The sequence below is a fragment of the Antennarius striatus genome, chromosome 3 (assembly GCF_040054535.1).
Source record: "Antennarius striatus isolate MH-2024 chromosome 3, ASM4005453v1, whole genome shotgun sequence".
Taxonomy (NCBI): Eukaryota; Metazoa; Chordata; class Actinopteri; order Lophiiformes; family Antennariidae; genus Antennarius; species Antennarius striatus.
This window is the reverse complement of record NC_090778.1, coordinates 28414682-28524052: the sequence shown is the minus strand read 5'-3', so window position 1 is coordinate 28524052 and position 109371 is coordinate 28414682. Positions and strand designations below refer to the sequence as shown.

Sequence of the window (109371 nt, the reverse complement as noted above, 5' to 3'; positions counted from 1 at the left end):
AACGCGAGGAGCGATGGATGCAAACAAAAGGTGTTGAATGTTTGCTTTCCTGGAAATGTTTTATGCAGATAATTGCACAAATAATAATCGTATGCAAAATGTCCCCAAACAAACGCAGTCGGCTGAAAAATTGCATTTTGTTCCGTGAATGTTATTACCGTCGCCGCGGCGACGGCTGATTGCGTTTCCTGTCTTAGTGTTTTCCATCCAGCTGAGAAATGTTCACAGCGTTTTATCAGCGCTCATCAAACAGAAGCACCACCTTCAGAGTAATTAGGGATCAGATTAACTCAGTTCCATCGGCCGCCGCCGCCGCCGCCAGCGGCTCCCGGAGCGCAGCGGCCGGCTGGTGGCGTTCCTCCGTTAGCGCTCGACGCTAAACGGCTCAGTGATGGATTGCTGCAGCCAAGATGGGAAAAGACTAAAGGAGACGAAGGACCATAAGGAGCTAGCGCTAGTAGCTTAGCTGAGCTAAAACAGAATGGAAACAAGGGGGAAGTTGGTTAGTTAGCTAGTTAGCCTAGCTATATCTTAAGGAAAAAAAAATCAGTGGCTCTGAAGATTAAAAAAGTGATTAGAGGACGAACTGTTCCTTTAAGGGGTCTCATGCTACAAGCTGTAGGAGGCTAGTTTAGCTAGCATCACACTTTAATGACTTCAAGCTGTGGCCCTTCTGATTGGCCGATGCTGACATTCTTATCCTAACCCTAAAGCAAGGCTCCAAATTCCAGCCAATCCAGCCAGGCTACGCTAACCTCCTGCTAGCATACTTAGCAACACAAATGCTAACGGCGGTCGTTCTAATTGGTCGGTGGAACCAGAACCGGCTCTCGTCCCGGTGTTTCCTCCCCCTGTCTCGTCGGCTCTCTGGCGACTACGGGGTTGGGCGGGGGCCCTGAGGGGTCCGTGTGCCGGGCGTCGGCTGCTCTGGGCTGTGAAGGGCGTGGCTGAGCGGGACTGGGAGGGATTTAACTGTCAGCCACAAGGGGCGTGATTGATGGGGGGTCCTGTGTAATTAAAACAGCGCCGCAGCTCCTCTGCGACCGGCGGCGGTGGTAGTAGTGGGGGTAGTGGAGGCGGTGCTGGGGGTGGCGGGGGCCTCTCCAGGTAGCAGAAGCGTAGCCCATTAAAGCCCCCCCCAGGGGCCGGTCTCAGACATCAGTTTGAACCTAATGGGATGCAGGAGATGTGACGCTGCGTTCACTTCCTGTCTAGAGGCGGTGGGACGACTCCTTCAAGTCCCGACTTCCAGAAGAAGACCCCCCCCATATTAAATGTCTTCTTAGTTAAATTGATGAAGTGAGACCCACAAACCCCCACTAGCGGTTGGCAGCGCTCCCTCCGGTCCTCGCCGGCTCTATCGCTGCCGTTTCCAAACGGTTCTGATTGATGGTCTCCGTCTGAATTCTTCTTTAAATCCGTTCGCAGGAGTTTTACAGCAAACACACAAACACGCCGGCGCGGGGGGGCGGAGCCGTCAAGGTCGCCGCAGCGTCCCGGTCTGACCGTTCCTTCCCGCCGGACTCCAGCGTTCCAAAACAAAACCCTGGTGCCAAACCGGAGTCGTGTAAACACAACGTGAACACGCTGCAAACACGCCAAGACGTCCCGCCTCTTCCTGGCTGCCGCCCCCCCCGATGGAATCCAGAAACGAGGGTCATAAATTTACATCTGGGTCATAATGAAAATGTGTTTACCCCCCCGATCCATCGTCCAACAGATGGTGATGTCATCGTTGTTTATCGTGCAGCCGTTGACTCGTCAAACGTTTCATTCCTGGACTGCTTTAAGGGTCAGGTCAGAGTTAGGGTCAGGGTTAGGGTCAGGGTTAGGGTCAGGGTTAGGGTCAGGTCAGGGTTAGGGTCAGGGTTAGGGTCAGGTCAGGGTTATGTTCAGGTCAGGGTTAGGTTAGGGTCAGGTCAGGGTTAGGTTCAGGGTTAGGGTCAGGGTTAGGGTCAGGTCAGGGTTAGGGTCAGGGTTAGGGTCAGGTCAGGGTTAGGGTCAGGGTTAGGTTCGGGTTAGGGTCAGGTCAGGGTTAGGTTCAGGTCAGGGTTAGGGTCAGGTCAGGATTATGTTCGGGTTAGGTTAAGGTCAGGGTTAGGGTCAGGGTTAGGGTCAGGGTCAGGTCAGGGCTATGTTCAGGTTAGGGTTAGGTTCGGGTTAGGGTCAGGTCAGGGTTAGGTTCAGGTCAGGGTTAGGGTCAGGTCAAGGTTAGGTTTAGGTCAGGGTTAGGGTCAGGTCAGGGTTAGGGTCAGGGTTAGGTTCAGGTCAGGGTTAGGGTCAGGGTTAGGGTCAGGTCAGGGTTAGGTTCAGGTCAGGGTTAGGGTCAGGGTTAGGTTCGGGTCAGGGTTAGGTTTGGGTTAGGTTCAGTTTAGATTTATCTTCATTCGTTTGTGGGTTAAGGGTTAGATTAGGGATAGGTTCGGGTTAGGTTCAGGTCAGGGTTAGGTCCAGGTCAGGGTTAGGTTAGGGTCAGGGTTAGGTTCGGTTAGGTTCAGGTCAGGGTTAGGTTTGGGTTAGGTTCAGCTTAGATTTATCTTCATTCGTATGTGGGTTAGGGGTCAGATTAGGGTTAGGTTCAGGTTAGATTAGGTCAGGGTTAGGTTAGGGGTTTGGGTTAGGGGCTCGGATTAGGTTTGGGTTAGATTTATCTTCATTCCTTTGTGGGTTAGGTTAGGGGTAGGTTCAGGTTAGGGGTAGGTTCGGGTTAGGTTTGAGTTAGATTTATCTTCATCCCTTAGTGGGCGGGGTCTCCTCGGGTTGCAGCTGTGAATCCTGACGGATCCTGACTGTAAAGCGTTTCATTGGCCCATCGTCTGTATGACGTCGTTAAGCCGCCGCCTCCTCAGGACTAACATCCAATCCGTTCAGGAGACGAGTTGGACTTGTTTTCTTTTCCCTCGGCGTAGCCTTACAGGGATGGACGGTGCGTTCGAGTCCCGTGAACCCCGAGTCAAACGACTCGTTTCTCGTCTCCTGATTGAGAACCTCACACAGAAGAGAAGCTGCAGGAAGTCGACTGAGGAGGAGCTGAGATCAGAAAATGAGGGAATGAAGACGAGGACTCCGAGGCCGTTGGTCTGCTTTAGTCCCAACATCAGCTAATCTGAACCAACACCAGATGATACCTCCTAATCCTCCAATTACTGGAGGAACTTCCTCTGGGGCTACGGCGGGTCGCTCATTAGACGGACGAGACGCCGAAAAATGATTAGAAGCAGCTTAACGTCGTGTAGATGATGACATCACACCAGCACGCCGAAGACGAGACGGAGGTAAGCAGCGATCTGATGTCGGATTTAAATGTTCGTTCAATGTCTGTTTTAAACATAATTAGCATTTTTTTCCCCCCACAGTTTAAGGGTTGTAGAATAATTATTGTAGATTATTTAAAAGGTGATACAGGAAGTCCTCAAGATATGGACAACTGACTTTCGAACTTAATTTATTCATTATTGACGGGGTCGTTCTCCTGTAGGTCACTCTGAGGGAAGAGAACGTAAGTAATTAGAGTAGTAATGACACTACATTAGTATATAGAGTACTAAACGGCATACCTTTAGTATGTAGAGTAGTACTGACATTAGTATTTAGAGTAGTAATGACATTACTTTGGTATATAGAGTAGTAATATTACTTTAGTATTTAGAGCAGTAATATTACTTTAGTATTTAGAGCAGTAATGACATTTAAATGACTTCAGATGGAGATTAGAGATTGGAATAAATAATTTATAAACAATTCTGAACCTGTTGTGTTCTTAAGTTGAGGACTTCCTGTATTCCAGCCTCTTTGTTCAGCAGGTGTGGAGTGAATTTCTCTCCATGTCCAACCCTCACCTGTTTACCATCACAGTAAGAGCAGGAGCTCACTGAGCATGCTCAGAATCCCCCCATACCCCCCCAAGGAAAAAAAGAAACAGCGATGTTTTTACATTCCTGCTGCTCCCTGATGTCCCGGCAAATAAATTACGCTAAAATGTTGGCAGGCCGTTCTCGGGACGATATATCTTGGCGTTAGCCCCCCCCGCCCCCCCACCAGCCCCTCCATGTGTCAGCTACTCGTCTCCGCCTGAGAAACAAGCCGCCACACTGGAATTACGACCCGCAGGCGTGTTGGTTTCCGACATGGAGCTGTCGGCTCAGTCACGGCTGTTTGGGTCAAATTAAACGCGAGACGTCCGGCGGCCGAGGCGCTAAAAATGATCCGCGACGCCGGCTCGATTTCAATCTGTGTGCGGCGACTGGGGAGAAATACAGCGGCCTCTTCAAGGAGGTGATGACCTTTGACCTCGGCGTCTGCAGCCGTTCTAACAGCTCGCCGTAGGGTCGTGTTTTGGAGAGCGGAGAACATTAAATCTGATGAATGTAGAAGAAGATCAGAACCAGCGCCGCGGTCGCTAACAGCAGCTTCAAGCTTTAAAAGCTGTCATTCAGACAGGAGATGATGTAAACTACACACACACACACACACACACACACACACACACACACACACACTTGGAAATAAATGTTAAACTCAAAACATGAGCTGTTGCCATGGAAACATCACAAATAAATCCAGTAAAAAGGGTGAGAACGGAGTTAAGATGTTCTTATATTAAACACGTTAAACACGACGGGTCGGATGGTTCCGTTTCAGCATCCGACCGAAGCAGATTAGAAAAATACGAGCAGCGAAATATAAAGGAATAAAGTCAAACAGCATTTTAATTTATTTTAATGACCACAAATATAACAAAAAACATTTCAGTATAAAGAACACAGAAAATAATTCCAGAACAAACGGAATAAATCGTTTGAAGAGATTAAAGCCAATATAAAGTACAGGAAGTAGAAAATAAAACACACACTGGTTAAACGTCTTTAATGTGCTTTAGAAACCAAACTTTATTTTGAAAGGCAGTTTTTCTTGCTGTTGTCACTCGACATCACGGCTCCGCCCTGAGGTTCTTATTTTAATGAAATGCAGTACCGTATTCTGGCAGTTAAAACACACACACACACACACACACACACACACACTTAAGCTAAAACAAAGGCATCAGTGCAATAAATTAAAAAAAAACACATTCTAGGAAAAGCTGCAAAGACATGATAACACTGTAAAAAATAGAAGGTTCATTTATTTACCTGCTTTGACGTCGTCATGGGTGGATTTGTGTGTGTGTGTGTGTGTGTGTGTGTGTGTGTGTGTGTGTGTGTGTGTGTGTGTGTGTGACCGAAACTTTAACGTAAAGTGGATGTTAAAAGTCTGGAAACGACACACACACACAAACACACACACACACACAACCGTTCTGTTCCAACACACCTGTTGCTCTGCAGCGTTAAAGGGGCGTGGTCAGAAGCGCTGGAGCGTTAAAGGGGCGTGGTCAGAAGCATGAGCCACGCTGCTGACCACGAAGCTACAGTTTAGACGGGAAGTAAGGGATCATTTAATCAATCGCTTTAATCTGGTCTCCATCTTCTTCATTCAGGGGCCTCACCTGACCTCCTACCCTCCTCATCCTCATCCTCATCATCATCACGGTGGTGAGTTGATCATGACCACATTTTTACATTTTTGGGTGAAGTGCTTTAAAAACAAGTTTCCAGTCTGAGAAGACGGTTTAAAACCCCAAAAACTGTAATAAAGAAATAAATCAAACAAACAAACAAACAAACAAACAAACAAACAAAGCGACTGAAGGCTGTCGTCAATAACAATAACTAGATTTATCGTACCGGCTCTTGAAAACAATTTTAACTCGTTTTAAAACCTGTTTTTATGGCTCCGCCCCTCAAGTCCAGTCCTAACTGGTAGAAAGGAGGAGGGGCTCAAACGTGGCTCCTCCCCCAACATAAAAGAAACACGCCCACCTCACAGGTAAAAGCAACATAAATAAATCTCTAGGGGCCACTCCAGAGTCCTGACAGGCTCTGGAGGGCGGGGCCTCTCAGGCGGGTGTCTGGGGGCTGGTGGGCGTGGCCACACCGGGTGGACATCACAAGGAGGCGTGGCTCGGCCGTTTGCTTCCTGCGCGGCTCCTCTGCTTGTCGTACTTGACGGAGACGATGATGAAGACGAGCAGCGTGACGCCCTGGATCGCCGCCAGCAGGAAGAAGTAGTAATGCAGCGAGCAGTCGTTGATGTTTCCTGTGAGGACACCAGAGGGAGGGGCTTAGACCAGAGGGAGGGGCTTAGAAGTTAAAAGACGTTCTCCTCCCGAGCCGAGCGGCGTGGTCATCCTCGCTCGAGAGGAAGGCTTGGAAACAAACGGCGGCTTCCTGTGGCTGACTTTGGTGTGAAGGACAAAGACGAAGAGCGGCGTCCTCCTCCTCCTCCTCCTCCTCCTCGCCGTGCCAGACGAGCCCCTTGACTCTGCGGTCGGCGGCGTGAAGGAGGCTGTTCAACGCTCTTGTGGTTGTTGACGGAGGTCACGTGACGAACGGCGGCTTCAGGCTCGGCGCCGCCAACGATCATCAGACGAGCTCACGTGACGCCCGGCAGCAGCTACCTGTTAGCGTGTGTGTGTGGCGCTGCCACGCCCAATCGTGAGGAGCGTGTGTGTGTGTGTGTGTGTGTGTGTGTGTGTCCATACTAATTACCGGTTCACACTCCATCAGGTCAAGCTGGTGTTAATGACTGAAACGGGCCTAATTTTTGGCTTGTTAGAGCCCCGCCCCCTTTAATTCAATCTGATGAGGGGGCAAAGGGGGGGCTAACGGCCTGTTCAGGCGGGGCCACCAGGAAGGGCCCAAAGAACAGACGCCTGGTGAGTCCATCTTCATCCGTCCTCATCCTCATCCCTGATTCTATTAACGGTTCTGCTGGTGTTTTTATTGGACGGGGCTGGGAGGAGGGGGCGTGTCCAGGTGGGTCGCCGGGTGGCGAGAGGTTTTAGAAGCGAGGCCCAAATTTGTAAAGATTGCTCATTTCATCCACGTCATCTTGGAACAAAAGCGTCGGTTTTGTTCCGTTTGTTCGGCGAAGCGTTTGACGTCAACGCCTCGCCGGCGCCCAAAACGCCTCGCCGTGTTTTCATCAGAACCTTGTGCTGTCACAAACATCCAGAGAGCCGGCTGTTGTTTCAATTAACCTTCCCTTTGTGTGAACTCTGAATGCTCCGCTGCGGCGCAGGAGGAGACGCCGCGTCGAGCAAACAAAAACAAGCGTCCCTTTTTTTAATTAAACACGCACAATGACGGGCGCAAAGAGGCACGTCTGGGCGCACGACTGTGTGGGCGTCGCCTGGGTGGCGTGCGAGAAAAAGGAGTGGGGGGGGTTACCAAGGTGTGTGCATGAAGCTTCACATCATCTACGAATAAATAGAAAGAGGTTTGGTCCAAATGTTCATTTGGAGCTGAATGAAAATCCATTGATCGATTGATCGGTTATGAACTGGATTCTACTCTCTGGACACTCGGGGTATCACTACGCCATGATTCCTCACAGGAGAACTATTTAATCATCATGACGAGTTGCTGCTAGCCGTTAGCTCAGTGGACGAAGACCAGGAAGTAGGAAACAACTCCTGGAATCTAAATGATTAAAGTTAAACCTCGACTTACATCGTTCTCGATTAGACATCGATTTCAAAAAAATAAATACACGGAAAAATATAAATCATGTTGACGTCACTTTCCTCCACTTTACGTCTGTCTGCCACAGATACTGGAATAAAATGACTATTAAAGCGTTAAAAGTATTCACTCCTCTCCACCTCTACGCTGATGACGCTCTGCTGTATGCTAAACGCTTAGCATCTTCTTTCACAGGTAACTAGTAAACCGTTAAAACATTTAATATCATGTTACTGTACAATAAATCAGAATAAAACATATGATATATTATGAGCCCGTAGCAACCCCCGTGACCCACAATGAGGCAGAAGCAGCTGAGGACGAGACGGAGAGGATTTTTCTGGACTAAATGTAATTGTCAGCTTCAAATAGATTCATATGAACTAAATATAATTAAAATACATTCATGAATAAAGTTCAGAACACAACTGAGAATATTTATCCAGTTTAGCCTGGAGACGAGTTCCTTCCTGGAACTAGTTAACGACGTTAGCCTGTGTTCGCTACGTGCTAAACACAGTTGGACGGTCGGTGTTGGACCGGTCCGACATTAACCCACGCCGTTCTGTGGTTCCGCCCACGTGCGGTTTTAATTCCACGGCGCTGCAACCTGTCAGTGACTGGAACACGCTTTTGCTTCGGCGGCGGCCTGTTTAGCATCCAGCGCCGCGTTGGCGGCGGTGTCACGAACACGAGCCTTCATGTTCCGCTACACGATTTAACGGCGACTCGTCCGCCGCTGATCAAAGAGCAGGATTAGCCCGTTTGAAGGCAGCGATGTCGCCGCTACTCATCATCGCCTCCGACGAGCACTGAGCGGATCTCCGGCGCCGTCCTGCGTGGAAACGACTCCCGTCTGCGATCCGTCTCCAGTGGATAATCAGACATCAGGGGGAATAAAGGAGCGGCGTGATGACAGGACCAATCACACACCATTGATTCTTCATCAACACTCGCCTCTCTCAGGCGTCTGATCCGGGTACAGAGGGACCGATGACCCCCCCCCCCATCTCTCATCTTAAACTGGTCAAGTGTAAATTGTGAGAAACACCTAAAAAAAACAAAAGCGTTGGTGAATAATTCATGAGGCGAGCGTCTTGACTGGAGAGCGCCGCAGGAAGGAGGAAGTGCATCTGCAGTGGGGGTGCGATCAATAATCCACCTGAAGAGTCTGCCTCTGCAGACTTAATTAACACGCGAGGAACGCAGAATGCTAATTCTGACGGGATTCAAACCTGCGCTGAGCGACAACGGTAACATCAGCATTCGACGACCCGTGATTGGCTGTGCAGCAGCTGGGCGTCAGCGGGACGCCTGAAACAAATCCTCGTCTCAGGACGTTTTTACTGCTGCGCTGCAGGAAATAAGTTGCTGCCGCAGCCGATATCCCGCTTCCTGTCTGCTTCACTCCTGATGGGAAGTTTCTGAAGCCACTCAGCTTCACATCACGCAGACCAGAGCTCCAGAACGGATTCCAGTTTAGAAACAGTTCTCCAGTATTTGTGGCAGACGTAAAGTGAAGGAAAACGACGTAAACCTGATTTTTATTTATTCTTTTAGTAATCATTTCGATTCCACGACTCTCTTCCTGCTTCCTGGTCTTCGACCATCAAGCTAACGGCTAGCAGTACTTTGTCACGATGATTAAATAGTTCTACTGAACCGAACTTTGATGTCTTTCTTTTTTTTTTCTGCGGGTCGCTAACACCAGCTAGCCGTTTCCTTCCACCAATCCGGTGGCAGCGATCCACGACGGGACACAGAAATATCTCCTGAAACGTTTGTGTGAAGCGTTTTGAAAGCTCGTCCTGACAGATGACGGTTCACTCCATCTTTGTTCCAGATTTCACAACTTCTCTCTAAATTAGACCCCAAGGAATACAAAAAAACACAAAAAAACCGACACCAAACAAACAAACAAACAAACAAACAAACACCTCGGATTGATGGACGATCCTGCAAACGGTTTAAGGTTTCCATCGTTTAATGAGTTTCATTAAACGGGAGTCCGGCCTCTGATTGGCTGCTTTTTCAAGAATAAGGGAGAATAATTACAGCCGAGGAGACGCGCAGTGGGCGTCTGATCGCAGCCCGTAAATATCTGAGTTATTGCACAGACACACACACACACACACACACACACACACACACACTGATGGGTTCAGCCCTATAATGTTTGAGTGATATAAACTCGTGGGCAATTTACCTGCGAGTGGGTTTGAGCAAACCATGTGAGTCCAGATGAAACGGGTCAATATCAATTTAACGTTCGCAAATGGATCAATTCATCCCGACCCACCGGCGCAATGACCCAACATTTTAATGCTCCAGTGCATCCAACGCCATCCGACCCCCCACCACCCGCAGGGGGCAATCGATGCGCGTCTGTTTCGGCTATAAATATAGATATTCTCTGCAGCTCCTTCAAACTTTACGACTGACGCCAGAGTTTGGCAAACGGCCGCCGCCGCTCATTATTTTTCGTTGCTCTGTGCTGCAAAAAAAAAAAGTGGTTTTCAAATGAGACACTTTTGAGAAGAATTTTCCAGATGTGACATTAAAGGTGTGACATTTAAGCCAAGTGTGATCCCACACTCCAACGGCAGGATGTGAGAACGCCGCCCGGGCGTTTGATGTCAGATCAGTCAGAGGAGTGCAGTCATTTCCTGTCACGTGACCGAGCGAATGATCCTCTGACCGTGGAACAGACGACACGTTCTGGCGTGTTCAAATCAAAGCGGTGAGCAGCTGAAGGTCAGGAGGGTGTTTTATGCCATATTTCTCTAGCAGGGCTGTAAAAACAGCCAATCAGCACGCGCGTGATGGATGAGCGCTCGTCCAGATGCGACCGCAGGAGGAGAGTGTGTGCGCCTGGGATTTCAAGGATCAATAACTCCACCGCATCGGCTCGCTGGGCGTTAAGTTTTGGAGCAGATGTGTCTGGAGCGCGCAGCGGACGGATCCTTCAGCGCCCGGCGGCACATGTGGTCAAACACGTCTGTCATGAGGTCAGAGATCCGTTCATGCAGCCGCACAACTGGAACCAATCAGGACGCCGCTGGAAACCATCGACAGAGTGAGCGCTCCTGTTTCGCTCCTGTCTTGGACTCGTCGTTCAGGTGTCGCAGGTTCAAATCCTGCTCGTCCTGCAGACGTTGGAGGATCATCTCCCATCACCCCCCCCCCCCGACGCAGGAGGGACGTCTTTAGCAAACATGACGGGTCCCCATCTGTGTTTGGCTGCAGGGACGTCTTTACTGAACAGAATCCGACCCCCCCGGCCTGTGATTAATGTTGCTCATCCATCTGCAGCTCGCAACGACTTTGCACGGATCACCCGAGACGCCGTTTACCCCGCCGGGGGCGGCCGTGGAGACGAGTTGAATCCGTTCCACCTCCGGAGCCGCCAGACGCTGGAAAACAGCCACAAAACAAACGGCGTGACTCCCAACTGTACCCAACGGCTCAGCATTGTGCCGCGGCGCCCCCATCGGCGGCCACAAGGCATTCTGGGTCCAACTGCCCCTGGAGGGTGGATTTATGAAGCGCGCCGCGCGCCTGGCACTGCTAACATCATCAGGAGCAGCGCTCTACCTGTCGGCGCTATTAATGAGCTATCAGGTGTTTGTGTGCAAAGCGTTTACAGTGTTGGCTTATTTACTGCACGCTCAGGGAAAAGTACATCTGGCTGGGGGGGCCTCCTCTTGCTGGGGGGTGGGGGGGGTCCATCCATCTGCTGCCACCAGGATGCGATTCATTCTAGCAGCTGGACAGATTTACACAACCTTTTGTCGTTAGTTTGACGTGACTATTTATTATGGAAAACACTTTAAAAATAAGAGACTAGCTAAGAGTGCCCCCCCCACACACCTCCCCCCCACACCTCCTCCTCCTGCATCTCATCTCCAAACTCTTTAAGTGGATTTTAAATCAGCGCCGGCGATGAAAAGCTCCAGGCGTGTCTCCGGATCCCTGATGGATGCGGTTCTGTTTCCAAACGTCCATACACGCAGTCGATGGGGGGGTCGATGGGGCGCTAACCGCCTCGGCTGGGGGAGTGGGGCTGAGCGGGGGGGGGGATTATGGACCGCCCGCAGAAAACTGCAGCAGTTCGATCACCTCCGATCCGAGGAGAGTTTAAATACAGCAGCAGCATCCTTTAGGTTCAACTACAAAACGGCTGAATCGGTCTGCTGGTCAGACAGCGTCGATACACACACACACACACACACACACACACACACACACACACACACACTGGAACAGCTCAGGTCGATCGCTTGTTTCTGTTGTTCAAATACTGAAACCTGACTGACTTTATCAGGATGAAATCAAGTTTTTTTTTAATAAGGAATCTTCTTGTAAATGTTTTTTACATATTAAGATTCCATCCATTTTAATTCAATTTAATTTAATTTAATTTAATTTAATTTAAAAAAAATTGCATCAGTTGAGAAGCTTCTTTGCGACAGACGTTCCTGATGATGAATTTCCCTGACATTCAGGATGAAACTGTAAATAATTGAACTCCACAGAGACGCTGGCGTCCCGGAGGGTTTCATGCTTTTACTTTGGAAGGACAGCTGGAACAAAACAGCTGATTTCCATCTGAAGGAGGCCACGATGCTCCTGGAACATCTAATGACCCTCCGAGGCTCATTCAGCCGTCGTTAAGCTCAGATTGCATCGCGTTCCGCCGTCTACCTGCTGGCGGTTTCCAACTCTTACCGAAGTCTTTGTGCGACGACATCCATCCGATCTGCTTCAGCGAGACGATGGCCAGCAGGCCGGAGCCCACGAACGAGCCGATCCCAGAGAAGAAGAAGAACAGACCCATGATGGCGCTCTGCATGGACCTGGGCGCGGCCGAGTAGGCGAACTCCAGCCCTGCACGGAGCAGAAAAGCACAAAGGAAAAGTGTGGATTAACAGGAAGTGCGTCTGCGTTCCGTATCGCCGCGGCGACTGTTTCCCTTTCATTTTATTGTACTTGACACCCAAAGGTTTCCTCTGCAGCTGCCTGACAGCTAATTTACCACAGCGGCGCCGGTCTGCGGCGCCATTGTCGGCCATCTGCTTCGTATTTTGGTCTCCAAGAAACAGTTATTTCTGGAAAAGCCATCACTCAGTATTTACTGTGTCTTCAAAGAAATAAAGGAGCTGAGGAAATGGGCAAGGGACCTGAGAGAGGAGGAAGAAACATCAAATGCGTGTCTCTTTTCTCCGTCAGATCCGCCTGCGTGTGAGCTGACATTGATAATTTCATGGCGCCTCAAACATGTGATTTTTCGAATGAGGCCCTATAGCTACATCTGTCGGGAGAGATTAGAGAGCTGCAGTTAAACACCAGCAAGACCTTCAGTAAAGAACGACTTTACACAAATTAATATGACGGCGACACCTGAGCGGTTTCTTCACAAATAAAAGAACGAGATAAGAGCGCAGGAAAACACGCACGACCTTTGCAGAAGTTCACAATAGGTTTGTTTTATATCCCCGGCTAACCTTTTGATAGCAGCCGACATCAGTCACCAGCTTTGCATATCACGGAGTCGTGTAAAGGTTGTCGGGTTTGGCTGCAGGCTAACAGGAACAAAACACCAACATCCTGTCGACGTGACGACACGAGAACAACACGCCATCACAGCCGTGTGCGTTTTAAACAGCTTGACCTTTCGGGAAAAGGCAGAATTATTTAAGGGAATTCAAAACGTGAAGACGTGAAGGGAAAAGTTATTTGTCGTTCTTAGCGAGGCAAAATAAAAGACAATTAAAAAACCCAGCAGGGATCCAGTGTTCATTTTACCTCCAGAAAGCAGTGCATCTTGGGATGCGCTTCAACAAAAATGTGTGCATCCCAACATGACATTTATGCATCCCAAAAGTAATAACAGAATATACGGTAGTAGCGACGCAAGGATTGAGTTTTGCAATAGTATAATATAAAAACTAAACAAACTTAATTATAATTTTTTTATTAATAACATCATAACTGAGTAAAAAGAAAAAAGTTAAATTATATCTCAGTTTTATCAAAATATTAAAGCCTGGTCGTCATTTAAAAAACAGTTTTAGAAATATATAAGGATGTAATAGTTTTTGTTTGTTTTTTTACTTTTGCTTTCACTCAATAGTTTTCTTTGCCTTTAATTCATGTATTCTCCTGTGGACACTGAACCAAGCTGACAGAACCTTCACACACACATTTCAGTAATATCTGTAGTAATATCTGTAGTAATACATGTCTCTTTTTCTTCATTAACCTTTTATTGTATTTTTATGCAAGAAAGCACTCATTGTCACTTGCTTTTTCTCCAACTTTTGCATCATTTTTCGAGGCATGGTGATAATCAATCAACCTTTATTTATATAATGCTTAATCTCATCATCAGACATTTCAAAGCGCTTTAACAGACAGACAAACCCAACAGGACTCTTCTTGTTGCTCTGGGGGGGTTGAACTGACTCCACTCTCGCTGCAGCGTTAAAACCAGCAGACGTGTTGATGTTTGGTCGATTTTAATCAGACAGAATCACACAGGTGAGTCTCCTGACGAGAAAACTTGTGCGAGAAATTTGTGTGAGATCAGAACATAATGGCGATTTCCAGGTTTGAACTTTAAGTGGAAGAAATGTAAATATTGTGAATATTTTTGTTGCATGTCAGTGCATGTCAGTGAATGTCAAGCTTGCGTCTCATGGACGCACGCTGTCTGACAATCGTGCATCCCTTTCAAAAAATGTGGGTCAAAGACTCAAGGACGCAGGCAAAAGAGGAACACTGGGACCCGGGGTGTCGTGTCGGGGAACGAGGCGCCGTCCTGCAGCAGGAAGCAGCTTTAAAACATTCATCCCAACTGAAGAGAAGAAAGTTCCCCTGAACCAGACATGTGTCACGTCCCCGTCAGCCTGTCCTCCCCGGAGGTAAGCCCAGTGGGACGCTGTACCAGCCGAGAGCAGAACATGGTTATTTTAAGGATCCCTATAGCTTCATCATGTCTGGATTTGACTTTCATGGGGGGGACCCTGAGATTTTTTGTGCAAATCCAAGCATTTTCCAGGCGCCTGGTGGAGTTCTGTTCCACAGCTTATTAAAACAAATTCCACTAACCGTGGATTTAAACTTGAAGATGTCAGACCTTCAATCCGACTCAAACCCTGCAGTGACCGATAATCCTTCCGCCGGGTGAGCAAAAGAAAAGTCTTAAATATTGATGATTCAATCTCCCGCCGTGTGGGAGAGACTGCAATAACATGACCTGTGGTAATAGAGGGATGACTCAATCACAGCCAGAGTCCTAACAAACTGGATCCGCAGAGATAATTGAGGCCTGAGGCCACCGGAGCGATAAAGACGTGAAGGAGGAGGAAAAAAAAACCACATGGACACAATAAAAGGACGATTTCTGTCGCTGTGCAGAGAGGAATGTGGAGGGGAAGCGTCGGCCATCCCATCCGGAGCAGAGGACGGTCATACCGTTACCGTTACAGCGTGACATCAGAGTCATTTCACACTTTGTCACGTCATTATACGACCACGGCAATCAGCGCGTCTTCGTGAAACGTCATTTCCTGTTTGGATCGCGTCTCGCACAGGAAGAGAGAAGACGAACGCCAATCAGAAAGCAGATTTCAGCCGTTGGTTCCTTCAGAGCAAACAGCTACTGGAGGATTATGAGTAACCTACCACCAATAAAGATGACGCGGCAAAGTCGATCAACTGAACCACCCGTTCGGAAATCAATGCAATACATTTGATATTTATTCAAGTGCAAATTTCCTCCGCAGAGCCCTGAGGTCACTTTTTATCGATTGGTTCCAAGTCGGCTGAAGAAGTGCGCTGATTGGACGACGAGGTCATGTGTGTAACGCATCTGTTAATCCGTTACCCGGCTCTCGTAGAGGTGAGACATTTATGTAATGATGTTAATTGTGTTACCACGGTGACAACACCTCCAGGGATACACACGTGTGTATTCATCCCGCTGGCTGCTGTATCCGAACGACGAGAGGAGGACGAGGGGTTAATTAGAGTCGGGGATGAAGGCGCGGTCGTCATCGTAATGTCAATTTTAAAAGGTTACCTTTTACACGCCTCCCTTTTTTACCGGACGACGTCCTGCAGAGGCGGACGATCGGTTATTGATCGGCTTTCCTGCAGCCTGCAGACGCGTCGGGCTGCTGCAGAATCAAACGCGTTAAACCTCGGCCGGCGTTCCGCCGCGGCGTTCCAGCTCAAAGCGCGTCAAACGAGTGTACCGTACCTGCGATGCTGGCGAAGACTTCGCTGATTCCGATCAGCACGTACTGAGGCACCTGCCACCAGATGGGCAGATCTGCAGCGTAGTAGATAACGCTGCCCAGCGTCTGCTCGATGGTGCCGTTCGTTTTGACGATCTCCAGGCGTTTGGTCTCCAGAATACCTGAGAAACAGAGAGGACTGGCATCAGGCTGCGGAGACACACACACACACACACACACACACACACACACACACACACACACACACACACACTCACACTCACACAGTGTATACAAGCCTCTAAAAACTCAAGAGAAAATGGGGCGCGTTATGTATTTCCGTCAGGATGAGCACACTCGTTTAACTTTATGACAGCAGCAAACAGCCAAACTGCCAGATTGAGAGGACGCAGAGAATGATGGGAGTTTTTTTAGGGCCACTTCATTAAGATCACATCTGCACGCGCCCGTATTACCACGTCTAAGAACGGATCGGCCAAGACGGTTCAATAATAAGAGTCAAGCAGTTGTCATGAAGCGCTGCCGCCTCCTAACGGCTTTATTTCCGTCGTTATTATCGTGTAACCGGCGGCTGTTTGCAGATAACTCCCAGAGACGGCCTGCTATCATAACTACACTTAATGCTGCGTTTGAGAGGAGTCGTATCCTTGTAATCCGGCTATCCCATAATACCAGACGTCCATCTGGGGCAGTGTGGCCGATGGGCAGCCCCGAGCAAGTCTGCAAACACCAACGGCTGCTTTCTGATCCCCGCTGCAGTTTTCAGAGAGAGGAGAGAGGGCGTCTAAAAGCGGCGGCTTTAGCCGCAGCAGATTAGCGCTCCGTTAAGAGAACATGATAAAAACGCGCTCCCTTCGAGAGCGACGGCGGCGCGGCTTTTTGTCAAGTGTGGACTGACTGAGAGGTGGATCAGTGGCGCGACGCGGGGGGTCCAGCCATCTTCGTGTCACGTGACACGGCGATACGACAGGGTTCCCCCCCCCACGTTTCTCGCAGCGGTGATGAAATCGATTGCAAACGGCAGTGACAGCGTGTCCGAAGCCGCGGCGTTCTGTCGGACCGGGCAAACGGTGCCACGCCTCCCCTCCACGTGTCTCCCAAAGAGCGTGTCGATCCAGGTCACCACGACGACACGTGCTAGTTGTGCATTCACCTGGTGCTCCGTGACCAATGGCCGCCGCCGCATCGGAAACCCTTTCTCTCCACTTCCTGGACTCAGAATAGCTTTTTGCAATATTCACAATTTTATGAGCCTGAATTGGAGTGCAGGGATTACACTTTCTTTCAGGAGAACCGAATGGAAAACTGAATTCCTCGACAGCACATTTTGCACAGCAGAATAGACCCCGTTCCACCAGGACGCGCTCACGTGGGCTGAAACGGACACGTGAGGCGTTGGTGTTACGTTTGGTTATTCGTGCTTTCGCCACATCTGGACGATTAGAGGAGGATGGAGGAGGATGGAGATCCGGCGGTCGGAGGACATCCCTCATTACGGAACGTTTATGGAGATAAATGTTCACGCGGTGTTCAGCTGTCGATCTGGGAACGCTTCCTGGTGGTTAAAACGATAATCACGCTGCAGGTGTTTGCTCCGCCAGAGGGCTCCACTTTAAATTTAAATGTTTGAATGTTTAGTAAATTAAATTACAGCTCCCAGCAGCTGCTGAGTCGTGTTTGACAGAGGATCTGGGTTAAAGACGGGGCTTCACGTTGTTGAGTGAGAGCGCAGGAGGCAGGCGTTGTAGGAAACATGAGGGGCATCGATTCTCAGGAGGGTTACTGATTTGCTTTCTTGCTGCCTCCAGGCTGACGGCCCGGCTGACACTTCATTTCTAAAATAATCCACAGGCTAGGAGCCGACAGTCCACTTAGAGCCCCGGACGGCGGCGCCACAGCTCCCCCTTTCCTCCACAGGAAGAACCCTCGCAGGTGGAAAACTCACCCGCCGCCACTGCCGAACACATCACAAAGAACATCCCCACGGCGATCCTCTTGAGGGAGGAGGGCAGCAGGCCGCGGCGCTTCAGGATGGGGTCCACCACTTTGTCCTTGAGGGGGATCAGCATCAGGATGAGCACCGCGTCGAACATGGTGAGCCAGGCGGCCGGGAAGCGGAACGCCGTCTGTGGCAAGAGAGATGAGGTGAAACTCAGGAGAATGACGCCGCGTTCAAAACGGGCCGCCGCATGTCGGTGAGCAGGGGGTGTCTGCGAGCAGGGGGTGTCTGCACGGGGCTGGGAACAGCTTTGGCACCCCCAGGTGGTCAAAAATGCACACAATGACATATTTATTGAGACAGAATGCGGTCCGTCCTGTAGATGATTATCACCTCTGACTGGTTTTAGCTCCTGACGTTCTGATTCGTCAGCAGCGCGGTGACCTCACCGCTCTGCTTCTATTACCATAAAGGAAAAAACCGCAATCAGAGGAAACACATGAATCCCGCGTGACGATCCAGGAGCCATAAACGGCCAGAGAAGCGTTCTGCAATTCGGATTGGGAGCGCCATCTGAGCTCTTAACACTTCTGATGGCGTCGTTTGTTCTAAAATTGAATTTCCATTTCCTGGAGACGCGGCTGGCAATCTGTGAGCCGCTCCTCCGAGAGCGTACCCCCCCCCGTTTGCACATTATCATATTCAATATGGTAGGAATGTTTAAGGGAGAGGGGGTGCGGCGCGTCCCAGCAGGTCGGCGGGTCTGGAGGCGTGGAGCTGGTGCGTTATTAGACAGTAATAATCTAATTAGTCGTGATTACGGCTCCGCCTCCCGCTCCTGCTGATGAGGATTATTAGTGCGGAGCCGCTGTCATCGCTGACAGGTGAGCTGAGGTGAGCCCAGGCGTCTAATCTCACTTCCTGTTTGATGTTGAGCTGGCAGAGGAGGAGGCTTAGTCCTGTTTTTAAAGGATCGCTGCGATTTAAACCAGCAGTTGTGAAACGCATTTAAACACAAAAGGGGGGGAAACACACGTCGGCCAATCAAAGCGGGAATTTCCCCAGTCTCGGTTTCACTGGTAAAACTGGAGGTTTGAAGGGTTTCACTTCACGTTTCCACAGAGAACAGACCTACTGTACCGTCCTTCCTCCTCTGCTCGGTTTCAGTCTGAACCCACCTGAACTCCACCTCAGGAGGGGCCTGCAGGGGGCGCCACGGGGCCCGTCGGCTCCCCGTCGGGCCCCAGCCTGCACTAGCGTCCTGTTTACTCCACCTGTAATTCTATTTGTTAGTCCAGATTGAGTTACTGGACCGCTGGCGGGGGTTTGTTGTCCGTCCGTCTCCAGGGAGCAGAAAGGAGCTGACGCGCTATGAATTATGGGCCGTTTGGCTCCTCACCAGAGCTTCTCGCGCTAATTGAGTCTCAGAATGGACTGAACCTGTTCGCCACTCATGTTTTCTCAGCTCATTAATATTCTACAGGAGGATGGGAAGCTTTGGGGAGCTGGATAAGATCCCCCGGGTGCCCCAGGTATTCCAATCAGCGTCAGATTACTAATCTGTGAGGTTAGGTTGTGGAGTAAAGTTGTTAATCCTCGCCTGACACCTCCAGACGCTTCAGGACGTTTTCATTCCAGAAAGAGGAGTCCGGATCGGGCTTCAGCTCACCTGGAAGGAGCCGGCTGTGCTGTTGGGGGCGCTATCAGGGATCCTCAGGTGGAGGCTCTGCAGGACGTAGGTGGTCTGCATCTGCAATAAAAAAACGAGGTAATTCCCTCCTTTGTGACGTCTGGAACAAAAACTATTCTTCAATATTGAACCAGAAAATAATCTTTCCTCATATTAACGAATGCGTGCGCGGAGAAGCTCATATTGAAGCGCTAAACGGAGTCGGATTTTTTCATCCAATGCGACACCTGGCTTATAAATGCAGATTTGATCTGAAGCCGATCTCACCTGGAAGTAGACGGTCCAGTACGGAACGAGAGCGAAGAACACCGGCAGGATTTTCACCAGGGATTTCACCTCCTCTACTTTCTCCTCTGGAAATTTTCCTCCGTAGGTCACTTTGGCGCTGTCGAGCAGCGTCGGTTTGTTGCTTCATGGGAAAGAACGATAAATCCAGGCGTTAAAAGAGAAATACAAATATCTAAACTGTCAGTTTTTTTAGCCTTAAATAACAGCACTTCCAAAGGAAAACCTTTATTCCAAAGCCTATAATCCCACCTCTAGAGGAAACGCCTTAGAAAGAACTCTTGAAAGGCTGCAGGATTGGCCAGTTTCAAATATTCAATGTCATTTATGAGCCAAATGCGTAACTTTGCTCCAAAGTCAAGTAACAACACTTCAGAATAACTTTTCTCAACCGAGATTGGAGATGAACGCCACGACCGGAGGCGGGAGGAAAATAACGGTGGCCAATCAAAGAGCGCGTTAACGTAAAGGTCCATCAACACTGAGCAAATGAAAACACTCGCTGCTCCGCTGAACGGCGCCGTTCTGGTATGTAATGGAGAACTGGTCTTCCTCACCGGAGCAGGTTGGGCTCCTTGGGCTTCTGGGAGCAGAAGGCGAAGCCCAGGATCTGGAACATTGAGGTGAAAGCGCTGCCGTCGGCCGGCTTGGTGATGAAGACGGTCCGGCCCAGGAGGAAGACCACGAAGGACACGCCCAGGCACACGGTGGGGATGATGTAGCCCAGCTCAAAACTGACGTTCTGCTGGATGTAGGCTACGCCCCCCAGCGACAGGATGGCGCCCAGGTTGATGCACCAGTAGAACCAGTTGAAGAAGCGGCGGGTGGCCTCCGGGCCTCTGTCTTTGACCTGGGATCAAACACACACACACAAACACACACACACATACACACACACACACACACACACACACACACACACAACATGATCACATCACCCAATCCAGGTCTAGTCCAGTGAAACTCCGCCTTCATCGAGTAAAACTGCTGCAAACAGGAAGTAGTTTAGAGATGTAGTTATCGAGGAATTCATTTCCTGATGTTTAAAGAACATCTAACTCTTCCTGAACAGCTCCTGAATCTACGAGGAAACAAACGTCTCCCTGGACATGAAACGCCCTCAACGGTTCACCCGCTTCCCTTCCCGTCACCTGCATCGTTTTACTCAGACACGCACCATGTGACCTCTGTCATTTCTGCAGGCAGGTGCAGGAACCCTGATTACCAACAGGAAGTTGAAGAACATCCAGAGGAGCGCCGTTTAGTTGGTGATTTCAGAGGTGGAGGAAGTTCTCCTTATCAGTGGCGTTTGCAGCGCCGTCATCGATGGGGCGTCTAAAGCGATGTCAGACTAAACTCCAAATCAAATTATTAATGATACCTGATTAAAATTAAGCTGATAAAAAGGAGCAGGAACAAAATGACACTGATGGCTCAATCCCACCGTCGGGCGCTGAGGATGATAAAAAGCATCTGGAGAAAACAGATTTTTCTTTTCTCCTCGTCGGGGAGAGATAACCGAAACAAATGGCTCGGTGCGGTGATAGCACACACCATTAGCCTAGCAAAAAGTTCCAAATTCAATTAAATGTCTATGCAAGCATATGATATTATTCTCATAAAGCCACTGGTGCGTTCCACACACAGCGGTCCCTGAGGAGGAGGAGATTTTATCCCGCATGATGAAGAGGATGCTTCTTTTCTGTATGAGCATGCAGCGGCTGCAGCACAGCTGCAATTAACTATGGGGGAGATAGCATCTGGGCCGGGCGGGGCCAGCCGGGCGGGGCCAGGCAGAGTCCCTCTGCAGCCACATTCACGCATTATTGATCACGATCAAACTGACCCGCGCATTATCAGACCGTGAGGAATTAATTGGTGCCGTAATGGACGACCCCCGGATTAATCACGACAGAAACGACTGGTAGAGAAGAGGTGATTGAACTTGGCGGGGACGCGTTCCATTTTGGTTTTTATCAACGATTAATCTACCTATTATTTTCACCACGAATGGATTCTACGGTGACATTTAATAAAATGGTGACAAATGCTCATCGGATTCTCCGGAGCCATAACTGATGATTTCAAATTGCATCTTTTGTGCAAACAGTTTATTTACTTCGTCAATAATAATCAATAAAGAAGATGAGCAGCAAATCATTCTAGAGGTCTGTCTGTCAGAATACGTGGCGGTTACTTTTTTATTAACTCGCCTACTTATTGAAAGTAAAGTTGTACCTTTTGTAATGACTGTGTTCAAGTTGCATTTAATGAAATAAAACCTCCAAACATTGACTATGGCAATTTTCCAACTACATGGGGGTGTAATTATTATTTTTTTGACAGCAGAGAAGTCGGGCGCGACAGGAAATCGAGCATATTTCAAGAATTAACAGCTCGCATTGCCACTTAATTAGTACTTTTACCTGGAGGAGAATTATGGGAGAAAATGTGCTGTGTTTCATTTTAAAAATTTTTTATTTTTTTATTTTTTTAAATCACTTGACAGATTCTTCTGTTCGGCGTTGGTGTCAAAGTCTCTTCTGTTTCAGTCTCACGTGTGGATTTTTCAGCGTGATGTTGTGTGATATGTTTGTTTGCACATTCTCAAAGGGGGACCCTGAGAGAAATGGAAAATAATTTAATGAGCGCAGTGGGCTAAAGTACTAATCATGTTCTCTCTGCCAGTCCTCTTTAAGAGGTTTTACCCCAGCCTGAGTCGACTCATTTGAAAAACAATGACCCCACTGATGATCGTGGTTGCTTATAGAGGCTCCGCTGAACAACCTGACATTAGACGGGTTTCACTTCCTCCCAACTCCAAGCATCCTTCAAAGTATTGTGCTTGTGTGGGGGGAGGGAAATAAAGGGTTTATAAGCGATTAGACATCCTGCTCTGGAATGCAGAATCAATTCAAGCAGCCATGTTGGTGGAGGGCGTGCATATCTGCGTGAACTAATGCACAAGAAATTCTGTCACATGTCCGATCGCATGATGTTCCCCCTCCCCCCCCCCTCCCACTCCCTGCATTCACTACTTTAAGACGTGAAAGTTGTATTATTCATACTCTACCTGATCTGCCCCAAAAGGAGTAATGTTGGACTTCACAGTCCCCACACCTAATGCGATCAAAAACAGTCCGCTGTAGATGGCCGGGCCACAATACGGGGAACGAATGGGGCAGGTGACGTTGCTCGGAGGGGTGCTGTTTGTGCTCAAACACTCAGCAGGCTGCACAGGAAAGGCCATCTCTTCCCCACACAGTTGCGTCCTGGTGTCTTCATTCGAGATGAATGGGAAGAACATCATGCCGATGAAATATAACACCAAACTCGACGCTATTGTCAAGAATTTCCCAAAGTACGCATCAGCCAGCCAGCCTCCGAACGGTGAAATCAGGTAGGTGACCCCCATGAACATCAGAGGGGCCTGGCTGGCCTGGGTGCCCTCCCAGTTGAACGGACGGCCGTTGAGAAATAGGACCAAATTGGATGTGATGCCGTAGAACGCAATCCGTTCCAATGACTCGGCGAGCAGGACGGCAGCGCACGCCAATCGTCTTCCCTTGAACACGGATGGTGTCGGAGGTCGCCTCCCGGAGTCCAGAAGTGGGGTGCTCTCGTTGGCGTCCCCGTTTTCGGCCATTCTCGTCCAACTTCCTGGATCGTGGATGAGTGAGAAAATAAAAAACCTGCAAATACAGAGGAGGTGACACAGTCAAATACTGCACTGATGACGTCAGAGATGGTAAATAAGGGGAATACACACATAACAAACTTTAAGTCTTGTGTACTTAATCAGTTCTAACTATACAAGAGGGACTATTTATGACTTCATGCAGGTTTTTGTTATTTTTTAAAGTAGATTTACATAAATAGGAAGATGCAGGATTCGTCACCCCCACTTTCTTTAGTTTCCACTTATTACACATGAAATACGGATTAATAACGTGAATAGCTCCTTGTATGGACAAATGTGATTCAATGGGGGTTAAGACACATTAATAATATAATGTATGTTGTTTATAATGATTGTAATAAACATAAAACAAACAAAAATACTATGTCAACTTACACCATTTGGTTTCTTACCGGTAAATGTTGTTGACACGCATAAACACTGATTGAGCAACAACAACACGAACACCACAGGAGAAATAAGTTAGCTAGCATTAGCTTAACGATAGTTTGGTAAGAGTTTGGGTTGAGCTGACCTTCAGTTATTGAAACGCGTCCGACTCGTCTTCAGTTGTCTCCATTAATCTACGTTAAACAGACTTGTCGTGGGTTTCTTTCTTTCACTTTGTCTCGTCTGGAACCCAAACTTCGTCAAAGGAGAACGGGGAGGATAAGTGTCACAGTACTGTCGCGTGACACCCCGCTGAATCAACACACGGTGACGCTGCCCCGCGCTCGAGACGATCTACACATCACACGCACGCGACGTACCTTACAAATGGACTCGCGCTTGGCTATCCCAGTGATTTGGAAGTTTGTTCCGGGTACGGGGAGGCGGTTCTTCCATAACCAGGAAGTAGCCGGCTTTTACTTTTCTTTTTAAACTTTTACTTTTATGCTTGTAAAACTTTTTAACTGTTTTTACTTTTCTTAAAAGTTTCTTAATTTCACGAAATTCTCACTAGAATTGATATTTACTATTTTATTGACTCAATTTATGAACGTTAGCATCGCAGTGGATATCTTAAAATAGATGAGCGGAACCTTTTTCTGCTCAGGTTTCCGGGGAATCATACAGGGGACGGACTCGTAAACATATCAAGCGTGGGTGTGTTGCTAGCTGTTTAGCCACAGGTGTCAACTTGCAGGCATGGGTCCAGGAAATGTGACAGAAGTTACGCCAGCGAGGATTCGTCAGCCACACGTAGAGCTGCCGCCTGCTGCTGCGGATCTTCATTCACGTTTTAAAGTTAGCGCGTCGGAAAAATAATTATTAGTGGATATGAAACTACTGCTCATCGCCTGCCTGAGCCCCAAAACCGGGAACTACGCGACAGCCGTGAGAATAAGGTGATCACATTAATTAATCACATCGGGGGGAAGGGAAAAAGCGTCGATCCCTCCAGGAAGGAGGTTCGATCTCATCGCGGTCGTTGGTTTGATTTCTATTTGGTGAGTTTAGAGCAAAAATACGTGATTGATTTCCTTGAAACCTGATGGTAGGATATTGGATTAAATTGAACCCTTTAACTCTGATCCGGATTGTGAGGCGGAACCAGGAACATTGCGACGCTGGGTGTTGGCTTAGTATCTTTGACTGACAGAAAAATAATTTGTGTTTACATTTTAAAATGAAGTTAAAGATTCTTGTTTGATATCTGAGAAAAAAAATTTAATTGCTTAACTTAAAGTAAATAGATAATAGTCATGTTTTCAAAATTATGACACCTCTCTAGATGTCTGCGAAATACTACTATGCTGGGGGCGGTTTATTATTATGTCCTAGAAACACTCCACTGATAAAAATCCCTCTTAAAGTTTATTCAACTAGGAAAGATGGAAAAAATATATAACAATAGACACAACTTCAGTTTTTGTTTTTGTGAGTGGAAAGTTTGGGATAGAGACATTGAACAGTTTTTGATTTGTGTTCAAGAAAGGAAACGTGATGGAGGAACCCTCTCCAGAGCCCCCCGTTCTGGCGGCAGATAATAAAAATGAACCTCTCTCTACTGCACAAGAAAGCAATACTGCAGAATATTTGGTGTTCGAGTAAAAATAACTGTTTCAGAGCTTTGTTCTGGTGTTTGTTTGACTGTCCGGTGTCCCACTAGCTCTCAGTCGTGTTTATTTTCTTTTAGGTCCCATATTGAGAAAGCGGGACACACCTGCGAGCTCAGAGACGCAGCAGACTTCGCGTCTTCCACCGACGTGGCAAACCTGGTGTCCCAAAGTCCTCAGTTTGAAGGCATTCTGGTCATCCACCTGTTCAAAGCAGGCAGACTTCTGTTAGGTAGAAAGAATCCCCCACAAATCATCTGCTTAGGTCTAGGTGCACCGCTACCTTTCCCGTGATCCCTCTGTCCTGTGACTCCAGACACCCAGGTACCCTTTGGTGTGATCTTTGGTGGGACGGACATAAATGAAGACGTGAAGGTGGAGCAAAAGCGTGTGGTGATGGAGCAGGTGCTGCTGAGGGCCAGGTGACGTTAAACTGCACGCAAGTTTCTGATTTTTTAAGATACATGAAAGGAAATAACATCAACATGGATGGATTCACCACTTCTATTTTTTTTCCACCTGTCCACACATGCATTTTACCTTCATTCTGCAAAATATCTTGACGAGCTAACATGCTAACGTTATTAGAAGTGGTTCAAGCGGGATTGCCTTTAAAGTTACCATAAATTCCAGACTACACTGTGCCCTCGTTCCTCATGGTTAATGCGTTCCAGGAACCACACGCGAATAACAAATTCCACAATAGAGCGTCAAACTATTATTTACGATAATTTAAATGTTTATGAACCCTCCCCATACTGATATTAAAACATCTTCTGTCTGAATTACCTTTTCCCACACTCTTATCGAGTGTTTAAAGCACTCTTGTGTCTCAAGGACGTGCACTGCGTTCCGAGACTTACGGACTTCCAGATGCCATCAGCCAATAGAATGCGCGTACAGTGTCACGTGACCACCTATTTAAAAATCCGCGATGAGGTAAAGTAACGAATGTTAATGTGCGAATGCGCAAGGACGCACTGTATAAGCTGCTACTTTTTTCACATGCTTTCAACCCTAAGGCTTAATCAATGATGCGGCTAATCTCTAGATTTATACGAGCTAACGGCCTTCAGGGGGCGCTCTAGCAGGAAGCGCACAAGCGAGTCAGACAGGTGGAAGAGAGAATGAGGCGAAGAAGACACCCCCAATGATGGAAACAAGTGAAGAAAGTCACATGATGCAGATTTTAAGTTTAAAGCAATCGATCTGGGTGTCAAATCAGGAAACAGTTGCTGTGCGTCAGCATAGATGAATTGATGGCGACACGTTGGAGACGTTTTACTGTCGTGTTACAGGCACTGTTCAAAAAAAGAGCTAATTATAATATTCAGAAATTTTCTGTGTAAATATCTCATGTTTAACATACCAACGCCTGCGGCTTATATTCAGGAGCGCTCAATAGTGCGGAAATTATGAGTACACAAAGTTAAAGTTCAGTCATTTGGAGCGTTACAGTAAAACATTCTGTTTGTCTTGCAGTGTGTTGTCGTCCTGAAAAAAAAATCAAACTTTGACCATTTTTACAATTTTAAAAAATGCATTGGTTTCTTTTCCTAGCACTGAGTCAGCACTTTGTTCTTTAAAAGCCGTTATAGATTCCCCCGCTGAAGGAAACAACACGCCGCTTGCGTTCTCTTGTCCTCGATGCACAGATACGACGCCGCAGAGCTAAGTAGGTCACGCGCCGTCATCGCAAAACGCCTCGGACAAAGAAAGAGACGGGAGGAAGTGACACGGGACACTGGGAGGGAAGAGAGGGGTGGGGGAGGAAACAAAAGGGATGGAGGAGAATAGTGGAGGAAGAACCAGAGGAGTATCAAACGCTGAGTCGCTGGCGATCGGTGGGTCTTTGTGTTTCACCGTTGGGGTGTCATTCAAAGGCCTGCAGCTTAAACCGATACGCGATCCATTATGTTGATTGATTTGCTCACACACTCCTCAGGCCAGTTCCACTCAATAAGTCCGGGGTCGCTCACGGCGCCGCCGCCGAGGCGACAGTTTGACGCCGTGTAGCTTTAAGACACATCTGAACGCCTCAGGAGGAAGTGAACGTGACACGCCCGGCGCTTCAGCGGGGAGGTCAGCTGATCAGTCGTGAAGGAAGGCCTGATAGTAACACAGACATACATCCGTGGTGCGATTTTCAGTTTTGGATTAATTAACGAATCAAATACAGGTAGTCCTCAAGATAAAAACATCTATTGATATGAACAAACGCACCTCACCATATATGACTATCATCCTGCTGTTCACCTTTCTGCCACAACCCCCGTGGGGGCAGCACCGCTGCGTTCTCGCAGCTCCAACACTCGTTACTTTAGTATTTAGAGTAGTAATGACATTACTTTAGTATTAGAGTAGTAATGACATTACTTTAGTATTAAAGTAGTAATGACATTACTTTAGTATTTAGAGTAGTAATGACATTACTTTAGTATTTAGAGTAGTAATGACATTACTTTAGTATTAGAGTAGTAATGACATTACTTTAGTATTTAGAGTAGTAATGACATTACTTTAGTATTAGAGTAGTAATGACATTACTTTAGTATTAGAGTAGTAATGACATTACTTTAGTATTAAAGTAGTAATGACATTACTTTAGTATTTAGAGTAGTAATGACATTACCTTAGTATTTAGAGTAGTAATGACATTGCTTTAGTATTTAGAGTAGTAATGACATTTAAATGACCTCAGATGGAGATTATAGATTGAAATTGAATAAATAATGATTTATGAACAATTCAACTTACAAACAACCCTGTGTGTTCATATGTTGAGGACTACCTGTGACGATGAATCCTATTTATTGAATGGATGACAATCATTTGAAGTGTGCGCGTCGTATCGGAGCGCACCGTCTATCCCCAGCTGTGCAGCGTCTGCTCCCCCTCCCCATCACGGTGGTGTTGGCGTGCACTTATCAACACGCTTATACAGTATTGACGATCAGGGACGCCATCCATCAGATAAATCCGGGGGATAATTGCCTGGTGGGAGAAGCGATCCAGGTCTCCGACTTCACACGTCTGGATCGGCACGGCTCCTGCTGCTCGCCGCCGCCGCTCACCAACCTTGATCATGAAATTCAGGCATCGCTCTGAGCCCGCTGGCCCATTTAATAATGCACAAATTAATATCTCCCCACTGCTTTTTGCTCTACATTCCCTTGTTCCCCCTCTTTGTATTCTTGGTGGATTCATCCTGAGATCCTTAAAACCAAAAGCACCTTTTCTGCTCTCATGTTCTCACCAGTTTTTTCCTATTATTGTCAAAACTGTCAGAGTTACTAAAAGGCTAACACCCGCTGTCAACAGTGGAACGTCTTCTAACGCAAATGGCTTTTTTTTAATCAGGTTTGCAGTTGCATTTTCAGACAGACTCAAAGAAGCGGCAGAGTTATTTCTGGTATGACTCCTTTCTTTTCTCCACCCGCAGCATTTAATGTGTGTTGAGTGCTGATGATGTAAATCTGTGTGTGGTGTGTTCTGTTCTTTCATATTTGACGGGAATCTTTGTGTTTGAGCCTGTTTTATGGCCGGTTTATCAGGTGCACAGTGCTGCATGAGCATCGGTGTGGGAGCGTTGAGGTGAGGTCAGCAGCATCGCTGGAGGGTTTGTCCTTTAAGGCAGCGATTCTCCAGTGTGTTCTGTTAACCCCCCCCCCCCCCCAGAAAGAACCCATTGTGTGTGCATGCATAGTAGAAAAAAAAACCTGCAAATACTCCTGGTGTGCTCACACACACCCCCAAGGAGGGACCATCCCACTATTTGAGAATCACTGCTTTAAGGTAACGAACACAGATGAAACCTGTTTACCAGTAGTGTGTAGTCTGTTTCACTGCGTGAACCTGGACTGTTTCACTGCGTGAACCTGGACTGTTTCACTACGTGAACCTGGACTGTTTGACTGTGTGAACCTGGACTGTTCCACTGCATGAACCTGGACTGTTTCACTGCGTGAACCTGGACTGTTGCCGGACCGCCCCTGAAGGTGATTTTATTGTTCCTGCATCCTCCTGATTAGCGTTAGCCGCTAATCAGCCTGTCACCAATAACGTCCTCAGGTTTTCTCACAGCACGCTGTGATTGGACGTAGACCCATTCGTTGTTCGGGCCGGTTCCCTCTGGCGCTCTAAAAATACCCTGGGTAGTTGAACCGGTGACTCTAAACGTCCTGCAGGCGTGAACGGTTGTTTGTCGGCCGCCTTTCGCCCAAAGTCACCGGCGCCGCTGCAGCGGACGAGCCGTCATGGAGGATGGATGGACACAGGGGGAAGCTATTAAAGGAATCAAGCAGCAACTTCCTTGTTTGACTGCACATCGACCGACTGCAGGAGTCCGACGGCTCAATAAATCCACCCGACGGACACCGTCCGGCCCTGCCCACTAATAGTTTGGCGTTTAAACAATATCGCCGCGTTATTTCCAGATTAGACTGAAGCTGGCGGTGGTGGGCCGCAGCGATGGGCTCCTTATCAACGCCGTTTAGCGCTGACAACGCGACGGGCACCGGCAGTTTTTAGCACGACGGACAAATGAATCCAGCTCCGATAGCATCCAGTCAATTTCCTCTGGTCTCCGTTATCAGAGCGACTCATCTCCTGATGCCATTTTTTTAAAAGTTGTGTGTTGTGATGAAATTCGTTTGGAGTCAGAAAGCATCGATTAGCTGCTTCTCCTGTCGGCTAACGCGTTTAAAGCGCCTGTGTTGACCAGATTCCTCTGTTTTCCCCTCCTTAGCGGTGCCAGAGCAGCAAAATCTACGTCCAGCCCCAAGGTAAGCCCCGACCCCCCCTCACCCGGCGTCCTACTGGAGTGTTGCATTAATCGGCGCTGGCAGGTGTTGCTCCATTATCGTCCTCTCTGCAGCAGCGCTCACCGTTGGCCACCGTCAATGTAGGACAGCAGAGTCGCTCTTCCGTGTTGCTTCCCGCCAGCGGCCCCCGCTTGGCAAACTGAGGCCCTTCACAGATTAGAGGGGTCGCCCGGGGGGGAGGCCTGTGTGGCGGGGGTCCTCGAGCGCAGAGGCTTATTGTCACGCTGGTGGTCCCACTGAAGGGCGTGTTAGCTTATCGCACGACGGCGTGCTCAAAGCTGGTGAAATCTACTGGAACATGCGGGATGTAATGTTAACAGGACGTCCTCAACTTACAAACACATCGCGTTCAGAGAGATCGTTCATAAGCTGAGGCCATTGAAATGTCATTACTACTCTGAATACTAAAGTAATGTCATTACTGCTGTAAATACTAAAGTAATGTCATTACTACTCTAAAGTAATGTCATTACTACTCTAAAGTAATGTCATTACTACTCTAAAGTAATGTCATTACTACCCTAAATTTAGCTTGAGCTGCGTAAACGCAGCGGTGCTGCTCAGGGTGGGTTGTAGCAGAACAGGGAACTGCAGGACAACAGTCAGATATTGCAACACACGTTTGTTCGTAAGTTGAGGACTAGCTGTACGTTTTAATTCATTTATTGACGTCAGCTTTATCTTGTTTTCTTTTAGGGGTTCAGACGGAGGCGACTGAGGAATTCTGCTGGAATGAATTCCTGACCAGCTCAGGTACTCTCACTACTTTTTTTTAAAATTTCCTTTTAAAAATACAGGAACATCAATGATTCATGATGATTCACCACACGTACGGATTGGATCAGGATACAGATCATAATCCACATCTGGAGAAGTGAGCTAAGTTTCCCCTGTGGCCTCGATAAGGCGACAGTTTATTTATGGAAATGTGTTGCTCATCGTTTCCTGGGGCGTTTGGGTGGAAACATGAACAGCTGATAAAAACACGGACTTGGAGTGCAAATCAAAACCAGTCCAGACTGGTGTGGAGCGATAGCCTCGAACGCCCGTAGCCTCGAACGCCCGTAGCCTCGAACGCCCGTAGCCTCAAACGCATGTACGTATGACTGGTTCACGCTAATGCTGTTAGCTTCCATGCTACCGTGAAGACTTCTTTAGGGGGCGGGGCTAGCCGTACGAGTCGTTTGGTGTTTGCTGTTGTTTTTCGTCTTCGTCGGTCGTTCATCCACTCTCTCCCAACCCCATTAGCCCCTCCTCCCCCCCATCCTGGAGGTATTAGTGCAGTATGATGTCCGTCTCTGGTGCATTAGTGCTCACAGAGGAGCCAGTGACAAATGGCCCCGGGGCCGGGGGCCATTTGTCACCCCCGTCCCGATGGGTGGAGGTCATTCTAATTGCCAGCGCTCGTTCTGGGTGGAAGCGGCACCGCCGTCGCCCCCCCGTCCTGCTGATGCGCGGCTTCTTATCAATACCAGCTGGAAAAAACATATTTTTCATTTCCTGCGGTTGTTTTAAGCCCCGCCCCCACGTGGTTGGGTCCCAGCCGCAGCGTTGCTATGGTGACGTCTCTTTTGACCTCCGCAGCCCTGACACGTGTGTTTTCTGGTCGTTTAAACTAATTAAAGGTCGTTTGGAGACGCGAACCCGTCTCACCGGCGGCGGGGGGGCTTCCTGGTGACCCCCCCATGTCAGCATCGGTTATCCGTCTCCGTCAGACCGGCTGGGGAAACTAAATCACGCCGATGGCGGAGCGGCGAACTGTGATCTGCTGCAACGTGAGCGAGTTGCCTCTAAATCTACCCCCCCCCCAATGCCGGTGTTATCTTCTTGGTGGAACCCACCCCCCAGAGGCGTCGCCATATAAACCCCTGGAAGCCTGTCTGCGCACGTCGTTGGAGGCCCCCTGCTGAGCGAGGTGACGGGGTACGTGAGGAAGAGCGGGGGAGGATGAAGAGGCCAGCGGGGGGTGAGGGGGGGGGCTGTTACCTCCTGAAGGAACACCGTCTTCCAGCTGTCTGTATCTATCTGTCTGTCTGTCTGTCTGTCTGTCTGTCTGTCTGTCTGTCTGTAAGTCTGTCTGTCTGTCTGTAAGTCTGTCTGTCTGTAAGTCTGTCTGTCTGTCTGTCTGTCTGTCTGTCTGTCTGTCTGTCTGTATATCTCTATCTCTCTATCTCGAGGAGTTCGACACGTCCCACAAACGAGGAGATTAAGTGACGATCGTCAGCGGGGATCCGGGTCGATGCCTGACTGTGGGTCTAAGATGCTCTTTGATAGCATTAGCGGCGCTGATCCCGTCTCATCCAGCAGCGGCAGGGGGGGGGGGGGTTCCCTCCAATCTCAGCGCGCTGCAAGAACACGTTGGGTCTGTCGGCGCCGGTTCCACAATGGCTGCTTTATGTTGTCAGACACTTTAAAGTGGATTATTTTGTGCATCGCACTGCGTTACCAGCTAGAACTAAAGGTCAAGGGTCAAGGGTTAGAGATGTGTCTGTGTTGGTGTGGGTTAACGTTCTAGACAGACGTCGAGCCGGAAGCTTCAAGCTGACGCTTTCTTCAGCGTAAAGAGTCAGGCTTTAACGTGGTCGTAGCTGCTTGGTGTTCCATCGGCTCACGTCGGATGGTGAATGGATGATTGATGGTTGGATGGATGATTGATGAATGGATGGATGATTGATGGATGGATGGATGATTGATGGATTGGATGATGGATGCCATGAATTTCACAAGTCCTTCGAAGTTTTGTCTTTCATAATCCAGTCGACCGCCTACAGTTTGATGAATTCCCATCAGCCCCAGCTGTAGTTACCATGACACCCAGCAGCATCCGAAGATCAACCACCCCCCACCCCCCTAAATAAAATTGCCAAAGCAAGCGTCCGTTGGAGGCGAGACTTTTGGCGTTCTAAAGTTGACCTGACTACTTACTGATTGAAAGCAGCTCCTCTACATGTTGGCTGTTGTTAGCTCGACGCTACACTAGCTGGTCTTAAAGTGCTCCGGTTGGCTCCTCCTCCTGACTCGAGGTGCGTTCCCATGATGCTGATGATGCAGCGTTGTGATGTGGCGTCACTGCAGGTCTGGACGGACAGCATGAGGATGATCTGCGCGTCTTCCTGTTGGTCTGTGGCCTCAGGCGGGTCAAAGACCCCCTCTACCTGCTGGAGGCGTTCTCAGGTACGACGTCTAGCGTTCTTGACCTCTGACCTCATAACCTGAGGTCAGAGGGGAACATTGGTCCATGAAGTGAGTGGAATAAATAAATCGGTTCGGTCTGTTAACGACAGTTTTCCTCCCTTTCCTTCCAGAGTGGCATCAGGAGGATCCGCTGAACGTCTTGATCATTATTGGACCAAAGGTAAGCCCCGCCTTTTCTGTACGTAGACCAATAGGACTGGACGACCGCCTCACCTGACTCAAGTTAGCATTAGCATCTCCTCTGCTAGCAATGGAGCCGCCGCCTCTTAATGTGGATGGATGGGCAGATCCGTCGTCCGTCGACAGCGCCAACCAATCAGCAGTCAGATAATCAAATTATTAATGACGGATTTACTTAAATTCCTCTTCATTGTTTAAAACCAGCGGAAAGCATTGATGCAAAAATTAGTAATTCGTTTTTGCAGATTCATGAGACAATTAACATAATTAGGAAACATTTCATGAAGTTTTTGATTAGCATGGAATAAAAAAACTAATTCTAATCAGACAAAGAAAAGAAAATCACCAGATTAATGAAAATGTTTTAAAACCAAATCTCATGTAAAAAGAATTGGGAAAAGATCCTGATTCAGATTCACACCGCATTCACACCGAAGCGGGCTGATCTGGATCTTCATGAAGGGAGTGGAATTTTAATCTAACGGGTTCACAAAACTGGCAAAACAAATATAATTATATTCTATATATGAATGAAGGTGAACCATTTGTTATTGGTTCTTGACTTCCTGTATGATGTCGGGACGCTTCCCAATCATCATCATCATCATCATCACCCGTCTTCTTCGTTCTGTCGTTTCCTGATCCGTGTTCCTCCTCCGTATCTTTGATTCGGCACGCGTGTTCAGCGTTTTGTCGGGCTAAAGGTGCGGCTTTTTTTTGCTAAGAAACAACTCAATTAGCGGCACCTGGGGGCCCGTTCACGCCGCCGCTCCCGCCTCTCGCTGCTTTGTTGTCGTTTGATGAAACGGTTGAGCGGGAGCGGCGCCGCCTGATTCATCTCAACGCCCCTGAATCACAGCGGATGGCTGTTTGTTTATCTGTGAAATGGAAAGTCGCGCGTTACGATCCCAACAAACACGTTTCCACGACCGCCGCCGCCTCCCTTTGATTCATCGCTTCCATCGTCGCTTAAACTTTATTAACAAGACGACAGACGCCGGCGTTGACGTGTGACGGGATCCCGGCGCCAAACGTTCATCTCCTGATTGAAATAAAAAAACAAACCAAGCGAAGAATCAAGCTGGAAACACGTGGCCCCGCCTCCTTCACGCTGCTGAGCAGCGTGGAATCTGTCGGCGGCGGATGAAGCGGCTTCATCGTGATCTGGCCCCCTGCTGGCTGCAGCGTGTCGGCTCAATCCTAGATTACACCGAACCGAACGCGTTCTCCGTCGGGTTCTGTGAGACTAACGCTCACAGCTGATTGGTTCTGTGAGTCTAACGCTCACAGCTGATTGGTTCTGTGAGTCTAACGCTCACAACTGATTGGTTCTGTGAGTCTAACGCTCACAGCTGATTGGTTCTGTGAGTCTAACGCTCACAGCTGATTGGTTCTGTGAGTCTAACGCTCACAGCTGATTGGTTCGCATCCCGCTGCAGAAACGAGCAGCTCGCTCCGAGTCTTTGACCCAAATTGCTTCGCTTTGACTCTCATCGCGGGCCGGCTGATGCTAATGCATGCTAATCCCACATCGCAATTAATCAGATTGCCCCCCCCCATGCGCCCTGACCCCAATCTCTAGACATGCAGGATTTCCAGATGGATTTGTCCCTGATAGAATTTTTAATTGTACTTTTTTTTCTTGATCCTCCGGTTAACTGCCCCCCCCACGCCGCCACCCCCCCCCCCCGCTGGACCAGATCGATCCTCTGTTCTCCCTCCAGGTGGAAGCCGCAGTTCAAAGGTAAAGCATCCTCCTCCTCCTCTTCATCACAAATATGTCTTTTTGTCGCACGTGTCAAGTTCTCCGGATCCGTCATGTGACCGTTCACCAGCTGTTCTGAGATCAGTTTGAACTGATTAATACTAGATGTTCAAGTGATGTCACGGCAGCGTCTCCAGTTCTTCTAGAGACCCTCTAAACCAGATTCTGATCCTGATTCAGATCCAGATCCTAATCCTGATCCTGATCTGGATGGGGGGGGCTCTTCCTGCTGCTTTATCTTGATTTAATCAGAAGAGAATGAAAATCCGAGGGGAGCTTCATCCTCTTCCTCTCAGTCTCAGTTGATCTTTCAGTTTTTGCCCGGGGGGGGTTGGGTAGGCTGAAGGGGGGTAGCAGCAGTTAGCTGCCGTGTCCGGTTAGGACTCCCCACCTGGACCCTTCTGTGTGCGCCACACACCGCGTGTCGCTGCCCTTTAGCATCATTCACGCCTTGCTGCGCCGTGAGTCCCGCAGCGCTGACGCTCTGCACGCCCCCCCTCCCCTCAACCCCCCCACCCCCACCCCCTCCCCTGCAGGACGGCTGGGGTCTTCCTGTCCCCAGAGAGGAGCCAGCAGGAGCTCCACGCCGCCGTGAAGAGAAGCTTCGCCGTGGTCAACAGCTCCATCTCCGAGGGCATGTCGGTGGCCATCTTGGAGGTAAACACTCACGCGGGGGGAGGGGGGGCAATATGAAATAGTGGGAATTATATTCACGCAGAATCCAAAGTGAATATTTACACGAGTTCTTATCTGGTGCGACTTAATCTGACGCCTCAGGGACGAACGCACAAATTAACAGCTCCACTCAAATCTTCCCGACCTGCGGATCCACTAATCTCCTCTGAACGCAGTCGATTAAGACAAAACGCAGCAGCTCAGGGTCTGATTAGCGCCTTAGCGCGCCGCGCTGCACAACCTGCTCAACGTATTAGCTGTTACACGCCGTTAATTCTATAAGCGAACAGACCGCCATGGGGAACAGGAACAGGAAGTGGTGCTGATCCCGGTTCTGGTCTATCTGCTCCGACAGGCCATGGATCTGGGGGTGCCGGTGTTGGCCAGGGACGTACCGGGAAACGCCGCCATCGTGCAACGGGAGCGCACCGGGCTGCTGTTCGCAACCCCTCAGGTGGGTGGAGCCAGAATCTCATCGCTTCATCGCGTTTCTTTATCGGGTGTTGTTTCATCTCGCTACCAAATATCTTCACAACCGTTGCAGATAGAAAGATGGAACAAAAAGCACATTACTCAGGCAGCAAAGGGGATGAAAATGAGATGATGACCTTGAGAAAACTAGGTCAAGGTCAAATTTAAACTTTTGTACATTTTTTGCACATATCTCAGGAACCAGATAAGGTAGAAAGAGTAAACAAAAGGCGTTACATTCATGGAGGCAAGGGGATGAAAATTAGATGAACTTTGACCTTGAAAAACCAGGTCAAGGTCAAATTTTCACTTTTAAACCTTTGTAGGTACACACCTCTGAAACCTGATGAGATATAATCACAAAACAAAAAGCGACATTTTCAGGAAACCAGAGGCACAAGAATGTGATGATGACCTTCACCTGTGGAAAACTAAGTCCATGTCATATCAATAGTAAAATATAGGATTCATCGCTGCAACTATCATGAAAGTAAGTCGGTTTTCTAAAGAAATCATGAAATCACTAGTGAACCGTTAAAAACACTTAGTATCATGTTACTGTTCAATAAATCAGAATAAAACATATGATACATTATTAGCCTGTGGCAAGCCTGCGACGTGAGCGTAGCCAAAGAGCAGCTATCAGCGCTGCGATCACTCAGGACGGTTGCTAATGGCGACAGACGCTGACCAGGTCAACGCGGGTTAATCCTGATCGTTAATGACCAGTCACTCCTCACCGCTGCCGACGCTAAAGCAGCGGCGTTTCCGGCTGACGGAGGACGTCTGGAGCGCCAAAGCTATGGAGGTTCTCATGGTGGAGCCGACGGGTTCGTCTGAGGAAAGGGTTCCTCCAGGTGACGGGATCAGAACCACAGGTGCAGCCGTCGGGGGCCAAACGCCATGTGGTGCAACAGCGAAGGCATGGCAGGAAAGCATCCGTGCGAGCTCCTCGGCTCGACGCGGCAGAGGGATCGTGCTGTCGGTGCACTAGCGTGATGCAGTCGCAGAGATAAGTCCTCCCTGGGGGGGGTCACGTGTGCTCAGCTCACAGATGGCGGCAACAAGTTGGGCCGGATAAACCCCGATCGCCACGACGACTTCTCCTCCAGCGGAACACACTCCAGAACAAATTACCTCCATGAGGTTTCTAAGTACACGCAACCTAATTCCGTCTGCGCCAGCGGCCGCGGTTCACACGCATGTTCGTGTCTCCAGACAAGTCGGCTCCAATCAAGTTCAGGATCACAAGAGGATCACAATCCGCTCCAGGTCGCCGCAGAACGGCTCAGCCCCCCGACTGCAGAGACGTCCGTGCTTCACCATGCCTGGCTGCCGTGGCAACGAGGTCCGGTCCACAGCGTCGCTGCTCGGAGACCGCCTACAGTGCATAAAATGCTGCCAATCACTGATTGGTCAGGTTCAGATTGGGATCTCGGGAAAGTTAAGAAATACCGAGACGCCGCCGTGCCTCTTACTCAACATCAGACGTCTTCCACATTTAGACATCGATGATTAAAAGGATATACAGGAAGTCCTCAACATATGAACACAACTAGTTCCTAGTGGTTGTTCACAACTTGAAATGTTAATAAATCGTCATTTATGGAATTTCAATTCATAATCTCCGTTTGAGGTCATTTAAATGTCGTTACTACTGTACTAAAGTAATGTCATTACTACTCTAAATACTAAAGTAATGTGATTACTACTGTAAATACTAAAGTAATGTCATTACTACTGTAAATACTAAAGTAATGTCATTACTACTGTAAATACTAAAGTAATGTCATTACTACTGTAAATACTAAAGTAATGTGATTACTACTGTAAATACTAAAGTAATGTCATTACTACTGTAAATACTAAAGTAATGTGATTACTACTGTAAATACTAAAGTAATGTCATTACTACTGTAAATACTAAAGTAATGTCATTACTACTGTAAATACTAAAGTAATGTCATTACTACTGTAAATACTAAAGTAATGTCATTACTACTCTAAGCTGCGTGAATGCAGTGCTGCCCCCTCAGGGTTTGTGGCAGAAAGGGGAACTACAGGACGATCGTTGGTTATGTTGAAGCTTGTTTGCTCGTATCTACGGATGTTGATATCTTTTTTTCTTACTACTACTCATACGATTCTTTAGATTGACAGTTATTAATAATTGCACAGAGCGGACAGGTGTTCACGAAAACGGCGTTGCGTGAAACAAACGCGCTGCCGGCGGAACACTTGGAGGGAAAACCGTCTCTTCCTGTCTGGCACTGTAATTTGCAGGGAAGTAATTATGAGCATGCTGCTCATAAGTTGAGCTTTAATCCTGTTGCTGAGGATTTGTAGCTCTCATAAAGCCACGCAGAAGAGCTATTTCCTACCAAGTACCTCTTCAGACATAATCACATCACTTGACTGAAATGAAGTACAGTGAATTGGCGCGCTGACTGGCGCTGGGTGGAACCAGGCGTGCCCGTTGGCCCCGCTGCAGTAAAAGTTGGTGGCGAACACTTTGAGGCACTTTCTCTTGGTTTTATTGGAGACTTTCCTTCTCGGCTCGGCCGACAGACGAGGATCGGGAATGCTGTGTGGGCACGGCGCCTCTCCATCGGAGCTCAGGAATCATTTTATCTGCGCCCGCCGCCCCACGTATTCCCCCGGCAGCTGTTGTGCTGCTATCTTTTAAGTGTGCCGGGTGGTTTTTTTCCTTCCTCCGTAAGCGAGCGAGATGGAAGCCATCAGGACCGACTATAAAGGTCCATTGGACAGCTGCAATCTGGATGTGGAGCCGCATCCTTTGGCGATGGGCAGACATGTTTGAAGTATTAACCAATCAGCGCACAGGCTTGTTTTTAAAAAAAAAGAAAAGAAAATCATCTTCATGCAACTTCAACGCCAAGCTTTCAGCGGCTTTTGGCATAAAACGAGACGTGTTTTGATTTTATCCCCTGCCAGGAATTTGTGCATCTATCTCAGAGGCTGGTGTCGGACGGCGAGCTGAGAGAGAGGCTGGTGAGGAATGGGAAGATCTACGTGGAGAAGCACCACAGCCTGACCCCGGAGAGGGAGACCTACCAGCGCCTGGTGGACACGCTGCTCTGGGCCTGAGGTCGACCGGGTTCGTCCTCTCGGACGAGCTTCGTGGAAACATCAGCAGCCAAAAGCGGTGTGTTCAGTTCCAGAGAAATAATCACCACAGATAATTCTGAACGATGCTGCAGAGCACTTTGAACCAAAGAACAAATTATTTTCTTAATGCATTTAATATTGAAGATGTTATTTATGACAACAGAGACGGAGCCGTCTGCTCTTTTTACCCGTTTTAATAAATAAAGTAATTTCACTGGTTGTTCCTGACGACGTGGTTGTGATGCAGTTTCTACTCAGGTCAGCCTTTGACTGCTTGAATCCATTCACCTCGATGGGGAACGGATGGATCTACTCGTCTTCAAACATGAATTCAGAGGCAATATCATATCATCATCATCACGGTATTTTAATGAAAAAGATATCTCAGGAAAATTAGATGGACTTAACAAAGAATAGTCTTAAACCAGTGGTCCCCAACCGTTTTTTATGCCACGGACCGGTTTAACGTCACAGTATTTTCACGGACCAACCCGTATTAAACTGTTTCATTCTAACTATAATAATAAATGGGAATCCAGTTTGTATCAACTTTATTAGCAGCGTCCTCGTAACATCACACCAGCGTTTGTTTCTTGTTTCTGCTAGCTTGAGAGTTTCAGTTCAGTGCGATGTGTTCTGTGTTAGCGGCCGGAGCGGCCCCTTTAAGAAGGTAGTCAGGTGACCGAGGCAAGCATCTCCACAAGCGAGTGGAGATGACAGATGTTGAGGATGGAATCCACTCATTTAAAACAATCAGATCAGGAATAAAACAGAAATAATGGAAGTTCTGGTGGTGATGAACCCACAGAGCGGTATCAGTCCACGACCCGGGGGTTTGGGACCACTGTTTCAGATACTACATGAGAGCAAACAGCCACTTCAGTTTAAATTCTGTCCAGTTGGTTAAACCCAAACGTGTCGGAGGCACCGGGGGGGACTCGGTGTCCACCTGCAGTTCTGACGTCTGGAGGTATTTAAAGGTAAGAAAAAGTTCCTCTGGTCTGAAACGGGTCCAAACCGGACTCCACTCATCCAGAACGGTGGTTGTTCAGGTGTTCGGTGAGTCGTCATGGGTCACATGGCTCAAGGTGTGGTGGTGGGTGTTATTTTTTTGACCGATTTAGGCTTTCCATGAGAATCCATGGATACCCCCCCCTCCACACTCTCATATTAATATAATACACAACACCTACATGTAAAAGGCCTTGATAGGTAATGAAATGTAGATGAACTCTTTCTAGATAGTCCCAAAGGCATTGAGGTGTCCAAAGCCACGCCCGCCGCACACGATCCGGGATTATAAATGCTCCCCCGTCTCCATGAGGGGTACCTGGGGCTTCCCTTCGCAGCTGTTCTCTTTCCCAACCCAGTGGATCCCGTGGCCGTTCTCCCTCGGCGGGAGGTGTGGCGAGTGCTGGCGCTCCAGCGTGGAGAAGGTCGTGAACTGGACCCGCTTCCTCTTGCTGGTGGGGGAGTGGAGGGACTCGGGATGCAGGGGTTTGCACCTGAGGGAACCCACGCAACTGACTGGAGAGTCTGTCACAGAAGCCAGGCAGCTGGGTCTTCTGGGTAAAGAGGCAGTCTTACCAGGCCCGATGTCTATAACGGTGGTAGCGGTCTGGGAGTCTTGCTGGACGGGACTTCCAGGAACGCTCATCACCAGCTCGGCATCGGTGCCGAGCCATACCCAGTCATGCCTGTGCCCCGTGGGCTCCTGGCCGTGAGAGGGGGGCTTCTTGTGCCTGAACTTCACCACGTATGAGATGCAGTTGACCAGAAAAACCAAGATTGCCAAACAGAAGACACCCAACAAAGCGTACATGCCGATCTCTAAGTCTGTGAGCGGTCTGTTGGCCAACATTTCTTCACCAATGTCTTCATCCGACTTCTGCCCAGGTAGGTCCACTTTGGTGGGGAAGTTGTTATAGTTGACCAGGTTCCCAGGTGCCTTCACGGTGCTTGTAAAGCTCACGCTGCCCATATCCTCCACGATCATGTTGTCGGAGCCGTACGTTTTGCTGCTGACATTCACCGTGCTGGTGGGGCTGCTAGGACTTCCTAAACCACTGGTCTTACCAACTCCCCCGAGGCTGCCGCTGGTCATGAAGGTCCGTTCTGTAGATTTGATTGTGGTTGTGATCTTCTGCATGAAACTCTCCACCTCTGAGGTCGAACTTCGCACTGAAGGATCCTGGGAAGGCTGCCTCTGCTTCCGTCCAATGTCCCCTTCTTGCCCATCGTTTCCGTTGCCCTCGCTGCCAACCGTGCTACTGAAGATGCTGCCGGTGCTGCTGACCGGACGCCTGCCATTCGCCTGGAACTTCACCTTGAGGCTGCCATTTCCCATGGCAACAGTGCTTTTGCGTTTGGACTTCTGGCAAACCTCACAGATGGACATCTCCACTCTGACCAGGACTCCCTCGCCTTCACCTTCCGCCACCACAACTGAAGGAGCGCCTTGCACTGACACCACCCCCCGATCGAGAGAGGTCACAGTCAGTCTGTAGTCGGCAGCGTCATAGATGTCGAGGGGCGTCTGGTTGCCGTCACTGAACTGCACCCAAGAACTGACCAAAGCTGTCTAGAAGTAGACATAGTAGAGGTTCATCATACATTTAATTGCCAGTTCCTCTTTGAGGACTTTAAATGGAGAAAGTCTGACCTGTTTGGGGCTCTGTAGAACCTCTTCCGTGGTTGTGGTAGCCAGAATGGCCTGATTACTTCCTGGGCTGAGCTGTAAAGTCATGGTGAGACCCGCTACCAGTTGGACACCCAAGTCTGTGATGGTGACTTTGTCATCCACGACTTTAACAGTTGTCTTGGCCAAGATAGCATCAGACAGCGGAGAAAACACCTGCCACGAAACAAAATCAGAGTTATTTTACCAGGTTCAGCTGCGGTCACCAGGTTTAAAGTCTTGTGCCCCATTGGCCGACCAATGTTGGGCAGCGAGTACGAACAACAGTACAAAGAATGGTGTTCTGTCATCCTGCATTTGAGTGCTGCTAACTTAATATGAGCTCAGTCCAGAAAAGCTGGAAGTACCCCATCAGAACCACAATTCCTTACCTGGATGGAGGTGGTACCAAGGTCTCGCCCCGACAGCACCCTTCCTGCCTGGAGCCTCGCCACCCGGGGGTCTTCTACCTTCATGAAGTATCGAACCAGTCTGGTGACATCCATCTGCCAATCCGAGCCCAGGAAGTATGCCTGGGGGTCCCGAGGGTCAGCCTGCTCCGCCACAAAGTGAGTCAGCACTCGAACCGTGGCATGCTGGAACTGCAGCATGCAGCCCCTCCCCTTCCTGTCGTCTTCCTCGCTGTTCCAACCAGCTCTGGAACACGGGGACAAAAACACCCGGCGTCACACGGTCAACGCTTTGACCTGCTCTACTCCAATCACTCAAGCCCGTCTCCTCACTTGATTGGATCACGTTGAGATATGGCAGTGCGTTATGTAATGGAATCAAAACCCTAAACCCCCCCAGAGCGATCCGGTCTGGATCAGTCTGGGCTAAAGGATGCCGTGAGTCGTGTCTGGGAAACCAAACTGGGGAGTTTCATGTCAAAGTTTACAATTAAACCTCGGTTTACGTCATTAATCGGTTCCAGGAGACGTGGTGTTAGTTGACTGAACTTGTCTCCAGACTAAACTGTCGATAACCATTCCCATTTCTGTTCTGAACTTTATTAATGATTGTATGTTAATAATATTTGGTTAATATTAATCTATTTTAAGCTGACAAATTTTATATTTTAATATAGTCCAGAAAAAACGTCTCCGTCTCGTCTTCAGCTGTTTCTTCCTCATTTTGGGTCACAAGGGTTGCTACGGGCTAACAATATAATATATGTTTTATTCTGATTTATTGTACAGTAAAATGACGTGTTTTAAATAGTTTGCTAGTGATTTAATGATTCCTTTATTTGTGGAGTAAAATGACTTAAACTTCTAAACGAGAACGACGTGAGCCGAGGTTCACCTGTACTTGCGTGTCCCACCTTTTGGACGTCAGTATGGGGACCCTCCAGTTCTTGATCTGGCTCAGCTCCGGGTCCGACACCTCGATCTGGAGGGGAAGTCGGGGCATCCACACGCTGAGCTCCAGCTGAGTGCTCAGGTAGCTGTAGGTGAAGTTCACCATCATCTTCACCTTTCCCTTCGTCTCTTTGCCATTCACAAAAACGTAGTCGCACCTGTCCGACACCTGGATAGGAGGAAAGCACGTCCTAATTTTAATCTGTAGTAATATCAAATGATAAAGCATCCTCTCTACAAGTACTCTGGGGTAAACAGTCGTCTAACAACGACACAAATAATCACTCCCCCAAACAAATGGACCATTCCTGCAACAACAAACGGCCTTGCTGCAGTTTGGCGCTGCATGTGTTACCACGGTAATGTCAGCTGGATGCGATAAACCGCTGCGATGAGCACCAGTCCGGAGCACCGGGAAGAGACGGGATTGCAATTTTATGTAAATGGAAACATCAGGCGGCGCGGCGGCGAACATCAGCCCTTCACAGCTGAGCGCCGCAACTTCAAAGGTGACCCCGGCGAGTTTGTGCGACCGCCCAAAGATCTCATGGTCGTGTTGAGACACAACGCCCCAAAGATCTCATGGCCGTGTTGAGACACGATGCCCCAAAGATCTTATGGACGCTCTGAGCTTCTCATTGGTCCTCAGCAGGCGGAGCTGGAAGAATAATGTTCAATACAGCGTTGGAATTCAGTCGCCCGCCGCTGGAATGGAGGGGAACGCTGTGACAGATCGCCTGAGGATGAATCCAAATTTCAAAATGGGTTCAGGATGACAGCAGGAATCTAACAGTTATCTAGAGGGGGGTGTGGAGGGGAGCGTTATTTATCCTGCATCCATGATCAGAGCTTAGTTTTAGTTTGATTGTGTTGCTGTCTGGCTCCAGTAAATCTGTTCTGATGCTGAACGGCGCCGACGTCCTCGTCGACCCAAGCCCCGCCCCTCGATGAGGTTTTACTAAAGTAAGACGTTTTTATTGAATTTGGGACAAATCAGTGTTTCCATCAGCGGAAAGACGGGACGAGAACAAGGCCATGAAACTCTGATATAGTTGGGATTTTTCCTCTCAATTCTACAGAGATTACAATAATAATCTTAATTCTACACAATTTAGACTTTTCTTCATTTGATGGAAGTTCTTGTCTAATTTATGCAAAATCCTCCTGACATCACTTCTCACCCAATCACATTTCAGGCCTGTGCTGTCTCCAGGTAAAATAAATCCACTGCTTGTTGAAGTCTTATTTTCTACCCAATCAGGTTGCCGCTAACACAGATGGACGCACTCGGTCACCGGTGTCACATGACCTGTCCGATCGAGGTGACCCCCCCCACCCCCCTTCATCACTAGCAGACCTGATTCTCTTCAGGGATGCGACTCAAGCTGTCCCGCTAAGAAGATTAAAGACGCTGCTCTCCGGTCGGCTGAGGAGCCGAATCGTTTGGCCCCGCCTTCAGCCTGATGACATCATCATGTAATCCTGACAACTGACACCCTCTATCATGTGTGTGAGCTCGATGACACGCTTAAACCACGGTAGTGATTCCTGTGCAGAGCCCAGTGCATGTGTTTACATCTGTGCTTCGCTCCTGAGTAAATCCCCCCGCCCACCCCCAGTGACCTCTGACCCTGAGGGCCCGATTTTCAATTACATCGGTAAACAAAGCCGGCTTTTGCTTAGGGACGAGTCCCCGGACAGGAGCTGGGCGGCGGACTGCAGGGTCGTTCCGTCGTCATGGTGATCAGTGGGCGATCTCACAACGGTTAGCCTGTTAGCACACTAGCATTTTATTGCTTCACTTTAGCTTCTAAGTTAAAAAATGAAGCACACCCTGCTTTTAGCTCGTAGGATAAACCAGTGATGATGTCATGTGACTGAACAGTGAACACATTTATGATGTCATAACGTGATCAAACAGTTCCTGAAGCGTTTCAGGTGAGGGGGCGGAGCCAGTCGTACCTTGAGCACCTGGTCGTCAGTGGAGCTGCAGTCGGTGTAGTCGGACACGTCGGTGATGGCGCCGTCCTCCTCCACAGCGACGGTCCTCACCGCCATCGCCACCTTCTTCCCTGTCAGGACGGCCGTGTTCACCACGTCCGCGGCCTGAGGAAAACCAGGTGGGTGATGACGAGGCGTCCCCTCCCGGACACGTAGGGGCTATTCTTGGATTCTCAGGCCCAGCGCGTCCCCCGGGGCGAGAACTCACACACACACACACACACACACACACCAGCCTGATGCTCCACGTTTTATTAGGAAGGACAATGGAGTCTTCCACCAATCACAGCGTGGCGTGTTCCGGAGGTCACTGCGTCCACACCAAAACGTCCTCAAGCCACGCTGTCCCGCATCAAAACGATTTTATCGACCCCCCCAGAATCAGGAGTTGTTGGAGGTAGGATGTAGCAGGTTAGCTCTCACCGTAACCATGACGACACAGCTGCAGGTCATCCTTGAGCCAGATTGGAGGAGACTCGACTCCGACTTAACCTTCTGGGTCACATGACTTTCACTTACCGACGGCCTTGTTTATGAAACGGGATGAAGCAGACGCTAAAAGCTAACGTTAGCGCTGAGCATCCGACGCGCGGTGTCAGCGGGGGCCGTTAAAATGAAACACGGACGTCAAGTTTGGGATGTCGACCTTGGATGAGCGTGTCAGCCAATCAGAGTTCCCCCATCCCACCCCGCCCCCCTTCCCCCATCGGCGGTTGGCGTCTCTGATGGCCTCAAAGCGGCGCGTTCGCTTTTAGACGCGTTCATGGGTAATTAAAGCGCAAAGACGAAGCAGATGGAAACACGTCGTCTGTGAGAACACGGCTCTAAATCAACTGTGTGTGTGTGTGTGTGTGTGTGTGTGTGTGTGTGTGTGTGTGTGTGTGTGTGTGTGTGTGTGTGTGTGCTGAATGAAATCTAAAGAGATGCTCGTCGGATCACGAAGCAGACGGATGCTGTTCGAGGATATTTTTGATGGAGCCGATCTGAGTCATGTGATCGATGCAAGCGGCGGCACTGGCAGGGGTCAAAGGTCAGGGAGCGATCAGTCAGCAGTGACCCCCCCCCACCATCACATAATGGCAAAGAACGAGATACGGTCTCACGGATGTTGTATCCATCCGCCAACACGTGGTAAAGAACGAGATATGCCAATGAAAGAGAGACAATGTGAAGCCCACAGGCTAACGCTAGCTAGCGTTTTGGTCTTTCTCTATCTCCTCCTGCGTGAGACGAGACAGAGGTGATGGGTTCAGGAGGGGGGGTGCTGTTCCACACTCTCCCCTCGTGTCACACACTAGGGTTCCGACTGATGAGTGTTTCAGTCGCCATCGCCGAGGTGAGAGGACGAGAGGTGGCCAGAACCAAACCTGAAAATGATGTTCCTGTCAGCTCCGCAGGAGGAAATCGCCTGTTTTTTATCGAGCCAACGTTTGGCGGTCAGCCGATCAGCCGATTGGATCAATACAGCAGCGAGTCCATCGTCCACTCAGCAGGACATCCGTGTGATCGGAGCTGTCAGCGCGGATCACGCTTCACTCCCAAACAGAAATACATACATGAAGGAGTACAGGGGTTGTGGTTACCATGGAGACAACTTAAGACCTTTCGCTGAAGCGAAAATTGAAAACGATGCGTGACGTAAATTTCTGTGAAGCAACGCTCCAAAAAAATGTGGAGCAATCTGCCAGGAATGAGGCTGGAGTTGAGTTTCAGTTCAGTTTGAGAGAAATTAGTGACGCAAAGCTGGAAAGTGGGTCTAGTTTCACGGTTTAATTGGTTCTGTGACCCCATTGATCAAATTTTGTTGGTAGTTGACCCCAAATACTGTAGTACCTCATCAGAGATCTAGTTCTTTACCACGTGTTGGCGGATGGATACAACATCAGTGAGACCGGATCTCGTTCTTTACCACACAGGTAAAGTTTGCGTGTCTGTTTGGAGTTTTTTACTTGGCTGTAATGGATTAAACTGATTTTGGCGACGTTAGATGTTTGACTGTAGAGGTCGGTCAGGGAAGGGGTTAAACTCGTATCTCAGGGAACTACTTTATGGTTTCTGGGTTGAAGCAGTGCCCTTGTGCTCCTGGTTGTGATGCGATGCTGACTGACACACGCTGTAGTATCTGATTCATGGTGTACGTGTTCCTTGTTTAGAACGGGGGGGGGTAATTATAGCGGTGGCATGATAAACAGGCCGGCGGCTCAGAAATAGCAGTGGGGCGGTTGGGGAGGGGGGGGGTGACCACGTATGGGACGTGACATGAAGAGAGACATCAGCGAGCTGACAGTCGACAACACGAGGTCACACCGGGCTGAAAATAGAACCCATTTACCAAACGGGCGGATGCATCGGAGCGCGGCGCGGTTCCTATTTCTATTTTCACGCACCAGCGATCCAAACAAACGTTCGCCGCTTCAACGCCACCTGGGGGGGGGGGTCACGGATGCTGACTCACCATCACCAGAGGCGCCAGGCCAACAAAGTCCCTCTGGGTGGTGTAGATCCTCATCGCCCCCTCGGTCTTGGCTCCGCCTTTGGGCGGGGCCGTCATCTCCAGCTTCCATACGATCACCTGACTGTCCAGGGGACCGCTCAGCTCCTCCACTTCAAAGTCCATCTGCAGCACCTCCAGGAGACCCCCCTCCAGCCTGGAGGGAGAAGAGGAACACCAATCAGCCAAAAGCAATGGAGCACAGATGCAGATGTGGTGACGTGTGGAGCGTTCCATTCCGATCGGAGCAGGAGTCTGTCCTTCACAGCCCTCCTTCATCCTCCTCATCACCACCTCAGGCTGGGGCTCCTGCCTGACGAGTGTGACGCTCACAACGAACGAGTCTGCAGCTCCGCGGTTCCATCCTAACACTTGTGAAGTTTCTGCAGAGGCGTGAGTGCACACCTTGCACCTGTGTCAAGGTAAATGTTAACGAAGCGCCGCTGCAGGAACGGCTTTTGCAAATAATCTGGAACTCTGACGTGCGTTCGAAATTGTTTCCGCGCTCCTGTCGCCGTGGAAACAGCAGTGTTGTTTGTGTTTGGTGGAGGTGTAAGTCTGCGTGAATGATCTCCAGACAGACCGACGAGCTGGAGGTGAGGAGGTGATTTTCATTTCTGGTGAATTGCTCCTTTAATTGGATTATCTCGCCCGTGAGGGACTTGTATTCTGGAGATAATCTGACTTCAGGAGCTGAGATTATCCCGCGCCTCAGCATGAGTCGATGCGGATCCGAATCGGAGAACATCTGAGCCCGAAGGGAAATTAATCAAACGGGCTTTTGTCTCCTTGTGTCTTCAGTCTTCAGTCAGAGACGTTCTGCATCAGAAAGGCGGCTGAGCTGAATGCTAACAGCAGCGTGCTAACAGGGTGAATGCTAACAGCGGCACGCTAACAAGTCGCCAGCCCAGACGCCAACCAGGTTGTCGACAAACGCTCACGGTCGTCCGACTGACGACCCAACGTGATCTGAGACGATCCACAGCAGCTTCATGTAGGATCTAGACCAGACATGGGCAAACTACGGCCCGAGGGCCGTTTACGGCCCGCTAGGCTTCATAATCTGGCCCACTAATTTTTAGAACAAATAAACACTCCATCCACCTAAAGGTTTGATCAGCCATAATCTAGACTGTCTAAATTAGCCCACAGAGGGGAGTTCAGGACAAGAAGCTAGCGAGCTAAGCTAATCTTCACCTTTACATTCTCATGTTTGGTCTCATTTCTCATCCAGTTGCAGAAGGAGCTACAACGAGAAAGCACCAAAACTGAACGCGTCTCCAGGGACGGGACCAGAAAACCTCCAATGGGTGGTGATCCACCTCATCCCAGAAACCAAATCCCTAATCCAGGCAGGACTAAAGCAGCAGGTAAGTAGAAAAATGTGTTTTCATTCCGATTTAAAATCAGCAGGGGGCTATTGGCCCCTGGGATCAATACGTGGGTCCGGTCCGCTGTGAGGACGTTTTAGGCGAGTGGATTTGAGAGCGATCCGGTTCTGGGTTCCTGGTGAGACGTGATAAATGACCCTGCAGAGAGGAGACGGGGGCAATTGAAGCGGTTCAGCCGGACCCGTGTTCTCCTTTTAATTTGTAGAGTCTTTGCATCTGCCGGCGTTTCCCCAGAGCAACCCCCCCCCCCGCCCTGCGTGACCCCACCTTTGAGTTCCTACCATCGTAAAAGAGGACAGCAGCATCCTGCACGCACACGCCGGTGGAAGCCTGGAACATCTAATGGCCAGAACACAGTGTCCTGGCCGCCGCTTCCGTTCCCTCCCAGGGCCCCCAGTTAGCGCCCGGATTTTATTTCTTGGCTCCATACGGAGAAAAAAAGAAGATGTATTGGGTTGGACAAAAATACAATAAGCATGCACATGCTGGCATGAACACTATCAGAGCCGGTGCGTCTGTGTGTGTCATAAATATCTGTCAGAGCAGCTCCTGCAGGAACACGACCTCCAAAGGGCCGCATTCCAAACATAGTTCTGAGTCCAGGCAACAACGATCGGACAAACCGCTAATAATGTTTATTTGATGCTCAATCAGGCGTGGATCAGTCACTTCCTGCGTCCCCTCCTCACTGGATGCTCATTGGAGGGCTAAAATGCATAAAGGAGTGGTTGTTGGTTTGAGTCCAGGCTCCACTAGTTTTGGTGTAATTTGGGAAAAGGTCAAAGTTCACCTGCAGTGTCTCTGTGTTAAAGGAGGAGGGGCTAAATCCTGTACCGCCCCTTTAATCCGCCCGTCCTCCATCAGATCGGCCCTGACCTGCAGGTCCCTAAACAGGATGATTAAAGTGGGTGTGGTTGGGGGCGGGGCAGGGGGCGGGGCACAGCTGTTTCGGCTTAAGGAGCACCTGCAGCCAAACTGCTTAGAGACGGTAAGCGGCGTCGTCCCGGGACGCGACCCCAAGCCGGGGTCGAGCCGGTCCTGCACGCCTCTACACACACACACACACACACACACACACACACCTTTTCCCAGGTACGGGGGCCTTCCTCTGACAAACAACAGCGATGGCTCCATCTGCCCCCATGTCCAGGGTGATGTCCCACAGCAGGGAGTTGCTGGGCGTCGCTGTGCGAAAGGTCACGCCCCTTTTCACGGTCGCCCTATGAGGAGACAGGAACAGGAAGTCCATCAGCCCCACCCCTCCAGAAACAGAATCATCTCATTAAATATTCAAAGTTAAAGAGTGAAGTAAAAGAATCATTATGTACAGCGACTCCGCCCCAGTGCCCCCCCCCCCCCCCCGTAAAACATCCGTCTTCCTGTTGCTCTTTATTTAAGGCGATCAAATGGATGGTTAATTTCCTCGCCTCTAATTGGTAAAGGAAGGCATTCATTAAGCGGAACGTGTGGCCCCTCCCACCGGGTTTCCCCGCCGCTGACCCGTGATAGGTCAGATGCTAATGAGATGTTCTACTGATGTAGGGCCGGGGGGGTCGCCAGCACTCGCCGCTCTGATCAGACTCATCAGATATTCATGATGGGCTCAGACGACGTGTCCAGAACCGCCGCCGCTGTCCCGCCGCGAGGCTTCCTGTTTGTAGAAACGCACAGATTAGAGCGTGATTGGTCCCCGAGGAGATGGGGGGCGGAGTCAGTGGCTACGTATCAGTAATTAGAAGGCACCGTCCAACCATGTTACACCAAATACACATGAAGATGAAGCTCATGTGGTTTTTTAGGGGCGTGACGGCTTCTGTTCTGACGGCTCATTGGTCGTTTGTTCTGATGATGTCATCGACCCGTTCAGTCTGTCGCGTCCCGACGGACGCGGCGTCCGTTCGGCTCTCGCAGTTCATCCGGCAGAAATGATGCAGCTGGTCACCGCGCGGCGGAGCGTTCACTGAAGGTGTCACATGACCAGGGTCGGCCTATGGGGGGGCTGGGACGGGGGTACAGGTGGACACCCCTGACTGCTTCTCTGCCTCTGAGAGAATGAGTTTGACTTCCTGTGACACCCGGCGACGGACACCGTCCTCCCAGGTCAAAGGTCAGAATGAACTTTTTTTTGATACTAGATTTAATCTTGTGTCTTCGTGACCCGATGACCCCCCCACACACACACCCCCGACAACCCCCCAGTGGTAGAATTTACTGCTGCAGGGTTCTCTAAAAATAAAGCATGGAGGAAGATAAATTCTGTAGAAGGCTGGGGGGGTCAGCCGGTCCACTGTTATCAGTCAGCAGCCCCCCCCAGGAGGCATCAGGGGCAAACACAGCAGGCGAACCACACCGCTTCCTCTGATCAACTGATTTAACTGAAATATTAACGCCGAAGTCACGAACTGCATGCTGGGAAAACTCGAATCCATGGCGTCCTCCTGGTCGCAGGTGATGAAGCGTGACAGAACCCTCCCCCCCCCAGCCTGAAGCCCGAACCTCACCCCGGCTGCAGGAGATGATGTTCCTGGGAGCGATTCGGAGCAGCTCAGGTACGTGTGTGTGTGGGGGGGGGGGGTGGCGGCGTGGGGGGCGGGGCCACCCGGGCAGAGAAGATGGATGGCTGAGGAGACTGAAGCTGACAGTGTTTGAGAAAAGCAGCTCTCAGGTGACACACCTGTCATCCATCTCACTTCTGACCAGGTAAGGCATGAGCGGCCTCCTGGTTTCACCTTTAACACACACACACACACACACACACACACACACACACACACACCCTGTCAGATGCACTCAGCAGACGGCGGCGGTCCTTCTCTCGGAGGTTCTTTTATTTATCTGAGGTCACAGATGGTCAAACCGGACGGCGTCGCAGTCGGAGAGGGCGGGGCCATGCTGGGGGCGGGGCCATGCTGGGATGCTATCAAAGCCATCATTGCGCGGCGTTGGGTTTGTAATTACTGCCCCGGTTTAATTTGTGTTCCTATCTCTGGCTCTGTGCGTCCATCGCTGGGGGGCCGCGGGGGCCAGGGGCGGGGCCTCGACAGATGCGGTCGTTAATTATGCAAACAAACGTCCGCCGTTTAGCCGGCGTGAAGGCGAGCCGGCGGCGGCGAGCCCATAGAGCAGTTCAGGAGGCGTTCAGGCTGCCAGATGGCGCCAGAACGGACGCCACAGATGAAGGTGAGGATGAGGAGCTGACGATGAAGAGGCGCAGCGTCGTTCATCAGAACGCGTTCAATAAAGTTATGAGACAAAACAGACACGCCCCCGGGGGGCAGGTGTGAAGGTTCACCTGATTCGCTGATGCTAAGGGCTAATCTAATTAGCCTTCTCCTGGACGTGTGATGATGACGGTGACCTTCATCAGCTCCAGGCGGAGAGCCGTGACCTTTCCCCTGACCTCGAACCCGTGTCCCATGATTCCCGGCGCGACATCAACAGGTTTATCACGCTGATGAGAGCATTAAGCAAAGCTTAATGGGACGTTCAGACAGCGGCGCCGCGCCGAGGCAGCTGCTGAGCGGCGCTGCTGGGGGTGTTAATGTGCTGGTGGGGGGCAGAGGGGGGGCATCACAGTACATCAATAATGGGTTCAACAACATTCAACATGGCTCCTCCCACTTTAACATTCGCCTGATGAGCAGATGTTTATCCCAGCTCGTCAGTTAGCACGCTCACAGTTAGCACACCAATGGTTAGCACACTCACAGCATAATCACGGTTAGCACGCTCACGATGGTTAGCACGCTCACGGTTAGCATGCTCACAGCACGCTCAGTTTACATGCTTATGGTTAGCATGCTAACAGTTAGCACGCTCCAGACGGATGACTGTGGAGGCTCTGCTTAATAATCGATCAATGAGTGTCTCTTTCTACTGAAGGCCAAAGCCTGATCAATAAGGAGGAGGAGGAGCAGCTCTGCGTGTGAACACGTGTGAACACGTGTGAACACGTGTTCACACGTGTTCACACGTGTGACTGAGTGAATTAAAGCGGTGATGATTCAAAGTGACAGAATGAAGATTGGAAATCAGGATGTTTTGGCTTCATCGCCTGCACAAAAAGAAAAAAAATTAAAAATCAACAGAGAGAAAGCAAAGCTATCGGCTAATTTATCCCGACGGGGGAGTGGGGGGGTCGTATTTTAGTCCTGATTTAAATCCACACTCACACCAGATGCGTTCACACCTCCTGATCGTCCCGTCAAGCGGATCCCGTCTGGAATAACGATCAAACATCAGCCTCTAATCAGGCCGGGGGTAAATCTCCCCCCGTCCGCCCTGACAGCGCTCCTCCACAAATCAAACGCGCCTCCCTTTCATCTCCATCCCATAATAAAAAGGTATCAGACGGTGGATGACCATGAAAACCGTCAAGAACGAGCCGTTTAATTCTCAACCGGGTTCGTGGCGTCAATCTCCCATGTTGCATCACTTCTCCTAGAAGGAGGGGGGGTTACATTCTGACACCTCGGGGGGGGGGGGCATGAGAACGGAATTGTTCGGGGGGGGCAACAGTGACTCACAAGCTTCACTTTTTATTTGATCAAACTTAATAACCCGTAAAGCGTCGGGCTGACGGCGAATCATCAGCTCCCAGAAACACTCGCCGCCGCCTTTCCCAGAAGACATCTGACTTCCTGTCGCGTTTCTGACGATGGTTCAAAGAATTAAACTCCCCTAATCGACGCCTGCCGACCCTGAATTCTGATTGGCTCATTACTTGGGCGGTGCGTGCTGAAGCGGGGGCCGGTGGGCGGAGCCTCTTACCTCAGAGTGAAGTTGGTGATCTGGGCGGAGCTCGCCATCAGGACGTAGAAGGAGGCGACGTCGCTCTTCTTCAGCGGCTTGGAGGAGGTCCGGATGACGATGGCGTTCCCCAGCTTGAGGCGGGACAGAGTCGCCATTCCTTTGGGGACCTGCAGGAGGCGCACGCTGCCGATCCTCTGCATGGGCGTGACCGGGACAAGCTCCGCCTCCTGCTGCGAGCCCCCCCAGCGACTCCCATCCGCCGCGTCGCACCTCCCGCCCGGTTTGGCCTGGTAGTAAATCTCCACGGGGTTCCCGGCGCTCGGGTCCTGCTTGTCCCGGCCGGCGCCGTCCCCCCCCAGGGCGAACCAGCCTGGGGGCGGGGCCAGCTCGGCCATGCAGGTGCCCCTTTCGCCCCCCAGGGCGCAGGAGCCCCTCACTTCCTGCGTCTGCCAGAAGGCGTACACCGTCACGCAGGGCAGCTCGCCCGCCGCGCCCTCCCCCCGGTCCCAGTCCCGCCCCCCCACGTAGAACAGAACCCGCACCTTGGGCTTGGAGGAGGTGACCCGGGGCGTGAGCACGAACGCCCGGATCCTCCAGTTGAAGGTGGACACCCCGGGGGCGTTGAAGAGCCGCCCGGCCTGCAGCAGGTCGCCCGGCAGCGGCTGCTGGGCGCTCACGGCACCGTAGGATGCGTCGATGGCGGGCCGACGCCCCGCCCTCAGGACCACGAAGGGCTGCGTGTGCGTCCGCGTGCTGGCGTTCCTCATGAAGTCCTGCCCCGCCTCCTTCAGGAAGAGGGCGTCGGCGTTCCGCACCTCGTAGGCCACGGGCAAGAAGGCGCCGGGCGGCGGGCTCCTGCCGTCCGCCAGCTCACGACTGCTTAGATCTGGGGAGGGAAAACAGGAAGTGATCAGGTCTGAGGAGGAAACAGGAAGTGATCAGGTCTGAGGAGGAAACAGGAAGTGATCAGGTCTGAGGAGGAAACAGGAAGTGATCAGATCTGAGGAGGAAACAGGAAGTGGGAATTACGAGTATTCCGTTAACAAGTCCAGGCTACGCTTTGGGCCCCCGGGAGCCCAACCCGTAGCCCAGATCCTCGCTACGGCTAACCGCGTTAGCGTGCAGCTTAGCCGGGATGCGCTAACGCCGTTAGCTCACAAGCTGCATTGAAATGTGTGAAATGTTCATTATTTGGGGGCGTGTCCGCTCCTAGCTCGGCGGTTAAACGTCCGCGGCTCAGCTAACGGAGCCGACAGCAGCGGTTTGTGTAGCGAGATGCTTCTCGTGTCCACAGGGTCATCAATATTTATTAACGTTTAGCTGAACCGTCCTCAGACATGAGGACATAAAACGCTCCAGCCCCCCCAGCCTAAACAGAATTAATTCACTCCAAAGTTTCTGCCCCCCCCCCCCCACCTCCACTAACGGCTCCGGCCTCTAAACCACACCCAGGTAGACCCCATCTACAAAAACGACCAGTCGGCGCGTCGTGCCCCTCCCTCCTGGATGACCTGCTTTCTCTGTGGGCGGGGCAAAGGTGGAAATCTGCCATCAGAAAGTGGGATTAAAATGTTTTCCTCAGATTGTCAGCGGGCTATGAATAAACACCCGGAATAAATAAATCAGGACGAATAATTCCAACACCAGCGTTAAGCTGACTGGAAGGCAGGCGTGTTTACCCGCCGCCGCCGCCGCCGCACGCTGGCGGTTAAACACCGATCACACGTAGATAAAAGAACCGTTTTAGACGATTGGGGAGAAACAAGGGAATAAATATTCTCTGATCTGATTTAAAGATTAGCGATGACGAGGAGGACGCCATGTGACCTCATTACATCCCCGTTTGGACAGAATTATGATTATATCAGCTGACCAGCGCTGCTTATCCGCTGACTAATTGCCCTACTTGGTGCATTATGGGAAGAAAAAAAACACTGGTTGTTTACTCTGTAGATTATGCATTATGCATAAGTACGGAATTACATAGGGAAAAACAGCTTCAGCTGCTTCTCAGATGCACTTACAGCAGCCGACCCCCCCAAAGGCCCCCCCTGACGCCCCCCAGATCCCCCCCCAACGCCCCCCCAATAAAACCTGAACAATCAAACGGCTTCCAGGGTTCATCAAAACAAAACCCGATCTGGATTAAGGTCTGGATCTGGGTTTAGAGGGAAATGTGTTCACATGGACCGCCTCCACCGGGACCGACCGCGCTAAAACCAGAACCTGGTGTCTGGATCAGCGTTACAATCCAGATCTGGATCCTGATTGACCCGTTTAGACTGCCGTGGGTCAGAGGAGGTTATGTTTTCATTCATGTGAGTTGATCCTGAAAACTTTTCTGTGTGTTCTGATTAAACTTTATGTTGGGCTGGATTTTGGATCTTGGATCTTGGATTTTGAATCTTGGACCGGGACCGAGTTTGTTCACATTCCGGAGTGGATCTGGATCCTGATGTGGATTCTGGTTCCCTTTTTTGGATCTTTTTGCCGGTTTAATGACAGATAACAGAACAAAATAATAATACCCAGACATCAGGATCTGGACCTGGATCGTAATCTGGACCTGGATCGTAATCTGGACCTGGATCGTAATCTGGATCTGGATCTGGATTTGGAGGAGATCAGTGTGTTTCAGTTCTGTTTGAGCTTTCTATTTGTGGTGATCCAGAACCCCCTCTGGAACCCCACCCTCTGTCAGGCAGGTGGGCGGGGCCCAGCAGGCGTCCATTGAATTATTGATCGATGTTGAGGTCCCTGATTGACGGCCGTCTTCTTCCTTTCATCCTCCTTCAAACGGCCTGACGAGGATCTGACGCCATGCGGCGACACCGTCGGTGACATCATCACGGCGGCGGCCCGAAGGAGCCGCTGAGTGGGCGGCGCCCAGGGAGGGCCTCACGCGCGTTACATCTCATGAAAGTCAGCGAAGTGAAGTGAAGGTCGTCTTCTTCTACAAACCAGTCCCCATCTGCCGGTAGCGTGTCGTATGTTCACGTGTCCTCAGACGAGGTGTGTGCTAACGCGTTTAGCATGAATGCTAAAAGAGAAGACAGAGGTGATAAAGGTGGAGGTCGGCGGCGTTTAGCTCCTCCGGTTTTAAATCTTCGTCTTCCTCTTCGGCGTTCAGACTCCATCAGCGTCAGAATCAGCCGACCATGAACAAACTCTCATTTTTCATGAACTGTTCCTTTAAGACTTCAAAATATTTTCCTCATCAAAACAATATTCTGCCTAATGAGCCACGTTTTGCCCTGCAGTTTGTCTTAAGGCTCCGTCTTAGCGTCTTCAGGAACTCCATCCCTCTTATTTTCGGTGTTTGTCTCTTGGCGTCATTTCCCCAGTCGTAATCAATCTTGGTATTTTTTCGATTAAAATGCACAAAGCAGACGAAACCTCTCTGAATTCTAATGCGCAGTAATGACTTTTACCATATGTGCAAAACAGCTTGCACAAGTGAGTCCGGTCCCAGTAGCGTCGCGCGAGACGACGACGGATATCGACGTTCCAATTTGTCACCGGGAGACGAAATGAGCCGTCAGCATCCCGAGGTTTGTCCTAAAGGGAAGGGTCACATGACCAAAACCGACTGACCCAGAAATCATCAACTCCCCGCAACCGACTGGGGGTCACAGGAAGTTTGTTAATGGAGCGTCAAATCAAAGAAGACCTGACTCAAATCAGAGGAACAGAGATCCCATTTCAGGACAATTAGTTGTTTAAGTCTCTAAGCTAAAAGCATTAGCATGTACCCTGTCTGTCTGTCATTAGCATGCACCCCCCCACACCCCAGCCCACCTATAGGGAACACAAGTGACACTGATAATCACGCATGATTTATGACAAAGGAAGACGTGACGCTGGATGCTGCACAGCTGTCGAGTAGAGGCGAGTGCTAACGCGTTAGCAACAAGGCTACTGTAAAAATATCATCCTTAAAAAAATAAATAAATAAAAAATTACAGCTTTCAAAACTCATCTGGGATCCTGGATTATGGTTTAGAACTAGTCCAGAAATATAATCTGGACTAAAACTTCACTTGAGTCTCTGGAAAGACGACGACCGGGATCTGATTTTTTGATAAAACTGGTTTTGCCAAAATCAATCATTCTAATCACGTCGTGTTTTTCTGCAGATAAAGTTTGTGACTCTGAGGCCCACAGAAGAAGAAGAAGGAGAAGATGGAGAAGAAGAAGAAGGAGAGGAAGGAGAGGAAGCCGAGCTCCTTAGAGGTGAGCTCCATTACAGATTTGTTTAGAAAAATGAGAAGTGAGCAGGAGGGTCGCTCTAGATGTCTAGATTTACACGTCTGGACCGGTTTGTGGTGAAACACCAGAACCTGATGATGTCACAACCATGGAGGTTAAACTTAAATCTGATTGAACCGACGCGGCGTGGAAACGGCGGCGCTGAGCTCAGGCCCGTTTGATTCCAGGATCAATGTCTTGTGATCAGCTGGATCTGGTGAACACACGGTGATGCTGCTGCACTGATTATCGAGTCTGTAATGCTCTGATGGCCGGGATGGAGAAGATAAGGAGCGGCTTAAGCCGGAGCAGCGATTGGCGGGAGGGGGGGGGCTCCGTCCATGAGACTCTTAAAGCTGCTTTGGAAAAAAAAATCTGTTTTATCACAATTTCTCATTTTCATGTCATCTTTTTATCCACGCAAATCAGCCAGCCTACGTTACCCACAAATCTCATCCATCAGGCCGCTCAGGCTTACAGTGGAAGCCTTTTTCACTTCAAACTTCAGAACATCCATAATACCCCACACAGAAGCGACGCATTAAAGCACGGCTGGAGTCACAATAAACCCACCACTAATTTCATCCTGAATGTTTTATGTCCCGCTTGCTGACGTCACAGATCATTTGCATAAGTGAGATCCACGCGCTCACGTGGGGCCCGCTGTATCACGGAGGAGCAAGTTTGTGGCACAAATGAGGATGTTTATACATTATTTAGACTTGTGTGTGTGTGGGGGGGGGGGTTCGGTTTTACTGAGGAGCGACCCCCCCTCATCTATATAAACACTGATGTCTAATAGGCTGCTGTCAGATACCATCGTTAGATTCGACTGTTACTCGTTCCGGATTCCGCTCCGGTCCCTGGAGGTTTCAGGTTAATGCGCTGCGCCCCCCCCCCTCCCTCTCCCCTGCACCCCCCAGGAACACTTCAGATAAAACACACATCTCATGACTTACCTTGTGTGAGAACTGCCGTAGCAGTGGCGAATAAAATCCGTAAAATCCACCGGCTCCGGTAATAAAGACGCATCTTGGCACCGGCGCGCGTTTCGCTCGTCCCGGTAAGTTCCCGGCGCGTTTTTCAGCAGAGCGGCGAACGGATGCTTTCATCCGTTACTCCGGGTGGCAACATAATCACACCTGTGGGAGCATAAATTGCAGTAATCCGTTGCGCAAGCAGAACCGAGGTCCGTTCATCGGCGGGGTTGCGCGTAAAAGTTGTGCGTAACGATCCTGGAGACGCGCGTCCGGGCTGAAGACGAGACCGGATCGTTCAGATCCAACCGGGCTCCGCGCGTCTGCCGCCGCCACCGGGACGCCAGCGGCCGTTACCGGATCACCGACGGTCTGGTGCGCAATCCTCGGGCTGTGAACTCGTCATCTGTCACCGCTCATCCGCTCAGGAAGTCACGTCCAGCGCGCAGCGGCTCGGATTAACCCTTCGTCGGTTTACCGGGAGAGATCAGCCGTCACGGGTTCCGACTGACCGGGTTCTGATCCGGTAGACCGGGTCGGCGGCGGGGCTTCCTTCTCTCACCCGGGGGACTCTGATTTCTTTACTCAGTTCCACTTATCTGATAACTTTAGGTATGATTTACCTTAAGGGGCGGGGCCAAATAAAGAGGGGACCGTCCCCCTGTCCTCCTGTGTGATTGGCTGTCTTCCCTCTGGGAGGCGGGGTCTCGGGATGAGCCGGTTGTTTGTGTTTGTTTGGAATTTGTAAAGATTTAAATATTAAAAAAGAATAAAAACTTGAGATCGCTTCTCTTAGGCCCCGCCCTGCTGTGCTGTGATTGGCCAGAAGTTGCGTCACGTTCAAAAACACAGAACCAGCTTTTGTTTCTGATGAAATTAACAGACTTTTAAATTCAAGGTAAATAAATATATAATTTACTTTTATTGATACTTTTGATGTTTAATCACATTTATATCAGATTCTGTCAAACATTTATTTTTTCGCTAAAGTTTTATTCCCATAAATTATTTTTATCACTGAATTGGGATGTTTTGGGGTCATCTGAGCATCTGGGGGTTTGGGGGGCGGGGTTAGTGCCGGGTTGGGGGCGGGGTTAGTGCCGGGTTGGGGGCGGGGTAGTGCCCTCTGATGGTGAGCAGCGTGTCATTAGCGTTTGGGGGGGGGGGCTCTCACTTGCAGCTCAGTTGCATCAGAATTTTTTTGGATTTCACCTCATTTTGTCAACAGAACCTGATGGTAGATGTAACGTTAGTGCGCGGCGTGTTTGAAATGCTAACGCTGCTTTAGCATGTGGGGGAACACGGAACCACGCCACCGTCCAGAGGTGGGAGGGGGGCAGCTGTAGACCCTAGTCTATGCTCAGATGGTGTGAAGGTGTGGCTTAACCTCTGTCGTTCCGGCGGGTTGGAGCTCCACCCCCCACTGCAGCAGTGTGATGAGACGGGGGGGGGTCGATGTGTGACGTTTGCGTTGAGGTGTGACATTAGCGTTGAGGTGTGACGTTAGCACAGGATGGGGGGTGACTTGACAACAAGTAACTCAAAGGCGCTCTAAAAAGCAGCTAATCGCAGTTAGCAGCTAACACAAAAAAGAAGACAATCAACAGAAAAGACTTTTATTCAAATAGACTTTTAAGTTTCTTGAATTAAATTGTCTAAACTGTAGATAAACATTCCCAGTTTATTGATGAATGTATTTTAATAATATTTGGTTAATATGATTCTATTTTGATTATATCTTTTAAAATAGTACAGGAAAAAATAAATTTATGAATACAATTTGTTGATGTTTACCAAACAGCAAAGACACTTTATTTATGAATGAATAATAAAATAAAAGCCTTTTATAATATTATAAATAAGTTAAGATAAGATGCACTTTATTAATCCCAAATTGTGAAATTAAAAACAAACAAATACAGGAATTATTATTATTCATAAGACGAGTAAAATGACGAGTAAAACTTGATTTTTCTTTTTGAAAACCGACGTATAATCAAGAGCGTCATAACTCCAAACCACACAAACCGATGCGTACCTGTACGTTTGTAGTTCCATTTGAACTTTTCTATAAGTTTTATCCTTTCTTCAATTTTTTATCCAGGGAAACCTTTTTCCTGGGAATCTGCAGAAACATTTTGGGGCTAGAAATGTTTTGGGGTTTTTTTTCCTTTTGAGCAGACTGCTCCTTTAATTAGAACAAGAAGTGTGAGTTGAAGCGACAGCTGAACGTCGAGTACCGGAGGCGTGCCGCCGGAAGGAAATGACCTCTTTACTCACCTGAGGAGACGCACGTGTGATTTAGCGTCATGCTAACGCGTGACCTTGGCCTGCAGAGAAAACAGGCGGCGGCGAACCCGTCCACAACGCGTTCTGAACACTTAAACGACGCGGCGGCGACTCGGGATATGAGACCGGGGACGTTTGACGTGGATTGATGTTTGCGGCGGCGATGAGGAGGAGACAGCGCGGCCATAAACGGGTGATGGATGCGAGCGCCACGAGGAAGGGAATGTGTTTGGGATGTACATCATCCTTCTGTCTGACGGCCGGCATCGGATGCTGTCGGATGCTGTCGGATGCAGCCGCGCTGCGTTTAGCCTCACACGACGCGTCGATGTTCCCGCCCGCCTTTTTCATGGCGCTCTCAGGAAGTGAACGCGCTCATTTGCATAGATTTCACATTGTTGCAGAAGTTTGAATGTAGCTGCGATTTTTATGTGTGTGTGTGTGTGTGTGGGGGGGGGGTTCCTACATGACTTGTAGGTGTTTTAATCCGCTTCAGGAGTTTTACGGTGGTCGTGCCGCTGATTGATCGCTCCTGCTTGATGATAACGTTAATTGTCGGAGGTATTAATCCGTCACCAGAACCCGCTCCACCCGGGAAGTTTCCCTGTGGAACGCCCCACCCCCACCCCGAAACAAACTTTGTAATGGAGCTCACCTCCAGGGGAGCCTGGCGCCCCCTGCTGGTAGGAGGACAGCGGATAGTAGTGGCCAAAGTCGATAAAGACACTAAATTCACTTGTTAGCTTCACAGAAAAACAGTTTATAAAGGATTAATTTTGCATCTTTAGGAGCTAACGGTGACGCTGTCGTCTGATTGGTTCTTTTGTGATCACCTTCAGAGGAAATAAAATTCTGCTGGCTGTGTTTGATTCACAGAACCTTCAGCTCACCAGGGTCACCAGAGCGCCATTCAGACCCGCTGGAGTGTTTACCGGAGGCTGAATTAAAAATCAGATGAAATCCGGTTGAAAAGATAAAATAAATGAAAGGAGCCAGTGAATAGAGAGGGAAACGGTCCGGATGCTGCAGTAAACAGGACGTTTAATGACCGGATTAAATGAGCTGCAGGTTTGTTCCTCACAGGTTCTGGGATTAAACCCGTCCTAAACCCGACTCGACCAGGAGCGTCTGAGTCACACATGACGGAACAAACACCGATATAAACGTCTGTCGTGAACGAGGAGCGTGAAATCCGACGAGCGTGACGACGCCCACTCCCGCCGGGGGGAGTCAAACGTCGTCGTCGTAAAAACCTTGTCGGCACGCACCGCCCACCGCCGCCATGCCGTCTCCAGGGAGACGTCTTCCGCCGGCGAACCTCAAAGCGTTCAGTCAAACTCCAGCGGTCCAAAGACGAGACCAGGAGGAACACCAGCGGGGCGGGTGCGGTCTAGTTCCTGGGTCCCAGAGGTGAGAAGTGCCTTCAGGTAGAAGACTGAGGCTGTTAGCGTAGCACAATGAAGATGCAGGCATGTGGAATCATGGGAGAAAATCTCAGGAAACATTTACGGATGAGGTGAAGTACAGATTAGATTGGGTCGGGCTCCATTCCAACTTGTTTTTTAGGACTTTTTCAGGACAAGCCCCACCCGACGGGGTCAGTCCTGATGGTTCCGTCACGCCATCGGCTTCCTAATCCGGCCCAATCTGGACCAGCAATGGCGTCCACGTCGGGGTTGAGAGCATCTGAGGGGGAATTGGACCTAATCTCCGCTGTCGTTCCCCCGCCGTCCTACACGTGTAATCCGCCGCCCGGGGGGGGGGGTGCGGCGCCGAGGTGAGGACACGACGAGGGCTGTCATCTCCGTCCCGGCCGCCGGCGTTGCCAACATCCCCGTAATCCCCCGGTGTAATCCCACCGGCACCGGGAGTAGTCAAGCTGGGGGGGGGCTCTCCCGCCTCCCCGGTTAGCGCCGTTAGCGTTAGCAGCATCCACTTTACATGGAAATTGAGTCTCACGCTTGATTGGAGGCCGAACTGACGTTGACACATGTAGACGCGGATCACACTGAACACGACGCCGACCTTATAAGGAGGCGTGATGTCATCGCCGCAGCTGTGCGAAGCAGATGGCGTCAGCTGGGCAGGAAGCAGATGTTAGCGCGCCGCTTCTCGTTCTCACATCGCTCCGTTCTGCTAACGAGGACGCTCCGACGTCTCCGGGAGACGAATGGTTTCCTCCTGGAGGCTCCGACTCCACCATTATCCCGCAAATAGTGACATAAAACAACAAACGGGGGCCGCCGTTAAAGCCGGAAGATGATTGGTCGTTCACAGAATCACATCCTTCAGTGATCGTCTCATCAGATCCCAGGTTCATTATTTCTGCAGGTCGCGGAGGAAACAAATCCGTCCGTTTAAAAAATGGCAGCTAGAGGGCGCTGTAGGAGTCTGACATCTCACCTCCATGAAGCTCCCATCATACCCGGCGGTTCTGGGGGCGGAGCATCTCTCTAGGCGTGTTTTACCTTTATCAAACCTCGAAGGAGGCGACGGTAACAACGCCAGAAAAACATGCTAGCATGTAGCTGTGTGACGACATATTGTCGTCAGCCCTCCCCTCTCCTTTAAGCACCGCCTCCTGTCCTCTAGGCTCCGCCCCCCGACGCCGGTGAAGCGGACAAACGGCGGAGCGGGGTTGTGTTTTACGGCCGCCGGTGGGCGATCGCTCTTGAGCTCCGGCGCCGGAGGTCGGATGAGGCGACTCTTATTTCAGGCTCCGTCAAGCCGAGAGGCGTCGACCCGAATGTGTGTTTGAAGGAGGCGGGGCCACGGCGAGGAGGAGGAGGGTGAACCAGGAATAGATGATGAAGCGGTGTCCGTAATCAAACGTGTGAACCGAAGGGCGCTGATGGCGGTTATTTAAGAGCAAGGACGGTTAAGAACGACGCCGGGGGTGTGCCCCCCCCCCACCCCCCCCAGAGCGCTCCATAAACGCTGCCCAGAGGAGCGGCGCGTCTGATGAGGGTGGAGAAGAGGTCAGCGCGAGTGCGTTTCGACACCCCATCGCTTGAACATTAAGGTCGCCAGGTGGACCTCGGTGGAATCAGATTGTCAAGGTTGAGTGGTGTCGAGGGGGGGGGGGCGTTCAATAAAACATGAGAGCAATCTTCTCCCCGGGAGGAAAAGTGCGGCTCAGGTTCCCACAGATTTCCCTGTGAGGCCGAAGCGCGGCGGCCGCTCGTTCGCCGTCGGTCGGACGGCGTTTCCAGGAATGAGACCCCACCGCTGACGAGGCTTATCTCCACACAAGAAAAGGAACGCGGCCCAAACGATTTGGGGTCGGCCCCCGGCTCCACTCCCCGCCTCATTAGCCCCCGGGATTGGATCGCTTATCTCACACGTAGAGGCCGGAGTCGCTCACCTTTTGTGAGTGGAAAGGTCGTGTTTTTTTCTCCGGTCTCCGGGTGTAACGGCTGCGTCCCGAGTTTGTTCCGTCGATGGAAACCCGTCGGATGCGGGGCGTGAAATGAGGAGCCGGACGATAAGCTCCTCGCTCGGGGGAACGCCGTCGGGATGAATCTCCTCCGACGGGATTCTGGGAGTCGGTTGAGTGCAGCGAACGCCACGCGACGCGTTCGCAAACACAGACGCTATGTGGGCGGAGCTAGCGAGGGGAAGTCGACATCTGCGGAACGTGTTCACTTCCCTTTTTTGGTGATTGAGCGCCAGCTTCCAGGAATTACCTGGGCCCGAAGATTAACGCTAACATTCTCGTCCCACATCCAGAGGGCGCTTTAGGGAAAGGCCAACGAGTCGATGTCAGAGCTGAACTTTAATTTATGTACATTTCTTCACAACAGCGTGAAACGGCGGCTGAGCAGCCAGTCGGCCGTGATATTAGATTTTCTTCCTCGCAGTGGAGGATGAAGATGAGGAGGAGGAGGAGGAGGCGGGGAGTTTGAAGGCGGCGTGGGAGGCGTGTCCATCAGCATCTGAGTGGACAGACACGACATGTATGTAATCACGTCATGTCAAACAGCTGATTAGCTGAAACGTCTAAATATCCCGTCCGGCGAGGCAAGGCGGTGCTGCCACCTAGTGGTCAGAGGCGGAAGTGGGTTTTATTCTGCTGAGGAGGAGGAGGACAGTTGTTTGTACCAGAGGTGTTTTTTTTTTAATCATTTATTGATAGATGATCGGATGCGTCGTCCTGCAGGGCAAGAACCCAACCGTGTCCCATTAATAATTGATAATCAATTATGTTTTACAGTTTGGACGTAACCTTTTAAAACTCAAATCACGCCAACTTTTCCCAGTAAAACATTTTTTATTGTCGTATTTCATTTAAATCACCGGTTTGATCTTTTAAAGGTGGTCCGAGTCGTTTTAATGGTCCAAACTAATTTTCTCTAATTTGCTGTCATTGAACTGAAAGTAATCAAACACAGAATTGATCGATGATTATGTTTGGTTTGATTTCAGTTCATTATAAACACTGAAAGGTTCGCCTGGAACGAACCAGACGGTCAGAACCAGACGGTCAGAACCAGACGGTCAGAACCACGCGCCCAAACTGACCACTTCCTGTTTACGGTCAGGTGACATTTCCGGCTGTAGCCTGTAAGCTAAAGGCGTTAGCTCACACCTGTCTGATGTCACCCAACCACCAGGTGTGTCTGTTGGGCTCGTCTCACCTGTGTGTGCTAATGCTGTTAGCATCAAGGCTACGCTACGTAACATCTTCACAAAATGAGGCGGGGCCTGTGAGCTAAAGGAGGCGTGTCCTCCTGCAGACACGTAGCTTTAACGTCGACGAAAGGACGCTAACGAAGGGAGATGAAGCGACAACGAGACGCTGGAAAGTGTTTCCATCAGGGTGGGGGGTGTGGAGTGGGGTGTGGGGGGTTCCTTCCCACCATCCAGGTGATTTATCTCCAGGTCGTAGACATGGCCAGAGAATCAGCAGGTCAATTTGGCTCTGGTGCAGGAGGAGTTGTCTGATTGATGGAGGGAGGACCAACCACAACCCCCACCTTCATCAGGGCTCCTGCTATGGCCAATTAATCCGGAGAACACAGGGAGGTGGGGGGGGGGGGTGTTAAGACGCCATCTTTGACCTGAGACTGCCCCCTGGAGGTTAAGGCACCAAATCCTTGTCCTTCTGGACCTGCTGTTGATGCAGAGACTCACCACTAGGTGGCAGTATGGGACAACCGTTCTCTGGACTACAGCCGCTTAAAATCCTTATTTTTATTTGTTTATTACTTATTCTAGTTCCAAACATTACAGTTAGACAGAAAAACATGTTTGTTTGTTTCTCTGTTCTAACATAAATCCTTTTAATTTGTCAGGTTATTAAACCCACAGAACTCCATCAATCAAGGATCAAACTATCAATCAATACAGAAAAATAACATCTGACACAAGTTAGGACATTAACTTTGTTCACAACGTTTTTGTCAAAATGCGCTGAACTACTGCATTGTGGGAAATATTGTTTTGGTCACAACACACTTAACATATTTATTTTTAGACACTCTGACCTTTAATGCTCTTGTGGGCCACATAAAATGATGTAGAGGGCCACATTTGGCCCCTGGGCCTTGAGTTTGACAGATGTGATCCAACCTATGGCCTCTCTTCAGCTGCACTCCCTGGTCTGTCCAGCAGGTGGCGGCAGAGAGCCGTCCTAGCAGGAAACTGAGCGATTCCAGACTCCCCCCACCCCTTCACCTGCATCTGACCCCCCCCCCCCTCTGCTGCACACACCTTGTCAGCAGGTCGGCCCTTATCTCCGCCCGCCTGAACCGCGCCGTTGAGACACACTTGACCTTGTCATTATCTTGTATCTGCTTTTGTTTCCACTCTGTCTCCCTTTTGTGTTTCCTGACTTTCCCCTTCCACACTATTTGAACAGAGATAAGAGCAGAGTCTGTGTACACACACACATACACACACACACACACACACACACACACACACACACACACACACACACACACACACACACTCCTTTATCCTTCGCTCTGCTTTGTTTATGAAAGAAGCCTTTTGTTTGCGAGCGGCGGAGGTTCTGACCGTGACCTTTGAGGCGGACTGACATGTTCAAGTCAACACTAAGTCTTCTTCATCCTCTCATTTGATATCAAGAGGAAGGACGCAGGATCGCACTTTTATTCCGAGTACAAAGCATATTTAATGTTGCATTCGGATTCCACTTCCTGTGAAGTGTTAGAATAAAGAAGTGGGACGTGGAGGAAGGCAGGAAGTGGAGGAAGGCAGGTCCAAACCATTGTGTTCATGACGACGGCGCCTTGCAGGTGCGTTTGGTTTGTTCAGCTTTATTTACCCGGGGTTGTAAAGGAATAAAGGAGGAGAGGGCACTAAACGCCTGGGGGAGGACGGGGACCGCTTTGTGTTCCTGAAGCCGACGCCTTACGTAAAGATCAGATGCGTTCCGGAGTCGTTCCTGCAGCCTTCAGCTTACAACGGGAGAAGTTAGCTGTTAGCTTAGCGGGTCACGGCTAGCCTAGCGTGTGTGAAAGTCCCAGTCTGACATGGCTGCACAAAGATATAAGAATGCTATCAGCTATCGAGGGTTAGCTCACCTGTAGTGAACCTGGCAGTAGCTGAGTGTAAAAATAAGGAGGTCAGAAGTGTGCTTTGACTAAAACTACATTTCTTTATTCTCTTGGATAGTTTGATCCTTGATTGATGGAGGTCTCTGGGTTTAATAACCTGACAAATGAAAAGGATTTATGTTAGAACAGAGAAACAAACAAACATGTTTTTTCTGTCTAACTGTAATGTTTGGAACTAGAATCAGTCAGAAATTCAGTTATTTAACATTAAGGAGTAGTTACATTTAGTTACATTACACTGAGTTACATTTAGTTACATTTATTAGTTACATTAAGGAGTAGTTACATTTAGTTACATTACACTGAGTTACATTTAGTTACATTTATTAGTTACATTAAGGAGTAGTTACATTTAGTTACATTACACTGAGTTACATTTAGTTACATTTATTAGTTACATTAAGGAGTAGTTACATTTAGTTACATTACACTGAGTTACATTTAGTTACATTTATTAGTTACATTAAGGAGTAGTTACATTTAGTTACATTTAGTTACATTTATTAGTTACATCTGGCCCTTCCATGACAGCCATTATGCTGACGTGGTCTTCAGTGGAAATGACTTGGACCCCCCTGGTTTACAGGAAGTTTCGGTCCCATTCTATTTATTTCCTCCCCGTTACACCGAACCAAAACAGGGGGGAACCGAAGGTTCTGCCTGGAACTGGGAGACACAGTCATGTTTCACAGTCGCTTTTGGAATTACAATACGCATATGCTGCCCATAAAGCAGGCCTGGACGTATCCGTCCATCAAACGGCGCGCTGACAGCGAGGAGAGATGCTCGCCTTTGATGCTAATGCTAAGAGCATAATTTATGTAAGACGTTTGAATGGCTTTTGGAGAAAGAATAGATTAAAGGAAGTTTCGGGGGCTGGAGGAGTCAGAAAAGTGCCTGCAAAGCAGTGTTTTTAAAACTCCAGGGGACACAGGGGGGGTTGATGGGCGGGGCAGGTGCAAACGCCGATTAGCTGGAGCCGTTAGTTGCGCTAACCAAACAGCGGTGCCAATCACGACCGTCCCTCGAGTTTTCCTCTTTTCTGTAAATATGAAAGACCTTGTCCCGACAGCGACTTCAAACGTGGCTCCATACCAGGCCGAGCCCCCCCCCCACATCAAACCCCGGCTGACAAAAGCAGCTCTAGGTGCGATAACGAGACGCACAACTGCTTTCAACTGTGTGTGACGCGTGACATCCTCTGGTGGCAACGCGTTGACACCAGAGGAGACGGCCGGACACCCAGACGACCCATCCACCACCACCACCACCACCCCCCAGCACCAGGACACCAGCCCACGGAGGAAGTGTCAATGTCCTGACTGCCATGTGTCAACATTAAGAGCTTCTCACACACACACACACACACAAACACACACACACACACACACACACACACACACACAGAGTCGTAAACACACACAAAACACACAACCGACTCATTACCCCCACCCCGCTAAAAAAAAGTTGGTCTTTGAAAATAAAAAAGATCACATGACCCTCTGTCACACGGTGGGAATGAGCACGCGCCATGCGAGGTTGTAACGGCATCACCATGACAACGGGAACAGAGGCGTTAGATGAGTTTTGACCAGTTTCAGTCACAAGAGGAAATGCCTCCACGGAGACCCTCCAGTGATTGGATGAGACACAAACTCAGATTTATTTTTTTTTAAAAGTGTCTGAATGAGGAAAAGAAGAAAAAACTGTTAGCATTTAGCTTAGCATGAAAATGATGAAAATGAAAAAACAACAATAACCGCTAAACTGAAAGTCCCTAGCTAGCAGCACCAACTAGACACAAACGTTGGTGTGACATCACGAGGACACTGCTAATAAAGTTAATACAAACTGGGTTCACCTTTATTATTATAGTTAGAATAAAACAGGTTAATGCTGGTCGGATCGTTTCATTTCGTTGGATTTATCCTCCACACTTTAGGAGGAGGAGGAAGAGGAGGAGGAGGAAGAGGAGGAGGCCGCGCTGCTGCCTTGTGACGGACTCTCTGGTATTTTTGGCGTTGCTCTAATTCCACCTGCAGATAAGATCCTCTGTGAGGACCAGCGTTAGCATCCGTCCACCGTTCACTCACGCCGTAACACGACCGGACAGGTGGATTGGTCATGTGACTCGCCTCCATTTTGTTTGTTTTTTTAAAAATTCATCCCATTCCTCTCACTTCTCAAATAGTTTGCTAGCAGCCCGAGGGCGTGGGCCGTCCTGTTTTCTATTAGCTGGGAGCTCGCAGCGCCTCGCTCGCCGCCGGAGAGGGAGGCCGGTATTGTTTTCATGACAGAGATCAATGGGTGGCTGAATGCGCTTTAATTCTGCAGGAGCTCCTCTCCCAGGCTAATAAATGCAAGCCTCCCTGCTGACTGGGCTGTCGTGCTGAGCCCAGCGGGGGGGCCGGCCTTTTTGTGTTCCTGTGCCCAAATTATGGAACCATCAATACCCTCCCTGGAACCAGTCAATAGAAGCCGCTTTGTGGATGAGGGGAGAGCAACTTCAAGGCTAATCAAAAAAAAAAAAAAAAAAGCTCCGACACATTTACCAAATAAGATCGGGATCAAAACGCGGATATATTATGCATTCAGAAAAACAATCCAGAATCGCTCGTGCAACAGATAACCGGGCGTGTCTGTCGGATGTAGCCCAACGCGTATTTGCGATCAGATCGACGTGAACGCGTTGTAATTGCGCTGTGAGCGTGAAGAGTCGTTTTTTTTTCGTGAGAGCGGAGGTAACGGTTTCGACCGGCGGCGGCGGCGGCGACGCTGCTCAAGTATTATCAAAGAATTTCAGCTCGCGTTGGAGAAATATTATCCTTCTCCGATTTTTTTTTTTTCCCTGAAATACGACTTTGTTTGCGTCGTGACACACTTGTTGCGCACGAACACGTTTCGGAGCATCAAGTGAATTATTGAATATCCGCCTTCCAAACGCTTGTAAAACTCCGTCCCCCAACTTTTTTCTTCCTTTCTTTTTTTTTTTTATTTCTTATTTTTGTTAGCTTCTCCGACATCAACTTGTCTCCGGATTTTCAAACAGCTTGAAAAAATACGCGTTTCCCCCCGGCTGGCGAGCGCGCTCCTCAGATGTGCCACCTTGCAGCGTGGCGGTGGCGGTGCAGGAACGGGATCATTCAGATATGCTAATGGATCAGCGGGGGGGCTGCGAGCGCGGCTTACCCCCCCCGCTCTAAGAGACAGCTGCCTTCTCCTTCTCTCTTTTTTTTTTTTTTTTAATTTTCTGGCCGCGCCCCTTCTCCCAGCCCCGCCTCTCCTTCCCGCTCTGCATCCTGGGAAATTAATAGCCGTTAAATATCTGCTAATTAGACCGATAGCGACGTTAGCCCGGTGCGCGTAAACCCATGAGGCTAGCATCGCCGCGGCGTAATGATATCATCCTCCACAAGCGGATGCACATAATAGCCTCGGTGCCCGCCGGGGCCCTCCCCTCGGTGAAGCGGCCCTCTGTGCGAGCCGTTGGCCCCCGGTCCCACACTCTGGCGGGGGCGATCCATTCTCTGCAGCCAGAGTCATGCTGCGCAGGAATCCTGGGTGATTGGGTTTCTTTCAGGGGCCTTATAGTCGGTCATAAATCGGGGGTGGGGGGGGATCCTGCCCGGCCCCTCGCTACTCGCCCCTAACCCCGGCTCCAGCTGGCAGGGGACGATTGTTGGAGGGCCGAGGTCACGGAGGGGTCGCTCTGTGTGGCGCTTCTTAACTCTCCTTGCCTGATTTTTTTTTCCTCCCATGCCCCCCCCCCCCCAAACCACCACCCCCGTTTCTGTGTCCCCCGGCGGAGGTTGCTAGGGGTTGGTATTTGCTTTTTAAGACCGTGTTGTAATTACAGAGAAGCGCTCCTCCGCTCGCCGCTCTGGATTTTTTATCACCAGTGATTGGTGGTAAGAAGCTCTACCAGGGCCATCTTACCCCCCACGCCCCCCCCCCCAGCATGCTTTTGTGTTGACCCCTCCCTGGGTGTCTCCTAACCTACCAGAAGTAGGAGCAGGGTGGTCAGGGTGGACGTCACCTGCAGACAGGAAGTTGTGATGTAAAACTATAAGCCCCGCCCCCCATCTTTAGCAAGGGTGGGGGGGCCATGGGGACTCGTTTTAAAAAATAACAACTGTCTCATCGTAGTTACGGAAGTAACAGACGTAGAAACGTGACGCTTTTTAAAATATCTGTGTGCAGGTTTTCAAAATAAAGTTTCACATTTCAACATAAAAGTACGACGTACGTTTATTCCATTTACGGTATAATGTACGATTGGCGTCACGCGGGCCGGGCAGGGACGCGCAAAGGGCCGGATGTGGCCCCAACCATTTGCCCCCACCCACACCCCCCCTCCGTTTTGCCCCTCCCCCTCCGTATGCCCCCCCCCTGGAGGAGCGTTTGTTTGCTGTTTTAGGAGCGCTGCACCACAGAGACGGCCCCCCCCTAACATCTGGGACCATAAACCCACATCAAAACGGGGCAGCGAAACAATGACAACAATCATGTGGAGGGGGAGGAGTCAGCTCAGGACACGCCCAGGAGCCGTCGGGGTCGTAACGGCGTGGCGGAACCGTGTAGACGCCGGCTGGAACCCGACCTTTGAACCCGACGGCGTGAGGAAACGTCTGAAGCGAAATCCGACACCCTTCAAAGCCGCCGCCCCCGACATATCACAAACACGCATCCGAGGCATCGCCACGGAGACCGGCTCGGGTTCCACGCGTGTGGAAAGGCGCCACAAACTGAGCGTTGCTCCCTGTGAAACGGGACCCAGCCTGGGAGGGGCCATTGTTCTATTTCGGTTCTGTGTGGCGTGCTGGCTCGCCGCTTCGCCGTCCCGACTTCTGACGAACGGCATCTGCACCGCTTCCTCCCACGAGGCCGCGGGAACAAACCAGTGGAGCCGCTTCAGATAAACAGGATGCCAGTCATTGTGGCCCCCGCCGCTTGAAGCGGGTCCCCCGGTACGCCACCAGAACCCCGTTAATCGCTTTAATGGCTGGACTCATCGGGTGCCAGGGAGGGGAGATGAGTGGGCTGGCCGGGCGCGGCCCATGTGACTCTGTAGAGGCGGGGCTTACTCCTAGCTGTAGATGCTGTGGAACCGGATCGTCTGGGTTCTGCTCCAGAAGCTGGTGTCCAATCAGAACCTGAATCGGAACCACAATCAGAACCAGAATCTGAATCTGTACCTGAATTAGAACCAGTATCAGAACCAGAATCTGAACCTGAATCTGAACCAAAATCAGAACCTGAATCCGAACCAAAATCAGAACCAGAATCTGAATCTGTACCTGAATTAGAACCATAATCTGAACCAGTATCAGAACCAGTGTCAGAACCAGAATCAGAACCTGAATCTGAACCAAAATCAGAACCAGAATCAGAACCTGAATCAGAACCAGTATCAGAACCAGAATCCTCTTCACTGGCCCTGCTTGTGCACACGTGCGCGTGACGGCCGATGAACCTGCTAACCAAGAGGTGCTAACGGAACATCCTCACCCTGACAGGCCGGTCACGCTTTCAGAACTGGGGAGGGTCAGCGTGCTCCATAGCTGGAGGACGGGGGGGGCAAAGGTGTCTGTCGTGACCAGGGGAGGAGCTGGAGGTCGTAAGTGGGCGGAGCAACAACACGGTCGTGTCAACTGGGGTCTGTGTCCTCTTTCCCCCCTGCTAGCTGGTTTGAAGCACGCCGGCTAACGGTCACGCATCAACAGCAGCAAACGTCCAACGCATTTGGAATATTTGCCCCCACCCCCACCCCCCCACCACGACAAACAGACAGGTTAAAACACAACCTGCTAGCATCAATGCTAACAGCTGTCAGGTAGAGACGTGTGCTGCTAGTAAAAATATCCTGTTTCAGTGGCTGGATATCAAATCAGATAAATCATGCATTAAAGTCACAGGTGTGTGTGTGTGTGGGGGGGGGGCAACCAGTACTTTTCCAGTATTATTTTTCCCCCGAGGCAAAAAAACTCACAGCCAGGAATTTAGAGCCTGGATACTTTTTCCATGTATTTGACGTATAATTGAGAACGACGTAAACCAAGTCATACCTGTATTTACGTAGCATAATTAATTAATAATTATAATATATATAATAATATATAATATATAATAATTATATATAATATTTAACAATATAATAATATATAGTAATAATATAATATATATAATAATAATAAATAATAATTATAATATTCTGAACTTCACTTTGAATCTATCCAACTGATCCGTGAGCACAGTGCTAGCTAGCATCGTGCGGATTGTTTTTAGGGTGTTAAGCAAATTGTGACGGCATTAAGGAACGTTTTATTTGCCCAAAAGCATGACGATGAACGTTTGGTTGTTTATTACCTAATGACACCTGAGGCTAATCAAGAAAACGAATATGAAGTTCCCACATATTTCATTTCATATTCGTTGCTCCAGTCGAGTGTTTTCCTGAAGCCAAACGCCGCGGGCCGTGAACGCGTCTCAGACGACACATTCTTGTCGACTCTTTGTTTAAATGACATCATAACGACTCAAAACGCAAACAAAGCGCCGCGCCGAGCTCCAGGCCACGAATGTCTCCGAGCTTAAGAGCTTAAACCCGGCCTAAGTTTGTCACGCCCAGTGTGGCGACGCCCCCCCACCCCCACCCAGGGGCGTCCAGGGTGCGTTGGCTTCTCGTCACAGCCTGCACCCATAGAACTCTTTATCATAAAGCCTCCACATCAAGACCAGAGGCGGCGGCGGTCTGCGTGTTTGCGTGCGCGTGATGAACGCGTATTGTTTCTTGCGTTGTTTAATCGTAGGAAAAACAGCCCCTCCCCAAAGATAACCGCCCCGTCGACTTTGGAGATAAACCCGAAGCGTATCAGACACCATGTGTGAAACTCGCACATCAAACGGCTCAGAAAAGGATGTTTTTTGACAGACGGGCGGCGCCGTCTTTTGACAGCGTCGGGTATCTCGCAGGTCCGCGGTGGCGTTCCATCGCTCCAGTGGCGCTGACGTGGAGTCGCTCGGCGGGTTAGTTTGATATCCATGTCTGGGACACCCCGTGAACACCAAACGTGTCGGAGTCAAACAGCCATCGCACTTGTTCAGAGGAGGCAGGGGGGGCCGTGGGGGGACGCCCAGAGGCGCATTCCAGAACTGGGTTAGCAGCGGCGGCGGCGCCACGACGGCAACGGCTGGAATTTAAAGGAAAACAACAAGATGGCGTCGACGCGTAAAGCTTTACGATTGGATTTCAGGTCACGGACGAAACCGATCCGACGGCGTTGAGTCGGTTCGCACAGAACCGAGTGTAGAGAGAGTGTGTTAACGTTAGCAATGCGCTAGCACCGCGCTAACAGCAATGATGAAGCTCCAGCAGCTAAAGTAACCAAAGGCACTCTGCTAGCATCCATCATGTTATCAATGCTAACGATGATAACATTGTGTATCCCCTTTGACTCGGCTGGGTGGTTGACCTCTGACCTCACCAGACGTCGGGTACCAATGCCGAAACACGAGTGGGTGAACACATGAGTGAAACTCAAGGCCCAGGGGCCAAATGTGGCCCTCCACATCATTTTTTGTGGCCTTAAAGAGCATAAAAATAAACAGGTCAAAGCCTGCTTTGACTACAAATAAAATAAAATTTTAAAAAATAAATTAAATAAATAATTTGCAAGTAATAAATAATTAAAAAAGATTTTTAAAAAAAAAGATTTTTAAAAAAAAATCCTAACCCTAAACTAACCCAACCGAAGGGTAGTACTTCCTACCGAAACAGACCGCTAGCCGGATCATGTGATGGCGGCGGCGGCGGAGTGAGAATGACATGTTATTTAGCGCTGTTTTGATATTTGAGCCTCAGGAATGCCTGCAGACACGCTGATCCCTCACAGATGAGGTAAGACCGCCCACAGCTATGAAACAATATCTGAAGCAGATTAAGACGCCTTCCTCCCCTCCATTCAGGCTCCTCTCGGCTCGCCCAGGTGTTGCGCCTCACGACAGAAAAGGTGACGGCGGCGTTAAAGATGTGCGAAGGCGCCGTTGCGTGTTTGTGCCCGACAGATGCTACATTGGGTTCCTCCGCAGCTCCAGATCCGGCGTTGGCGGCGTTACATCAGAAACAGTCTGATTGTTCCAGCTTGCCTTCGTACCTGCTCAGGTTTCACGGCGAGGCGCGTCAATCCGGCGGCGGACTTCAAACGAATCCTCTGCCTGCACCTTCACACCTCGCCGACAACCTGCAAGCGCGAGTACGGCGACGGCAAATTACGCGTAATTACGGTGATTTGAGGCCGACGTAACAAAGACGTCTTGTTTGCCGCGATGTTATTGTTGGAGCGTCGACGTTCAAAGCGACGTCTAATTAACGCTGACGTCTTCTCAACCTGCGGACGACAAAAACGGGTTCTTAGGAAAGTAGATCCCGGTTTGTAAAAGCAGCGTTCCCGCGCTCGCTTTTCATCCGCGCCATCTTTATTCCCGTCTGTGTCTTAACGCAAAACCAAGTCGACCGACAGCGGAAAGTTACCCGATCACTTAGATGTCTGGCGCTCTCTGAAACGCACTTATCCCTGATCATTTTGACAGTTTTTCTGTCTGTATCGATAGTCATTTCCTTCCTCCCCGGGTCTCCGGCGCCGAGCGCCGAGCGGTCCCACGGAGCGCCGGCAACGGAGGAAATCAATGGAGGAAATATCGCTGCAGGCTCACACATTTTTATCTCGCTTTGAAGGAGTCAGCTTTAATTTAGCTTTGATCTCGATTCGCTGCTTTTGGGAGAGTTTTGGCTTCACATTCAACCGAGAGGAAGAACGCTTCCACCAGAGCTTCCTGACAAAAGCCCCTTTCAGCCGAGGCGCGGCGCTTCATCGGCCGTCACGAGGAGGAAGGATATCGCGATGAAGACGGCGAATGCTACAGGACGCCGCCAAACCAGCCGCTCTTCATCCTGAAGGGGTGAAGCGTCTGACTTCTGGACCTTCTGTTCCTGATCGGGCATTTATCAGAGGATTCTCTGGGGTCAGAGGTCACGAGACTGAGAGAATCTTGTTCTACGCTCAAACAGCTAATCTACTCTCCTTTTTTTTTTTTTTTGCTAATTTAAAGCTAATGTCCAAATACTTCGATGTCTTTTACGTTCACATCAATGCATCCACCAGGGGGCGCTGAAGAGTCAAAGGTTCAACGACAAAAAATATGGCGACGTTGACGACAACACAAATACATCCAAACATGAGAAAGGAGAGATTTTCAAAAATTTTCTCATTTCTTCGTTGTTTTCTTTTTACATTTTTACCTACATCGCCCCCACAGAATTTATGGTGGTATTGCACGTCCAAAAAACAGGCGCAAATGTGTAAAAAGAAGACCGCAGAGCGCCGGCCTCCTTAACACAACCCTTAATCGGACCCTTGAGGCTACATCTGCATTTTACCCCCCAGTTACCCGCCTCAGAGAGACCCTCCTTTATTTATTCCAGTCAGGGAGGATTTACAGCCCCGCAGAGCAAACGTTGGACAATGTTGGTCGGGGGCCGCGATGAAGAGATCGTCGGTGTCAGGGGCGGCCCAGCGCCGTTCCAACGGGTCGACGGGACGCACAGCTGGCGCCGTTCTCACACATCATCACAGCCGACGGCGTTATGACGGCGTCGCCTACGCTCTGCTGAAGACGTGGTCCTTCCCCCGGCCGCTCTGAGGAGGGGACTTGTTTGGGAATTTGTTTCTCTTTTCTAAAGAAGAGACAAAAGGGGGACAGGATAAATGACCGGGCAGAGAAAAGACCAGCGCCGTGCTGGGCAGAAAGGGAAGGCTCTAATCTAATTTGGTCAGGGTTGAGGGTGTGTGTGTGTGTGTGTGTGTGCACGTCTCGTGCACGTGCACGGCTGCGGTGCACAGTGTGAGGGACTGTGGGAATGGGACAGGAGGGCCGGACTGCTGAATGGAGCCTCCGGAGCCAGAACCAGTGGGGAGTCTCCCCAGACGCGCTGATTCCAGGCCGGCCACTCAAAGAGGGATTAGACCAGAGAAGGCCTTCCTGATTAGCGATTCACACTCAAGTGCCCCCACGAGGATGCTGGGTAATCACATTGCCACCGGCGTCCTTCACCAATAAAACGTTCTGACTTCCTCTGGTTTCGCCTGAGAGCCGGCGTTCGGCTCTGATGCGACGTTCAAGAAAGAGAAACCGGAGATGAAACTGTTCTAGCCGCTAAGCTCCTCCCCCTCCCCTTCCTCCTCCTCATCCTCCTCCTCATCCTCCTCGCTTTACAGTTGAAGACCGCCACACGAGAGTATGATGTAAGAACTCTGATATTTCTGAGCCGACTCGGTCCAGATGTGAGCGAACAAACGCCGCCCGGGCGCCGTCGGCTGCGGGGGCGGCTGACGGCTTCTAATCGACTCTCTAAACACTTGAGAGGTTACGGCGAGGCGGGCGACGCCCGCTTATCAACCACAACACACAATGAGCGAGGTCGGAGGGTTAACCTTCAGCTAATGGGCTCATAATAACGGCAGCGAGACAAAGTGGAGCAAAGCGGGAAGAGGAGTGAAATTAGTCCTCATTAATAAGACGCTTTATTGAACTGTTTCAGCCGTGTGAGCAAAAGAAGATCGCAGACTTTGATGTTGACGCCGCTCTTCAATAATTAATTGCTCGTCTGTGCGTTTTCCTCAAATCGTCTGACCCGGCGCGGATCTGCTGCTCCTATTAAAGCGCTTCAAACGGGACAGAAAAATACCACGTGTAATATTAACGCCTTTAAACCGCGAGAAGACAAAACAACGCGGAGCGGAAGACGTGTTGGTTCAAATTAGGGAAATCATCCACTGACAGAACGGAGAGGTTTTTTAAAACGCTGGAGATCCTGACATCCGTATGAACCCCGAAGCCCCGCCTCTTTGTTGAGGCTGGCACAGGCTCCGCCCCTTCACAGGTGAGAGAACGGATGGGCGGACCCCATCCATCTAATACCTGTGACTCCCCTTGGAGGACAGGTGTCCTCACCTTGAACGGGGGAGTGCTAACCGCTGACTGATAACCGCTAACCGCTAACGCCTCGCTGCAGGTGTGACTAAATCAAAGTAATCCTGCTTGAGAGTAATAAGTTACTTTTACTGATCTGAGACGGCGAAACCTCACCTGTTTGGACGCGTCTGGTTGGTTTTTCATCTTTAAAGAACAGAGGAGTAGCTAATAACCTATAATCAATCAATCACTGCCCCGTTCTCCATCAGGAAAACACCTGAAGTAAATATTTCATTCCCTCCTGAACTTTTCTTTTAAATGTTTTCTTTCTAATTTCCCTTCCAGCTTCCTGCTCTGAAGTTTTTTTGGCTCCAACTTAAAGAAAATCAGTGACGGCACTGATAAATAGGATCATCCAGCGCTAAACGGCGTCCGATTGGGATGGGGGGGTTGGGGGGGGGACAATGCGGACAAATAGTCTCACCTCCAGCTGAGTGTGTTGTTTCTTCTCATTGTGCCGACTGAAAGGGAAGAGGAGGGCCTCGGTTAAGAAGATTATAGCCCTACCCCACCCGTACGTTTAATCAACATGCCCTTTCAGCGCCGCCAACAATGCCCGACACGTCTGAAACGTCCCCCCGTTTCTCCCGTAGCATACCTCACATGTTGGGACGGCGTGCCGCGTCGCAACCAATCACGATTCAGAGCGACGGCGTTTCCCCATTGGCATCAGGTTCGGAAAAGTCCCTCATGGTGCTAGCATTTGTGGCTAATTTCAAGTAAAATGCTTCAGCTTCAGCTTCAGCTTCACTGATCAAGATTCCCTGAAGAGCCCAGAACAGCTTTGCTTCCTCGCCCTCCGCTTCTTTCATCCGTGGTTAAATATGTAAATAAAATGTCTAAAGTCATTCTTCAAAGGGGAACAAAAGGAAAAAAGGGGGCTGAGGGAAAAGACAGCCATAAAATTCCTGCGATTCTCCATAACATTAGCCGGGGGGGGGGGCCCAGCTTCCAGCCGGAGCCGAGCAGCAGGGGAGCCCGCTCCGCTCCATAGAATCACACATCGCAAATCCCACACACAAAAAAATAAAATATCTTTTCAGTCTCACCCATCAAAGGACCCCCCCCCCCACCTCACACACCATCACCCCCCCACCCCCCTTTATTAGTTACAGAATTATCTCACAGTTGCTGATTTTTCAGAGATGGAGCGGCGCTGCTTTTCTCCTTCACACGGCTACGGTTGCACAGATGAGATAAAGTTTGTGCATGTGTGTGTGTGTGTGTGTGTGTGTGTGTGTGTCACATGCATGTGTGTATGAACTGAGGAAGGAGAGTAGGGGTGGGGGGGGGGGTTGTGGACGAGAAAAGAAATGATAAAAGGGAGAGTGGTCGCTGCAGAGGCTACAGATGCTAAAGACTGAACACGCTTCTGTTCTCCTGCGTTTCAAAGCCATGCCATCAAAACGGGCAGAAACAGCGGTGAAAGAGGGAGGCGGAACAAAAGCCACCGATTACAACCGACCGCTCGACGCTCTCCTCATTAGCCCGTGTGACAGTATCATCATGTCGGCCTCATTACACCAAAGGCAGCGATCATAAGGACGGATGTTTGCTTTAAATTGTGCCAGGCTGCTTCCCGGCTCTGATATTCGTCTTCACATTAAAGCTGAAGTCGCTTTTTGTTCCTCTTTTGCTGTAATGAAAGTCTAGTGGGGGGGCGGGGTAGGGGGGGGGGCGTGTCGGTACGTCTCTGGCGGGAAGCTAGCGTGATTTCCGGGTTCGAATGCACGCGAATGATCATTTTATGGCTTTAGAAGTCAACAGTAAATGTGATTGACTTCGACAATTTGAATTAATTTGTCGTCAGTTTTCAACGTCTTGGAAACCGTTAGCTACAGCGGCTAACGTTAGCGCTCGACCACCCCTTAGCTAACGTGATGAGACGCCTGTAGCATCTTTCAGTCTCTCTTTTAATGAGATGCTATTAGAGGTGATTTTAAGGTGTAATGGTTTTTTTGTAGGATAGGTGGCGCCATCGCCTGGCAGCCAGAAGGTTGTGGGTTCGAGTCCTTTCTGGGCGGGGTTTGATCAGTTAAAAACCGCCTGTAGGTGTGTGTGTGTGTGTGTGTGTGTGTTTGTTGGTGTTGCATCCAGGGTGTTTCCCACCAATCAGGCGCTGGCGTTGCATTCGGGGTGTTCCCCACCTCCCGCTCTGGTGAGCTGGGATAGACTCCAGCAACCCCCGTGACCCGCCTGAAGTTGTTTCGTCTCCTCTACAAGAGAATGGGCGCGTGGAAGATGTTTTGCAGCGATGTTAGCTAGGAAGTGGCTAATGTCAACCCAGGAACTACTTGTTTATGACACCGTCTACTCGCTGGACCCACGTCAGGTTATGACACGCCCGCTATGTGTACCACTTGTTTTACTTTATTAAGCGAATAAAAGCCCAGCCATCCATTCGTTGTCTAAATCACTTACCCTGTCGGATCTCGTTCTTTACCACGTGTTGGCGGATGGATACCACATCAGTGAGACCGGATCTCGTTCTTTACCACGTGTTGGCGGATGGATACCATATCAGTGAGACCGGATCTCGTTCTCGTTGGTGGAGTAAAGACGTAGCTCGTGTGTTCCCCTGACTTTTGCTTTTCTTTTCATTCTTTATCATTGTTGACGTAACTTATATGTAATTAGTTATACACAGGTAAAGTCTGCGTTTCTATTGGTTAATTATTTTTTTTTAATTTAGTGGGTTTGGGGCTTTTAAACGGCTGGAATGGATTAAACTCATATTTCCAGGTTCGACTGTTATATAGATTTGAATGTTTTTAATGATTTTCAATATTTTAATGTTTTTAATGTGATTTGAGACGCCACAGACAGACGACATGAGGTGCAGCAAAGGTCGCCAGCTGGCATCAAACTGGTGACGTGATGACGGCGGTGAAGCCATGTGGCGTCCGGGTGACGGCGAACAAGGCGCTCCAAACCGACAGTGACTCTAAAGTAAATGTGTGTGTGTTGGTGACGCGGTTCCCATCAGCCATCTGGCGCCGTGACGGTTCATCCAGACATCCAGATTGTTCATTTTTTGTTACACGTTCAGCGTCGATCCAAACATGCAGTCATTTCCATCACCTTTTGTTTTTCAGGTGTGCTGTTGGAGGGCGGGGTCACTTTTGGGTGAACAGGAAGTCATCAGCGGCTGCGATGGAGGTACCTGACAGACCGGTTCGCTCTGACGCGTTACTTCGGGGTAGGTTTAAGGAAGATCGAGTTTTTCACACATGAATCCTGGAAATTTTTAGGCGTAAACATTGAACTTTACTCCACTGGAGGAAGTTAGTGCTTTCAATCAAGATGTTCACAGGTGAAAGAAGGAGGAGGAGCGGAAACTCCTACCTGATCAATCACCAATGAATCAAAAACATTGATCTGAGTGAAAAGAGATTTATTGATGAGATAACGCTCTCTTTACACGTGTAGTGCCACCTGATTGGCTGAAGTTTACTCCGATCATGTGGAATCAGTGGTGATTGGTTCTGGTTCTGGTCCAGATCTATTAAAACCAGTGACTCTGAACCTGCGTTATATCATCAACCGATAGGGGGCAGTGTCCAATCTGTGTTATTATTATTATTATTATTATTATTATTGTTATTATTATTATTATTAGTATTATTACTATTGTTATTATACTATTATCATATTATTGATCCAGATATTTTTCTACCGCCATGATGTATAATTTGATCAGAAACTGATGAAACTTTTTGTGGACACCAACGTGACTAAGTTCGTCTCTTTTCGGTTGAAGCGGACCGAAAGGTTCTGGAAATGAATCCCCAAACATAAAAACAGGTTCGTCAGTCTTTAACCTCCCGGTTGATCAGAGGTTGGGTCCAAACCGTCTGCGCCGCGCAGTGAAATCCGACCGGACCGGTGCGCCTCGGAGCCACATTGCGCAACATTAGTCAGAAAAAATGTTCTTAAACGCGTCTGAGCGCCGCTGCGGTCCAAGTTTGCGGTGGAACCCGAACAGGAGGAGGAAGTTCTCTGCGAGGCTGGAGGAGGGCTGCAGTGAACAAGCTGTTCCGCACGATTTGGAAATAATCCGCGTGTCAGTGTCATCTTTCTTATGCAAAGTAGCGTCTTTGAAGGCGGATCTCTTGGCAGGTTAGACCGGGTCGGAGCTCCGAGCGGCTCAGACGGAGCGCTGCCGCCGAACGCATCACTGCCCGCCCGCGGGAGGAGCGTAATCCCGCATTTGTGGGACATGTTTTAACCTCAGAGGATTTTTACCGGGTTTCCTCTCGGTGCCGGACGCGCAGCGCGTAAAGACGTTTGTTTTTCTTGTTTTCCCAACTTGAGCCGGGGAACCGAAATCGCGCAGCTCCACGGACGGACGCTCCGGAAAAGTGTCGCGGGAGGCGGGCAGCGCGTTGGAGACGCGTTCGGAGCGGATCGGAACGCACAATCCTCGTGTGGGCTGGAGCGCACGGGAGCATGGACCGGAACGCACGACGAAACCTTTTCTCCCCGTTACCGGATTTATGTTTTCACTCAACTCCCCACGCCTGAAATGAGGCCCCGCTCCGAGTAGGAGTGCGAGTCCGACACCCGGTCCTTCCTCTTGGATTTGAATGAAAGAATCTTGCCTCGTCTTCCTCCCGTGAAGCCAGAGGGGAGAATGAGTCCCCCCGTTCAGCCGAGCCTCCTGTGCGCCCTGCTGGTGCTGTGGAGCGGCGGGGGCGCCATCAGCTCCATAGACCCGGACTGGTCCGGGGAGGGGAGATGCCAGCAGATCAACATCCCCCAGTGTAAAGACATCGGCTACAACATGACCCGGATGCCCAACCTCATGGGCCACGACGACCAGAAGGAGGCGGCCATCAAGCTGCAGGAGTTCGCCACGCTGATCCAGTTCGGATGCCACAACCACCTCAAGTTCTTCCTGTGCTCCCTCTACGCCCCCATGTGCACGGAGCAGGTGTCCAACCCCATCCCGGCGTGCCGGGTCATGTGCGAGCAGGTCAAGCTGAAGTGCTCCCCCATCCTGGAGCAGTTCAACTTCCCCTGGCCCGAGTCCCTGGACTGCTCGCGGCTGCCCACCAAGAACGACCCCAACAACCTCTGCATGGAGGCGCCCAACAACGGCTCGGACGAGCCCCCCAAGGTGTCCCACACCCAGCCGCCGGACTTCAGGCCTCAGCGGCCCCCGAGCGGGCAGGACGCGCTCCTGAAGGACGGCGGCGCCAAGCGGGCCTGCACCAATCCGGGCAAGTTCCACTTTGTGGAGAAGAGCGAGTCGTGCGCCCCGAAATGCTACCCCAAGGTGGACGTGTACTGGAGCCAGGGGGACAAGCAGTTCTCGCTGGTGTGGATGGCCGTCTGGTCCATCCTCTGCTTCGTCTCCAGCGCCTTCACCGTCCTCACCTTCCTCATCGACCCGCAGAGGTTCAAGTACCCGGAGCGGCCCATCATCTTCCTGTCCATGTCCTACTGCGTCTACTCCGTGGGCTACCTCATCCGGCTGTTCGTGGGCGCCGACCGGATCGCCTGCGACAGAGACAACGGCGTCCAGTATGTCATCCAGGAGGGGCTGGAGAGCACCGGCTGCACCATCGTCTTCCTCATCTTGTATTACTTCGGCATGGCCAGCTCCCTCTGGTGGGTCATCCTGACCCTCACCTGGTTCCTGGCCGCGGGGAAGAAGTGGGGTCACGAGGCCATCGAGGCCAACAGCAGCTACTTCCACCTGGCGGCGTGGGCCATCCCAGCGGTGAAGACCATCATGATCCTGGTGATGAGGAAGGTGGCGGGCGACGAGCTGACGGGCGTGTGCTACGTGGGCAGCATGGACGTCAAGGCCCTGACGGGGTTCGTGCTCATCCCCCTGTCCTGCTACCTGATCATCGGCACGTCCTTCCTGCTGTCCGGGTTCGTGGCGCTCTTCCACATCCGCAAGATCATGAAAACGGAGGGCGAGAACACGGACAAGCTGGAGAAGCTGATGGTCCGCATCGGGGTGTTCTCCGTCCTCTACACCGTGCCGGCCACCTGCGTCATCGCCTGCTACTTCTACGAGCGGCTCAACATGGACTACTGGCACGTCCTGGCGGAGGAACGCAAGTGCGCGGACGGCGGCGGGCCCGAGTCGGACGAGTGCGTCATGAAGGCGTCCATCCCCGCCGTGGAGATCTTCATGCTGAAGGTGTTCATGCTGCTGGTGGTGGGCATCACCAGCGGCATGTGGATCTGGACCTCCAAGACGCTGCAGTCGTGGCAGAACGTGTTCAGCAGGAAGCTGAAGAAGAGGACGAGGAGGAAGGCCGCCAGCGTGTTCACCAGCAGCAGGTCCTACATCAAACCTCACCCCTCCCTCAAAGGGCACGGCGCTAAGTATGAACCGACACGGCCGCCCCCGACATGTGTTTGAGATGGACCCCCCCACCTCACACACACACACACACGTAAAGGGGACTTTTTAAAATCATGACGATAAACTTTTTTGGGATTTTCAACATGGCCTCCTATCGAGGAACGTGATTGGGAAGAAGTGTTATTGTTCCCAAGACACAAAGAGTGGAATAAACCATTTGGACGTGGACGGGGGTGTCTTGAATGATGTGCAATAAATGACAGGAAGGGACACTCGTCCCGTTAAGGACAGACTGGAGACCCCAGAGACACACATGAGTGTTGTGTTGGAGGCTTTTTTTTAATGGAAATCCAGGCAAACATGTTTGAACTGGAGCGAGAGCAGCTGACGACGACGGCCCATTGTCAGGCAAATCCACGCCATAAATTAATCAAGCAAAAACTTATTTGTACGCAGTCGAGTTCTTTCTTTTTTTTTTTGTCTTTGCTGTTTTATAACGCGAGGGAACGTTTGTATATATTTCTTAAAATGTCAGATTTTATAGAAAAATGAATAAAAAACGTTCTAGTTTTAAACGTCCGTGACGGCGGTTTGTTGTTGTTCTTCTCGTCGAAAAGAACGGCTAAGCTTCGGTTTGTGAGTCTCATTCGATGTTTATTATTAAGAATAACTTTAAAAATGATGGTCTGGAACATCAAATGGGCTCATTAATGTTTTACACACCGGAAAAAAAAAAGATTTAACATCTAAAAAAAAAAGGATTTAATGAGTCAACAAGACTAAAGATGGGCATCTCCACTCTGCTTTTAAAACGCCATTCTTCCCCACACGTAAAAATACGATTTTGCACTCAGATATTAATTGTTAAACGGTAATAAGGAAGCTTTTGTCTTTAGTTTTATGTGAGGTCAAAGAATAGAAGAGTGTGATGACGTTCTTAAATCTGTAAATTCAAGGTGATGATGTAATCAAACGGCTGAATTTGCGGCTGGACGCTGCTGATCAACACGTCCCTTTGCGGAACCCTTTGTGTGGCTGAAGTGGATCTACAACTTTCCTTCCCTCCTCCTCCTCGTCATCCTCCTCGTCCTCGCTGCGCTGCGTGTGTCGGTGCGTATCAATGAAGGGGTTATACGATAATCCAGCTCTCATTCAGGACGGGATTAGACCGTTTGAAGGGTTCCACTTTGAAAAGACGATCGCTTCAAACCAGAAATACTAAATATCTGTCATCTGTTATCGTGGCCACGTTTCTAAAGACACAGCTGTCGCTCCGTATTGACTGAGGCGGCTTGAGCAAACCCAACCCGTTGTGCGGCGTCCTGGGTTGTCGGGCGTTGAACCATCCCTGACACTCAACAGCTCCGAGACACGCAAGTCTAGTCTTGAATCCCGTCCGCTGTTGAATGGAAACGTGCAACAACCCAAAGAAACGCTATTGATTGATCGGTAAGCAGAACAAGCAGGAAGTTTTCAATTGAGCATGTGCAAAAAGAAGCACTTTTTGGACTTTTATCTGCCAGCTTTGAGAGCTGTGAGAGCTCTCTCTGGTCTAATAAAGTTTCAGAAGTGTAGTAATGCTTTATTTCCCGGAGGGCATTCAAGTTCCAGCGTCACACCGGCCCGTTTTAACAGTCAAAAGCACATGATTCACTACCTTTATGTGGCTGAATCAAAGTCAGCCAGTGTCTATTGATACTCAGAGTTGCGAAAAGGTGTGAGCTCTTCTGAGAGCTTCAACAGAGGCCACCTGGATAACAGCCCCCGAGGTGTCTGGGAAGGCTGTAAATATAAATGACAGTTACCACCCCCCTCCGGGCCTTCTTCAGCCAGGCACTCCTCTTCTTCTCCCGGCTTCAAAGGGAAAAATCCTGCTCAGAGCAAGGGCAAAGTATTTCTAGCAAGAAAGTTTTTTTCTTCTTCTTCTTTTTTTTTTAGAAATCACACTCGGCTTCTAGATTTTAAAGAGTATAGATCTTCTCGCCGGATCACAGGCTCTCTAAGCAGAGTCAAACGTCTTCTGGCGCGGCGCCGCTGATCATTCTTTGTGATGTCTTGTGAGGCGAAAGCAGGGGGTGGGGTGGGGGGAATCCCGCCACATGTGACTCGAGCTGATGAATCTCAGACGATCTGTAAACTCCACCCGGACGGATGTCGTCACCCGGCGCTCATCCGCTTCCTGCTGCTCCGTGACGGGGCGGAGGAAGCGGATCTGACGGCATCTCCATCTTTTAACGCTAGCAGTGACGTGATTAGAAGCAGGGGCGTGTCCAGGGGGAGGGGCTCAGGTCAGTTTAACCAGTTTATCTGAATTGTTTTGTTCGTATGTGGCTTAAAGTTGAAGTTAAACTTTATTGATTGTTAATGTGATTGTTATTATCACAGCAGAAAAAATAAGATGTAATATATAAGGGAAAGTAAAAAATAAAAGAGGAAATAACCAACCAAAAAATAAAATGAATGTAAATAAATCTCATGTATGTTTATTATAATTATTATTATTATTATTATTACTAATAAATTATGACAGTTCAATGATGCACAAAAGAGTTTTAACCACTAATGTGATGCTTCCGGTCGTTTCCAGAGCAACACTGTAAACAAATAACAAGTGCATTATGGGTCTTCCCTCCCCCAGATTGGAGGCCTTTTCATCTGAGTTAGCCGCTAACTGTTGCTAGCTGCTAAAATTTGATATTTCATGAAAACCGTTCTGGACACGCCCCTCAGCGTCCACCTTCCATGTTGCTGCGTGAGGTAGAGGAGGGGCCTTCGTCTCGACTTTGTCCGCTGCTTTTGCGAGCAGTGGTGAATTTGTGTGACATAAATCATCTGGTGGGAATGATTGGCGGCTGAGGCGGCGACGCCCACTGGCGGCGACGCCAACGTCTTCACCCCCAGCTGCTCCAGCAGCACCTGTTTACCAGTTGGGGCCTGTCGGCTCGGCGTCCACGACTCACGCGTGACGCACAACATACGCACCAAAGAGTGTTCTAGGGGGGGCAGGGGGGGGTCCTGCAACACGCACCCGACCTGTTCCGGTTCTCTCATTCGACAGCTGCTCTGATAGAAGCTCTGCAGGAAGAGAAGGAACCCAGTCGGAGCGTGGCGACGACTGAACCTGCTCCGTTTGAGTCGGAGCTGATTGAAGAGGAAGCGTCTCACAGACCAGAGCGTTATCAGAGGATGCTATGAAAGCAGCCTCTCATCCCTTCAAGTTCTGAAGGGTTCTGCTTAGAGGAGGTGTGGGCGCTCCATCGATCCACGCTTGCAAAGGATCTGGGGCGAAGTAAGAGCACGTATATCCAACGCGAGGCGACAGCCGCTTCAGTCGGCGGCTGAAGGTGAGAGGGGTTCCATAAAGAACGGCGACAACCAGCCCTGTGCCTGCGGGGCGGGAGCAGGGCGCGTCTTCTGCAGGATAATGAAGCGCCTCGCAGGCCCTCGGCTGATCAAACAAGTGTTTGATAGCGACTTGGGTTTGAAAGAGGACTGAATATGTTTATTTGCATGTGGAGAAGTGAGCGACTTTGAGGTGGAGATCAGACAGATTAGTGTTAACTGACAGGGACCTGTGCAAACAGACACTCCCCTTCCATAGAAGCGAGGCAGCGGCGCACTTCCTTGGAGGACCAGTTGGGCTGAACATCTGAGCGGCGACTGCCGCTACTTTCCCTCATTGTTGTTTTTAAACCCTCCTCCTGATTCATGCATTTCAGCCCATTAGAGGCAGAATGACAGGGAAGAACGTCTGGACTACCTTCACTTTCTCTCTTTAAAGTCTCGTTTTAGGATTGGGAATTGACGCTCAGCACGAGGGTGGAAGTGGGATCAGATTGAAATTTGATCAGGATTCAAATGTTTCTGTCATTTTACAGATAAATCCACAGAAGCTGCAAACACACGGAATCCTTTAATCCTCAGCTTCACGTCAACAGTTTAGGAAATATGGTTCTTTATGTTCTTGCTGATCTCTCCTGACTGGATGCTAAAAATAAAGCTCCCTGGCTATAACATTCACGTTTCGTGGCCTCGCAGTTTTGCAGATTTCCTTAATGCAATTTTGCATGCTTTTTTTGTTTGCATCCTGTGTGTTTAAACAAGAGAGAAAATTGTGAGAACTGAAAGAGTGTACAGTGAAAGCTTTTCCGGCCTTAAAACATCTACTTTATTATTAACGTAATAAAAATATGGGCTATTTTTAGAATGTAACTCCTGCGGTTAGCCAACATTTTTTAGGGGTTGGTTCCAGTCCAACCAGAATGACCTCAAAGAATAAACACAGAAGTTATGAAAGTAGAACGTAACCCTCCAGGCCAGCAGGTGGCGGTGGTCTGCAGACGCTACTGTTACTGATGATGATGCTGAAGCTGCATCATCATCAGTCCCCTCCCATCAAACGATCAGAGCGGTTCAACACTCCGTCACATGTAAACATCTCCCCACTCTACGTATATATTTGAATAAGCTCGCTTGAAAACCTCATGGTGTCACTTTTTAACTCCACCCACTACCTGTCAATCAAGCACCCAACCAATCAAGTTTAATTATTGAGTATTATTATTTTATTCTTGTTTTACCGTGGCATTTCCACGGGTTCCCGCCAGTGTAATATATTAAAATACGTACGTATAGTTCTAATATCTAACGTTAAGCATCACTTGTGATTCAGGTGAAACTCCGCCCCTGGAATCTGGATCTCGTTATTGATCTGATATTGTAGATAAACTCATGTGTTTTTTTTTCAGGTTCCAATCAGGAACTTTAAAGCGTTTAGACATTCTGAATCACAAAATCCAGACTCGGACCTGAATGGATCCAGATCCATGCAAGATCCAAAACATTCCCCACATTTTTATTGAACAATTCTACCTCAGGGAAAGGACAGCGGCGGTCCAATCAGATGTCATGTGTGGCCGCGGGACCCGCCCCCTTCAGGTAAAGGCCCTGTTTGTTTATCCAATAATGGCGGTGTTAGACGATCCTGTCTAGATGACGGTTGGAGGCGATCATCACTTCCTCATTCATGTTCAGTAAACATGTCGCTGTAGCCTGCAGCTGTTAGCTTAGCTTAGCTCGAAGACAAACGGGTGTATTTCATTAGCTCTGGGCGGGGCCAGGCTGACTCCAGCACATCATCACGCTTTGTTTACCGCAGTCATGTATGTCAACGGTCTCCTTGAAACGTGGCGTTAGCATCGAAACAACAAGCGTGTCAGAATTACAATACAATAATTAATGCACCGTGTTATGGACCAGAGAGGCTTCAGTAGAGCTCTGATCCAATCGGCTGCAAGCAGGAATCACTCACAGAGCGCGTACCTCGCCAACGCTGTCATCATGTGAGCATCAGCGCACAGGAAATAGATTCCAGACCGAGCTTCAACAAATCATAAACGCTCCTCTGAGACACGAGATTGTAAAGAATATTATCCCATAGAAACGATGAACAACGGTGAGCAGACTTCCACGGTGGTGGTGAGGGTGGATGGATAGGTGAAACACTCAGTATTTTTTTTTATTTTTAGGGGGGGGGGGTAAATTAACCCAAAGCTTTTCCTGAACCGGACCGACGGATACGATGAAGAGCGATGCTAACGCGGGTTTGGCCACATTCTCTTTTCAGAGTTGGCGTTTTTGTCTCTGGGCGTGACGTTAATACGAACGGGCAGACGCAACACAAAACATGTGTGTCTCCACAGCGGCCCAAAACAACGTCCCTGTTCGCTTCATGAAGTGACAGGACTGGAAGCAATTTGGGGGGAAGCGCTGCGGAGCGGTTGAGGGATGATAAATGACTTTGCCGTTGCGTCTGATAGCGAGTGTTCCTTTGAGTAATCAGGCTACAGCGAGGGTCTTGGCTTCCTGGACACTGGTGGCGGGCCTAGATTATCTGGTCCTGATAATAGTAATCTACATGGAGGAGGGGGGTCGGGACCCGCTTATCCGACCTGAGTGGAAAATAACGACCCACTTAAAGACCCGATCCGTGCGGCCGGACGACTGAAAGACTGTCGCTGCGCCGCCAAATTTGTTTCCTGGTCTTTTCATGCGGTGCTGGAGGCGACTCGGGGTTTGTTTGGGTTCTTTAACTTGTCGACATGGTTCTACACGTTGAAGTCTTCAAGAACAGATGTGAGCCGAGCCGGGTTCACATGGCCAGATAGAAAACCGATCCATAAACAGCTGCAGTGAGAGATAAGACTGAACCGACGGTGTGTCGTCGCTCTCCGCGCTAACGGGTGTTACCCAGAAGTATGTCAGCTATGCTGCTGGTATTTACTGTACGCCACCTGTGCAACGCGCTCGTAATTGCCCGTTTTATTGCGCGACACAAGCGAGACTTCCCCGACAAGCAAATAAAGAGCTAAATTTAGCTCCCTGCTTGATCCTCGCCTCGGGTCACGGACAACGCTTTGAACCGACGCTGGATCTCAGAACAACATAAAGACAAGCCTCTGTTCTTAGTCTTCAAAGGGCAGAACGAAGCGGCGCCGTCGACAACAAAATGTTCTGACCGGCGGGAAACACGCGCCGCGACGGGGATGATTTGGAACGTCCGCCACTGCAGGAACGCTGGATTCGGCGGCAGCGGTTCCACGCGTCTTTGTGGTTCTTTTTGTGTGTCTTTTTTGACGTCTCCAGACATGTGTTCTGTCCTTCAACAGGGAGGTCTGGGCGGAGATCGTCAGTGAAAATCAGACTTCTAGTCCTGGAATTTAGCTTCATGATGATCCAGAGGATGGAGCATCAGAGGGGGACGGAGAAGTTGCGGCAGCTACCAATGCGAAAAAGTTTGAAGATGTTTGTGGACCTGATGTCGCTCTGAGCAAAGCATGATGGGATCAAGAACAGAAAGAAAACACCGATAAATGTCTGGAGAGTCGGAGGAAGGTGAAGGAGATCGATAGCTGCAAAGCGCTAGCAGCTAACGAGTTAGCTCTAAGCCTCCTTCGGAATCCCGTAAGGACGGTTGTTTTTAACTTAACTAAACAATCATGTGATCAACGCATCACATGATTGTTCAGAAGGGGCTGGAGGCGGGTCATCAGAGGTCGGCGAGGACGGCCACAGCTCCTCGTGTGGGTCGGGTGCCTTTGATGACCACGGCGAGGGGCGCCGAGTCAGTTCATTGATATTCAAGGATTTGACCCGCCGACAACGGGGGTGTCACTGGGGTTAAGACAGCCGTGCCTCTGCCCTTTGTGCGGGGCCAAAAAGCCATGGGTTCTGCCGGCCCCTCCCCCCTCACCCCCCCCCCCTGTCTGCACAGTTGTCATGGTGAGCAAATCATTCCGGCAGCGCTATGTCACACTCATGTGGTCACATTCTCTCTTTCTTCCTCTCTTTCTTTTCTTCCTTTGACTCGCTGTCGTGCTGCTTCACCGAGGGGGGTGTCAGAGACAAACCCATACGTACACAGTGCAAAGAAGAGCTCTCCTTCCCAGAATGCATAGCAACAGACTGTGGGATCTGAGTCTGGTCAGTTGGCGAATCCACAGCGAAGGTCATCAGGTCCAAATAACCGTCACTCTTCCTCTCGCAGCTGGAGCACGGGTGAACGCCGACTCGCCGCCGCCGCATCTCAACGCGACGTTTACCGGTTTAACGGCAACGAGCAAAAAAAAATCAATCAACAGGAATCAATGGGCTCTGGTTCCTCGCGCCCTCGCCGCGTCTTCTAATGGAAAACAAGTGACTGATGTCTGGCAGGCGGCGTTTTGTTGTCACACAAATATGTTGATGTCAAGGAGGAAAAAAAACTCTGAAGGGAAAATTACTGCCGCGCATTAGCGGCGGCGCTGGCGGCGGCGCTGCTCGCAGGTGATGGGGCATGTCTGTGCTTCACCCCGCCTGAACCTAACGGCTGCTGCGGTTGGCGGGGTAATTACAGAGGTGGGGCATAAATCACAGAACAGGAGGCTGAAGAGAAAGGGGGGAGACAGGGGGAGAAAGTAGAGAGATAGAGACGAGTGTGGCCTCGGGGGTCGGGGGAGGCCCCGACACTCTGGAGATCGCTGTTCCCGTACTTGTCCCACATGAGCAGCGCTCTGGCCAGGACAAGCTTCTCTGAACAGGCAGAACCCTTGAGCAGAACCCAAGACTCAAAGCGGGCGATCGGCCCCTAGTTGAGTGGAAAAAGAGAAAGAGAGAGAAATGGAGGTAAAAAGACAAGTGATTTGAGAGCCGCTATACAGGAAGTGTTAAAGTTAAAACTACAAATGCTAATGCTAATTCAAGCGCTGATGGTTGGCGGTGCTTGCGTTAGCATTAGCATCTATAGTTGGACGGTAACAGGTCCGGGTTTTGAAACGCCAAAGGCAGGAGGACAGGCAGACTGAGACAGATGGAGGGAGAGGAAGACACACCCACCACGCCCATAACCCCCCCCCCCCCACACCCCCCCACCATGACCTGGAATGCTGACAGTAACACAAATGTATGCAGAGAGATATGAGCGTTTGGGCACCGGGATCCATTACTGGACCCCCCAGGAGTGGCTGAGAAGATCCAACATCTGAGAGAGAGGGAGGGGGGCGGGGAGGTGGTTCAAAGAGAAGAGGAGGAGAAGATTGGGGGGGGGGGGCACAGCTGGCAGCTTCAAAAACATGAAACAACAGAAGTGAGAGAGAAAGTGTTGATCAGGAGTATAGAGTTTGGTGTGTTTACATTAGAACACACCGCTGAAGGGGGAGGAGTCAGCGGGGAGGGGCGGGGCCAGCAGGAGGCGGGATGTGAGGTTGAATGTGGTGAGAGAAGCATGATGTAAACAAGAAACAGTCAGTAGTAAACAACAAACATTCAGCAGTAAACAAGAAACAGTCAGCGGTAAACTACAGTCAGTGGTAAACAACGAACAGTCAATGTAAACAAAAAACAGTCAGCAGTAAACAAGAAACAACAGTCGGCGTAAACAACACACAGTCAACAGTAAAAAACAAACAGCAGTAAACAACTAACCATCAGTTGTCAACAATAAAGTCAGCGGTAAACAACAAACAGTGGTAAACAACAAACAGTGGTAAACAAGTCAGTGGTAAACAACAGTCAACAGTAAACAACAGTCAGTGGTAAACAACAAACGGTCAGTGGTAAACAACAGTCAACAGTAAACAACAAACAGTCAGTGGTAAACAACAAACGGTCAGCTGATCCATCCCCCACCCGTTGGAGCCTGACCCCCCCACTAAGTTCAGAATCAGGACACAGGAAGTGGAACCCTCCCATCAGACGCTGACGTCGTTCAAGGTCAACGTTCTTCCAGTGAAGGTCGTGAAGCCCTGGCTCCTCCTCCTTCGTTCGGGTCCTGGCGTGACCCCAACGGATCCGTTAAACCGGCACCGCCAACCTCTGAACGGGTTCCAAGGACCCTGAATAAAATATAAACAAGGGAGACGATGGGATCCATTAATCTTTCATTAAGCTCTCAGATGAAAAAAGCGCTTTAAGTATCATTCGTTAGCATCGCGGCGCGAGCCGCCCCCTGCTAACATCAAAGGCTGCTCAGAGACGGCGGGGGGGGGGGGGGTACGGCAGTTGGCTGAGAACCAGCCGGTGGTTGGGTTTTCATTTCCACCAACTCCTAATGGCTTGAAACGGGACCCGGTCTGTGACCCGGTCTGATGTGACCCTGTTTGTGACCTCTGTGACCCAGTTTGGACCTGGTGTGTGACCCGGATTGTGACCCAGTTTCGACCTGATGTGTGAATCCAGGTCACAAATCGGGTCCAAACCTGGACAACAGGTTTGTAAATCCAGGTTCTTCTTAATCACATCAGAGGATGAAGATCAAGTGTTCATCTTCATTAAAGAGTCTGTCTCACACACACACAGACACAGACACAGACACAGACACAGACACACACACACACACACACACACACACACACACACACACACCCTCCTCCTCCTCAGACAGAACCAACAAACCAACAAACAAACAAACCTGATCCTGGATTTCGATCTGCAGCTGGTGTTTTTCCTCTTATCCCTTCGTTTTGGTAAATGAGGTCAGATTTATCACTGGCTGGTAATAACTAGTGATTACTAATCAATAACTAGTGATAACTAATATATAACTACTGGTAACAAGGATCAGAACCAGAACACTCCCCATGTTTTCAAGTTCCGTCTGAACGCACCAGGTGTCTGATCCGAACCCCAGCAGGGAGGAATCTGTGGTGGGAGAGGCCTAATTACCAGAACCATGACGTCACTGACTTATTGAGGACGCAACGAGTGACGTCACATTCCTGGAGAAAGATTTCAAACTGGGGAGTTCTGGGGATAAAAAAAAAAGGAACCGATCCAAGAGACGTGGGTGAGAACAGGTAAGCGTGACGTATGAATGCTTCCGGTTTCTGCGGTCGGCTCGTTCACGTCATGGCTCATCCTGAATGAAACATGCGGAGAAGAATTCCTTTTTATCTGCAGCCAAAGTCCTAAATCTGACCACAGCAGCCGAAACTCGCCCACTTCAAATCCTCCCTTTGATATCGAGGAGCGCAGGAGCTCCAGACGCTCCGTTAGTCCCGCTTTTTAACGGCTTTCAGCTGCAAACACCGAATTATACAATTATACAAAGCCTTTTTCTTTGCAGAAGGGGAGGGGGGGACGCACACAACGTTTGTACTCGAGCACAGGTGAGACGGAAACACCTGTCCTGCACGTTTCAGTCACTAAGCGTGCGTAATTTACGCACAGGAAACGCGCAGTCGTTACTTCCCCTCCACGTATACCGGTCCGTTAAACCCACCGACATCCTCACCCGGGTCCGGTCGGAGGATGCTGCGTCCATCCCGGAGATGCTTCAGGTGGGTGTTTGGTTCTCATCCCTGCTGGGGGGGTGGGGGGGTTTGGAGGAGCTGGGATGAAAGCCGAGGGGTCCTGCGGATAATGAGATACAAAGGCGGTGGGAACGATGGTTTTAATTACTGCCCATGACTGGTCTGGGGTTGTGTGTGTGTGTGTGTGTGGGGGGGGGGGTGATTGCTGAAGAGCATGCTGAGTGTCCTAGGTTGGGAGTTCAGAGCGATGCCGGTCCTGCTGTGCCTGGCTGCCTTTGATGCTCACTCCCCTCTGCTTTATTCCCACATTGTGCTTATTAGATTCTTAGCTGCTGATGCTTCACTGCACCTTAGTTCAGGACAAAGAGAGGCGCACAACCGCTGAGATTTCAACTTCAAACCCCCAGAAAGTTTCAGTGATGCAGAAGGCAACTTAATCCTTTGTGGAAATTAAATCTGCACTGCTCACATGGTGTGTGTGTGGGGGGGTTTTTTCCACGGAGAGGAGATGGAGGAGAGTTCGCAGGGAGAGACGGACGCTTGCTGCAAATGCAGTCATCTTAGCGTTTAGCATTCAGGCGTAAACTCAAATCAGAGGTTCAAAAAAAAAAAGGGTGATGGAAACTGAGGTGGGGGAGTCGTCTCGCCCGTCTCCTCCCAGCAGGAGGGTGTTGCTACGTCTCTGCTCTCTCTCCTGCAGCCCAGATGTGGACCAACCCTTGTTGACTTTTCTGAGATCACATGGCATCCTCACTGGGGGGGGGGGGGTCTACTATGGTCAGCACCGGCCTCCTCCTCCTCCTCCTCCTCCTCTTCCTCCTGCCTTCACCTCCTCTTTCCAAGCAGAGGTGTTTCTCCACCTTCTCTTGCTTCTTTCTGACCAGTTTTAGTTTCACACTCTGCAAATTCACTCCTGGTCACTTATTTCTGTCTCTGCACAAACTTCCTGCGTCCGTATACACAAATAATCTTCATCACGTCAAGGCCGGCAGCCTGAGGGTTTGTTATCAAATGAACAGGAAGCCACATTTGCCAGATAAATGGGACCTGAATGGGACGTGTCCTTGGCGCTCAGGCTCACAGGAAGTGAAGATAAGAGTGGTTTTGATGTTTGAGCACTGAGATGCAGAGGTGGTTGGTGTTTGTCTTTTTATTGGAGCGTTCCTGAAAGCGTGGGAACAGAAAGATGGATCGCTCCGTATGATGATGATGATGAAGGTTTGTGATTTAACCCAATTTAGGTTCCTGTGGAATAAAAGTCATCGATAAAAAGAGGAAACAATCGTGAGAACATTGAGTTCAATGCTGCAGAACATGTCTGTTGATGCTGCGTGTTAGCTTCATCTGAGGAAGATGGGCACACGCTAGCGCCGTTAGCTTAGCAGCTACAGGACTCATCAACCATCTGGCTCAGGGTTAGGGTCAGGGTTACCGTCTTACCTGGACCAACCAGAAGAATCCGATGCGAACTGGAGGTCAGAATGCATCAGAGAACATCTCCTCACATCCGACTGTGACCTCTGTGACCCCTGGAGACGCATTCAAGAAGTCACTTTAAGTTTTAATTCAGTGGTTTTCTCCATCTTCTTTCGTTTTAGAGAGTTTTCATTTAAAACCGTGGATTTAATGCAGATAAAGAACAATTTCTGTGTTATTGAATATTTTGTGGGAGAAGCTTAGAAGTTTCATCTGAAGTGATTTTAACCATAAAGACCAAGATCTAACAAACTTAGTGCTTCGTTTGGCTCCTCATTCTGCACGGGATTAGGAAGCTATGGTTGTGTGTGTGTGTGTGTGTGTGTGTGTGTGTGCCCTGGAACACACTGATGCAGATCAGATTAGCTTCCACGGCTGCAGGAGAATAATCTAATTTTGCTAACCCTCTTACTGATATCGTTGCTCGCTAGATGCTTGTTATTCAGAATCTCCTCCTGTTCTAGTTTTGCAGTCATGACTCGGAGCTTAATGGAACCGCTGTGATGAAAGCGTTCTTTTTCTGGTCCAACCAGGGAACATGAGGTCGGTTGTGAGACTAGAACCGTGTTCCTGACGGTGACGGAGATGATGGTGGGAACGGATGTGTGCCAGTGTGATGAACTAGCGGCGCCTCGGCCTTTCATCAGCTGTGGGCTGTCGTATCTCACATGATTAGTGTGAATCCACGCTGCTGGGGGGCCGCAGGGTCGGCTTGAAGCGCCTTCATCAGCGTCCCTGGCAGGGTGCACCTTCCTCAGCCTGGCGCCGCTCAGCTTGCAGCCCCCTCCCCAGCTACGTTTTCAGTCTCTTTGGCTCTTTTTCCACGGCTTTTGTTGTTTTATAAGAGATAGCGCGGCTTTTGAAGAAACTTCTTTTAATTAATCAGCGTGATGTTACCGAGTCCAGACTTGTGTCCGTGTGATTTCCACCCTGCCTGTCCCACAATGAGGCGTGATGACGCTGATGTCCCAGCCTCCTTCTTCATCTCCCCTCATCCTCCTCCTGCAGGTAAACAGCGACTGAAGCAGGTCCTCTCAGACGAGTCCCTCAGGTCTGAATCTGTAATCACTCTTAGATCTCAGACATGAAAGACGCGCGTACACATCTTCCTAAAAATGCCCTCTGAGGTGCCAACTTCTGTTTCAAATGGTAGGATGTGGAGAAGAGAAGAAAAGTTTGGGAAGAAATAATAGCTTGTGTCAGCTTCGTCTTAAAAGGAGTGGATAAGAGGAAGTTTTGACTTTGTGGAAAGCATTCTTACAGTTCTAAGTCATTACCGTCTTTCTTAATGTTATTAAGTAAGTTGGAGGGTGATGAGCTCGATGCTGTAGGCCTGAGCTTGGGTGTATTCTCACTTTCAAGCCAGCCAGTCGCCCAAATTACAAACAGAATAATCTTTTGTGTCTCTTCTTATCTCTTCTATAAGTTTTAAATAAATTACAGAAATCAAACAAGCAGAAAGCAGAAGCATGATTTTTTTTAAATGATTGAAATTCAAAATTTATACATAAAACATACTCTTAAATAAAACCAAATGTGTAGTTCTGATGGCTGCACCCCACAGCAGCATTTAGCGTGTCAGATGGATTCCATAGAGGAGCAGGAAGTCCTCCATCTGAGGAAGATGAAGCTCGGACATCAGGGTGTTTAAAGGGCGGTGATCCCAACAGAGTCCACCAAGTCCTGGTTCAGCAGGTAAACCAGGAATATTCCACAGCAGGAGGCCTCAGTCCTTGAACTGTGGGCTAAGATTCCTTAGGAGCGCTTGTGAAATTTTGCAGCTGGTTATTAATAGTTGGGTCACTTTTAGTGGCTGCAGGCAAAAGTTAAAGCAGACTTATATTTTGTATAAATAAATATAAAATGCATCGGTGATAGTTTGTCTTACGTTAGTTTGAAACTCAAAGTAATCGCTCGGCCCTTTAACTTCACCTCCGGAACAAGCGGCTGGTTTTTATGAGCCGTTTGTTTCAGGTTATTAAAACGCCATCATGTCGCCCTGTGAGTGCAGATTTACCGCAGGGTCGCTGCCTCCATCTAGCGGCCATTGTTGAGATTGCACATGTGACAAAAGTAGCCCAGAGCACACGGATGACTGCGCTATGAAAAAGTTAGTTCTGCTTCTTTTCTGGAAAATGTCTTCCTTAGTCACTTAACAGCATCTTTATTGAGTTAAAATATGAACAAACTGCTCTTTAAGTAAATAACAAAGCCTGAAATCAGGTGGTTAAAGGCTTTGGTGAGATACAGGTAGCATATCAATCCGCTCGGTGATGAGGCCCATCACTAGTTTACCGTAGTGTGGGGACTCAGTCAGAAGCACCTGCGGACAGACGTCGTTTACGGGAGTTTAGAGCACACAAGTCATTGTTTAAAGTGAGTATGATAATAAAGTCGTCATAAAATTGATAAAATAAGATAAATAATGTTGCCTTTAAGGCGGTATATGTGAATTTACTTTATTCGCGATTTTTCAATTTGAAGGAAGTAATCCCTCTGAGCTAGCCAGTTTGGACATGCTACCGTTATAAAGTAATCTTTTTAATTAGCTCGTTCAGTTTAAAGAATATCTGAAATTATCTTAATTCATATTAATTTTGTGTCACGTTATTTTATAGCAGCTTACATATTGAATTTACTTTAATGCTAATCGTGGCTCATTAGCTAACATCGGAGCAGCACAGCCACACCCTTCGTTTGCAGCCGCCATCTTGTTTAGATTAATTAAACCAGATTAACGGTAATCCCATTTGGATTTTATTTACACTACTAGGGAGGATTAGGTGACGTATTTACTTCGTTTGTTTCGTAATATTTTAAAAAGAGTAAAATGTGTTTTTTGTACAGTCCAACTGAAGCTGTCTGGTCGTAAAAAATATATAAATAAGTAAATAAATAAATAAAAAAGACTGGTCGGGCACGAGCCAAACGAGAGGCTCGTGCCCGAGACGGTGCCGCCGGGATCAGTAAGGACTTCCGGTTACTGAGGTCTGTACCGGTTTAACGTTTTGTTTCCCCAATTTCTCAGCGCAGCACGAACTAACCGGAAAGTTTCCGGGCTGTATCAACATTAAATGATAAGTTTACACAGGGATCAGACCCTCTCACTTTTATTGAGTAAATTGGCGTTCTTGTTAGGTTCTTGGTTTGTTTGTATTCTTTCAGTTATGAAAACCCACTTAACTGACCGTCGTTCCTCTTCCTCCGTGAGCTCGTCAGTTGAAATAAAAAGGGCGTTCCACCTGTTTGTCTGCGGGAACACTTGACCTCAGTGTTCGATCATAAATAATTTGTAGACAGCAGGTCTGCTTGTTTATCGTCAGTAATTTTATAAGTGATATAAATTCAGACATCTTAATAAGAGTGGGTCATTTTCTAGTTCAGACACACAATATCCATTTGATTAACATTAATCCATTTGTGTGCGTTTTAACGAGTAGAGGTGATTATAAATCTCTCTCTAAGATTGTATGTCAACTTTTTACGTAGGCCACCAGTACCAGGTGGCCTACAATCCGATGAAGGAGGTGCGTTGTCTGAGAGCCGTCTTCCTCTTCCAGCACGATGAGTTGCTCGGCGCAGCAAGGAGTTTCGATGGAGCGACGCTTTTTCTGCCCCAAAAGCTGCTAGAAGAGGTAAAATGAAAATTCGTAGAAGAAAAGTCATTTGAGTGCGTAATTCCCGAAGCAGATTTAATATTCTGATGCTTTTACTACCTGGTGTTTAGGAGACGGTTGTCTGCAGAAAAACAGGGAAGCAGAAAAGGTCCAGATAACTATCACCTTGGTTAGAGAACTCTCATCATCTTCTCCAGCGTGTATCCAGTTTTACAACATCATCTGCAACAGGTGTGTTTTCTGGTCCTTGGGGAGCTGGATGATAAAAACGGTGAAACGTGACGTGTCGGCGTGATGATGGAACCGGTGGGGGTCAATGTTGACACGCGTAGATAGAAGTCATATGTTCTGATCATCTCTGCAGGATCCTGAGGATTGTCAACATGCAGCAGATCGGACACAATGACCACAACCCCCAGGACACCCCACAGCACAAGTTCTTCTGTTTCTGGCCTGAAGCCGCTTCTGATGAGATGATTCCAGGTCGGTGGCTCCTGGTCGGTGGCTCCTGGTGATTCGTGGACAATCACAGATTTTCAACACGTTTCATTTTTAGAAGTAAAATGATGTCCTGAAAGCTGCTAGTCTAGCTGTCTAGTTAATGCTAGCTAGCATACTAGCAACAGTAGTTCTGCTGAAGGATGGAAAGATGCTGTTTTTCTTACAGTTGGCCGATCTTCATCAGCCGTTTTTTTTTGGCGCTGCGCCCGCTTGTTTCTGGCAGGACTGACTGACAAGATCAGAGGTGAATTCAACGAGATGAAGGACCTGACCGCCCACACCAGGCTGAGCCCAGAGCAACAGGAGGGACTTCTCAACAGATTTGTCACCAACATGCATCGGTAGGAGAAGTTCTCGTCACATATCAGGGTTCTGCTGCTGGCCCAGGTCAGCTCCTCTGCAGGCGTTGTCTTGTCCAGCTGGAATTGAAATCATGGCTGACTCGTGATCAATAGTTCAGTGGATCTTGAACAGTTGAATCAATACATTGATTGGTTTGCGCTTTCTGGTCCAGGATCGACTACCAGGATTTCCACGATGCCCTCCTCAGATTTCTGCAGCGCTACGTGTGACCCCAGACTCAGATGGTTCATGTCTGAACTCAGGAAGCAAAAGTACAATATGATCAAAGAGCACCTGTGTGTGGATTTCCCCATGCCCAGCCAGTGTGTGGTGGCGCGGACCCTGAGCCGCCCCGGGAGTCTGATGACTGTTGCCACCAAGCTCATCCTGCAGATGGCCTGCAAGATGGGAGGGGAGCTGTGGATCTTGGAGATCCCTGTGAGTCTGACGCCTATGAGGTGACCACCAAATGAAGGCGGGGCCAGTTTGTCCTGAGGCCCTTGCTGCGGTGGAGGAGTCTGAGGTTAAGGTCAAGGTTCACTAGATGATCGTCGGCATCGACTGCTACCACGACAAGCAGGCTGGGGGTCGCTCGATTGGCGCTCTGGTGGCCAACCTGAACTCGACCATGAGCCGGTGAGTCTGTGTTTGCGGCCCGTTGGTGAGGCGGTAATCACTTTGAACCGACCTAGAACCGATCTGTAACGGGGTCTACCAGAGGATCTATAACCAATCTATGGCGTTTTCTATGACAGATCTGTAACTAGATCTAGAACAGATCTATAATGGGGTCTATGACGGATCTATAATTGGATCTATAACAGATCTATAATGGATCGATTATTCAATTAAATTCCAAAAACTTTATTTGTCCCCAAGGGGCAATTGAAGGCACATAAAGCAGCAAATTTTAATACAGAGAAAGCCAACATTAACACCAAAATACAGATATGTACAAAACAAACAATATATGTGCAATGGGGTAAATATATAGATTGTGGAAATTGTGAAACTATAAAGATATCAAGACCTTTCCTGTTCTGGCAGTATTATGTGTGTTGGTATGAAGAGTGTAAACATCAACAGGTGTGCAGTCACAGGTAAAGACAGAAACTGAAGATTTAGGGGTTTAGGAGGTTGACAGCTTTGGGAACAAAGGTGGCTTTCCTCCTCTGTCCTGCAGCCGGGGCAACGGACATGGCATTGTGAGGAGAGTGTAGAGCGTGTGAGGAGTCTTGTAGGATTTTATTGGCCAGCTGAAGTGTTTGTTTCTCATGTATGGAGGACAGGGATCTGGTTGGAATTTCAGTGATCTTAGAACAGATTTTTGTGATCTTCTCAAGTTGGTTTCTGTTCTGTAGGCTGACAGAGGAACCAGAAAGTTATGCAAAATGTGGAGATGCTCTCATTGAAAGAGTAACAGGAAGCCAGCAGGATGTTGTTGCTGACTTCAAGGGAATTAAGTTTTCTTAGGAGGTACTACAACTGATTAAATTTCCTGAGGATCTCCTCTGTGTTAGAGAATTTCAGTAGGTTATCAAAACTAGCGCCCAGATATTTGTACTCATCCACCTGCTCCATGGGCTTCCCATGAAGTGAGGTGGTGGGTGCAGCGGCCTGCTCCGTCTGCCTGTTAGAAAAGGTCACCACCATCTTTGGTTTTGCTCACATTCGGCTCAAGGCATGAGCTGTCACACCGCTCCACAAACTACTGTAAAGCTGGTCCATGATGCTGTGAGGGACCTGAGAGCAGGGACGGGAGAACTGTATAATCGGCGTACTTCACCAGGTGACACAGAGGCTGGAGTGTTGTCCTTCAGACACATCCTGTAATCAGTCTTTCAGCCTTCACTGCTTTCGTCACTAGTATTTGTTTTTTTTAATTTAAATCTCAGTAAAGTTTTGTTTTGATTTTAGAAAAACTACATTTCACTGATGGTGGTTTTCCTCAGAAACTTTAGAAGATCAGTTTCACTCTTAACTGAATCAGTTCCAGCCACAGTCTGATCTCAGGTCAGTGTGGTTCATGGTTAGCTGTTATTACACAGTCAGGGTGTGGACTTTGCTGGAACCAGCTTATCCACAGCGGTAACTGGTCAGAGAGCAGGTGCCACACAGGGAACAATTCAGACTTCTTATATTTAATTAATTACTTGCAGCATTACAGAACTTAAATTCTTGGAACAATTCGGTTTGTAAGAAAAACACAGCCTCCGTGGAGCATACGATCGCCACATGGTTAACATGTAGCTAGGACCCCCACAGAGCATCTGAGCTGTCCGAACACTGTGCCTGACTAAATCTAAACATCGCAACAACTTGGTGAAAACAGGGAATTTACAACACAATAGATTGTTGTGTTGTAAATAAACTTTGGTCATGCTGTATAGTCATTCTCTTCTAGGAGAAAGTCTATGGATCATGAGTAATGTAGTAATCCAGCTCTCTGGACAGAGCAGCTAGTTTTTGGCTCTTCATCTTCAGCTCCTCCGGGTATTTTGTCTCAAGCTCTCTTCTGCTCAGTTCTGTGTTCTCCTCCTCCTTCAGCTGGGCCTCCAGCTCCTCACACCTCTTCTGCAGCTCCCAGCACCGGGCCTCACTGCTGTCTGAATGTTTCTTGGCACGATGATCTGTCATGCAGTTGGGTGTTAGGTGTGGAGTGATGAATGGTGGGTAAGGTTGTATGTAGTTTCCTTCCGTACAGTAACTCAGCTGGAGTCTGTTGTAGCAGTAATGGTCTTCTTCAAAGTTTTCATGAAGCGCTCTACCTCGGCATTTGTTCTAGGCCAATAAGGTGTTCTTTTCCTGTGTTTGAAACCAAGGTATTGGCTGAAGTATTTGAAGGATTGTCCATTGAACACAAGAGTCGGGATCCCTAACCCTAAACAGCCAGTAGGAACAGTCAACAGCAGCCACACGGGTCTCAGAGCTGTGTCAGGTCCTCACAGGTAGAACAGCCGGTCGTCCAGCCTGCTGTCGGGCACCAGGTGGCGGCTCTGGCCCACCAGGACGGCCAGCTTGTGGGCGTACTGGCAGGGAGATGGGACCCGGATGACCCCCTAAAGCACCAGAGGGAACAGGTCAGAACCCCAGACCTCTGTGACCTCTGCTGAAGGGGTCAGGTCAGGACCAGGGTTTGTTTTGGTCATGTGATCAAAATCAGTTTAGAACAAATGTCCCTTTCAACCAATAGGGACTTGTTAGCTTAGCGTGCGTTAGCCTCCACTGACTCACCTGTCAGTTGTAGTACAGATGACACAGCTTGTAGGTCAGGCGCTGCACGTAGTCAGCGTTCATGACGCTGGAGTCGCGCACCACGGTGTAGTGGGTCGGGGACACGCTCCCCATGCGGATCACCTGGCTGATGTAACAGTCGTACCTGTAAACCAGGACACGGTTACCTGTTGGTTCGCGCTGCTCTGAAAAATTGGGTGAACTTTCTTCCCTTAAAATAATGCCTATAAATAACACTGAACATTGTTAATGAAGAGCAGAGTTAAAACGTTAAACCGGCCGTTAAAACGCACAGATCTCAGTAACCGGAAGTCCTTACCGATCCCTGTGGCACTGTCTCTTGACCGCGAGCCTGGCCTCTTGTTTGGCCCGTGTCGACCAGTCTTTTTTTTTTTTTATGGCCAGATGGCTTCAGTTGGACTGTTAAAAAAACATTTTAGTATTTTTGAGTTTTTGAGTTACAAGTTACATGGATTATTAAAATAATCAAATTGCAGCAGCAATTTTCATGAGTTTACTTCTGATATTAGTGAGGGGGTCAGGTCAGGACCAGGGTTTGTTTTGGTCATGTGATCACAATCAGTTTAGAACTTTCCAACAGAGAGAGACTTGTTAGCTTAGCGTGCGTTAGCCTCCAACTGCCAGTTGTAGTATAGGTGACACAGCTTGTAGGTCAGGCGCTGCACATAGTTGGCGTTCATGTCGCTGGAGTCGTGCACCACGCTGTAGTGGGTCGGGGACACCCTCCCCACGCGGACCACCTGGCTGACGACAACACGGTCGTACCTGTAAACCAGGACATGGTTAGCCGCCAACAGTAGCAGCTGAACAACTTCCCACAGGCCTTGCACGTCCAAGGGGTGAAGTTCATTCTTTTGTACACGTGATGGCACAGTTGACAGATTCTGCATCCCTGTGTGTCCATCGGACTGGAGTCTGCTGCCTCAGTAATGCCGACAGGAACGTGGTTAGTACTCCTTCTCGTTGGTCAGCTACTTAGTTCCACCTGTCACCGCTGGGCCACCAGTGCAGTCTGGAAGTCCTTGTGGGTCAGGGGCTTCACCTGGTGTGACTTACTGATGTCCCATTGGATGAGGTAAGTGTTGGTAGTGGTAATGTCAAGAAAGCGCAAATGGACTGTGTGGTACATCTCTGACTTCTTGTCCAGCGCGTTAGCTCTCTGGGCTGGGCACCCCCTCCTGTTTTTCCTGTATGTCCCACAGGCTCCAAACTTCAGAGGAACAACTGGGGCCATGAATAAAAATCATCCATGTAGACATGGACAATTTGGCAATAAACGGGGGGGAGCAGCACAAGTTCAACACGTTGTTTGTGGTTTGCAGACAGAGCTATAAATCTGTAATAAATCCATTATCGATCCATTACAGATGTTTTATTGATCCAGCGATGTTCTGTTTAATTTTTATCAACTGTATTGATCTGTGTGGGGAAATTATTAGTCCACTCAAGCACACACTGCTGGGCTTGCACTAGGAAGTAGTATGACTAAGCCACTGTGGCTCAGTGTAAAAGAATTGAGTAAGCTACAAAAAGCCACTTTCTGTGTCCAAGACAGTGGCGCAGCGTGCGGAAGACCAACGCTCGTCGCGGGGGGGGGGGGCAACTGTTCAGTTTACCTACAAAAATACACTAAAGTCAACAGTTCAAACTGAACTATCTTTATTTCTGTCCTACTTTATGCAGGAATGAATGTGAGATTCAACAGTTGAAATCTTTCATTCACTCTGTGAAGATACAGTCATACAAAATATTACTCAATGTTTACTTGTAAGTTTTACTTAGACTAAAAGACATTTGAACATTTGACATTAGTTTTTTTGTTTTTTTTTAATTCAATAACATTTTTCATTTCAATTAAAGGCATAAAAAATATCAAGCGAGGTGAATACACATTTACATGCATCGCTGGTTATTCCTGCCGGTCATAGGGAACAAAAGTCTAAGACTACAAACAAGTATTGATAACATCTTTCATTTACCTTCTGATCGGTCTGTCACCACTCCTCCCCCCTCTCAGCATTCACCATTTGTTTATTAATGAGGACTTTAACACAAACTCTACTAGAAAACATTGGATTCTTTTGATCGATCGTCCTCACCTTGTCTTACACCAATTCGCGGGTTCAGCTAGTAAAAAAACAATATTTTTGTTTTTCATTGGATGAGAGGAGGTCATGACCCAAGTGTATATTTAATGATTGGGAGCGTTCGGGTCACTTCGGCTATTTCCGTCGTCATGCGGAAATAGCGGCGCTATATTCGCTAGCACCACTCGCAAGCGAAGTAGCAGCGCTAGCACCGCTCGCAAGCGGAAATAGCCTAGCGGAAAATTGCGAGCGCCGCTAGCGAGTGAAAAAGTTGTAAGTTTTAGCCTTTTTCCGTAAAAAGAACGCCACTGTGGCTACACAGTCTAAAAAACTTGTAGCCAATCTGGAATTTACTTCGCCTATGGCGAAGTGGCGAATGGCTAGCGCAAGCCCAGCACTGGTTATTAGTTTAATGTATATAGTATGCATGTAATGGGTACATGCCCGTAGCGCACGCGCACACACACACACATACACACTTCCTCCCTTCACTGACGTGCTGCGAACACACGGACTCGCCGGCTCATGGTCGAGTTCAGGCTGACCACCAGAGCACCGATCAGCAGTCGATGCCGACGATCATCGGGTGTTTGTGCTGCGCAAACGGAAGAAAAAGTCTTCAGATTTCACGTCTGTGAACCCTGACCTGGGAGTCCGATGGTTGCAGGGCTGTGATTGGATCACATGGTGTTTATAAAACTTTGTTTTTAAAAAAAAAAAAAAGTCCCCAGTGGTCCCCAACCACCGGGTCACCACTCGGTACCAGGCTGCACAGAATGTTTGAATTTTTGATTATCAGTCTAAACATTTTATTTTGAAAAGTGACTTCTTTGCGGAATGAGGCACAGATGAACGCACAGGTCTCAGTCATGTGACAGGTTACCAGCCATGACCCCCAAAATTAAGATAGAAATTATAGAAATGTTCAGTATTTCTCCTACGTAGAATGCACTGATTGCAAGTCGCTATATTTCAAAGTGAACCACATCAGTGCAGTCTCTGGCATTGAGTTTTTTTTAATTTTCTTGTTAAAGATTTTTGTTCCATAATAATTAAGTTTATAGAGATGTTGATTATTTATGAACAAGAGGTTATTTGCTGTCAATGTTTGCATTAGACATCACACCACTGTGGATGGTTTATTATCCAGGACGGCTAATCGAGCAAATGAAGGCTGGTCTGTGAAAATATTGTCTTAAATGAAACCCGTCCGTGGCACAAAAAAGTTTGGGGACCGCTGATTCATGTCATTTAGACATAGCTTGCGCCCCAGCAGATAGCTGATGGGTATGTTCTGTGTGTGATTAGTTTCTAATAGAGTCCATAGTCTGTTGTGCTGAAGGATGAACTCTGTAGTCTGTCGCATGTTCTCGTCCCAGGTGCATGAAGTCAACATTTCCTCTCCAGATTAACTGGAGTGTTTTGTATCTGCTCCTGAAAGCGTGCTTTTGTAAATTTACTT

At 49.4% G+C, this 109371-nt stretch overlaps 4 protein-coding genes across 6 annotated transcripts; 2 read left to right on the top strand and 2 right to left on the bottom strand.

The window, feature by feature from the left end:
• Positions 1-4696: 4696 nt before the first annotated feature.
• Positions 4697-24121, bottom strand: slc15a4 (solute carrier family 15 member 4). Its single transcript, XM_068311098.1, has 9 exons — positions 23955-24121; positions 22814-23432; positions 20298-20590; positions 19723-19864; positions 19435-19515; positions 17772-17952; positions 15829-15987; positions 12294-12452; positions 4697-6138 (listed from the first exon to the last, which is right to left on the bottom strand). Exons 2-9 carry the CDS (start codon positions 23384-23386, stop codon positions 5987-5989), a joined length of 1740 nt encoding a protein of 579 aa, XP_068167199.1. The 5' UTR covers positions 23387-23432; positions 23955-24121; the 3' UTR covers positions 4697-5986.
• Positions 24122-24506: 385 nt separating this feature from the next.
• glt1d1 (glycosyltransferase 1 domain containing 1) lies at positions 24507-39940 on the top strand. 3 transcript variants are annotated; one of them, XM_068309935.1, is made up of 12 exons: positions 24507-24768; positions 25560-25711; positions 25796-25901; positions 28840-28891; positions 30227-30263; positions 30999-31055; positions 33378-33476; positions 33608-33657; positions 35402-35421; positions 35979-36099; positions 36473-36571; positions 39544-39845. In XM_068309935.1, exons 1-12 carry the CDS (start codon positions 24701-24703, stop codon positions 39694-39696), a joined length of 1014 nt encoding a protein of 337 aa, XP_068166036.1. In that variant the 5' UTR covers positions 24507-24700; the 3' UTR covers positions 39697-39845. The 3 variants fall into 3 exon arrangements, with proteins under 3 accessions (XP_068166036.1, XP_068166035.1, XP_068166037.1); XM_068309934.1 differs by having other exon boundaries at positions 35378-35421; positions 39544-39842; XM_068309936.1 differs by lacking the exons at positions 33378-33476; positions 33608-33657 and having other exon boundaries at positions 39544-39940.
• A 184-nt stretch (positions 39941-40124) lies between these two features.
• Positions 40125-60175, bottom strand: LOC137592063 (transmembrane protein 132D). The gene is made up of 9 exons (XM_068309933.1): positions 59598-60175; positions 54409-55276; positions 50721-50858; positions 48212-48404; positions 45718-45861; positions 43719-43924; positions 42787-43051; positions 42380-42571; positions 40125-42298 (listed from the first exon to the last, which is right to left on the bottom strand). The coding sequence occupies exons 1-9, from the start codon at positions 59668-59670 to the stop codon at positions 41015-41017; spliced, it is 3363 nt and encodes a 1120-aa protein (XP_068166034.1). The 5' UTR covers positions 59671-60175; the 3' UTR covers positions 40125-41014.
• A 23844-nt stretch (positions 60176-84019) lies between these two features.
• fzd10 (frizzled class receptor 10) lies at positions 84020-88250 on the top strand. The gene has a single exon (XM_068311867.1). It carries the CDS (start codon positions 84153-84155, stop codon positions 85899-85901), a length of 1749 nt encoding a protein of 582 aa, XP_068167968.1. The 5' UTR covers positions 84020-84152; the 3' UTR covers positions 85902-88250.
• Positions 88251-109371: the final 21121 nt, after the last annotated feature.

Coding starts and splice junctions, on each gene's coding strand:
- slc15a4 (XM_068311098.1), bottom strand. CDS start 23,386: ATGGCCGAAAACGGGGACGCCAACGAGAGCACCCCACTTCTGGACTCC. Junction 19,865..20,297: donor AAGGAGCCCAACCTGCTCCG/GTGAGGAAGACC, acceptor TTTCCCATGAAG/CAACAAACCGACGCTGCTCG. Junction 12,453..15,828: donor AGTCTTCGCCAGCATCGCAG/GTACGGTACACT, acceptor TGCTCCGTGCAG/GGCTGGAGTTCGCCTACTCG.
- glt1d1 (XM_068309934.1), top strand. CDS start 24,701: ATGAAACTACTGCTCATCGCCTGCCTGAGCCCCAAAACCGGGAACTAC. Junction 30,264..30,998: donor AATCTACGTCCAGCCCCAAG/GTAAGCCCCGAC, acceptor GTTTTCTTTTAG/GGGTTCAGACGGAGGCGACT. Junction 36,572..39,543: donor TGCTGTTCGCAACCCCTCAG/GTGGGTGGAGCC, acceptor ATCCCCTGCCAG/GAATTTGTGCATCTATCTCA.
- LOC137592063 (XM_068309933.1), bottom strand. CDS start 59,670: ATGCGTCTTTATTACCGGAGCCGGTGGATTTTACGGATTTTATTCGCC. Junction 55,277..59,597: donor TACGGCAGTTCTCACACAAG/GTAAGTCATGAG, acceptor TTCCCTCCCCAG/ATCTAAGCAGTCGTGAGCTG. Junction 42,572..42,786: donor TTGGTACCACCTCCATCCAG/GTAAGGAATTGT, acceptor GTTTCGTGGCAG/GTGTTTTCTCCGCTGTCTGA.
- fzd10 (XM_068311867.1), top strand. CDS start 84,153: ATGAGTCCCCCCGTTCAGCCGAGCCTCCTGTGCGCCCTGCTGGTGCTG.